This window comes from Monodelphis domestica, chromosome X (genome assembly GCF_027887165.1).
Source record: "Monodelphis domestica isolate mMonDom1 chromosome X, mMonDom1.pri, whole genome shotgun sequence".
Lineage (NCBI taxonomy): Eukaryota > Metazoa > Chordata > Mammalia > Didelphimorphia > Didelphidae > Monodelphis > Monodelphis domestica.
Window position 1 is genome coordinate 74,595,883 of NC_077235.1, and position 141,486 is coordinate 74,737,368.

The following is a 141,486-nucleotide window of genomic DNA, read 5'->3' on the forward strand; positions in this document are numbered from 1 at the left end:
CTCTCTTTCTCCCTCTCTCTCCCCCCCCAACTCTCTCTGTCTCTGTGTGTGTGTCTCTCTTTCTCTCCCTCTTCCCCCCTCCAATCCCCCCCACTCTCTCTCTTAAAACAGCTTTCATCTTGGTCCTCGAGACTTCTGGGCCCAGTAAGAAATATTGTGCCTGATCAATATGTCTTCTTCCAGGGCTAAGTGGGGGTGAGGGTCAGGGAAATTGCCTTCTTACAAATTGTAGTTTGGTGTGGCAGCAGGTAAGGCTGCCCCCAACCCAAAATGCAGGAGGCCCCCCTCCCACCTTGATGCACCCCACCCTCCCAAGCACCCTAAGTCCTGGCCCACCTCCCCAGTGCCCCACCCCCCCTGGAATCCTTTCTGTCCCAACAGAAGGCACAGTGCATGTGTTGGACCAATGTATCATTCTACATGCTAACCAGTGGAGCAGAAACACGAATGAGACTTACACTTCTTGATGCTTAACAATCACTTTATTCATTAAGGGCATGCAAACATTCAGTTATATTCACCATTTAATTTTTTTTTGGATTTTTTTCCCTCCCCTCCCTCCCCCCCCACACTTCCTCCCCACCCCTCTGCCATTGAGAAGGCAAGAAATATGATCCCCGATCCCCGTTATACATAATTAGTCATGCAAAACACATTTCCACATTAACCCTGTCGCAAAAAAATAAAGTGAAAAAAATATGTCTCAATCTGCGCTCAAGTTCATCAATCCTCTCTCTAGAAGGGGATAGCTTTTTTCATCGTGAGTCCTTTGGAGTTGTCATGAATAACCGTATTGATCAGTGTAGTTAAGTTTTTTCACAGTTGATTATCTTTAAGATATTGCTGTTAAGGTGTAAGATGTTCTCAGATTTCTGCTTACTTTTCCTTCTGTCAATCCATACCTTTCCAGGTTTTCCTGAAATCAACCCTTCACTATTTCAGAAACAATAACATTCCATTACCATCCTATACCAAAACCTGTTCAGCCATTCCCCGATTGATAAGCATCCCCTCAGCTTCCAATTCTCTGCCACTCCAAAAAAAAGTTACTACAAATATTTTTGTACATATGGATTGTTTTCTTTTTTTCTGTGACCTCCTTGGGGTTTGGAGCTACAGTATTTCTTGGTCAAAGGGTACACAGAGCTCTCTGACTGTTTGGGCTGTCTTCCCAATGGGGAGGACTCGTTCACGTCCATAATACCAATAATGCATGAGTTTCTCTATCTTCCCACACTCCCTCCAGCAAATGTCATTTTTTTCTATCACCTAAGTCAATCTAATAGGGGTGAGAGGGGATCTGCGAGTTGTTATAATCTGCATTTTTAACAACTATTAGCGATCTAGAACATTCTTTCATGTAACTATCAATAGTTTCAACTTTTTCTTCTGAAAATTACCTGTTCATATCCTTTGACCATTTATCAGTGGAAGAGTGGGTTTGATTTTTCCACATTTGGCTCAGATCAGATTCCTGTAAATTTGAGCAATGAGATCTTTATCAGAGGAACTTTTTGTAAAAAAAAAAAAATCTCCCGGTTTCCTGATTTTCTTCAAATTCTGAATGTGTGAAACCTTAATAATTTCATGTAATTCAAATGATCCATTTCACCTACTGGGATTCCCTCTGTCTCTTGTCAGGTGATTAATTTTTCCCTTATCTAGAGAACTACAGGTGATTTCTTTCATACTCCTGAATTTCCTTATGGTATCACCCTTTTACGTCTAAATCATGTATCCATTTTGAGCTTATCTTGGTATACAGTGGGAGATGCTCGTCTATGGCTAGTTTCTAACAGCCTCCTTTCCAGTTTTCCCAGCAGATTTATCAAATAGTGAGTTCTTGCCCCAATCACTTGGGTCTTTGGGTTCATCAAACACTAGGTTACTGTGGTTCATATTAAATATTACAAAATAAAACATTAACCCCATTAGGAACAAACCACCAACCGTATTTTCTTCATGCTTACCAGTAAGCATAACTCATACTGTATCCAAAAACATGGGTCCTTTCTTACCCATCCAGAGGCTGTCACCCCTGAAGGTCACTGGCTGGCAAATTGGCAAATCTCCAGCAATCAATTAGCACTGTCCTCAAGTGGATATGGGTGTGAGTTCTGGGGAGGGGGCTTGTGTGGGGAACACAAGTGCCCAGCTCAGCCTCCATCCAAGAGCAGGCTGAGAGGGAGGGCTTCCAGTAAGTTTCTCTAGTTCTAGTTATGGGCATTAGCTTGTTACGTCAAAGTTCTGATTAGCGACTCGTGACCAAATTCGTTTATTAATTCACTGGACTGATATCTGAAGACATAAGCTAACGGTGAGGTTCTTTCTCAAAATTTCCCATTGGTGGTCTGTCCTATATGGGGGGGGGTGTCACATATATTTATCAGTTGTTTCTGAATACACACGTGTTGTTTCCCAACCTATACAACAAAATGCTAATCTTAATATTTAAAGAGAAGCTACAAAAAACAAACATAAAAACACTTCATCACAAAATAGTGACCAAATAAAAAATGGAGTCAGTTATATCAAGGCAACAAAAGTATTCTCACTATAGCCACCCTTTGGCTGCTGGTTATCCCTGCAGCCATCTAGGATAGTTGATGAAAAGTATGATAATTATCACTAATACAATCAAATTGCAATTCCAAACACTCAATGTTTTTACATCGTTTAAGGTGAGAACACACAAGCATCATTAATACACTTAGCATTAACACGTTTTTAAATATATTCTTAATACATTATGACAATGTCTATCCATTTGTCCCATGTTCTCTCATAGCAAGAACTCTGCAAACCAAGCCAGGAACTGGTATAAGAGAACATGTTACAAGGCCTCTTGATGATGTTCCACTCGAGCCGATGATGCCCTGCGATTCTCCGTCCGATGATCACTGCAGTGTCCTTCCGGCATTTGTCTTTCTTTAGGGCAGGCATGGCTAAAGTCTCTGATTGCCCGCACCACCTGTTGGTGATAGGTGAGCAATCACTGGTATATCTTGGTGAGGTTGTCTTGTGTCTCAGGCAAATCCAAAGGTTGTAACCCCTCAAATTGTGATGGGGTATCTAAGGAGGCAGTCCCCACTGTCACATTGGCAATGTTTTGTATCCTTGGGCATCCTGTCTGTCACAACAGTGACTTACAGGAGCAGCTGGATATCGAATAAGCAACCAGAGGGTGAGGCTGTTCTTGGTTGCAAGGGGCTGCAAGAAGGTACGATGAGGTGATACTTAGGATAGGATGGGTGATGAAATAAGCAACGATGAGAGCAGCAATAGGGTCACAAAGGCACCAATGATGAAATCACAGCACTTGCACATCTGTTAAAAAGAAAAAGAACTTTTCTGTAGATCTTTGTATGTAATTTGCTATCAAGGGACCTGAAACCTATTACCAGGTCCACTGGTGACTCACCATGTTCTGCTTCCCTACCCTAGTAGCCTTCACTGTAATTACCTGCTAGATTGGGGGGGAGAGTGATTACTCCACCAAATTTGGGCTCTTTCTGTAAGAATTTGTTGCTTTGAGGCAGCTAGGGTGGCTCAGTGGATAGAGCACGAGGCCTGGAGATGAGAGGTCCTGGGTTCAACATACCTGGACAACTCACTTAAATCACTACCTAGCCCCTACCACTCTTCCGTCTTGGAACCAATTGATTCTGAGACAGAAGGTAAGGGTTTAAAAAACCAAGAAATCAGTGTTCCTACCTTTTGTTGCACACCTTGGTCTTTGTGGTAGCATAAAAAACTAACAGGAATAATTTTCCCCACAATAGCTCATCCAATCTGGGGGCCAATGGCCATCTTTTTGGTCCCAAACCCTATTGGCATGTAAGCCTTTTCATTTGTTTCCCTTTGGACTGATCCAGAAGGACCAGGTCATGAAAATCCCTTCATCACTAACTTCTAGTCAATAAATGGGGGCTGAAGAGATTGGAAGCCAGGGTTCCATACATACAGAGTAGTATCCTCCGCTGCGTCCTTCATTCACTTTAATGCATGCTGTTATGTTGGTCCCCATTCGAAAGGTCTGATGTCCTTGGAACATTATACATTGAGGCTGGCATCATACTTAAATGTGGAATGTGCTTTCTTTGAAATCCCCCAATCCAACAACTGTCAGTGCTTCCATTTTCTCCTTTCAGGGCTTTAATGTAATTTTTCTACTTCTGACTGAAGAATTGATACCCCCTCTGAAGATCAAATCCTCCCCGAGAATTTAATCAAAGATTGAACTTCCCATATCATTTGGGGGGCCACTGCCCATTCTTGACTGGCCAATCTTTTCTGTGATCTTGTGCTTATCATGTCCCCTAACTAATGTGTCATCTATAGGATGCAATCCCAGGCAGGTACCTGAATTCATTTTACCGAGGTCTTCTCTGCACTGATTATGGAAGAAGAGAGGATCCTACACTTAAACAGTTGTCTGTTGATGTATGTATGTATGTATGTGTGTATGTATGATTAGAAAGACAGAACAAAATACCAACCTGCTTTATTCAGACTTACCAAAAGCATGACTCCAGCTAGCACTCGATGACAAAGTTCCTTCTCTCTCTATCCAACAAGAAGCCATCTGTCTCCCGATGAAGTGGTTGTCTGGCAAGTCTACAAAATCCTTGACAGTCAATCAGCAAATTCTTCAAGCAAACATGATGTAAAAGTGGAGTCACAAGTGTAGGGAACACAGGAGCAAGGGTTAGTCTTAACCCAAAAGCTGGTTGAAGACTGGGGCCACCAGTTTGTTTCTCAAAGGTCTTACTTAGGTATGGGCATTCGCTGGTTATACCCAAGTTCTGATTGGTGGCCGGTAAACTGATTTGTTTACCAATTAATTTCATTGATAACTGATGATATAAGTTAACGGTGAGGCTGATTACAAAAATTCCCACAGGTGGGTTGTCATATAGGGACATTGAATATGTTTATCAGTTGTCTATCAACACACATGTTATATACCAACCTATACAACACATAAGCTTATTTTTACATTGAAAAACAAGTTGTGAAAAAGAAACATCAAAACACTTCAACACAAAACAGTGGCCTAATTAAAAATACAATCAGTTATGTCACAGGAAATGATTTTACTTTAATACACCTAGTGCTTCCTTCCCAGGTGCCCAGTCTTAGCTCTCTTTCGGTCCCTGGGTGCTGCAATGCTGCAGGCCGAGACCCCAACCCCAGTGTCCACAGATCTCTACGTCTTTCTCCCTCAGCTGCCAGGTGCTGGTGATTTTTTTCTTGGATTTCCAGGTCAGAATTTGGTCTGGTGTGTTTTCTACATCTTGATGGAAGGGGCCTGGTGGGGGAGTGATGCTGTACCCCTTCCTGTTAACAATTTTGTTTTTTTCTGAAATACTTTTAATTATTTTCAACATATTTCTTCAAAGTGGGGAGATTTTGAACACAACACTGCAGACACTTTAAGAAAAAAATATATAAAATACCACAATGAGTAGACAGCACTATCACACGAAATTAAAAATTCAATGTTGTTCTTCGGGATTGCCTGTGGCAAAAGGGAAGGTCATCTTCTCCCTTCCAAGGTCAGGGTCAGGCATTTCGAATACTTCAATGAGGGGACTCAGGGGAAGAGAGCTCATGTTCTGTGGAGAGAGCAGGATGATCTGGTGGTTCTGGTAAGAGTTGGATATCTTGAGGAGCATGTCCATGGCGACTTTTCGGCTCTTCCTGTCCATGTAGATGTCAAATGTATCCAGGCATCTGAAGGGAGATTCTGTGACAGACCACAGAGTGAGAAAGAACAAAAAGTTTGAGAAGGCCTGCCTACCTGCTGCTAAGGCAGGCATGTCACCACAAGGTTGGACCTTGATAGAAAGGGTCTCGCTCCTGTGATTAAAACGCAACTCCCCAGAGAAGGACCATTGAGATAGTAAACTGTCAAAGAACAACTTGCACTGCAGAGAAAGATTTTGTCTACTTTTCTGGTAGTTCTCATATCTCTGAAACAATATTTCATCCAGTGTCTCAGTCAGGTTTTTCATATTAAACACTTTTCCACTCAGATCCAGATATCTTTCTTTTATCTCATGGTACTGCAACTTGACTTCTTCCTGGCTTCTGTGAGTGAAGTTTTCTGACTGGATCCTCTGGGTTAACATATCAATTTCTCGGTCCAGAACATCAGAAGCTCTGGTAACTTCTATACGCTGGGGACAGATGTAGCTTGCTTCAACTATTTCCCTCTCAAATTCTCTCTCTTTGATCACCAGCTCTTCTTTGATCACCTGGACAGCATCTACGTGTTGTTTGAGCCTGCTTTGATAATGCATCAGAGATTGGTGTTGAGCATTCACTTCTAAACCAGTCTGGTTTCGTTCTTCCATCAGGGATTCAACTAATTCTGAGACCTTACTGAATTTCAGCTTTAACTCTTCATGTCTCTGTTCGGCCTCTATTTTTGGTTGCCTTAAGTTCTCCATCTCTTCCCTTCGAAGTCTTATCTTCTCCTCGACTTCTTTCATCTCGACTTTAATTTCTTGAGCTTCGTCTTCCAGGATTGAGAGATCTATCGACTGGTTTTCCTCTTCATCCTCAAGATCTCTTATTTCTGAAGTGATGCTTATTACTTTAACCTTGATGTCTCTCAAATGTCGGTAATGAGTGTCAATGGTGTCTCGATTCTTCCTGATGTCATTTTGAAGTGAATACACATGCTGTTGAAATGCTGACAGCTGAGCCATTTTGTTTTCCACTTCTTTCTGCAAATGATTTATTTCTATTTCCATATCCCCTAAGTAAATGGGTCTCAGATCTTCACAGGAATAATAGCGCACCTCAAAAACTCGGTCACCACAAGCACTCACAATTTTGCTACAGTTCTTGGGGGGTGCCTGAACATGCATCACTGCATTGCCAAAAGAACTACTTTTAACAAGGAGCACTTGCTCTATGCCCCTCAGGTCAATCAAAGTATTGGCCACCACTGCATCATTTATTTCTAAAGCTGCAAGAACAGTTGGAAATTCTGGGTGAGAAGCTGCTCTCTCTGTTACGTCATACAACTCACACGCAAAGGGTGACACAATTACCTGGGGTCGGGTAGAGCCCACTGCATAGAACCTTTTAATCAGCTCCTGAAGGATTTGCTCATCTTTGTGGTTGTCACAAAAAAAGTCAAGGAGAAGGCCCTTTAGGCAAGACTCAATAGCCAAAGCAAATTCTGGGTCCCGAACCCTTATGCAAGCTCCCAGGGGGCCTATGGGTTTGAAGGTAAAGTATCCTTGCTTATGGGCATCGTCTATTGCCTCCAGAAGGGCTGGAATCTGGGGCCCAAATCGTTTTAGTGGGTCAGTTTTATAGTCTCTCAAATGGTTTAGCTGCTGTTGCTCCTCATTCAGTATTTCCTGCACATAGGACTCTTCTTCCCTGATCCTAGAGTGCTCCTCGTCATCTTTTTCTATGGACTGATGAAGATACTTTATTTCCTGAACAAGTGAATCTTCTTGCTCCTTAAAGTTATTTATCTTTTCCTTTAACACAGAAATCTTTTTCTGTTTTTCCAACTCCGCTAGCTCCAAATTCTTTTTCACTTGTACAATTTTGGCGTGAAGCTCTTCAGCAACTTTGTCTAATTTGATCAATTCATTCTGGGAGTAATTATAGAAAGCCATAGCTTGGCGATAAGCCCTGTCCCTCCTCTTAGCATCTTCTTTTGCCTCAAGGCATTTGGGCTCTAATAGGGCAGCTTCTTCACTTAACTTAAGCACACTCTCATGAATGGCTACGTACCTCTGTAAGGATTCATTGTATGTGACTCTGGAAACCTCCAGGTCGTGATTTAAAATCATGGTAAGCTGGTCTTCCACATTTATATTAGTTATCATATTACCAATTGTTCTCTCGGTTTCATTCACCAGGGCCCACGTCTTCTCATGTCTCAAGTCCTCTAATTGTTTCTCTAAGGCATCCATAGTCTTGAAATGCTCTTCTATCTCTAGGCCCTGCCTTCGGATTAGGTCAAGTTGCTCTTGACCTTGTTCAATGTCGTGCAGGTTTCTGGCCTTTCTCTCCAAAATTTTCTTACACTCCTCTCTCATCTGCTCAAGCTCAGTCACTTTCAGAAACAATTTGTATCTATCGCTTTCATTTCTGATCCGCAACAACTGCCTGCCCATCTCGTGGGGTAAAACCGACATTGGATTATCTACCCGAATCTTAAAATGCTCAAGAATGGCAATGAGCTCTTCCTTCTGCACAGAAACCAAGTGCCCTGCCTGATTCCGTAGCTCACAGCTGGTGCTCCCATCCACACCGATGTAATGCAGTATGATTATGGAGTGCCCGTAAAACTCAGGTTTGAAAGCATCCTCCCCTTTGTTCTTTAACGACACGGAGATGCGAGCTGAAACCTCTCCATCTTTCACCAAGTCTTTCAAAGGCGTTCCCAGCGACTTTCCACCGAGCCCAACTATCAGAGCTGTTAACAATGCATTCTTCCCACTGCGTCCCACCACAAAATTGATATTAGGTCCAAAATACACTGGCCCAAGGGAGGAATAGCCCATAAAATTCTCCACATGGATGCTTTCAATGACCCCGACCTCCTCCGAGGTCCACTGAGGAGCAACATTTGCAGGTGGCGGCGCAACATTTTGAAAAGACGCAGCATTTTGAAAAGATGAAACATTATCATGGGTTACAACGGTCTGGTGAGACACACCCTCAAAGAAGACCCTCTCCAGGTCCTCATCTGAGTCCCCCTCGGGCCTTGGCCTTGCTCTTTTGTGACACGTAGCCTGGGGGAAACCCTCCTCTTTTCTCTTAGACATTTTATTTCTCAGTAGGGACAGAGGAGCCCCAACGTCGCCGCCACCGCCACCGCCACCGCCACCACCACCACCACCACCACCACAACCACCACAACCCGATCACCAAGTCTATTTAATTACTCGTTCCTTGTCCCCAGCAAGGGTGCTCAGCCCAGTCCAGTCCACGATCCACAAAGTCCGATGCTGACTTTGGCTATTCAGTCCCGGACACTCTCAGCCCCTCTGCAGCCACCGCCAACCCCAGCTTCCTTCTCTAGTCCGGCAGACATAGACAAGGCCAAGTCTGGCCCTTACCTCAGAGCCTGGCGACCGGCTCCGGGAGGCGATGCAGGCGCGTGAGGGAGGCCTCCGGGGAGGCCCGGCACGGGCAACGTCCAGCAGACTCGGCGGGCACCTGGGAGATTCGACAGCGGCAACACACAGGCGAGGCGACGGACACCGTGCAGATCCAACAGCGGCAAGGCCCAGGAGGCGGCGGGCACCGAGGAGATCTGACACCTGCAAGGCTCAGCACACGCGGCGGCCACCAGAGAAGCCCGCGATCGCCGAACCCCAGCAGAAGAGGCGGCGGCGGCAGCGGCAGTGGTCAGTGTCCAGGGGACTCCGACCTCCACTCGCGCCGCCACGCAGATCCTCTCCTTCTCTCCACCACGCAATCCCGCAACTCTGCCTCCCGCACCCGCTCCCAAGACTGGGTACCCCTCACCACTCAGTCCAAGACCACCAGCTGCAAAAGGGCCCAGACCCCAATTTCTGACAGCAACACCATCAGAAATTTCCTTCTGCGCTTGCGCAAACCTGGGAGCCTGGGAGGGGGAAAGAATAGGAGGGCTGGAATGCGCCTGCGTAGAAGCCTTGCCGCATCGACCCCACCCTCAGTTTGCCGCAGTTGGTTTCCTTCTGCACCTGCGTAAAACCCGAAAGAGGGGAGAGACGGAGTATTTGTGTGCGCTTGCGCGACAGCCATTCTGCCATGCCTCCGCCCTTAGTCAGCCGCAGTAACTCCCTTTCTGCGCCTGCGTAGGGTCCGGGACTGGGAGAGGGATGGAGGGTTGTTGTGCGCCTGCGCACCAGTCTCTCCCCCGGCGACCCCACCCCTCTCGGAGTCCGCCGCAGTATCCCTCCTTCTGAGCCTGCGCGAAATCTGCTAGAGGCGGAGGAGGGAGCCGGTGTTGTTATGCGCCTGCGCAGAAACATCTGCGCTGTGGTCCCTCAGTCTGCAGTCCCACATCCGCAGTATCATTCCTTCTGCGCCTGCGCTGACTTGCAGACCAGTTTTACTCCCCACTCCCCACTCCCCCCAGTATGGCCATCTGAAGGCCCAGAGAAAGTTTCCAGGAGTCAATGATGTGGTGTCTCTATCTGTGTCCCCTTTGCGTCCCACGCTGCCCCTTCTCCCTCTTCCTGATCTTGTCCTCTCCCATTCGTTCCCTGAACATTCTTGGGCAGAAAACTCCCAGGTCTCTACCTTCAGGCCTCTCTCTGTATCTGATTTCTCTCTGTCTCTGTCTCAGTCAAATCTGTTTTTTTTTTTAATCTCTGTCTCTCTGATATCTCTCTGATCTGTCTGATTTCTCTTTCTGTGTGCTCTCGTTCTGATCTCTTTCTGTCTCTGATCTCTGTCTCTCTGACCTACCTCTGTCTGATCTATCTATGCCTGCTTTCTCTCTGTCTCTGATCTTTCTCTGTGATTTCTCTTTGTTCTGATTTCTGTCTGATCACTCTGTCTCCCATTTCTCTCTGGCTGCCTGATCTCTGTCTCTCTGTGTGTTTGATTTATGTCTGTCTGATCTCTCTCCTGATGTCTCTCCCATTTTTCTTTATCTCTCTCTGTCAGATCTCTCTCTGATTTCTGTCTATCTCTCATTTCTCACAGACTGATTGATCTCTATCTCTCTCTGATTTCTCTGCCACTGATTTCTCTCTGCTATATCTTATCTGTCTATCTTGGTCTCATCTCTCTTATCTCTGTCTCTGATTTGTCTCTGTTCGATCTTTCTGTGTCTCTCTCTGCCTGAATTCTCTGTCTCTGATTTGTCTCTGTCTGATCTCTGTCTCTCTGATTTGTCTTTCTCTTTCTTGATTTCTGTCTCTCTGATCTTTCTGTTTGATCTCTGTCTCTGATCTCCCTGTCTTTGATTTCTCTGTCTCAGTCTGAACTGTCTGTCTGATTTCTCTCTGTATCTCTCTGTCTGATCTTCCTCTGTCTCTATCTGAACTCTGTTTCTGATTTTTCTCTCTGTACCTGATCTTTGTTTGATCTCTTTCTGTCTCTGTCTTTCTATTTCTCTCTGGATGATCTCTGTTTCTGATATCTCTCTAATCTCTCTGTCTTTCTATCTTCTCTGATTTCTCTGATCTGTCTCTGATTTTTCTGTCTCTCTGACCTGTCTGTCTCTGTTTTTCTCTGTCTCTGATTGCTCTCTGCCTCTGATTTATCTTTCTAATGTCTCTATTTGATCACTCTGTCTCTCTGATTTCTCTCTGCCTCTATCTGATCTATTTCTGCATCCGATTTCTCTTTTCTCCAATTTCTGTCTGTATGATCTCTGTCTGATTTCTCTGAACACTGATTTTTCTCTGTTTCTTTCTGATTTCCCTGTCTCTGATCTATTTTTGTCTTTCTGATCTATCTCTGTTTGATTTCTCTTTGTCTCTCTCCGAACTAACTCTCTCTGATTTCTCTGTCTTTGACTGATTTCTTTATGTTTCTGATTTATCTCTGTCCAGTAAGTCTCTGTCTGCTTTCTCTGCCTCTGTCTGATCTCTGTCTCTGATTTCTGCTTTCTCTCTCTCTCTGATTTCTTTCCCTGATCTCTCACTCTCTTTTATTTCTCCCTCCTGTCTCATCTTTCTCTGTCTCTCTCTGATCTCTGTCTCTATGTCACATCTATTTCTTATTTCTTTTATCTCTATCTCTATGATTTCTGTCTGTCATCTCTGTCTCTTTCTAATTTCCCTTTGTTTGATCTCTTTCTTGGTCTGATTTCTCTTTGCCTCTGTCTGATCTCTCTCTCTCTCTCTCTCTCTCTCTCTCTCTCTCTCTCTCTCTCTCTCTCTCTCTCTCTCTCTCTCTCTCAAATCTGGTCTCAGATACTTCCTAGCTGTTACTTTGTGCTGATCCCTAAAATGTGTGGCTAAATCCTGTCCCTTCCCTCCTATGCCTCTCCCAGATTCTATGATATGTCCAGAGGCTATTCCAAACAAATTGAATTTCTTTCCCAAAGCATCAGATCCATATGCTGCTTTGGATGTGGGAACTGAGAAAAAACCAGATATGGCTGAAGCTGAAAGAAGTTGGACTTTTTGTATAGAGCAGCCAGTCAGGAAATCTTTGGGCAGCTGAGAATTAAGTGATCCATCTCAGAGATGGAGAGCCAGAGGGACCAACCTCTTTTTGTAGAAGAGAAAATGGAGGGCCAGCATGAAGTTCAGAACATGTGGATTAATTTATGAAGTGATGAAATGGGGGCAGGCACGTGCAGTTCTTTGAGTTCTTGCTGAGAAAGACCACAATTAGCAGCAGGAAACAGAGCAGCAATTACATTTGATCCAGGAACAGAGACAGGAGCTAAAGGCATACAGAGGGAGACTGAGGCACGGGAGCAGGGGGTAGGATGGTAAAGTCAGGCAATGTTGGGAAAGAAAACAAAGGGGAGAAGCAGAGAATATCATTTGTGTAACCATGGGTTTGAGTTGGGAGCACCAGGCAGCATGGGCCTGACAAAAATGGAAGAAGGGCAGGGGGCAAGAGTTCGAGGACTCATCTGACTAGAGATTTGGGGGGAAGCTGACCAACTTCTATCTGCACCGCCTTGGAGTTAGTCCATTAACGTGTTCAAATCATCTCAGAGTTCTCACTTTTTGGATTTTCTGCAGGTCTGGAGTTGGGGAGATCTGGAATTTTCTTGAATTTCCATATCATTGAACTAGAACCATGACAGCAGCACCTAGATGGCTATGGCTTCTGCTATGCATCACTTATTACCAAGGTGTGAGTTTTGGTTAATAGAAGGTACAATTTAGCAATTATGCTCCTTTGGTCTATGTGGCAGTTCGTGGTGGCTTCTTGGATCCCTTTTGCAGCCTTATTTCCTTCTCTTGCCCTTTATTCTGGCTCCTTAGAAACTTCCTACACTGACTTCAAGGGGGACCAGAACAAGATACAGTCTTTAACACCCTTTGGCTTATCTCACACCAGTAGTGTCCATGTCACCCAGGGACTTTTCCTTCTGCTAACAGCCGAGGGGCACAAATAGATCACCGCCCCAGAGGACCGCTGTGCCCTTCTTCCAAAACTGTTGCCTTGCCATCCCAATGACAATTCCCACATGCATGACGTCAAAGAATTTTGGATAGAGTTGATGGCTGTGGAGGCAGAAAGGTTTATCCTGGGAAGTCACTTCTCCTCTCTCTGTACCCAGCCAGAAGGAGTAGAGTGAGTTCTTCCCTGAAGACAGCTGAACATTCCAATAGTCCCTGTGCAGTATTGAAATGCTGAGAGCTCTCATTTCTACCCCTTTGCCCTTTGCCTTTCTCCTGGTCTTTCCTTTCTTCTTCCTGCCTTCCTCTCTCTCTCTCTCTCTCTCTCTCTCTCTCTCTCTCTCTCTCTCTCTCTCTCTCTCCCACTCTCCTTCCCTTATCTTCTGTGTATTGGTTCCAAGATAGAAGAGCAGCAAAGGTTAGACAATGGGGTATAAATGACTTGCCTAAGGACACACAACTCAGAAGTGTCTGAGGCCAGGTTTGAACCCAAGACCTTCTGTCTTCAGGCCTGGTTCTTTATCCACTGAGCCACCCTAGTTGCCCCCTTCCCTGGTGTTTCTGAGCATGGTGGTCAAAAGTGAAGGCAGAGGTGGCGACTCCAAGGCACATCTGAGTTTTGAAATCGAATCTCTTCTCTGTTCCCAGGAACAGGGTCTTGGGCTTCAGAGATGCCAGGAAATAGAAGGTTCTTTCTGGATGCTGAATTAATGAAGTTTCTGGTGGTGGAGCTACTGCAACCATAGTGTTGTTTGATTGTCAGCTGATTTGTTCTCCTAAATGGCATTCAAATCCCTTCCTCCCTCAGGGCCCTCCTACCTTTCCAGGCTTATTAGACCTTCCTGCCCAGCATATATGCTTTGTTAGGTGGTAGTTAGAGTGAGAGCATGACCTCTGACCCCACTGAGAAGGGAAACAGCAAAAGAAGCTCCAGCTCTCCCATGGGAAAACTTGTGTGTGACCTGAGCCACCCCTGGTAGTGTGCCTTCTTTGATCTGTTTCTATTCTAATGTCTGGCCTGGCCTGGCATTGGGGTGGGGATCCCTCATGTTAATCTGTCCTGCTGCCACTTGGGCCTGGCCTCTTGTGAGAACCTCAGCCCCCAAAACCCAAATTCATCTAATAGGTGAGAGGTGCAAGGGACACCGCCAGGGGCTCTGGGCACCTCTGTCACCCACTCCCCTGTTCTGGGTCAGACTGGGGCAGGGAGATCTGCACAGCATGGTGGGGGGCACCAGCAGGCTACCCAGCCTAGGACGAGTCCAGGAACAGATGGTGACTGTGGATCGTGATGTTGGGAGCAGGTCAAGGGACTCAATTCTGGCCTCTAGCCTGCAGTGGGATCACCTGGGTGGGAGTCCCAGACCCTGGTGGGTGCATGAACCCAATAAAAAGTATTGATAACCAAGCTGGCTCTCTTTCTTTGGTATCTCAGTAATCTTGTGGAGGCTGTTTCACCCTATATAGTGGCATAATTAGTGCAGAACAAGTCTTGTGTCTTTATACTCTTTGATCCAGGGGCATAAGCTGTTCGCTGCCATGGATAAGATCTTCTGTCTCAGCTCTGGCTGCCCCCATGCCTTCCTTCTTCCACTCTGATTACTGACACTCCTGGCTTCCATTAAATTCCAGTGCTTTGGAGGCACTGAAGTGGTTCAGTGGATTGATAACCAGCCCTAGAGATGGGAGGTCCTGGGTTCAAATCTGGATGTAGACACTTCCCAACTGTGCCACCCTGGACAAGTCACTTGAGCCCCATTGCCTAGCCCTTACCACTCTTCAGCCTTAGAACCAATACCCAGTATTGATCCTAAGGCTGAAGGGAAGGGGTTTAAAAAATTCCAGTGCCTTACCTTTCCTCATTATTTCCTATTCATTCTGTTTTTTAGAAGGAACACATCTGAATCAGACTCACACAAATTAAAATAAGGACCTGGGAAGAGTCATCATCCGCTGGGTCCCAGAAGGTCCCAACTTTTAGTGCTCCCAAGGGCATGTGATCCCCTCAAAGTCTGTCCACTTCCCTCCCAGTCTGAGCTCCTGACCCAGTTTGGGGCTTGTTGGCTCAGACCTGGTCAGGAGTTTCAGGAGAATGCCCCTGGACTCATTTGTGCTGGCTATGGGGCTCTTGGGGGTCGTGGCTCCCCTTGCATCTGTGAATCAAACCCCAATGATCCCATTTTTGTCTTTAACCTGTGTCCAACTGACCCCATGGCATGCTGAAAGGAGTATTTCAGGAATGTAATCTTCTATGTGACTTTGTACATATTAGCAGGCAGATAACAAGTCCAAGTCCTCATTTACTTAGTTGTTTGGGATATGGCATGACTTACCCATTCAGATTGAAGACATTGAAGTCATTGTTTCAAAATTCCATCACCCAAGTAAACTCTTTTTACAGGGATGATGACCTAGCCCACACAGCTGGGTTCAAAAAGCCGCAAGTTTACAGATAAAGGGGATTCTGCAAGGCCTTTTCTTTGTAACTTTTCTCTATCATTTCAGCTCATGTATCTGGGAGTTTCTGGGAAGCCTTGGGCTTGCCCCTCCCAGTCTCCTAAATAAGTTTCTTTTTTTGAAGGGAGGAAAGAAGACAGTTTTAAATTTTGAATGTGAACAAATTACAAAAAATGGGTGGGAGCCTCATAAATTTGCAGCAAAGTTTCCATCTTAGAATCAACACTGTGTATTGGTTCTAAGGCAGAAGAGCAATAAGGGCTAGGCCAGTGATGGCAAACCTTTTAGAACCTTTTAGACACCTGTTCCCTGGCCCTGTTACCTTACCCCAGACAGGGGTGGGAAAAAGGGAATGGCTGGAGTGCTCTGCTCAGGGGAGGGAGAAAATGCTTCCATTGGGCTGCAGGGCAGGGGGGAGAAGAGGTGCAGTGGAGAAGGGGAGGGGGAGGGGGAGAGGGAGGAGGAGGGAGGAGCAGCTTTGTGCCTTTCTAGTAACTAACTCTGTCAGGTGATGAGGAGTATGGATCCATAGGGAGGTCTCTGCATGCCATCCTTGGCATGCGTGCCATAGGTTTCCCATCATGGGGCTAGGCAATAATGGATAAGTAAATAGGTTTTATTGGGTTAATTAGGTTGACTGGCTTATTGGGAGAAGTTACTTGCAAGTGTGAGGCCAGTCATCCTAGGTGGCAAGAGGACAAAGTAACATGGTCACACAGATAGGAAGTATGAGGTCATATTTGAACTTGGGGCCTCTGGTCTCTAGGTCTGGCTCTTGAACCACTGAGTCACCTTGCTGCCCCCTAAAGTTTCCAATTTCAACACACACACACCAATTGAAAAGATTATTTTTAAATCGGACAGTACTTAACTTTAGTTTCTAAGACTCCCTGAGTGTCTAATTGGATCTCCAATCAAACTCAATTGCTCTTTGGGGGGTTTTCCCCAATTCCCATGCCATTTCCTTCCCTTTCCCCTCTTTCTGGAAATCAGGAAAGGGTTAATAATAGCCAGGCAGAGTCCAAGTGCCAAATCTGGTTTTTTCCCTCTGATAACTCTCCCAAACCTCCTCTCTCTAATCAGTGAGATGACCCTCATCTCCTAGCAGTTACCCATCAACCTGCCATTCAAGGGCTGAGGGGGTAGAGAATACTCTGAGGGCCCTGATGCAAATTTTAAAGAAATGGAAAGCCAATTACTTGGTAGCGGTTATAAAACATTCATAAATGGGCCTATTTAAACCACAATATAGGTCCGAGGGGGAAAGATTCCTCCTCTGGCCTTGTACATTCCTGAGTCTGGCCATGGTTCAGGAATATTAAAGGGAAGGAGAGAATCTTCCTGCAAACTTCCAGAAATTCACATCCGGTAATAAGGCGCAGAGAGATACATGGGTGGCAAAGAAACTCTGTGGACCCAATTACTAGCTTTGAGACACGAACCCAGACGGCCGCCTGACAGCTATGAGATAGAGGCGCCATTATTAGAACTGGCTTCTCCTCACCTGCCTTGCTCGAACTCTCCAGAGGCCACACTGCCTTTCCCAATACAGACATGTATACCCAGTCTGGGAAATGATTACCCTTTTACAACTATACCTGTCTGGTTTCTCGCGTCATCCGATCTGACCTTTCTCTCCTACCTCCTACGTGCTTTTTTACCAATTATTTCTCAAATAATCTTCACAGAGTTTTTCCTCCTCTGCCTCTCTCCTGGAAGGGAGGGAAGGAGGGAGAGAAAGAGAAACTCCCCCTTTTCTTTATCCTGTGATACAGAGGGCAATTGCTGGGGGGGGTTTAACCCCTACCTTCTATCTTAAAATAAATAGTGTGGGGGGCAGCTGGGGGCTCAGTGGGCAGAGAACCAGGCCTAGAGACAGGAGGTCCTGGGTTCCAATCTGACCTCAGCCACTTCCTAGCTGTGTGACCCTGGGCAAGTCACTGAACCCCCATGGCCCAGCCCTTACTGCTCTTCTGCCTTGGAACCTGTACACACTAGCGATTCTAAGGCAGAACATGAGGGTTTTTTAAATCTGCCTTAGGCAATGGGGGTTAAATGACTTTTCCTATGGCTAGCAAGCAAGATCTGAAATGGAGACCCCAAGGAATTTGCCACTCTCCTGGAGTCTGTTCTTTGAAGAAGCCAAGTGGAAGATGACAGTTGTCCGGGTGCCAGTCAACTGGAGTCTCCAGAGGGAAAAGAGCCCTTGATGCTTTTGGCCCCAACTGCACATCTGTGCATGGGCCAGCACTCCTGGGATCTTGTGGCCTTGCTCTCAGTGCACTCAGAGAACTGAATTCGTTAAATAAGTAAGCAGCTTTGCTCCAGAGAAAGGAGCATCAGAAGCCTGCTTCAGATCCATGTAAGCAATTACGTGCAGGAAGGAGGCCCAGAGTCCTCCTGGGCCTACTGGAAGGAGAGGGAAAAGAAGTAGGACCAGGGCTCCTGAGTTCTCTGTCCTCTTCACAGTGCCCAGACAAGAGGAGACCCAAAGATTTCTGCTTCCTCTGTGGCTGCCAGTTTAAGACTCTTCGTGGCCTGGCCCTCTGTTGACATTGTTCCAATACATTTGAATTGATGATGTTATGAAATGAGAGGAGGCCCTCCGGGTTCTTTGGGTACTCTCAGGGAAAGCCCTTGGCTGGCCTCAGGAATAGCCACTATCTTGAATTAGCCAAAGAGGGGGTAGGGTCAAACGGAGCAGCAGAGACAAGCGATGGAAGGAGTAGAGGCAGAAAGCACTGTGGGGACTGGAAAATGGGATGACTGGGGACAGCTGGGTGGCTCAGTAGATTGAGAGCCAGGCCTGGAGATGGGGAGGTTTCTAAGATGGAGGCTATGGGTTTAGGGGTGGCCAAGGCAGACAGTATCACTTACATACCCAAGAGTTATCGTTGGGAGGACTCAAGAAAAAAGCGGATGGGGAAAAGGAATTAGAGATCTCGTTTCAATAGGGTTTTTCGGGGGGAGGGGGAAGAAAGACCAGTTCCTCTGTGTGCCACCTTGGGGTTAGTTCAGTAACACCCCAATTGTTTTAAAGTTATTTGTAAAACTTCCAAATTACATTTCATGTGTCTAGAACTGTGGAGGCCTAGAACTGACATATCGTGAATTTACACATCCTGGCACCCTCATGGCTCGTGCCAATTCAGCCCCTATCAGCAGGATGTCGATTTTGATCGATATATGGTACCGCTAGTAGATTCTGTTGCTCTGATTTATGGGATGCTTTGTACCCGACTTCCAGGCTCCCCTTCGGCATCTTCCTTCCTTTACACCAACTATTTCATAAATTTACTTAGACACAATTTTAACAAGGCTGAGATAAAAGTTTTCATGTCTGCTGGTCCAAGTCATGCCCTCTGCAGTCTCCCACGCAACGATCCACCTCCCTCTGTGTCTCTCTGAGTTTCCCACACCTAGAAAGAACAATCCCTCCTCACTTCTATCTCTCGCTGTCCTTGGCTTCCTTGAAGCTACAGCGCAAGCCCCACTTTCTCTCCTGGACCCTTCGACTGCTGCTGCCTTCCCATCACCACCAGCAGAAGTGACATGCTTTCTTTGGGTCTCATCCATGCATACTTGAGGATCCAGACTACTTTCTGGTCCACTTGTGGAGGTTCCACCCGATGCTGCTCTCTCGTGACTCTTCTCCCAGCCTTGGTTGGCTGAGTCACTGTCCTGGAGTGTGCACTGGCTTTCCAGGTGTGATACTTCTCCCTGCCTCCACCAGGCTCTGGTCCATTTACCTGAGCCCATCTCCCTGGCTTCCCGGGGGGCAACCCTTCCACCCTTTCTGGCCACCTCTTTGTACTAGTCTGACCAGGATGAGAGGACTTGTTTTTGTCTCTCTTCTGTTTTCTTCATCAGCCATCTTTCTAGGACTCCTTTGGAGATATTTCCTGTGCTTGACATTGTATGTGTGGACTTCTATCTGGTCACAATGCCAGTTCATCCACAGTAATCATTCTTGCTCTTTTTTTAAACTCTTACCTTATGTTTAGAGTCAATACTGTGTATTGGTTCCATGGCAGAAGAGTGGTAAGGGCTGGGTAATGGGGGCGAAGTGACTTGTCCAGGGTCACCCATCTGGGAAGTGTCTGAGACCAGATTTGAACCCAGGACCTCCTATCTCCAGGTCTGGCTATCTATCTACTGAGTCACCTCATCTTCCATCTTAGAATCAGTACTATATATCAGTTCCAAGGCAGAAAAGCAGTAAGGGCTAGGCAATGGGGGTGAAGTGACTCACCCAGGGTCACACAGCTGGGACATGTCTGAGGCCAAATTGGAACCCAGGACCTCCTAACTCTGGGTCTGGATTTTAATTCACTCAGCCACCAAGCTGCCTCCATGAGTAGTCTTTAAAAACACAGTTTAATACTTCCTAGCTGGGTGACCCTGGACAAGTCACTTAACGCCCTTGCCTAGTCCAACTTTGGTGAATCTTTTCCAGAGGGCAAATTCAAGCTGTCTTTGAACCCCCATATTACTGGAGAGAGCTGAGGGATGAAGTACTTGCTTTGGGTGGCTGGGCAGAGGGGTGGGAGATGCAAAAAATATCCTCAGATATTGGGAAGAGGGGAACAGAGCAGCTCCCTGAGTGCCAGCTCTGTACATGTGCCACATCTTCACCAACACTGGCCTAGCTCTTGTGGGTCTTCTGACGGTGGGTAAGGGTTTTAAAAAATACATTTTGGGGGCAGCTGGGTGGCTCAGTGGGCTGAGTCCTGAGTTCAAATACGACCTCAGACACTTTCCAGCTGTGTGATCCTGGGCAAGTCACTTCACCCCCATTGCCTAGCCCTTACTGCTCTTCTGCCTTGGAGCCAATACATAGTATTGATTCCAAGATGGAAGGGGAGGGTTTTTATTAAAAAATACATTTTACTGAGCCCTTTTTATTTTCTCATCACCTAAATATACTCCTATTGCCTTCTGCCTATTCCCTCCCAGAAAATCATCTCATATAATGACCGGGATGGGGGAAGGGGGCAATAAAACCCATTGATGCATCTTTTAAAAATCTGCAAACATATGTACCATTATTCCACTCCTGGGGACCTCGCACCTCTGCTAAGTGCTCCCAAGGGGATATGATTCCTGGCAAAGTCTGCTCCCTTCCCTCCTGGTGTGAGCTCTGAAAGCTCCTGACCCTGTTGGCTCGAACCTGGTTGGGAGTTTAAGGAGAATGCCTGGACTCAGTCCCTATTGACTGGCTACGAGGCACTAGGGGGTCACGGCTCCCCTTGGGTCTGGGACTCCCACCCCTGTGATCCCACTGCAGGCTAGAGCCATCATGACCACAGGGTCATTGTCTCCTCCTGGTCTCATCCCCATCCTGGAGACATGGCTGGGTAGCCTGTTGGTGACCTTCATCCCACCGTGCAGATCTCCCCACCCCAGTCTGACCCAGAACAGAGGAGTGGGTGACAGAGGTGCCCAGAGCCCCTGGCAGTGTCCCTTGCCCTGGTTTGGGGATCCCTTTCTGCCCCGCAGAATGCACAACCAATTTCCCATTCCCCACACTAGCGAGTGTAACAGTAACATGAATCAGACTTCCTTTTTGATGCTTAACAACAACCACTTTATTCAAGAACATGAAAACATCCGTTTATATCAACTGTTTTTTCATTGTTTTAAATTGTCAGTTCCAATTTCAATTCCTCCCTCTACTCCCTCCCCCACCCACTGAGACAAGAAATAAAATACCCATTACACATATAAAGTCATGCAAAACATATTTCCACATAAACCACATGGAAGAGGGGCAAGAAAAATAAAGTGAGAAAATCTGCTTCACTCTGCACTCAAGGGTTCCTCTGTTTTCTCTCTGTAAAAGTGGGGGCCATTTTCCTCAGTACATATCAGTCTTCCCAGGTTCTCCCCAAACATCCCTTCATCGCTTCTTATAACACAAAACCAAGTCGTTAGCAACCAAACTCGTTCAGACATTCCCTGATTGGGGGGCATCTCCTCGGTTTCAAAACAAAGTGCTCTCTGTTTTCAAAGCTCTAGGCCCTTGCTCTTTTTCTCCTTGGAGTACAGACCTAGTAGTGACTGCTGGGTCTAGGGGTGGGCAGTTTTAGAGCCTTTTGGGCAGTTCCGAACAATGTACCCATTTTCCCGTACCCCCTCCAGCAGCGCTCATCAGTTTTCTATTCTGTCCTGTCAGCTGGGCTGATGGGCATGAATCAGAATCGCTTTGACGGGCACTTCTGTGATCATTACTGATTGTGAGCATTTTTCTCCTGATCACTGCTAGCTTTGACTTCTGAAAATTACCTGTTCTTGTCCTTCGACTTAAATACAAACTGGGGAATAGCTTCTTTTTATAAATTGGGCTTGGTGCCCCTATATATCTGGGAAGTGAAATCTGATGCACATTTTCCTGATTTCCTCCTAATTTGCAAACCCTTTTTAATACAATCAAAATGATTTTATGTTCCATGATTCACTCTGTCTGGCTGACTCATGAACTCTTCCCTTATCCATAGGTCTGACACGTACCATTTTCCGTGGTCCCCATATAGCTTATTTATGTCTAAAGTGGGTTCTCCTTCGGAGCTTATCTGGGCGTATCGTGTGAGAACTTGGTTTCTACCTAGTTTCTGCTTTCCAGTTTCCCTTTTTTTTGTGGAATAATGACTTCTTGCCCCAATAACTTGGATCTTTGGGTTTAATGAACATTAGGTTTCTGTAGTTTATATTCACAATTAAACAATACAAACATTAACCCCATTAGGAACTAACCACCGAATCTGTTAACTATGAGTTATTAGCAAGTACGTCTCATAGCAGTCCTTGGAAACAAGGTCCCCTCTGTGCCCAGCCAGTAGTTGTGTTTCTTTTCAAGGTGACTGCTTGGCTGACTGGCAAATCTCCAAGTCAGTTGGCACTGTTCTCAACTGAGTGGGGTGAAGTGGGGGTTGGGGGAGGATGGGGGTGGGACTTGAGTCTCAAGTCTGGAGAACAGGGGTGCCAGGGTCAGTCTTAACCCAAGAGTAGGCTGAGGGCTATGGGCTCCAATGGTTTCTCAGAGTCCTAACTCTGACCAAATTTGTTTCATCTGACTGATATCTGAATCCATGAGATCCTTTACCCAAGTTTCCCACTGGTGGGTGGACTGTCCTATATGGGGGGTGTCACACATATTTATCAGTTGTTTACGAACACACACGTGTTGTTTACCAACCACGATATGCTTATCTTCACATTAAAAGAGAAGCTCTGAAAAACAAACATAAGAACACTTCATCACAAGTTGTAGGCTCGATGAAAAATGGAGTCAGTTATACGGATGAGTCTATTCTCACTATATCCACCCTCCGGCTGCTGGCTAGCCCTACAGCCATCTAGGAGAGTCAATGAAGAGTGTTATAATGATCATAAGTACAATCCAAAGAGTAATTGCAAACAATTGGCTATCACTTAGGGTCAGAATGTGTGGAACACACAAGTACCCTCATCACCCTTAGCATTAACACTTTAAAATGTCTATCCATTTGTCCCATGTTCTCTCATGCAGGATCTCTGCAAAGCAGGCCAGGAACCCGTATAAGAGAACATGTTACAGGGCTTCTTGATGATGTTCCACTCGAGCCGATGACGCCCTGCGATTCTTCATCCAATGGTCACTGCATTGTAGTTCCGTCGTTTGCCTTTCTTTAGGGCAGGCATGGCTACCTGTTGGTGATACGTGAGCAATCACCAGTGTATACTGATGAGGTTTTCTTATGTGTCTCTGGCAAGCCCAAAGGAACTAACCTCACGGTTTCCACTGGGGTGTCTAAAAGTAAGTGGCGTTCCCCACTGCCATATTGGCAATGGTTTTTATCTTTGTGCATCTCACTTGTCACGACTGGGACTTACAGGCACCACTGGATAACAAACAACCAAACAGAGGGTGAAGCCATTCTTGGTTGCAGGGGGCAGCGAGCAGGTACGGTGAGGCAAAACACAGGGCAGGGCATGTGAAGAGATGGTCGAGGAAGAGCAGGTGGAGTCACGAAGGCACTGATGATGAAATCACAGCACTTGCACATCTGCTAAAAGGAAAAAAGAGCTTGGTAAAACTTTGTATGGAATTTAGATTCAAGGGACCGAAAGCCACTTACTACCAGGTCCTTCTGGGACCCAGACTGTATTCCACTTCCATGCTCCAGTGGTCTTCACTAGAACTAGCTGCTGGTTTGGGGGCTCTTCACCACATTCTCTAGCTTCTTTTCCAAATCATGATTTGGAAATTTGAGATGGAAATAATTGGGGTTTGGGGGGGGGAGGGAAGGGAACTTCTTTTTTTATTTTTTAAAACCCTTATTTTCTGTCCTAGTATCAGTTCTAATACAGAAGAGTAACAAGGACTAGACAATCGAAGTTCAGTGACTAGCCTAGGGTCACACTGCTGGGAAATACCTGAGATCACATTTGAACCCAGGTCTCCCAACTCTAGGCCAAAAATGTAAACTCATCCATCAATCCATGACAAATTTTCCTAGACTTGTTATTCGACTGACTCACTGCTTTTCAAAAGACTGCTTTCTGAGGGGCAGTTAGGAGACTCAGTGGATTGAGAGCCAGGCCTAGAGAGGGGAGATCCTGGGTTCAAATCTGGCCACAAATATTTCCTAGCCGTGTGACCCTGGTCAAGTCACTTAACCCCCATTGCCTAGCCCTTACCAGTCTTCTGCTTTGGAACCAATACATTGTAGTGATTCTAAGATGGAAGGTAAGAGTTTAAGTAAATAAATACAAATACACAGGGTAACCCTGGGCAAGTCATTTAAATAAGGGTTTAAATAAATAAAATATACTGTGGGACCCCAGTCAAGTCATTCAATTACCACTGCCTAGCTTTTGACCACTCCTCTGCCTTAGAACCAATCCACAGTATTGGTTCTGAGACAGAAGGTAAGGGAGTAAATATGTATGTAGATGCACACATACAGTGTGTGACCCTGGGCAAGTCACCTAACCCCCATTACCTAACTCTGCCTTAGAACCAATCTACAGTAATGATTCTAAGATGGAAGGTAAGAGTTTAAATGTATATGTGTATATAAACACACACTGTATGACCCTGAGCAAGTCACCTAACCCCTACTGTACAGTACTTACCATTCTTCTTCCTTAGAACCAATCCACATTATTCCTTCTAAGATGGAAGGTAAAGATTTAAATAAACAGACACATACAAACACACACACACACACACACATGCTGTGTTGACCCTGGGCAAGTCTTGATTCTAAGTTGGAAGGTAAGAGTTTAAATATATATGTGTATATAAACACACACTTTGTGAGCCTGGGAAAGTCACTTCACCCCCATTGCCTAGCTCTTACCACCCTGCCTTAGAACCAATACATAGTATTGATCCTAAGATGGAAGGAAAGGGTTTAAAAAAAGGCAAATGGGTCAAAGTAGTGATATGTCTTGGATAAGACCTTTTCCTATGTAAGCCTCAGTTTATCAGCAATCTACTATTTGGTGGGAATGGGGGTTCCAAAAGGAGATTTCCTGCTTGAGAGCCATCGTCCTCTGATAGCTCAGGGGGCACGTCAGTGATGTGGGTTGTTATCTTCTCATGAAAATGGTTCATTCTTGTTTCCTCTACACTGGCTATACTGGGTTCAAGCCATTTCCACTTCAGCCCTGAGTGGTAACAGTTCCAGTATTTCTGTTGGGGGAGGTTTGGGCCCATTCGTTCCTTTTGCTATCATGTCTACATGTGGAATATGGTTTCCCTGGAACCCAAACGATTTGATTGGTTTCTGTGCCTCCCTTTTCTCTTTCTGAGGGCTGAAAAGCTAAATATTTTCTTCTGCTGGCTGAGGAATGGCTACTCCCTCTGAAGATCAAGTCATCATCACTAAGAATTTGAAAATCAGGGGCCATTTGGGGGGGCAACTGCCCATCCCCAGGGAGCTTGTGCTGATCAGGCCGACCAACTAATGTCATCTGTACAATGCTGTCCAAGGCAGGAGCCTGGGCCCACTTTTTGTCTTTTCTGTATCGATTGGGCAACAGCATATATTTTTTACCTCTCAACAATTCTTAGTTCCCCAGGCCACTGAAACAAGCAGTGGGGGACCAGATTGGGTCCACAGGGCCACAGAACGCTAACTCCTGGCTTCTATTACCTCTTAGACAAAACAAGTCTTAACCCCACTGGGAACAAGCCACTTACCTGATTTCCAGGGCTTGCCAGCAGGTATGTCTCAAACTGGTATTCAATGAAAAAGTTCCTTCTCTCTGCCCAACTGGAAGTCGGCTGCCTCCCAGCATGGTGGTCAGCTGGCCAGTCTGCAAATCCCTGTCAGTCAATCAGCAGTGTCTTCAAGGAAACATGATGTGGGTGCTTGAGTCTCAAGGGTGGGGAACAGAGAAGCCAGGCTCAGTCTTGACCCAAGAGCAGGGTGAAGATTGTGGGCTTCTCAGAAGTCTAGCTGTGGACCATTAGCTGGTTTTACCCAAGTTTGGATCGTGGCTGGGGAACTAAATTGTTTGCCAACTAATTTCATTTGTACCTGGTGACAAAAGCTAATGGTGAGGTCACTTGTCAAATTTTTCCATTGGTGGGTTGTCATATATGGGCTTTCCATACTTTGTCAGATGTTTATGAACAGTGTTTACAACATATACGACACAGAAGCTTCTCTTAATATTGAAAACAAGTTAGGAAAAACAAACATCGAAATACTTAAGCACAAAACAGTGGCTGAATTTAAAAGGGCAGCAAACTTATTTTCACCCCACCTGATGTTTCCTGCCCAGGTGCCCAGGCTTGGCTCTTTAAGTCCCTGGGGGCTATAATGCCCCCAAGCCAAGTCCCCATCCCCAGTGTCCACAAAGGTCTCTGTCTCTCTTCTCCTTCAGCTGCCAGGCACTGGTGCCTTTTTCTTGGATTTTCAGGTCCGAATTTTGTCTGGTATTTCTAGATCTTGGTGGAGGAGGGCTGGTGGGGGTGTTATGTTGTACTTCCTGCCACTTTACCATCTTGAACCTGCCACTCTGAAGTACTTTTAATTATTACATTTTTTTCCAAAGTAGGGAGATTTTGCACACTGTACTGTAGACATTTTGAGAAATAAAAAATATAAAACACCACAACGAGCAGACAACACAATCACATTAAATTAAAAGTTCAGGCTGCTTCTTTGTCTTCTACTTCTGGACGGACCTCTTGGAGAGGCAGGATTTCCTCGTCTTTGTTAAGGTCTGGCATCTGGAATATTTCAATTATTGGGCTTGGAAGAAGAGACCTCATGAACTGAGGAGTGAGCAGGATGAACTGGTGGTGATTCTGGGTACTTGCTATCCTAAGGATCATTTCCATGGCAAGTTTTCTTCTGTCCCAATCCATGTAGACGTCGATTGCATCCAGGCATCTGAAGGGTGATTTTGTGACTGACCACAGAGTAAGAATAAAGATAAAATTTGAAAAAGACTGCCTATCTCCAGGTAAACATCCCAAGTCACTGGACGTAGCATCCGAAGGCTGAACTGTCATGGCGAGAGTCTCATTCTTGTGATCGAAGCGCATCTCCCCACAGAAGGACCACTGAGCAACCAAGCTGTCAAAGTACAACTTGCACTGTAAAGAAAGATTCCTTCTACCCCTCTGGTATGTTTCATATCTCTGTGTTGATACTTTATCCAGTGTTTTAATGAGCTTCTTCAAATTTTTCACTTTGCCATCAAGATCCAGATATCTTTCTTTTGCTTCTTGATACTGCCTCATCACGTCTTCCCGGTTTCTGTGAGTGTAGTTTTCTGATTGTATGCGCTCTTTCAATGCATTAATTTCCCTGCTGAGAACAGAGGCACTTTTTGTAACTATTTTACGCTCAGGGCAGATATATATGGCCTGAGCAGTTTCCCTCTCAAGTTCTCTCTCTTTCATGGCCATCTCTTCCTTTTTCACTTGAAGAGAATCCAGGTGTTCCTTAAGCCTACAGTCATAATGTAGCATGGACTGGTGTTTGGCTTCCACTTCTAAAACAGTCTGGTTTTGTTCTTCAATAAGGGATTCCATTAATTCTGAAACTTGATTACATCTCAATGTCAATTCTTCAAATCTCTCTTCAGCTTCCAGCTTCGGTTTCCTTAAACTCTCCAAGTCTTGGTTTCGAGCTTTCAATTTTTCCCGAACTCGTTTTAACTCTTCGTTATACTCTTGGGCTTCATCTTCCAGAACTGAGAGACTTATTGCCCGACTATCTTCTTCATCCTCAAGGTCTCTTATTTCTTTAGTGATGTTTATGACATTAATCTTGATTTCTTTTAAATGTCGATAATGACTGTCAATGGTTTCTCGATTCTCTCTGACATCCTTTTCAAGGGAACGCACTTGTTCCTGAAATGCAGACAACCGTGCCATTCTATTTTCCATATCTTTCTCCAGATTATGTATTTCCATGTCCATGTCACCTAAGTAAGTAGGCCTTGATTCTTCACATGAGTAATAGCGTCCCTGAAATACTTCGTCACCACAGGCAGTTAAAACCTTGGTACAGTTCTTGGGGGGCCCATGAGGAAGCACCATTTTACGAGCCATGGCATTATTTTTAATGAGCAGCACCGACTCTATGCCTGTCATGTCAATCAAAGAATTGGTCACCACTGCATCGTTTATTTCTAAAGCCGTGAGAGCTGTTGGAAATTCTGGGTGATAAGGGGCTCTGTCTGTTACATCGTACAACTCACAGTCAAATGCTGACACGATTATCTGTGGTCGTTTACAGCCCAATGGATAAAACCTTTTTATCAGCTCCTGAAGGATTTGTGCATCATTGGGGTTGTCACAAAAAAAGGAAAAAAGAAGGCCCTTTAAGCAGCACTCAATAGCCAAAGCATATTCAGGGTCTCGGAGACGAAGGTAAGCTCCCAGTGGACCTATTGGTTTGTAAGTGAATTGCCCTTGTCTATGGGCATCTTCTAATGCTTCAATAAGGGCAGGCATCTGGTGTCCAAACAGTTTTAGTGGCTGATTTTTACAGTCTTTCAATCGGTTGAGCTGGCACTGGTCATCGTCTAGCAGCTCCTGCACATACACAACATCTTCCCTAACTCGAGAATGCTCTTTATCATCTCTTTCTATGGCCTGATGAAGATGCTTTATCTCCTCAACAAGTGAATCCTCCTGATCCTTAAAGTTCCTGATCTTTTCCTTCAACGTGGAAATTTTCTCCTGTTTTTCTAGCTCGGCCATTTCCACAGCTGATTTCAGGATTTCAAGTTTGCTTTGATGCTGTCCTGCAACTTTTTCAATTTCACTGTATTCATTTAGGGCAGAAGTATAGAAAGCCAACGCCAGACTATAGGCCCTGTCTGTTCTTATTGTATCCTCTTTTGCTTGAATGCACTGGGGCCCTATGATGGAGGCTTCCTCACTTAACTTTTGTATATTCTCATGGATGGCCGTGTACCTCTTTAAGGCTTCATTAAATATGATCTTTGAGGCCTCCAGTTCCTGATTTAGTATGATAGTACACTGGTCTCCAATATTTATGTTACTTATCATATCATCAAGCTGTCTTTCAGTTTCACTGACCACTGCCCAAGTCATCTCCAGTTTCATGTCCTCTAACGTCTTCCCCAGGGTAACCATCGTCTGAAAATGCTCTTCTATCTCTACCCCCTGACGCTTGAGATCCTCAAGCTGCTCCTCGCCTTGTTCTATCTGATGCTGGCTTCTGGCCTTTCTCTCCAAAATTTCTGAGTACTCTTCTCTCATCTGTTCAAGCTCTGTAGCTTTCAGGAAGAAACTGTATCTTTCCCCTTCATTTCTGGTCCGCAACAACTGCCTCCCCATCTCTTGGGGTAAAATGGACACTGGGTTATCTACTCGGATCTTAAAATGCTCAAGAATGGCAGTGAGCTCTGCTTTCTTATTGGAAACCACGTTCCCGGTACAGTCTTTGAGTTGGTAACTCGCATAGCCATCCCCATTGATGTGCTGGTGCACGGTGATTAACTCCCCATAAACCTCTGGTTTAAAGGCATCTATGCCTTTGTTCTTTAAGGTGATTGAGATGTTGGCTGAGGACTCCCCATCTTTCACAAACTCTTTCAAAGACGTCCCTAATGATTTTCCACCAAGCCCCACCACGAGAGCTGTTAACAATGTACTCTTCCCACTGTATCCCACCACAAAATTGACACTGGGTCCAAATTTCACAGGCCCCAGCGAGGCATGGCACATAAAGTTCTCCAGCTGGATACTTTCAATGATCCCATATTCCCCCGTGGGCTCCTGGGAACTAACAATGCTCGGAAGACCCCCAGCACCCTGAGAGGTCCCCTCAATGGGGTCAAAGTCCAGGTCATCATCAGAGTCCCATCCAGGCCTTGCTCTTTTCTGATCTGTGGCCGGGGGGAAATCGTCCTCTTTTCTCTTAGACATTTTATTTCTCAGTAGGGACAGAGGAAAGCCGACGCAACCGACGCGGACACCCCCACCACCGCGACCACCGCGATCACAACAACGACCACCGAGTCAACTCAATTACTTGGTCCTCTCCCCTTCCCCCCAGGGCTGCGCCCAGATCGGACAGTACAGGCCCGACCCGACCCGACCCGACCCAGTCCAGTCCACGATCCACAAAGTCCGATGCTGACTTTGGCTATTCAGCCCTGGACGCTCTCAGCCCCTCCGAGCAGCCGCGGCCAACCCCAGCTTCCTTCTCTAGTCCGGCAGACACAGACAAGGCCAAGTCTGGCCCTTACCTCAGAGCCTGGCGACCGGCTCCAGGAGGCGACGCAGCCGCTTTGGGGGGGGGGGGGGGGGCCGGGGAGGCCCGACACGGGCAACGTTCAGCGGATGCGGCGGGCACCGGGAAGGCCCCAAATTGGCAAGGCCCTGAGCACCGGGCGGGCACGGATGGAGGGGCGGGGCGGGAAGCGCAAACGCCAAGCCCTAGCAGAGGCGGCTAGCACCCGAGAGTTCGAAAATGTCAAATGGCAAGTTCAGGGAGCCGGAGGGTACTGGGGAGGCCCGAAGACCCGCAAGGTTCAGAAAAAGGCGGCGGCTAGCCTGGGGGTCCGAAACTGGCCGGGCTCAGCAAGCCTAGCGGCCACAAGGGGGCAGGGGGGCGGGGAGGGGCGGGCAGCTTGCAGCAGGGGCAGCACGACACCAGCAAGGCCCAGGGAGACGGCGGCCACCTGGGAGGCCCGAAACTGGAACTGCCCCGCAGACAAAGAGGGCACGAGGGAGGGAGCTGGGGAGGGGGCCCGCGATCGCCAAGCCCCAACAGGGGCGGCGGCGGCGGTGGCGGCTGCAGCGGTCAGTGTCCGGGAGACTCCGACCTCCACTCGCGCCGCCACACAGACCCCCTCTTTCTCACCGGCACGCGAAGCTGCGACTCTGTCTCCCGCACCCGCTCCGGAGGCTGGATACTGTCACGGCTCAGTCTGAGACCACCAGCAGCAACAGGGCCAGACTCTAACGGGTTACAGTAGCAACTCCACTACAAGCCGCCGCCTCCTGCGCCTGCGCGAGGACTGGAGAAGAAGGGGGGGGGCCTGGCCAGTACTTTAGAGTACGCTTGCGCAGCAATCTCGAAGCCGCCGACCCCGCCCTCTGTGAATGAATGGCTATAGCATTCTTTCTGCGCCTGTGTGTGTGTGTGTGTGTGTGTGTGTGTGTGTGTGTGTGTGTGTGTGTGTGTGTGTGTGTGTCTCTCTCTCTCTCTCCCTCCCTCTCCCTCCCTCCCTCTCTCTCCCTCTCTCTCTCTCTCTCTCTCTCTCTCTCTCTCTCTCTCTCTCTCTCTCTCTCTCTCTCTCTCTCTCTCTCTCTCTCTCTCCCTCCCTCTCTCCCCCTCTCTCTCCCACCCTCTCTCCCTCACTCTCTCATTTTTTACTTTCTTGGTTTTTAAAGTAAAAAAAGGCAGAAATAAAAGTCTCCAGCCCAAAAGAGAACTATGTTCCTTAGTAACAAGTGGGTCTCCGGTAGATTCCTTGCCCCCACCCCCTCCTGGGACCAGACAGACAGACTGATTATGTTACTGCTAGGCAGGAAAGGAGGGGGAGAGACAGGAGAAGCGGGACAATGGCAGGCCCCTGCTGCCCTTATCCTCCTGCCCCCAGTAAGGGACTGCAGCTTGGGGTTGACATCACCACCCCGCCCCTATCTACTCTGCTTCCTCTATAACTTCAAAGAAACCCTCTGCCCCCTCCCCAACTCTTCTGCATGAGAAGAGAAGCGAGGGCCAGTTCCTCCAAAGTTGGATAACAGTTAAAGGCACAGTTCAGCTGAAAGCCCTAAATCCCAAGAAAAGGAAGGATCGTGCCCCCCCACCCCCACCCCCGTGAAGTCCCACTGCCTCATAGGGAGAACACTCCCTCTGCAGCTCCCTGCCTTCCTCCCTCCCTTTCCTTTTCTCCTTCCTAGCCCGGTCCAGAATTCATCTGCAGTTCTGAGCACAAATGATTTGGTCCCCTTCAGCTCTGACAATCGATCTCCACCCTCAGCTTAAATAAAACAGGACATGGGGGTGACACCCCCCCAACACACACACACAAACCCTCCTGTGACTTAGAAATGAAGGAAGGGACTGACAGTTGTCAAGCCTTGGGCCCCTAAACGGATCCAGGAGTCACCGAAGGACCTGGGATCGAGGGAAAATGGCTCTCCCCTCACCTCTCTCCCTGCTAAATGACCTCTGGAGTCTAGACAATAGCTCTAACATGTGAGGGGGTGTCTAAACCCCAGGCTCCACATTGCCCCTATTCCTTGAAACGCCTCAGAATCCCATCATTTTCTCCACTTGTCTCCAATGAGAACAGATGAAAAGGGTTTGGGAGACCAGACTGTATGGAAATTACTTGGGGAATCTTTGATTTGGTTTTATTATTTGGACTCAGGGCCATTCCTCCTGCTAATTTGTATCTAAAGGTCTGTTTTAGATACAAAAAGCTATCCCATGGGATATAAAAGCAAGGTAATTCAGTGGATCAAGAGCCAGGCCTAGAAACAGGAGGTTCTGGGTTCCTCAGCTGAGTGACCCTGGACACATCACTTAACCCTAATTGCCTAGCCCTTACCTTGGAACTGATACACAGTATAGATTCTAATATGGAAGAAAAGGATTTCAAAAAAGAAAGAACTTACTAGGGCCACCCCAACCTTCAGCAACCACCACCCTGATCAGGTGGCAGCCATCAATATTCAGGCAAGACCCTCCATGAGCAAAAAGAGTACTGCTTGCTAAAAACTCAGAGGGTGGTTAATATACACAGGCAGCTAGCTAGGTGGCACTGCAGAGGACAGAGTGCCAGGCCTGAAGTCAGGAAGACAGAAGTCAAATGTGACCTCAAACACTCACTAGCTGGCCCAATCACTTTACCCCCACACTAAGCCTCACTGCTCTTCTGCCCTGAACAGATACATAGTATTGATTCCAAGATAGAAAGTAGAAGTTTAAAAGAAAGTTTACTTAAAAGCCTTGAACCTTTCTTGGCTAAGAAGCCACAAGAAGGATCTGAACTGTCTCTGATTCCTTAATCGGGCTGTTTGTGAGCCCTCTAAATGGAGTTTAACGTTTACCTCAGTTTACATATAATTTCCTTGACAAGACTTGTTTCTTTGGGGACTGTATGAGATTATGATTCTGTTTGTTCAACTTGTAAAACGTTGAAGGAAGAATGGATCCATCTTCTTTTTTAACTTTGATGGCTTAAGAAGACTGTACAAGACTGCAATAAGTAAATGAATTCTTTCTCTGCCACTCCTTCCAAATTTTGCTTATATAAAACCTTGTTGGAATTCTCATGGTTGTTCGGGTTTTCTTTTTTTTTAAACCCTTCCCTTCCCTTCCCTCTTGGCTGCAAGGCAGAACAGTGGTCAGGGCTAGGCCATGGGGGTGAAGTGACTTGCCAGGGCCACACAGCTGGGAAGTGTCTGAGGCCACATTTGAACCCAGGACCTCCCTTCTCTAGGCCTGACTCTCAATCCACTGAGTCACCCAGCTGCCCTCTATTTGGGTTTTCTGAGACCTGAACCTATACTTGAACAGAACAATAAACTGTAGGTTTTTCTCTAGATAATTTCTGGGTCGTGGTAAATATATATTTTGGCAGCAGTTACCACAGGAACCCCAAGAGGAGATAGTTCTCCCATAACAAAAGCCACTAAAAGGATGAATGAGTTATAGTTCTGGTCCTCACCTGACAAGGTATCACAAAAACTATCATTTCCTCTTTTGTTCTCAAATCTCCAATATCTCCCCTATTCAGTCTTATGTTACTAAACTCATATGTTAAGGAAATGCCTGTGTGGAACTACTTTGTTGCATTTCAAGACTGGTAGACCCTCTGACAGTGAGACAGGAGTCAAAAGAAGCAATTCAAATTCCGGCTTTACCACTTACTGCCCAGGGTGACCTTGGATCAGTTATTTCAGTTCTTCATGCTTTAGTTTCAGCATCTGTAAAATGAGAGTGTAGAACTTTGGTCCTTCCAGCTTGAAATCAACTAATTGGAGCAAATGGAAACTTTTGGCAAAGCAGGTACTGAAGGGAAACAACTTCAATAGGGGATTAGAGAAAGCTGGAAATTGAGGGGATGCCCCTCAATTGGGGAGTGCCTAAACAAGTGGTGGCATTTGATTGTGATGGAATCCTTCTGGACAGTGAGAAATGATGAGCAGGTTAATTTTTAAAAGTGTGGAAAGACCTACATGAAAATTAGAAAGAGAAGAACCAAGAGAACATTATATACAGCAGCAGAATAACCTCCAGAGAAAGAACTGAAATAAAAATGCATGACATGGCTTTACATGTACACATATGTGTTTTGTCAAAGGATAACATCTCTAGTGTGGGTTAGGAAAGGAGGGAGGGAGGGAGACACCTAGGAAATGAATAAACAAACTAATAAAAAAAGAAAAGTTTGATAATCATGGTCCAGGGCTACATAAATAAATATGAACACATTTTGTAGACTCTGTGTGTGTATAAAACCTGTCAGAGCTTGATTCAGAACTTTTTTTAAAAAACCCTTACCTTCCCCCTTAGAATTAGTAATGTGGAAGAGTGTTAAGGGCTGGGTAAAGGAGATTAAATGACTTGCCCAGGATCACATAGCTAGGAAGTATCTGAGGCCAGATTGGAACCTAGGACCTCCTGTCTCTAGGCCTGAGCTACAGAGCTGCCAACTGTCTCCATCCACTGAGCCACCCAGTTGCCCCTGGTTCAGAACTCTTAGAGATCAGGTATAACACCTCTAATTACAGATAGGGAAACTGAAGGGCAAGGAAGGACTAGAGATTTATCAGGATGCCAGAACTAGAAGGGTCTTCAGACCATGTAGTCCAGCATTCTCATTTTACTGGAGGAAAAACTGAGGCCAAGAAATGGAAGGGTTCCACACCATTTCTGTCAGTCACACAGTCATCATGCATGATCTCTCCAAGCATAAACCAACAGGAAACCCATTGAGTGAGAGCCTCTGGCTGCCAATTGGGGATCTTTATTAAGAGAGAGCAAAAATTCATTGTCCTTCCTTCATTTTGCTTCTGGTTGGCCAGAAATTCTGGTAGACCTTGGTAGCAGAGAAGACTGAAAAGACAAGAGCCCCTAGCAGGGTTCTGACGTTCAAGGCATATCCCTCCTCTCATTCAATCCTCTTCACAGCCCTAGAAAGTTGGCAGAGTGGGGGATATTGCCTCCATCTTCCAGAAAGCATCCGTTCCTATTTCTGTATTAACAACTATTGACAGTAGTGCTTTGAGATTGGCCAAAGGACTTCCTCCCAACTGCCCAAGGAGTTCAAAGACTATGATCCTCCTTCTAGAGATGAACCTTAGGCAGCAAATGTGACCTGCTCAAGGTCATGCAGATCTAGGATGAATGGTACAGTTAGAACTTGAAAGCAAAGTGGTCCCAACCCACTCTGCCATGGAACTATAGCTGTAAAGATTCTATAGCAGTTAAGATTCTCTGCAGACTGAAAATATCAACAGCAATATATGAATGGATGGATGGATAGATGATGAAATGGGGATACAAAGAAAAAGCAATACAGTCTCTGCTCTCAAAAAGCTCACATTCTAATAGCAGAGATGATTATATATATATATATATATGTGTGTGTGTGTGTGTGTGTGTGTGTGTGTGCGTGTACACACACACAGGTTTTCAGAAACAAGTCAGATGGAAAATCCATAAGGGTACATCAGTGAAGCAGAAAGGGATGCATCTTCTTCAGTCAATTCAGAAATAAACATTTCACTAATTGTCTACTATGATAGAAACCTTACTGTCTACAAGCACTGTACTAAGTACTAGGGGGAAAGGGAAAGGGGAAATCCAGTCTATTCCCAAGGAGCAAAGCCTCATGAGAGACACAACATGCAAACAGCTAGGTACTAATCTGAGGAATATGTCAGCTATTTACATCATAAATGAGGGAGAGTGTGAGAGTAAATGGCCTAAGAGGCCTGAGGTGAAAGAAAACTGGCAAGATCTTTCAGAAAAAAGGAATTTGGCTGAGATATGAGGGAAGCGAGGAGGAGGTAGTGGCCAACGCGAAGAGGGAGGGAGTTCGGGAAATATGGGGTCAGGAAATGAAAATGCTGGGAATCAGAAGATGTGCTTTTTGTGGAAGAAAGAGCAAGAAATGCAGTGCCACAGGATGGCAAAGTGTAGGAAGTCTGTAAAGGGATGAGGGGGGCAAGTGAGAAAGGGCTTTAAAAACCAAAGAGAGGAGTTTATACTTGATTCTGGAGTCAATAGGAAGGCTTTGGGGTATTTAATGAAGGAGGTGGAAGTGGGGGTGATACGGTCAGATTTGTCCTTTAGGGAGATCACTTTAATAGCTGAGTACAGGCCAGACTAGAGTCAGGGGAGAGAGAGAGAGAGAGATAGAGAGACAGAGACAGAGACAGACAGAGAGAATGAACGAGACAGAGACAGACAGAGAGAATGAACGAGACAGAGACAGAGACAGAGACAGAGACAGAGACAGAGAGACTCCTAGGTTGTTAGCATGGGTGACTGGGAGAATTATGGTTCCTTCAACAGCAACAGAGAATGTCAGAAGTAGAGAAGGTAGGTGATGAGTTCTGTGTTTTGGACATTTTGAGTTTAGCTGTCATTTGCTTGGAGTTGTCCAGTAGGTACTGAGAGAGACAGAATGAGAGAGAGAGAGACAGAGAGACAGAGACAGAGAGAGAGCCTTCTAAGTTAGCATGGGTGACTGAGAGAATTATGGTTCCCTCAACAGTAATGGAGAATGTTAGAAACAGAGAAGGTAGGTGATGAGTTCTGTGCTTTGGACATGTTGAGTTTAGCTGTCATTTGCTTGGAGTTGTCCAATAGGTACTGAGAGAGACAGAGACAGAGACAGAGAGACAGAATGAGATGGGGGGAGAGAGAGAGAGAGAGACAGAGAGAGAAAGAGACAGAGAGACAGAGGGACACAGACAGAGACAGAGAGACTCCTAGGTTGTTAGCATGGGTGACTGAGAGAATTATGGTTCCCTCAACAGTAACAGAGTATGCCAGAAACAGAGAAGGTAGGTGATGAGTTCTGTGCTTTGGACATGCTGAGTTTAGCTGTCATTTGCTTGGAGATGTCCAATACGTACCTAGAGACTCAAGACTGGAAGCCAGGGGACTGATTAGGGCTAGAAAAATAGATTTGAGCATCATCTGCCTAGACATGATCATTACGGTCACAGGAGATGATATTTCTTTGGAGGCAATACTCATCTATTTCTGATGCTAAACCATGTTACAGTGCCAGGGGCTTTGTTGGTGAGAACTTTCTTTTTCTCACCAACTTTAGTAGCTGGGACTGATAAGGAGTTGGGGTGTGTATGTGGCAGCAGCCAAAGTGGTTGGCTGATGAGTTCAGGAATTAATGGTCTGGGGAACACCTACTCCGGGACTCTTGGGGTTTACCTGGAAGTCAGCATTGGTGGTGAAACACGGGGTGGGTGAGCCCCTTCTTCATAGTGAGATGGAGCAATGATGGCTACAGAAATCAGAATGGATGCAGGGCCAGTGGTGTGGTGTGGGAGGTGCTTCTTCTCCTAGGGCTTTGTGATGCAGAGTTCAGTGCTATATCCATCTGGTTCTGAAGGGAGGTTCTGATGAGCCTGGCACTGTCCTCTGGGTGGGGACACAAAGGCAGAAAACAATGGCTGCCTTCTAGGAATCCCCAGAGACCATTAGCTCATGGATTCCCCCATTAGGAACATCCAATACTTTGTAGGAATCAAATTATTTTCCCCAAGAAACAGGACAAGACCCCTGGGGCAGAGTGGTGAGGAATGGGCTCCCTTGATTGTGACTGAGAATAGACATGGTTCCACCAGGCCTGGTAATTAATGTGTGAGAAGGAAGGACATGGGAAGCAGGGATCCTCTCAGCAGGATCTACCCACCGTCAGTCACTCCCTGGAGCTCTTTTATTTGGAAACATTTGTCTTCTTGTTCATGTTCCTGTTGGGTTTTCCCCATCATATCCATTTCTGACCATATTGCTTCCACTTCCCTACCCACCAAGCTATCCCTTGGAACAGGGACTTTTCAGAAGGAGAAGAAATAAGTTGAGCTCAGTTCATAGGACACTTGGGTCTGTAGCTCTCAGAGTGTATTGATCAGGTTATATGGTAGTCAAGCTGTGTTTGGCTTCTCCTCCTACTGGACTCAACATGGACTCCTCCCAGGCCTGGGCCTGTCTTTTGTCTACCTTGTACTTCCCCCAGAGCCTGGAATGCTACTTCCCCAAAGGAAGGGACTGAGCTCTGGCCATTCTGGGAAATGATATGGCCAGAATCTCTGGGCCATGCCCTGTGCCCCTGTGATTAAACTGCTGGGCATGGGCCTCTCCAGGAGATCTGAAGGGGATTCTGGAAGTAGCCTCCCAGCAGGGGGTCCCACAGAGTGGGAGTCCAAACTCTTGAAGCTTTCATAGCTGAAAACTTTGGGTGTGAGATGATATATTCTTCCCAGTACTCTGTGGTAGCAAAGGACCCAAGACAAAAGAATGTTATCTCACTGGATTTTCAAATCAAGCCCATCATGTGCTATCTAATCCCCATTTTATAGTTGTAGAAATTGAGCTAGCCACAACTGACCTGCCTTACTAGGTCTCCCTCACACACCCAGAGTGTTAGAAGCCACCTTTGAACTCAGGTCTTCCTGACTCTGGGGATGCTAGGAAGGGCAGTGGATAGATTTACTAGACCTGGAGTCAGGAAGACTCATCTGCTGCCCCATATTATATTCTTCCCAGTACTCTGTGGTAGCAAAGGACCCAAGACAAAAGAATGTTATCTCACTGGATTTTCAAATCAAGCCCATCATGTGCTATCTAATCCCCATTTTATAGTTGTAGAAACTGAGCTAGCCACAATTGACCTGCCTTACTAGGTCTCCCTCACACACCCAGAGTGTTAGAGGCCACCTTTGAACTCAGGTCTTCCTGACTCCAGGAGCAGAGCTCTGAACACATGCCACCTAGCTGCCTCGTGGTACCCATTTGTAATTGAATGTCATTGTACTTAGAAGAAATATGAAAAAGTTTGGGAATTGGGAATATTACAGATACTAATGTAAAATAAGTGAAATCAAAAACCCACAATGCATTCTGACTATAATGCCCTAAAGTGGGAAAGAGAAGTAAAGCTTAAATGCTGTGGAATTATATAACCAAACATTACCCTGGAGGAAAAGGTATGAAAATGAACCTTCTTGGGGCAGCCAGTACAATGGAGAGAGTGCTAGACCTGGAGTTGGAAGACCTGGGTTCAAATCTGACCTCAGACTCTTCTAGTTGTGTGGACAAAGTTACCCAACCCAATTGTGTAGCCTTTGCTGCTCTTCTGCCTTAGAATTTATCCTAAGCCAGAAGGTGAGGCTTTGCCAAAAAGAGAATTTCCTTCTCTCAGAGAGACAGAGCTTTGAGTGTGGCCCATTGCATTTACTGGGATGGTTTTGGCTTTATTCCTTTTTTTCACATTTTGGTTATAGGGAATGAATATCAGGGAAGGGATTGGGGAAGGATCTTTTATTCATCAAATATGATGTAACCATGAAAGGCATCAAGACAAATATTGTCTTTAGAGGGGACACAAAGACAGAAACTTTTTGTCCCTCTCTGCTGGCCTTCAGGCATGGCAGCAATCCTATGAACTGGCCAACAGCCCCGCCATTTTTCTCGAGGTCAATGAGAAGGCTAAATAAGGGCGGGTTAAAATCAGGCTAGGGGTGGCTTGTAGCCCAGTTGCATTACCCCAGCTCAGGTACTAAGCAGAAGGAAGGTTGCTAGGAGATAGGCCTGCCACCTCACAAAGGGCCCCTCCCGTGATGTCACAAGCAAGAAGGGTATTTCTAGGGCTGCGGTGCTGCCCAGCTTCATAACACTCAGTTTTTTACACCTTGTGTATCTCCCGTGGCTGGGAGCACAGAAACATGTCAAGAGTCCGGAACAACTACCAACAGATCCTCAGGAGCCGGAGGAGGGGGGAACAAGAGCACCTACGCAACACCCGGACACAGGCCACAGGCCAGCCCCAGGTAGGGAAATGATCCCCCTACTGGTCCTTACCACCCCTTTGCCTTCCCAACCCCTGGGCTTCAAGGGTGGCCACTGAAGTTTGGCTTGGAGGATACCTCTGACCTGGGGGACAGATCCAGAAAGACCCAGAGGCTTTATTCTTGGCTTTAGGGTTAGAACAAGGGCAGAACTTACTGGTTGGGGGCAGTCCCAAGGGGAAACATTGGATTTGAATGGTTTTTCTCTTCTGGAGGGAGAGGGTGGTTGGCTGAGGGAGGGATGTGTGGGGCTGGAATCTGAAGGGTCTTGTAGGTTTGGGTGGGATGGAGGGCTGAAAGGGACCTCAGAGATCATCTGGTACAGCTTCTTTATTAGACATAATGGGTAAGGGAAGTCACGAACCAGGCAGGGGGCTTAGCTTTAGCCTAAGTCACATAGACAGTAAGGGGCAGAAGCAGGCCTTTTTGCCAGGCTAGTTGCCTTATACCTTGGCCCCCTACCTCCTCTGAGAGCCAAGCTTCATGGGCCCAAAGTTCCCTGTAAAGGTACTTGAAGCAGGTAGAGAAATTCCCCATAGAGCTAGAGGTTCTGGGAATCTTTAGTTATACCCTGGGGTTAAGTGAAGGACAAAATCAAGTCCCTTGGGTTTTAGACCAGCCTGGGATGGCAGGGTTAGCCCAAGCAGATCTCATGCCCTTCTCTGTCCTCCCATTTGTAAAATCAAGGATATGTTGCCCATCTATTTCCCTCAGAACTACTTGAACATTTAGCTGGGTCCTTGAGACTGAAGCTAGGCAAGGCCCCAAACTGTTTCCTGACCATAGTCTAGTGGGGAGCAAGGAGAAGCCATTGACATGGTGAATTTGTTATTGATGCGAATGAATTAGGGAAAGGGTAAAGGTCTTTGTGAAAATGGGATCAGGAAATGTATCCTGAGGCACAGCATCTGAGCTGGGCTTTAAGCATGTCAGAGAAGGTAGAAATTGGCCACAGTTGGGCTACCCCAGCCCAGGCACCAAGCAGAAGGAAGGTGGAGCCAGGTTGCTAGGAGATAGGCCTGCCACCTCACAAAGATGGGCCCCTCCTGTGATGTCACAGGCAAGATGTCTCCGGGTGTGGTGTTGCCCAGCTCCATCCACTCAGTTTTTTATACCTTGTGTATCTCCTGTGTCTGGGGCCACAGAAACATGTCAAAATCAGAGGGAATTGAAGGCACAGTAAAGGACCAGCCTGAGCTTCAGAAGGGTGCTGTGTGGGGGGATCAGGTTGGGAATGGGAACCAGAATAAGTTTAGCCCTTAGCTAAGCCAGAGCTCATGTACTTTTTTCTTTTTCCAGTTGAGGCCCGTATTCTGGGTTTTGTCACACAGAAGGGGAAGAACTCTTCCACAGCCTGATGACATAATTGGCTTCTTAGAAGTCACTATGACAGTCTACCTCTAAGTCATCTTAAAGAACATCACCAAGAATACAAATGCCAAATCCATCTATCCTGATTCAACAACTCCAACAAAAAGATCTTCACCAGGAGCTTTGCATTCTTCATGAAAAAATGTCAGAGGTTAGATGTCATCATATTGGGGGATATGCGGAAAGATTGACATTTGCATAAAAGAACAGCAAGACCTCTAGAGACCAACAATAAAGCCCCCTCCGACCTAATCTATTCCAGTCTCTTATTAATAGATTGAAAAAATATGTGTCCCAAGAAAGGAGAGACACACATGTACTACACACAGGGCTCTTACAATCGCCGTATATCAGATTTGAACTGGTAGAAATAATTGTAGTGAGAGGACAAAAGGAACCTCCAAAGGGCTTTACCTACCTCTAAAATACTTTCTAAGGGAAGGGATCTGGTGGTAGCCAGGGCAAAACAGGTCTAGAACAGATTCCTTGGTAAAATCACATGGGAAAGGATAGTGCAAAATTAGGACAGATCTCCTCACAGATGAGCATTTCCCACAATCACATTCTCTCCATATTGGTACTCTTACAATCTTTCTGGACCATATGTATATGAATATTCCTCTATTCTGTCTTGTTCTCATGTTAGTGCTTCTATCTTTATCTTCTCTAGGTATTCATTCATTGACTATATATTCATATATGTATACACACATGCTCCTAATATCTTTCTGACTACCCATATATGTTCATACATCCTCTCTGGAAATGTATATCTTAGTAATTAGTTATTTTATCTATCATGTATGTGATTGTATCATATGTGATGAATAAATAACATTCTCTCTGTTAAAGTACATGTAAGAGTAATTAGATAGCTTATCTATACTCATATGTGTAAATAATCATATCCTCCCTGTAAATGGACATATAAGGGTAGTTAGATGATTTATCTACACTCATATAAGTGAATTCACATATTCTACTTGTAAATACATATGAGTAGTTAGATATCTTATCTATCCTCATATGTATGAATAACCTATCTATTCTCCCAGTAAGTGGACGTATCAGGGTAGTTATCTACTTTATCTATACTCATAAAGAAGTTAAGGACTTCTATTCTCTCTCTTCACATACATGAGTTGGGGCAGTCAAAGGCAAAAGAGATTGGGGACAATCATTCATTCCTATGAGAAATTATGAAGATCCCTGTTTTCTCTGGTTATTGAGCCCTGAAAAACCTCATATATGAATAGAGAATGGAGAGCCCCCTAGAAATGTGAATGAAGAGAGAGAATATGGGCCTCTATAGAACAGAGAGTTGATATGGAAGGACCAACACACAGGAATAGTGAGGATGATTTACAAAAGTTGATGAGTTAGAATGTTTAACACAAATGAACTGATAGAAAAATAAATAAATATGAGGACTTTCTCTAGAGGAGTGAGGAGAAAGATACTGAGGAAATATATCTATGAATATATTGTTTTCATATGAATTAATTGTCACATGCAGAAGATAGTGAATATATGAAAATACTGACTATATTGAGATACACATGTATTAAATGATTTTCTATATGGAAGACACTAGTTAGGTAAAAATAGGCAAGTTCTTTTTCTATGTAGGATTAGAAAGAAAATCATTGACTGACCTCCTCAGTCAGAATATAGAAAGAGAAGAGAAAAGGACTCCCTGGCTTGAAAAGAAAAATGAATGATGGGAGCCCACTGGGATCAAATTATAGGAAGCCCAGGGGTTTCTAAGATGGGGACAGACAGCGGAAGGTCTAAGAGCATCAATCATGTTCCGGGACCATGCATGGTCTTTTCCAAGGATATTAGCAGCTACAGACACTGCTGCAGCGGTGGGGGATTGGAGGAGGAGGGGAAGCAACCAGGGAGGTGGGGGAGAGGGCTAGTGGGGAAGGGGAAGGGGGAAGGGCAGGCGGGGCCAGGGGTGGGGATCAATGCGGAGTGGTGAATGGATGTTGGGTGGGGGCTCATGGAGGGCTGGGCCATTGCTGACGGGAGGGGGACTACCACAGGAGGGACGTGAGCGCTGACGTCACAACCCGGCGACTCTCGGAGGGGGGTCCACCTAGGTAGCCAGGCTTCAGCTCTGCCTGTCTATCTAATGGCTGTCCGAGGCCTGTGAATGAATGTCGGAGAAGAGAGAGATGGCAGGACCCCGGCCTAAGCCAAGCGAGAGTCAGTTCTCTGAACTGGGGAAACAAGGGGTCAGGAAACCCAAATCCCAAACCCCTGGACCCCTCCCAAAGTGGGGAACCAGTACTTAACATGCTTTCAGAACCTGAGGTTTGTGCCCTTCTCTGTGTTCTCACACGGAACACTAGAATCTGACCTATTGCAACCGTTAACCAAGTATCCACCAAGGGATGGGATGGAAGATAGGACACACTCACTCACACACATTCACCCATTCTCATTCTTCATAGGCATTTAGTGTTACATATTCTCTGTGCTCATGTAGAGAAGGGCCAAATTCTTCTCTACCTGACAGATGCTAGTCATGTGAATAAAGAGAAGACACAAAAAGAGAAAGGACAAGGTACTCTCTGGGTAGGATTATACAGAGAATTACTGATTCCTCCCCAGCCAGACTAGGTGAAGAGAAAGGGAGCCACTGCCTGACTCGAACAGACCGGTGAAATGTGGGAGCCCTGTTGGATGAGAATAGAGGAAGCCCAGGGGTGTTGAAGAGGGGACAGAAGGGCTTCTGGACAGAGAGCTGAGGGTCTTGGGGCATCAATGGCGGCCCCTGTGGTCCTCTCCCTGGGAGCCTGGTGCCCTCCCGGGATTGCAGCGGTTAATAAGCCCCCCTGACAACTAGTTCTTTGCAGCGATAGGGGGGAAGTAGGGGGAGAGGGCTAGTGGGTAAGGGGAAGTGCAGGTGGGGTGGGGTGGTCAGGTGGCTTTAGAGAGGTGAGTGGGATGTAGGGTGGGACTCCTGGAGGTTGGGCATTGTCTGGCCCGAGGGGGACAGCGGCAGGAGACAGGTGAGCGCTGACGTCACCATCCGCGGACGCTCAGTGAGGGGGAGGGGGTCCACCTAGCCAGGCTTCACCTCTGTCTGTCTAATAATAGCTGCCCCAGGCCTGGGAATAGATGGTGGAGAAGGGAGAGATGGCAGGATGCAGCCCAAAGCCCATCTGAGACTCAGTTGTCTGAACCTGGGAGTTAAGTGAGTAGGAAGCAGAAGCCCCAGGCCAGGGACAGCTCCCAAAGTAGGGAAAAGGTCTCCAAGGGAGCCCTACAGATCCTTGGCCTTCCACTCCCTGGGCTCTGAGCTGTGACACTCCCTGAGGGATGAGGGACACATGTGGCTCAGGAGGCAGGGCCAGGGAGACTCCTGGGCTTGATTGCAGGCTTTAGGCTCAGAATAAGGGCTGAACCTGCGGGTTGGGGGCTGCCTGAAAGGAAAGCAATAGAAGGGCAGAGTTTTCACAGGGACTAGAAAGTGGTTGGGTTAGGGCTAAGAGAAGGGCAGTGATGTTGAGGTGGGATCCTGATGGGCTTGTAGGTATGGGTGGGTCAGGAGGGCTAAAAGAGACCTCAGAGGTCATTGGGACCTCAGAGGTCATAAAGACCAACCATCTCCTGAAACAGAAAGGGTAAGTGAAGTCAAGATCAGGGCAGGGACTGCCATGGCCAAGGTCACACAGCCAGTAAGGGTAGAAGTACACTTGTGAGCCCAGCTTCCATCTTGCCTTGGTCCTGCTCTGAGAGTCAAGTTTGATGGACCCCAATCCCATAGGAAGAGCTTCTCCAGAAACAGGAGGAGAATTTCCCCATAGAGCCAGTGGTTCTAGAACTCTACTGTTATAAGGCAGGAGTTAAGTGGGGTCTAAGCAAGCCTCTTTGGCCTAGCCTTGGGGATATTTACCAAGGTGAGCCAGTAAATTCCATGCCCTTCTCTGATTTGCTTTCTGCCATTTGTGACACTTAGAGCTGCTCTTAAACATTTTCCTGGTGTTTTTAGACAGATGTGTAGGCAGGGTCCCTCTTTCCTGTCCTCCTTAGATTATTTTCTGTTTGGGAGATGTGTGTGTGTGTGTGTGAGTGTGTCTCTCTGTGTGTGTAGCAGTTCCTTTGGGAGGAGGAACATGATAGAAGTGGCTAAGAACTGGCCACAGAAAGGGAGCCAAGCTTGGATGGGCAGGAGTCCAGAAACGTGGGGTGACAGCTGGGCTTTATTCATGGAAAGGGAGGTGGAGATGATGGATAGAACAGAGGTGGGAGTTTTAAAGTGAGTAATGGGACCTGCTGGGGCTACCAGAAGGGTGCTGGGGGAATCAGAGTAGGAATGGAAACCTGTTGAAGAACAATCCCTTGACCAGAGGTCATCATGTGCCCTTTTCTTTACCACCATGTCTCACTAACCTTGTCTCCCTCCTGCCAACAGCCTTCCAGAAAAAGAAGATGAGGCCAGAAGCAGGAGCCCAGCCAAATAGTTTGGGAAAATGAATTCAGGGATAGAGGAGGGCATCTTCACCAGGTGAATTAGGAGCACTACAACAACAAGCCAAAGCTTATTCCACCAAATACTCTAGTGAACAGAAATATAAAAGTCCAACACCAAGAGAGATGAGCCTCCACAAACCTCATACACTCTGACCTATCCCAGCTGCTTCCCAAAGATCCACTAAGAGATTGGATGGAAGATAGGACACATACACAGAGAATAAGAACTCTCACATAGGAAACACACACTCCTTCCCCTTTCAATACAAAACTTCATAAAGTATTTTCATTGACATCCATCAGGGATCATATTGAGGAAACTAAAGAGTATATCCAAATGGTCCCCAGATACATTGGACTGACTTAGAAAGAGGAAGGATTGAGCAATGAAAGGAAAACAGACTGAGAAAATTCTTTCCTATGGGGAATCCCAAGGGTAAAGATGCTAGAAGATTCAGACACATCTCCTAGGTGAAGATTGCCTACCTTCTGTGGGTATATTGAGACATCTTTGAGGACCCTCATACATTCTATTACTTGTCCATTTCTCCATATATTGATATGGACTGTTTACTCATTCATATTGGGAATTTCCTCCATACCCCCCTGCTGCTCATATTTCCACACTGAGATATGCTCCTTTACATCTCTCTTTATGTGAACTACCTACCCTATACTCTTTCTCTCTTCACCTATATCTGAGCCTTGTTATTTTAAGGGCTACTAAAGACACTTATATAGTGTCCAGCACATCATACATAGCATTTACTCAAGTATTCCCTCTTCTTTTTCACATATATGAGCACTCACATTGTCTTTGTACAGGAATTCTTCTTCAATGAATACCCCTTCCCTCTATATCCTTATTCCCATGAGCACACATAGATGGTCTCTTTCTATGTTTAGAATTATAGAGGACTGTTATACTCTTTGTGGAAACCAAAAGGAATCTTTTTTCTTTTCGTTAGAATATTTTTCCATGGTTACAAGATTCATGACTCCTCCCCTTCCCTCCTAGAGCTTACAAGTAATTGCACTGGGTTATACAGGCATCGTTGTTGAAAGCCTGTTTCAACGTTATTCATATAAGCATTTTTGTACAAGTCTTTCCCCTTTTTATCTCTTTGGGGTACAAACCCAACGGTGGTATGTCTGGGTCAAAGAGAAGGTATTCTTTTAAAGCCCTTTGGGCATAATTTCAAATTGCCCTCCAGAATGGTTGTGTATTAGTGTCCCATTTGGCCACATCCCCATCAACATGTATCACTTACCTTTGCTGCCAAATTGGACAATCTCTTAAGTTTGAGGTGGTTCCTCAGAGTTGTTTTAATTTGAATTTCTCTAATCAGGAGGGATTTAGAATACTTTTTCATGTGCTTATTGAGAATTTTGATTTCATCCTGTGAAAACTGCCTATTCATGTCTCTTGACCATTAGTTGATTGGGGAATGGCTTGTTTTTTTGTTTTTTTTTTTGTAAATTTGGCTTATTTCCTTATATATTTGGGAAATTAAACCTTTGTCAGAGAGTTTTGTTGTAGAAATGTTCTCCCAGTTGTTGCCTTCTAATTTTGGTTGCTTTGGTTTTTGTCTGTTTAAAAAATCTTTTTAATTTGATATAATCAAAGTCATTCATTTTACATTTTTAATGTTCTCTGTCTCTTGCTTGTTCTTAAATTCTGGGAAACTATTCTATGTTCACCTAATTTATTTATGGTTTTACTCTTTACCCATTTTGAATGTATCTTCACTAACAGGAATCTTCAAGAATTCAATCACAGGGAGAGAAGCAGTAGCAACCTTTCAAGTAAGAAGGAAGGGTATGGGGTAACAAATATGGGAATGGATATAGAGAAAATATAAGGCTGCACACACACACAGAGAAGATCAGATATACACATCAGAAAAGAGTGAATGTGGGAGTACTCATAGAGAGGAAGAGAAAGAATGAGAACTAAGGTTTCTGAGGAGGTAGAATGAAGAAGTGATTCATATGGTCCAAGTGGAATGGTCATATGAACATATAGAAACCAGACATGAGAGTTCTTGTGGAGGAAGAGAGAGACCCAGAACATATATATGTATATATATATGTTGAGATATGTTTCCCGTTTTCATATGTACTAATTGCCACATGCTCTCTACATCCCGAGATTCAGAAGTTTACATTATTCTTTATATGAGACTCCAGAGTCATGTGAACAGAGAATATAGGAGAAAATGGTCAAGTTCTTTCCCTTAATGAGAGTATAAAGCAAATGGCTCAGTCTCCCATGACAGGGACACCTAGAAAGAAAGGGAGAGTGCACTGTGAGAAAGGACACTAAGGCGGCACTGCTGGATGACAATACAGGAAGCCCAGGGGTGTTTAAGAAGGGATAGAGGGGCTCTGGTCTTGGGACATCAATGGCGGCCCCTGTAGTTCTCTCTCTCCGAGCCTGGTGCCCGGGATTGCAGCGGTTAATAAGCCCCCCTGACAGCTCTAGTCCGGAGCAGCAGCGGTGGGAGGAGGGGTAAACAGGGGGAGAGGGCTGTGCGGGAGGAAGAACAAGCGGGGCCGGGGTGGGCGCGTGGCTGCAGACCGAGCGCTGGCCAGTGGCTGACGGGGAGGAGGACTGCGGCAGGAGCGAGGTGAGCATTGACGTCACCACCCGTTGGCTCTTAGCTGGTGGGGGGTGGGGGTCCCGTTTCAGTTCCGCCTTTCTAATGGCTACCCGAGGCCTGGGAATAAGATGTTGGAGGAGGGGGGAGACGGAAGGGGCCCGCCCAAAGGCCACCCGACATTTAGCAGCTGTCTGAGTTGGGGAGACGTTAGGGAACCAGGCGCTAACTGTTTGTTGCCTTCAGAACGCTGGCTTTCCCGCCCCTGGATTCTCCCCCCGGGCACTAGAATCTGAGCTCTAGCTTCTGTTTACCAAGTAGCTACCAAGGGATGGGATGGAAGATGGGACACACACCCTGGCACTCCCACACACAAAGACAGCTCTCACATGGAAACACACGGTGCTGCCCCTTTCAATGCGGTCTTTTCATGAAGAATGATGATGAGGCTCTCTAAAGGGCCCCCAGAAACTCGAGACTGAGTTAGGAAAGGAAGAGATGGAGCAGCCAAAGGCAAAACAGGTTTTAGAGAGGACTCGCCCACTCTCTCTCCCTAGCCATCATGTCCACATAAAAATGTTTTCTTTATACATTTGCATTAGGAATTCTCCTCCCTACTCTCTTGCTGCTCATATGTCAGCACTGTGATATCCTTTCTCTAACTGAGTATGTGGAGGAGTTGCTACAAAACCGCTCTTTAGTCACAGATATTGGAGCAACCATGTTGTAGGGCATGTGAAGCCACTATATAGCCACTAGCACCTCATACATAGGATTACTCAAGTATCCTCTTTCTTTCTTCACATTTCTGAACACTCATGTTTCCTTGCACATGGATATCATTGGTCAGTACGCATTGACTCTCCCCCTGTTTCCCTGAGATACAATGTCCTTGTATATAAGAACAAATGAAGGAAGAATAATGCTCTCTGAGTACTAGAAGAAGGCTCCTTTCATGTATAGAGAGGTTAGAGGAAATGGATACATGTGAATATTTGGAGAGAATGTAACCACACGCTTATATAGGAACCAAGAGAACATGTGAGTACTCTTACACAGAGGAAGAGAGAGAATGATTTCTAAGGTTTAAGAGGAGATAGAAAGGGAAAGTCCTAGAAATGAACTAACAGAAAAACCTACGTGTGACCCCATAAAGGAATGAAGAGAGAGAGAGCCTGAGCAGACACAAGCACACCCAAGGACTTCTCTGTCTTTTTGTGCCTGTAGTGTTACATATTCTCTATGTGCTCATGTAGAGAAGGGCCAAATTCTTCTCTACCTGACAGATGCTAGTCATGTGAATAAAGAGAAGACACAAAAAGAGAAAGGACAAGGTACTCTCTGGGTAGGATTATACAGAGAATTACTGATTCCTCCCCAGCCAGACTAGGTGAAGAGAAAGGGAGCCACTGCCTGACTTGAACAGACCGGTGAAATATGGGAGCCCTGTTGGATGAGAATAGAGGCAGCCCAGGGGTGTTGAAGAGGGGACAGAAGGGCTTCTGGACAGAGAGCTGAGGGTCAAGAGGGGCATCAATGGCGGCCCCTGTGGTCCTCTCCCTGGGAGCCTGGTGCCCTCCCGGGATTGCAGTGGTTAATAAGCCCCCCTGACAATTAGTCCTTTGCAGCTGTAGGGGGGAAGTAGGGGGAGAAGGGTGAGAGGGTAAGGGGAAGTGCAGGTGGGTTGGGGTGGTCAGGTGGCTATAGAGAGGTGAGTGGGATGTAAGGTGGGACTCGTGGAGATTGGGCATTGTCTGGCCCGAGGGGGACAGCAGCAGGAGACAGGTGAGCGCTGACGTCACCATCCACGGATGCTCAGTGAGGGGGAGGGTGTCCACCTAGCCAGGCTTCACCTCTGTCTGTCTAATAATAGCTGCTCCAGGCCTGGGAATAGATGGTGGAGAAGGGAGAGATGGCAGGATGCAGCCCAAAGCCCATCTCAGACTCAGTTGTCTGAACCTGGGAGTTAAGTGAGTAGGAAGCAGAAGCCCCAGGCCAGGGACAGCTCCCAAAGTAGGGAAAAGGTCCCCAAGGGAGCCCTACAGATCCTTGGCCTTCCACTCCCTGGGCTCTGAGCTGTGACACTCCCTGAGGGATGAGGGACACATGTGGCTCAGGAGGCAGGGCCAGGGAGACTCCTGGGCTTGATTGCAGGCTTTAGGCTCAGAATAAGGGCTGAACCTGCTGGTTGGGGGCTGCCTGAAAGGAAAGCAATAGAAGGGCAGAGTTTTCACAGGGAGTAGAAAGTGGTTGGGTTATGGCTAAGAGAGGGGCAGTGATGTTGAGGTGGGATCCTGATGGGCTTGTAGGTGTGGGTGGGTCAGGAGGGCTAAAAGAGACCTCAGAGGTCATTGGTACCTCAGAGGTCATAAAAGGCCAACCATCTCCTGAAACAGAAAGGGTAAGTGAAGTCAAGATCAGGGCAGGGACTGCCATGGCCAAGGTCACACAGCCAGTAAGGGTAGAAGTACACTTGTCAGCCCAGCTTCCATCTTGCCTTGGTCCTGCTCTGAGAGTCAAGTTTGATGGACCCCAATCCCATAGGAAGAGCTTCTCCAGAAACAGGAGGAGAATTTCCCCATAGAGCCAGTGGTTCTAGAACTCTACTGTTATAAGGCAGGAGTTAAGGGGGGTCTAAGCAAGCCTCTTTGGCTTAGCCTTGGGGATATTTACCAAGGTGAGCCAGTAAATTCCATGCCCTTCTCTGATTTGCTTTCTGCCATTTGTGACACTTAGAGCTGCTCTTAAACATTTTCCTGGTGTTTTTGGACAGATGTGTAGGCAGGGTCCCTCTTTCCTGTCCTCCTTAGATTATTTTCTGTTTGGGAGATGTGTGTGTGTGTGTGAGCGTGTCTCTCTGTGTGTGTAGCAGTTCCTTTGGGAGGAGGAACATGATAGAAGTGGCTAAGAACTGGCCACAGAAAGGGAGCCAAGCTTGGATGGGCAGGAGTCCAGAAACGTGGGGTGACAGCTGGGCTTTATTCATGGAAAGGGAGGTGGAGATGATGGATAGAACAGAGGTGGGAGTTTTAAAGTGAGTAATGGGACCTGCTGGGGCTACCAGAAGGGTGCTGGGGGAATCAAAGTAGGAATGGAAACCTGTTGAATAACAATCCCTTGACCAGAGGGCATCATGTGCCCTTTTCTTTACCACCATGTCTCACTAACCTTGTCTCCCTCCTGCCAACAGCCTCCAGAAAAAGAAGATGAGGCCAGAAGCAGGAGCCCAGCCAAATAGTTTGGGAAAATGAATTCAGAGATAGAGGAGGGCATCTTCACCAGGTGAATTAGGAGCACTACAACAACAAGCCAAAGCTTATTCCACCAAATACTCTAGTGAACAGAAATATAAAAGTCCAACACCAAGAGAGATGAGCCTCCACATGATCCTCATACACTCTGACCTATCCCAGCTGCTTCCCAAAGATCCACTAAGAGATTGGATGGAAGATAGGACACATAGACAGAGAATAAGAACTCTCACATAGGAAACACACACTCCTTCCCCTTTCAATACAAAACTTCATAAAGTATTTTCATTGACATCCATCAGGGATCATATTGAGGAAACTAAAGAGTATATCCAAATGGTCCCCAGATACATTGGACTGACTTAGAAAGAGGAAGGATTGAGTAAGGAAAGGAAAACAGACTGAGAAAATTCTTTCCTATGGGGAATCCCAAGGGTAAAGATGCTAGAAGATTCAGACACATCTCCTAGATGAAGATTGCCTACCTTCTGTGGGTATATTGAGACATCTTTGAGGACCCTCATACATTCTATGACTTGTCCATTTCTCCATATGTTGATATGGACTGTTTACTCATTCATATTGGGAATTTCCTCCATACCCCCCTGCTGCTTATATTTCCACACTGAGATATGCTCCTTTACATCTCTCTTTATGTGAACTACCTACCCTATACTCTTTCTCTCTTCACCTATATATGAGCCTTGTTGTTTTAAGGGCTACTAAAGACACTTACATAGTGTCCAGCACATCATACATAGCATTTACTCAAGTATTCCCTCTTCTTTTTCACATATATGAGCACTCACATTGTCTTTGTACAGGAATTCTTCTTCAATGAATACCCCTTCCCTCTATATCCTTATTCCCATGAGCACACATAGATGGTCTTTTTCTATGTTTAGAATTATAGAGGACTGTTATACTCTTTGTGGAAACCAAAAGGAATCTTTTTTCTTTTCGTTAGAATATTTTTCCATGGTTACAAGATGCATGATCCTCTCCTTCCCTCCTAGAGCTTACAAGTAATTGCACTGGGTTATACAGGTATCCTTGTTGAAAGCCTGTTTCAACGTTATTCATATAAGCATTTTTGTACAAGTCTTTCCCCTTATTATCTCTTTGGGGTACAAACCCAACAGTGGTATGTCTGGGTCAAAGGGAAGGTATTCTTTTAAAGCTCTTTGGGCATAATTTCAAATTGCCCTCCAGAATGGTTGTGTATTAGTGTCCCATTTTGCCACATCCCCATCAACATGTATCACTTACCTTTGCTGCCAAATTGGACAATCTCTTAAGTTTGAGGTGGTTCCTCAGAGTTGTTTTAATTTGAATTTCTCTAATCAGGAGGGATTTAAAATACTTTTTCATGTGCTTATTGAGAATTTTGATTTCATCCTGTGAAAACTGCCTATTCATGTCTCTTGACCATTAGTTGATTGGGGAATGGCTTGTTTTTTATTTTTTTTGTAAATTTGGCTTATTTCCTTATATATTTGGGAAATTAAACCTTTGTCAGAGAGTTTTGTTGTAAAAATGTTCTCCCAGTTGTTGCCTTCTAAGTTTGGTTGCTTTGGTTTTTGTCTGTTTAAAAAATCTTTTTAATTTGATATAATCAAAGTCATTCATTTTACATTTTTAATGTTCTCTGTCTCTTGCTTGTTCTTAAATTCTGGGAAACTATTCTATGTTCACCTAATTTATTTATGGTTTTACTCTTTACCCATTTTGAATGTATCTTCACTAACAGGAATCTTCAAGAATTCAATCACAGGGAGAGAAGCAGTAGCAACCTTTCAAGTAAGAAGGAAGGGTATGGGGAAACAAATATGGGAATGGATATAGAGAAAATATAAGGCTGCACACACACACAGAGAAGATCAGATATACACATCAGAAAAGAGTGAATGTGGGAGTACTCATAGAGAGGAAGAGAAAGAATGAGAACTAAGGTTTCTGAGGAGGTAGAATGAAGAAGTGATTCATATGGTCCAAGTGGAATGGTCATGTGAACATATAGAAACCAGACATGAGAGTTCTTGTGGAGGAAGAGAGAGACCCAGAACATATATATGTATATATATATGTTGAGATATGTTTCCCGTTTTCATATGTACTAATTGCCACATGCTCTCTACATCCCGAGATTCAGAAGTATTACATTATTCCTTATATGAGACTCCAGAGTCATGTGAACAGAGAATATAGGAGAAAATGGTCAAGTTCTTTCCCTTAATGAGAGTATAAAGCAAATGGCTCAGTCTCCCATGACAGGGACACCTAGAAAGAAAGGGAGAGTGCACTGTGAGAAAGGACACTAAGGCGGCACTGCTGAATGACAATACAGGAAACCCAGGGGTGTTTAAGAAGGGATAGAGGGGCTCTTGGGACATCAATGGCGGCCCCTGTAGTTCCCTCTCTCCGAGCCTGGTGCCCGGGATTGCAGCAGTTAATAAGCCCCCCTGACAGCTCTAGTCCGGAGCAGCAGCGGTGGGAGGAGGAGTAAACAGGGGGAGAGGGCTGTGCGGGAGGAAGAACAAGCGGGGCCTGGGTGGGCGCGTGGCTGTAGACCGAGAGCTGGCCAGTGGCTGACGGGGAGGAGGACTGCGGCAGGAGCGAGGTGAGCATTGACGTCACCACCCGTTGGCTCTTAGCTGGTGGGGGGTGGGGGTCCCGTTTCAGTTCCGCCTTTCTAAGGGCTACCCGAGGCCTGGGAATAAGATGTTGGAGGAGGGGGGAGACGGAAGGGGCCCGCCCAAAGGCCACCCGACATTTAGCAGCTGTCTGAGTTGGGGAGACGTTAGGGAACCAGGCGCTAACTGTTCCCTTCAGAAAGCTGGCTTTCCCGCCCCTGGATTCTCCCCCCGGGCACTAGAATCTGAGCTCTAGCTTCTGTTTACCAAGTAGCTACCAAGGGATGGGATGGAAGATGGGACACACACCCTGGCACTCCCACACACAAAGACAGCTCTCACATGGAAACACACGGTGCTGCCCCTTTCAATGCGGTCTTTTCATGAAGAATGATGATGAGGCTCTCTAAAGGGCCCCCAGAAACTCGAGACTGAGTTAGGAAAGGAAGAGATGGAGCAGCCAAAGGCAAAACAGGTTTTAGAGAGGACTCGCCCACTCTCTCTCCCTAGCCATCATGTCCACATAAAAATGTTTTCTTTATACATTTGCATTAGGAATTCTCCTCCCTACTCTCTTGCTGCTCATATGTCAGCACTGTGATATCCTTTCTCTAACTGAGTATGTGGAGGAGTTGCTACAAAACCGCTCTTTAGTCACAGATATTGGAGCAACCATGTTGTAGGGCATGTGAAGCCACTATATAGCCACTAGCACCTCATACATAGGATTACTCAAGTATCCTCTTTCTTTCTTCACATTTCTGAACACTCATGTTTCCTTGCACATGGATATCATTGGTCAGTACGCATTGACTCTCCCCCTGTTTCCCTGAGATACAATGTCCTTGTATATAAGAACAAATGAAGGAAGAATAATGTCATGCTCTCTGAGTACTAGAAGAAGGCTCCTTTCATGTATAGAGAGGTTAGAGGAAATGGATACATGTGAATATTTGGAGAGAATGTAACCACACGCTTATATAGGAACCAAGAGAACATGTGAGTACTCTTACACAGAGGAAGAGAGAGAATGATTTCTAAGGTTTAAGAGGAGATAGAAAGGGAAAGTCCTAGAAATGAACTAACAGAAAAACCTACGTGTGACCCCATAAAGGAATGAAGAGAGAGAGAGCCTGAGCAGACACAAGCACACCCAAGGACTTCTCTGTCTTTTTGTGCCTGTAGTGTTACATATTCTCTATGTGCTCATGTAGAGAAGGGCCAAATTCTTCTCTACCTGACAGATGCTAGTCATGTGAATAAAGAGAAGACACAAAAAGAGAAAGGACAAGGTACTCTCTGGGTAGGATTATACAGAGAATTACTGATTCCTCCCCAGCCAGACTAGGTGAAGAGAAAGGGAGCCACTGCCTGACTTGAACAGACCGGTGAAATATGGGAGCCCTGTTGGATGAGAATAGAGGCAGCCCAGGGGTGTTGAAGAGGGGACAGAAGGGCTTCTGGACAGAGAGCTGAGGGTCAAGAGGGGCATCAATGGCGGCCCCTGTGGTCCTCTCCCTGGGAGCCTGGTGCCCTCCCGGGATTGCAGTGGTTAATAAGCCCCCCCTGACAATTAGTCCTTTGCAGCGGTAGGGGGGAAGTAGGGGGAGAGGGCTAGTGGGTAAGGGGAAGTGCAGTCGGGGTGGGGTGGCCAGGTGGATTTAGAGAGGTGAGTGGGATGTAGGGTGGGACTCGTGGAGGTTGGGCATTGTCTGGCCCGAGGGGGACAGCAGCAGGAGACAGGTGAGCGCTGACGTCACCATCCGCAGACGCTCAGTGAGGGGGAGGGTGTCCACCTAGCCAGGCTTCACCTCTGTCTGTCTAATAATAGCTGCCCCAGGCCTGGGAATAGATGGTGGAGAAGGGAGAGATGGCAGGATGCAGCCCAAAGCCCATCTGAGACTCAGTTGTCTGAACCTGGGAGTTAAGTGAGTAGGAAGCAGAAGCCCCAGGCCAGGGACAGCTCCCAAAGTAGGGAAAAGGTCCCCAAGGGAGCCCTACAGATCCTTGGCCTTCCACTCCCTGGGCTCTGAGCTGGGACACTCCCTGAGGGATGAGGGACACATGTGGCTCAGGAGGCAGGGCCAGGGAGACTCCTGGGCTTGATTGCAGGCTTTAGGCTCAGAATAAGGGCTGAACCTGCGGGTTGGGGGCTGCCTGAAAGGAAAGCAATAGAAGGGCAGAGTTTTCACAGGGAGTAGAAAGTGGTTGGGTTATGGCTAAGAGAGGGGCAGTGATGTTGAGGTGGGATCCTGATGGGCTTGTAGGTGTGGGTGGGTCAGGAGGGCTAAAAGAGACCTCAGAGGTCATTGGTACCTCAGAGGTCATAAAAGGCCAACCATCTCCTGAAACAGAAAGGGTAAGTGAAGTCAAGATCAGGGCAGGGACTGCCATGGCCAAGGTCACACAGCCAGTTAAGGGTAGAAGGTACACTTGTGAGCCCAGCTTCCATCTTGCCTTGGTCCTGCTCTGAGAGTCAAGTTTGATGGACCCCAATCCCATAGGAAGAGCTTCTCCAGAAACAGGAGGAGAATTTCCCCATAGAGCCAGTGGTTCTAGAACTCTACTGTTATAAGGCAGGAGTTAAGTGGGGTCTAAGCAAGCCTCTTTGGCCTAGCCTTGGGGATATTTACCAAGGTGAGCCAGTAAATTCCATGCCCTTCTCTGATTTGCTTTCTGCCATTTGTGACACTTAGAGCTGCTCTTAAACATTTTCCTGGTGTTTTTAGACAGATGTGTAGGCAGGGTCCCTCTTTCCTGTCCTCCTTAGATTATTTTCTGTTTGGGAGATGTGTGTGTGTGTGTGAGCGTGTCTCTCTGTGTGTGTAGCAGTTCCTTTGGGAGGAGGAACATGATAGAAGTGGCTAAGAACTGGCCACAGAAAGGGAGCCAAGCTTGGATGGGCAGGAGTCCAGAAACGTGGGGTGACAGCTGGGCTTTATTCATGGAAAGGGAGGTGGAGATGATGGACAGAACAGAGGTGGGAGTTTTAAAGTGAGTAATGGGACCTGCTGGGGCTACCAGAAGGGTGCTGGGGGAATCAGAGTAGGAATGGAAACCTGTTGAAGAACAATCCCTTGACCAGAGGGCATCATGTGCCCTTTTCTTTACCACCATGTCTCACTAACCTTGTCTCCCTCCTGCCAACAGCCTTCCAGAAAAAGAAGATGAGGCCAGAAGCAGGAGCCCAGCCAAATAGTTTGGGAAAATGAATTCAGGGATAGAGGAGGGCATCTTTACCAGGTGAATTAGGAGCACTACAACAACAAGCCAAAGCTTATTCCACCAAATACTCTAGTGAACAGAAATATAAAAGAAAGTCCAACACCAAGAGAGATAAGCCTCCACATGATCCTCATACACTCTGACCTATCCCAGCTGCTTCCCAAAAATCCACTAAGAGATTGGATGGAAGATAGGACACATACACAGAGAATAAGAACTCTCACATAGGAAACACACACTCCTTCCCCTTTCAATACAAAACTTCATAAAGTATTTTCATTGACATCCATCAGGGATCATATTGAGGAAACTAAAGAGTATATCCAAATGGTCCCCAGATACATTGGACTGACTTAGAAAGAGGAAGGATTGAGTAAGGAAAGGAAAATAGACTGAGAAAATTCTTTCCTATGGGGAATCCCAAGGGTAAAGATGCTAGAAGATTCAGACACATCTCCTAGGTGAAGATTGCCTACCTTCTGTGGGTATATTGAGACATCTTTGAGGACCCTCATACATTCTATTACTTGTCCATTTCTCCATATATTGATATGGACTGTTTACTCATTCATATTGGGAATTTCCTCCATACCCCACTGCTGCTCATATTTCCACACTGAGATATGCTCCTTTACATCTCTCTTTATGTGAACTACCTACCCTATACTCTTTCTCTCTTCACCTATATATGAGCCTTGTTATTTTAAGGGCTACTAAAGACACTTACATAGTGTCTAGCACATCATACATAGCATTTACTCAAGTATTCCCTCTTCTTTTTCACATATATGAGCATTCACATTGTCTTTGTACAGGAATTCTTCTTCAATGAATACCCCTTCCCTCTATATCCTTATTCCCATGAGCACACATAGATGGTCTCTTTCTATGTTTAGAATTATAGAGGACTGTTATACTCTTTGTGGAAACCAAAAGGAATCTTTTTTCTTTTCGTTAGAATATTTTTCCATGGTTACAAGATTCATGATTCCTCCCCTTCCCTCCTAGAGCTTACAAGTAATTGCACTGGGTTATACAGGTATCCTTGTTGAAAGCCTGTTTCAACGTTATTCATATAAGCATTTTTGTACAAGTCTTTCCCCTTAATATCTCTTTGGGGTACAAACCCAACAGTGGTATGTCTGGGTCAAAGGGAAGGCATTCTTTTAAAGCCCTTTGGGCATAATTTCAAATTGCCCTCCAGAATGGTTGTGTATTAGTGTCCCATTTGGCCACATCCCCATCAACATGTATCACTTACCTTTGCTGCCAAATTGGACAATCTCTTAAGTTTGAGGTGGTTCCTCAGAGTTGTTTTAATTTGAATTTCTCTAATCAGGAGGGATTTAGAATACTTTTTCATGTGCTTATTGAGAATTTTTATTTCATCCTGTGAAAACTGCCTATTTATGTCTCTTGACCATTAGTTGATTGGGGAATGGCTTGTTTTTTTTTGTTTTTGTTTTTTTTTGTAAATTTGGCTTATTTCCTTATATATTTGGGAAATTAAACCTTTGTCAGAGAGTTTTGTTGTAGAAATGTTCTCCCAGTTGTTGCCTTCTAATTTTGGTTGCTTTGGTTTTTGTCTGTTTAAAAAATCTTTTTAATTTGATATAATCAAAGTCATTCATTTTACATTTTTAATGTTCTCTGTGTCTTGCTTGTTCTTAAATTCTGGGAAACTATTCTATGTTCACCTAATTTATTTATGGTTTTACTCTTTACCCATTTTGAATGTATCTTCGCTAACAGGAATCTTCAAGAATTCAATCACAGGGAGAGAAGCAGTAGCAACCTTTCAAGTAAGAAGGAAGGGTATGGGGTAACAAATATGGGAATGGATGTAGAGAAAATATAAGGCTGCACACACACACAGAGAAGATCAGATATACACATCAGAAAAGAGTGAATGTGGGAGTACTCATAGAGAGGAAGAGAAAGAATGAGAACTAAGGTTTCTGAGGAGGTAGAATGAAGAAGTGATTCATATGGTCCAAGTGGAATGGTCATATGAACATATAGAAACCAGACATGAGAGTTCTTGTGGAGGAAGAGAGAGACCCAGAACATATATATGTATATGTATGTTGAGACATGTTTGCCGTTTTCATATGTACTAATTGCACATGCTCTCTACATCCCGAGATTCAGAAGTATTACATTATTCCTTATATGAGACTCCAGAGTCATGTGAACAGAGAATATAGGAGAAAATGGTCAAGTTCTTTCCCTTAATGAGAGTATAATGCAAATGGCTCAGTCTCCCATGACAGGGACACCTAGAAAGAAAGGGAGAGTGCACTGTGAGAAAGGACAATAAGGCGGCACTGCTGGATGACAATACAGGAAGCCCAGGGGTCTTTAAGAAGGGATAGAGGGGCTGGTCTTGGGACATCAATGGCGGCCCCTGTAGTTCTCTCTCTCCGAGCCTGGTGCCCGGGATTGCAGCGGTTAATAAACCCCCCTGACAGCTCTAGTCCGGAGCAGCAGCGGTGGGAGGTGGGGTAAACAGGGGGAGAGGGCTGTGGGGGAGGAAGAACAAGCGGGGCGGGGGTGGGCGCGTGGCTGTAGACCGAGCGCTGGCCAGTGGCTGACGGGGAGGGGGACTGCGGCAGGAGCGAGGTGAGCATTGACGTCACCACCCGTTGGCTCTTAGCTGGTGGGGGGTGGGGGTCCCGTTTCAGTTCCGCCTTTCTAATGGCTACCCGAGGCCTGGGAATAAGATGTTGGAGGAGGGGGGAGACGGAAGGGGCCCGCCCAAAGGCCACCCGACATTTAGCAGCTGTCTGAGTTGGGGAGACGTTAGGGAACCAGGCGCTAACTGTTTGTTCCCTTCAGAACGCTGGCTTTCCCGCCCCTGGATTCTCCCCCCGGGCACTAGAATCTGAGCTCTAGCTTCTCTTTACCAAGTAGCTACCAAGGGATGGGATGGAAGATGGGACACACACCCTGGCACTCCCACACACAAAGACAGCTCTCACATGGAAACACACGGTGCTGCCCCTTTCAATGCGGTCTTTTCATGAGGAATGATGATGAGGCTCTCTAAAGGGCCCCCAGAAACTCGAGACTGAGTTAGGAAAGGAAGAGATGGAGCAACCAAAGGCAAAACAGGTTTTAGAGAGGACTCGCCCACTCTCTCTCCCTAGCCATTATGTCCACATAAAAATGTTTTCTTTATACATTTGCATTAGGAATTCTCCTCCCTACTCTCTTGCTGCTCATATGTCAGCACTGTGATATCCTTTCTCTAACTGAGTATGTGGAGGAGTTGCTACAAAACCGCTCTTTAGTCACAGATATTGGAGCAACCATGTTGTAGGGCATGTGAAGCCACTATATAGCCACTAGCACCTCATACATAGGATTACTCAAGTATCCTCTTTCTTTCTTCACATTTCTGAACACTCATGTTTCCTTGCACATGGATATCATTGGTCAGTACGCATTGACTCTCCCCCTGTTTCCCTGAGATACAATGTCCTTGTATATAAGAACAAATGAAGAATAATGTCATGCTCTCTGAGTACTAGAAGAAGGCTCCTTTCATGTATAGAGAGGTTAGAGGAAATGGATACATGTGAATATTTGGAGAGAATGTAACCACACGCTTATATAGGAACCAAGAGAACATGTGAGTACTCTTACACAGAGGAAGAGAGAGAATGATTTCTAAGGTTTAAGAGGAGATAGAAAGGGAAAGTCCTAGAAATGAAGTAACAGAAAAACCTACGTGTTACCCCATAAAGGAATGAAGAGAGAGAGAGAGCCTGAGCAGACACAAGCACACCCAAGGACTTCTCTGTCTTTTTGTGCCTGTAGTGTTACATATTCTCTATGTGCTCATGTAGAGAAGGGCCAAATTCTTCTCTACCTGACAGATGCTAGTCATGTGAATAAAGAGAAGACACAAAAAGAGAAAGGACAAGGTACTCTCTGGGTAGGATTATACAGAGAATTACTGATTCCTCCCCAGCCAGACTAGGTGAAGAGAAAGGGAGCCACTGCCTGACTTGAACAGACAGGTGAAATATGGGAGCCCTGTTGGATGAGAATAGAGGCAGCCCAGGGGTGTTGAAGAGGGGACAGAAGGGCTTCTGGACAGAGAGCTGAGGGTCTTGGGGCATCAATGGCGGCCCCTGTGGTCCTCTCCCTGGGAGCCTGGTGCCCTCCCGGGATTGCAGTGGTTAATAAGCCCCCCCTGACAATTAGTCCTTTGCAGCGGTAGGGGGGAAGTAGGGGGAGAGGGCTAGTGGGTAAGGGGAAGTGCAGGCGGGGTGGGGTGGCCAGGTGGCTTTAGAGAGGTGAGTGGGATGTAGGGTGGGACTCGTGGAGGTTGGGCATTGTCTGGCCCGAGGGGGACAGCGGCAGGAGACAGGTGAGCGCTGACGTCACCATCCGCGGACGCTCAGTGAGGGGGAGGGGGTCCACCTAGCCAGGCTTCACCTCTGTCTGTCTAATAATAGCTGCCCCAGGCCTGGGAATAGATGGTGGAGAAGGGAGAGATGGCAGGATGCAGCCCAAAGCCCATCTCAGACTCAGTTGTCTGAACCTGGGAGTTAAGTGAGTAGGAAGCAGAAGCCCCAGGCCAGGGACAGCTCCCAAAGTAGGGAAAAGGTCCCCAAGGGAGCCCTACAGATCCTTGGCCTTCCACTCCCTGGGCTCTGAGCTGGGACACTCCCTGAGGGATGAGGGACACATGTGGCTCAGGAGGCAGGGCCAGGGAGACTCCTGGGCTTGATTGCAGGCTTTAGGCTCAGAATAAGGGCTGAACCTGCTGGTTGGGGGCTGCCTGAAAGGAAAGCAATAGAAGGGCAGAGTTTTCACAGGGAGTAGAAAGTGGTTGGGTTATGGCTAAGAGAGGGGCAGTGATGTTGAGGTGGGATCCTGATGGGCTTGTAGGTGTGGGTGGGTCAGGAGGGCTAAAAGAGACCTCAGAGGTCATTGGGACCTCAGAGGTCATAAAGACCAACCATCTCCTGAAACAGAAAGGGTAAGTGAAGTCAAGATCAGGGCAGGGACTGCCATGGCCAAGGTCACACAGCCAGTAAGGGTAGAAGGTACACTTGTGAGCACAGCTTCCATCTTGCCTTGGTCCTGCTCTGAGAGTCAAGTTTGATGGACCCCAATCCCATAGGAAGAGCTTCTCCAGAAACAGGAGGAGAATTTCCCCATAGAGCCAGTGGTTCTAGAACTCTACTGTTATGAGGCAGGAGTTAAGTGGGGTCTAAGCAAGCCTCTTTGGCCTAGCCTTGGGGATATTTACCAAGGTGAGCCAGTAAATTCCATGCCCTTCTCTGATTTGCTTTCTGCCATTTGTGACACTTAGAGCTGCTCTTAAACATTTTCCTGGTGTTTTTAGACAGATGTGTAGGCAGGGTCCCTCTTTCCTGTCCTCCTTAGATTATTTTCTGTTTGGGAGATGTGTGTGTGTGTGTGAGCGTGTCTCTCTGTGTGTGTAGCAGTTCCTTTGGGAGGAGGAACATGATAGAAGTGGCTAAGAACTGGCCACAGAAAGGGAGCCAAGCTTGGATGGGCAGGAGTCCAGAAACGTGGGGTGACAGCTGGGCTTTATTCATGGAAAGGGAGGTGGAGATGATGGACAGAACAGAGGTGGGAGTTTTAAAGTGAGTAATGGGACCTGCTGGGGCTACCAGAAGGGTGCTGGGGGAATCAGAGTAGGAATGGAAACCTGTTGAATAACAATCCCTTGACCAGAGGGCATCATGTGCCCTTTTCTTTACCACCATGTCTCACTAACCTTGTCTCCCTCCTGCCAACAGCCTTCCAGAAAAAGAAGATGAGGCCAGAAGCAGGAGCCCAGCCAAATAGTTTGGGAAAATGAATTCAGGGATAGAGGAGGGCATCTTCACCAGGTGAATTAGGAGCACTACAACAACAAGCCAAAGCTTATTCCACCAAATACTCTAGTGAACAGAAATATAAAAGAAAGTCCAACACCAAGAGAGATAAGCCTCCACATGATCCTCATACACTCTGACCTATCCCAGCTGCTTCCCAAAGATCCACTAAGAGATTGGATGGAAGATAGGACACATACACAGAGAATAAGAACTCTCACATAGGAAACACACACTCCTTCCCCTTTCAATACAAAACTTCATAAAGTATTTTCATTGACATCCATCAGGGATCATATTGAGGAAACTAAAGAGTATATCCAAATGGTCCCCAGATACATTGGACTGACTTAGAAAGAGGAAGGATTGAGTAAGGAAAGGAAAATAGACTGAGAAAATTCTTTCCTATGGGGAATCCCAAGGGTAAAGATGCTAGAAGATTCAGACACATCTCCTAGGTGAAGATTGCCTACCTTCTGTGGGTATATTGAGACATCTTTGAGGACCCTCATACATTCTATTACTTGTCCATTTCTCCATATATTGATATGGACTGTTTACTCATTCATATTGGGAATTTCCTCCATACCCCACTGCTGCTCATATTTCCACACTGAGATATGCTCCTTTACATCTCTCTTTATGTGAACTACCTACCCTATACTCTTTCTCTCTTCACCTATATATGAGCCTTGTTATTTTAAGGGCTACTAAAGACACTTACATAGTGTCCAGCACATCATACATAGCATTTACTCAAGTATTCCCTCTTCTTTTTCACATATATGAGCACTCACATTGTCTTTGTACAGGAATTCTTCTTCAATGAATACCCCTTCCCTCTATATCCTTATTCCCATGAGCACACATAGATGGTCTCTTTCTATGTTTAGAATTATAGAGGACTGTTATACTCTTTGTGGAAACCAAAAGGAATCTTTTTTCTTTTCGTTAGAATATTTTTCCATGGTTACAAGATTCACGATTCCTCCCCTTCCCTCCTAGAGCTTACAAGTAATTGCACTGGGTTATACAGGTATCCTTGTTGAAAGCCTGTTTCAACGTTATTCATATAAGCATTTTTGTACAAGTCTTTCCCCTTAATATCTCTTTGGGGTACAAACCCAACAGTGGTATGTCTGGGTCAAAGGGAAGGCATTCTTTTAAAGCCCTTTGGGCATAATTTCAAATTGCCCTCCAGAATGGTTGTGTATTAGTGTCCCATTTGGCCACATCCCCATCAACATGTATCACTTACCTTTGCTGCCAAATTGGACAATCTCTTAAGTTTGAGGTGGTTCCTCAGAGTTGTTTTAATTTGAATTTCTCTAATCAGGAGGGATTTAGAATACTTTTTCATGTGCTTATTGAGAATTTTTATTTCATCCTGTGAAAACTGCCTATTCATGTCTCTTGACCATTAGTTGATTGGGGAATGGCTTGTTTTTTTTGTTTTTGTTTTTTTTTGTAAATTTGGCTTATTTCCTTATATATTTGGGAAATTAAACCTTTGTCAGAGAGTTTTGTTGTAAAAATGTTCTCCCAGTTGTTGCCTTCTAATTTTGGTTGCTTTGGTTTTTGTCTGTTTAAAAAATCTTTTTAATTTGATATAATCAAAGTCATTCATTTTACATTTTTAATGTTCTCTGTGTCTTGCTTGTTCTTAAATTCTGGGAAACTATTCTATGTTCACCTAATTTATTTATGGTTTTACTCTTTACCCATTTTGAATGTATCTTCACTAACAGGAATCTTCAAGCATTCAATCACAGGGAGAGAAGCAGTAGCAACCTTTCAAGTAAGAAGGAAGGGTATGGGGAAACAAATATGGGAATGGATGTAGAGAAAATATAAGGCTGCACACACACACAGAGAAGATCAGATATACACATCAGAAAAGAGTGAATGTGGGAGTACTCATAGAGAGGAAGAGAAAGAATGAGAACTAAGGTTTCTGAGGAGGTAGAATGAAGAAGTGATTCATATGGTCCAAGTGGAATGGTCATATGAACATATAGAAACCAGACATGAGAGTTCTTGTGGAGGAAGAGAGAGACCCAGAACATATATATGTATATGTATGTTGAGACATGTTTGCCGTTTTCATATGTACTAATTGCACATGCTCTCTACATCCCGAGATTCAGAAGTATTACATTATTCCTTATATGAGACTCCAGAGTCATGTGAACAGAGAATATAGGAGAAAATGGTCAAGTTCTTTCCCTTAATGAGAGTATAATGCAAATGGCTCAGTCTCCCATGACAGGGACACCTAGAAAGAAAGGGAGAGTGCACTGTGAGAAAGGACAATAAGGCGGCACTGCTGGATGACAATACAGGAAGCCCAGGGGTCTTTAAGAAGGGATAGAGGGGCTGGTCTTGGGACATCAATGGCGGCCCCTGTAGTTCTCTCTGTCCGAGCCTGGTGCCCGGGATTGCAGCGGTTAATAAACCCCCCTGACAGCTCTAGTCCGGAGCAGCAGCGGTGGGAGGTGGGGTAAACAGGGGGAGAGGGCTGTGGGGGAGGAAGAACAAGCGGGGCGGGGGTGGGCGCGTGGCTGTAGACCGAGAGCTGGCCAGTGGCTGACAGGGAGGGGGACTGCGGCAGGAGCGAGGTGAGCATTGACGTCACCACCCGTTGGCTCTTAGCTGGTGGGGGGTGGGGGTCCCGTTTCAGTTCCGCCTTTCTAAGGGCTACCCGAGGCCTGGGAATAAGATGTTGGAGGAGGGGGGAGACGGAAGGGGCCCGCCCAAAGGCCACCCGACATTTAGCAGCTGTCTGAGTTGGGGAGACGTTAGGGAACCAGGCGCTAACTGTTTGTTCCCTTCAGAACGCTGGCTTTCCCGCCCCTGGATTCTCCCCCCGGGCACTAGAATCTGAGCTCTAGCTTCTCTTTACCAAGTAGCTACCAAGGGATGGGATGGAAGGTGGGACACACACCCTGGAACTCCCACACACAAAGACAGCTCTCACATGGAAACACACGGTGCTGCCCCTTTCAATGCGGTCTTTTCATGAGGAATGATGATGAGGCTCTCTAAAGGGCCCCCAGAAACTCGAGACTCAGTTAGGAAAGGAAGAGATGGAGCAGCCAAAGGCAAAACAGGTTTTAGAGAGGACTCGCCCACTCTCTCTCCCTAGCCATCATGTCCACATAAAAATGTTTTCTTTATACATTTGCATTAGGAATTCTCCTCCCTACTCTCTTGCTGCTCATATGTCAGCACTGTGATATCCTTTCTCTAACTGAGTATGTGGAGGAGTTGCTACAAAACCGCTCTTTAGTCACAGATATTGGAGCAACCATGTTGTAGGGCATGTGAAGCCACTATATAGCCACTAGCACCTCATACATAGGATTACTCAAGTATCCTCTTTCTTTCTTCACATTTCTGAACACTCATGTTTCCTTGCACATGGATATCATTGGTCAGTACGCATTGACTCTCCCCCTGTTTCCCTGAGATACAATGTCCTTGTATATAAGAACAAATGAAGGAAGAATAATGTCATGCTCTCTGAGTACTAGAAGAAGGCTCCTTTCATGTATAGAGAGGTTAGAGGAAATGGATACATGTGAATATTTGGAGAGAATGTAACCACACGCTTATATAGGAACCAAGAGAACATGTGAGTACTCTTACACAGAGGAAGAGAGAGAATGATTTCTAAGGTTTAAGAGGAGATAGAAAGGGAAAGTCCTAGAAATGAAGTAACAGAAAAACCTACGTGTGACCCCATAAAGGAATGAAGAGAGAGAGAGCCTGAGCAGACACAAGCACACCCAAGGACTTCTCTGTCTTTTTGTGCCTGTAGTGTTACATATTCTCTATGTGCTCATGTAGAGAAGGGCCAAATTCTTCTCTACCTGACAGATGCTAGTCATGTGAATAAAGAGAAGACACAAAAAGAGAAAGGACAAGGTACTCTCTGGGTAGGATTATACAGAGAATTACTGATTCCTCCCCAGCCAGACTAGGTGAAGAGAAAGGGAGCCACTGCCTGACTCGAACAGACCGGTGAAATATGGGAGCCCTGTTGGATGAGAATAGAGGAAGCCCAGGGGTGTTGAAGAGGGGACAGAAGGGCTTCTGGACAGAGAGCTGAGGGTCTTGGGGCATCAATGGCGGCCCCTGTGGTCCTCTCCCTGGGAGCCTGGTGCCCTCCCGGGATTGCAGCGGTTAATAAGCCCCCCTGACAACTCTAGTCTTTGCAGCGGTAGGGGGGAAGTAGGGGGAGAGGGCTAGTGGGTAAGGGGAATTGCAGGTGGGGTGGGGTGGTCAGGTGGCTATAGAGAGGTGAGTGGGATGTAGGGTGGGACTCGTGGAGGTTGGGCATTGTCTGGCCCGAGGGGGACAGCGGCAGGAGACAGGTGAGCGCTGACGTCACCATCTGCAGACGCTCAGTGACAGGGAGGGGGTCCACCTAGCCAGGCTTCACCTCTGTCTGTGTAATAATAGCTGCCCCAGGCCTGGGAATAGATGGTGGAGAAGGGAGAGATGGCAGGATGCAGCCCAAAGCCCATCTGAGACTCAGTGGTCTGAACCTGGGAGTTAAGTGAGTAGGAAACAGAAGCCCCAGGCCAGGGACAGCTCCCAAAGTAGGGAAAAGGTCCCCAAGGGAGCCCTACAGATCCTTGGCCTTCCACTCCCTGGGCTCTGAGCTGTGACACTCCCTGAGGGATGAGGGACACATGTGGCTCAGGAGGCAGGGCCAGGGAGACTCCTGGGCTTGATTGCAGGCTTTAGGCTCAGAATAAGGGCTGAACCTGCTGGTTGGGGGCTGCCTGAAAGGAAAGCAATAGAAGGGCAGAGTTTTCACAGGGAGTAGAAAGTGGTTGGGTTAGGGCTAAGAGAAGGGCAGTGATGTTGAGGTGGGATCCTGATGGGCTTGTAGGTGTGGGTGGGTCAGGAGGGCTAAAAGAGACCTCAGAGGTCATTGGGACCTCAGAGGTCATAAAGACCAACCATCTCCTGAAACAGAAAGGGTAAGTGAAGTCAAGATCAGGGCAGGGACTGCCATGGCCAAGGTCACACAGCCAGTAAGGGTAGAAGGTACACTTGTGAGCACAGCTTCCATCTTGCCTTGGTCCTGCTCTGAGAGTCAAGTTTGATGGACCCCAATCCCATAGGAAGAGCTTCTCCAGAAACAGGAGGAGAATTTCCCCATAGAGCCAGTGGTTCTAGAACTCTACTGTTATAAGGCAGGAGTTAAGTGGGGTCTAAGCAAGCCTCTTTGGCCTAGCCTTGGGGATATTTACCAAGGTGAGCCAGTAAATACCATGCCCTTCTCTGATTTGCTTTCTGCCATTGGGACACTTAGAGCTGCTCTTAAACATTTTCCTGGTGTTTTTAGACAGATGTGTAGGCAGGGTCCCTCTTTCCTGTCCTCCTTAGATTATTCTCTGTTTGGGAGATGTGTGTGTGTGTGTGTGTGTGTGTGTGTGTGTGTGTGTGTGGCGGTCCCTTGGTCCTCTCCTTCCGAGCCTGGTGCCCAGGATTGTAGCAGTTAATAAGCCCCCTGACCACTCTATGCTAAATTTGCTTGTTCCCTAAAAGGCTGCATTTCCCAGAGCAGTCCAGACATAAATACAAGAGGTCAAGAATTCCCAGGACCATGTTTTAACTCTTAGGGAAAGTCACCATATCATCCAGTATCTCAGTTTCCCTCCACACATACCACCACTGGGCATCACTCGATTTCATCTGCCAGGGCCTTTCAAGGCATCTATATAACCTTTGGGAACTTACAGGGGGAAATGTTGCAGAATTCCACTTTGCTATAGTTGTGTTGTGTTGTGCTATGTAGAAGTGATAAGTTGCCCAGACACTAGCTTTCTGCATGGTGGGAGAAGCAGGGGGAGATCAGGTGGGGGAAGGGAGGGGGGGGAATGAGCGTGGGGCTTGTGGATGCTGAGGGACTTTTGCAGGAGACAGGTGAATGTTGACCTCACTACATCAGCTCTCTGGGGTGGGGATTCCACCTAGTCAGGCTTCAAAGTTCTGTCTGTCTAATAATGACTGCCCAAGGCCTGGAATTAGATGTTGGAGAAGGGAGAGATGGCAGGATCCACTCCTGCCAGGGACAGCTCCCAAAGTAGGGAAAAGGTCCCTAAGGGAGCCCTACAGATCCTTGGCCTTCCACTCCCTGGGCTCTGAGCTGTGACACTCCCTGAGGGATGGGGGACACATGTGGCTTAGGAGGCAGGACCAAAGAGACACTCCTGGGCTTGATTCCAGGTTTTAAAAGGCTCCTGCTGGTTGGGAGCTGCCTCAAGGAAAAGCAAGACAGGCAGAGTTTTCACAGGGAGTAGAATGATGATGAAGGGAAGTGATATGGAGATGGGATCCTGATGGGCTTGTATGTATGTGTTGATTACACCCCTAACCCTCCAAGGTCATCTTTTTCAATCTCCTCCTTTGAAGGTAAGTCAAGAGCAGGGAAGGGTCACCAAGGTCAAATAGGGTAGAAGACACCTGTGCTTTAGCTTTGTCTTCTTGCCAGAATGGCTAGCTTCCATCTTGGCTTGGACTTCCGTCATGGGAGCTTCCCCAGAAACCGGGGGAGAATTTACCGAAAGGAGTTAAGCAAGCCTCTGGCAAGGGTGGGGTGGGACTAATTTTCTGCCATTTGTGATATGGAGGGGATGAACAACCCCACCTGCTTCACTCGAAGGCCTGTTTGAACATTTTCCTGGTGTTTGTAGACAGATGTGTAGGCTCTTTCCTCCCCTCAGATATATATACCTGTTTGGGAGGGGTGTGTGTGTGTAGCATTCCTTTGAGAGGGGGAACAACCTGGCCACAGAAGGGGAGACAAACTTGGCAGCGCAGGAATCCAGAAAGGTTTTATTCATGGGTGGAGATGAGGGACAGAACAGAGGTGGGAGTTTTTAGGTTGAGAAATGAGACTTGCTAGGGCTATCAGAAGGGTTCTAGGAGAATCAGAGACCTGACCAGAGGCCATGTGATCCTTCTTTACCATATCTCTCACTAACCTTGTTTCCCTCCTGCCAGCTCAGAAAAAAGATGAGCCCAGCCATAGTTTGGGGAAATGAATTCAAGGATAGAGGATGCATGTTCACCAGGTGAACTAGGAGCACTTCTAGCCTACATTAGAACCTCAAACTCTGACCTCCCAACAGATACACAGAGAATAAGAACTCTCACATAGGAACACACTCCTTCCCCTTTCAATACAACCATTTCATACAGTATTTTCATTGACATTCATCAGGGATCATATTGGACACTAGAGTTTATCAAAATGGTCCCCAGATACATTTGACTTAAAGGGAAGAGGGGCAACCAAAGGAAAACAGATTGAGATCATTCCTTCCTATGGAAAATATCAAGGAAAAAGGTGCTGGAAGATTCAGACACATCTCCTGCTAGATGAAGATGCCACCTTCTGTGGGTATTGAGACATCTTTTGTTTCTTCCGTTTACATGTTCTTATTCGGAATTCTGCTCTATACCCCTAATGCTCATTTTTTCACACCTACACACAGTTGTTTTCAGGGCTAAGAAGCCCCACCCCCCCCCACACACACACATACAGCACATTGTCTTTGTGCAGGAATCCTCCTTCACGCTATATTCTTATTCCCATGAGCACAAATGGAGCTCTCTTTCTGTGTTATAGAAATCTATAAGGAGACAATATGTTCTTCAAGAATTCAATCACAGGGAGAGAAGCAGTAGAACGTTTCATGTATGAAGAGAGAATCTGGGAGTACTGAATAAAGGAAGAGAGAAAATGAGAACCAAGGATTGTGAGGAGGTCCAACTGCACTGGCGATGATAGGTAGAAAACATACATGAGAATTGTTACAGAGGAATAAAGAATGATCTTGTATATATGGAGATCTGTATGTTGAGACATGTTTCCCGTTTTCATATGTACTAATTGCCACATGCTCTCTACATCCCGAGATTCAGAAGTTTACATTATTCCTTATATGAGACTCCAGAGTCATGTGAACAGAGAATATAGGAGAAAATGGTCAAGTTCTTTCCCTTAATGAGAGTATAAAGCAAATGGCTCAGTCTCCCATGGCAGGGACACCTAGAAAGAAAGGGAGAGTGCACTGTGAGAAAGGACACTAAGGCGGCACTGCTGGATGACAATACAGGAAGCCCAGGGGTGTTTAAGAAGGGATAGAGGGGCTCTGGTCTTGGGACATCAATGGCGGCCCCTGTAGTTCTCTCTCTCCGAGCCTGGTGCCCGGGATTGCAGCGGTTAATAAGCCCCCCTGACAGCTCTAGTCCGGAGCAGCAGCGGTGGGAGGAGGGGTAAACAGGGGGAGAGGGCTGTGGGGGAGGAAGAACAAGCGGGGCGGGGGTGGGCGCGAGGCTGGAGGCAGAGTAGTGAGTGGAATGTGGGGCGGGGCTCGTGGAGGCTGGCCAGTGGCTGACTGGGAGGGGGACTGCGGCAGGAGCGAGGTCAGCGTTGACGTCACCATCCTTCTTCTCTCAGCGTGGGGGGTGGGGTCCACCTAGCGGGGCTTCAGCTCTGTCTGTTTAATGGCTGTCCCAGGGCTCGGAATAGACTGTTGGAGAAGGGAAAAATAGCCTCAATATGGGAGACAAGAGTGTAGGAAGTAGGGAACCAGTCCAAGATTGTTCCCTTCGAAACCTTGGCTTTCCACCTCCCCTGGGATCTTACCTGTAACAGTCCCCACGGGATGGGGGACACATGTGGCTCAGGAGACAGGGACAGGGAGACTCCTGGACTTCATTCCAGAATTTAGACTTAGAAAGAGGGATGAACCTGCTGGTTGGGGGCTGCCCCAAGAGAAAGCAATAGACTGGCAAAGTATTTACAGGGAGAAGGAAGTGGTTGGGTCAGGGCTAGGAGGGCAGTGATGTTGGGATGGGATTTAGATGGGCTTGTAGGTGTGGGTGGGTCAGGAGGGCTAAAAGAGACCTCAGAGGTCTTCTGGGAAAAGCTACTCCTTTGACAGAAAGGGTTAAATGAAGTCAGGATCATGGCAGGGACTTGGCCAAAGTCACACAGCCAGTAAGGGACAGAAGCACACTTGTGAGCCCAGCTTTCCCTTCCTGACAGGATGGCTAGCTTGCATCTTGGCTTGGACCTCCTCTGAGAGCAAATCTTGATGTGCTCCAGTTCCATGGAAAGAGCTTCCTCAGAAACGGGGAGAATTTCTCCATACAGCTCTACTGTTATAAGGCAGGAGTTAAGTGAAGGGCCAAGGAAGCCTCTGGGCTTTGGCCTAGCCTGGAGGGACACTTAGTAGGGTGAGCAAATACCATGGCCCTTCTCTGATTGGCCTTCTGCCATTTGTAAAATTCGGAGGATGATGTCCACCTACTTCATTCAGAGCTCTTCTGGAATATTTTCCTGATATTTCTAGACAGAAATGTAGGCAGGGTCCCTATTTCCTGCCTTTAGATAATTCCTTATTTAGGAGTTTTTTGTGTGTGTTTCTGTTTGTGTGTGTGTAAAACAGTACCTTTGGCATGGTGAACATATTAGAAGTGGCAAAGAGCTGGCCACAGAATGGCAGCCAGAATGGGACCTGCTGGGTCTACTAGAAGGATGCTGGGGGAATCAGAGAAAGGAAGGAAAACTGACCAGAGGTCATGTGCCCCTTCTTTTACCACCATGTCTCACTAACCTTGTCTCCCTCCTGCCAACAGCCTGGAGAAAAAGAAAATGAGGCCAGAAGCAAGAGCGAGCCCAGCCAAATAGTTTGGGGAAATGAATTCAGGCATAGAGGAGGGCATCTTCACCAGGTGAATTAGGAGCAGCCCACTAACAACCCAAAATTTGTTCCACTAAATACTCTAATGAATAGAAATACAAAAGAAAACCTAACACCAAGAGAGACAAACCTACCTGAACCTCATACACTCTGACCTATCCCAGCTGCTTCCCAAAGATCCACTAAGAGATTGGATGGAAGATAGGACACATACACAGAGAATAAGAACTCTCACATAGGAAACACACACTCCTTCTCCTTTCAATACAGTCATTTCATGGGGTATTTTCAAAAGGGCCCTCATATAAATTGGACTGACTTAGGAAGAGGAGGGATTGGGCAACCAAGGGAAAACAGATTGAGAACATTCCTTCCTATGGAAATTCAAAAAGAAAAAGATGCTAGAAGATTCAGACACATCTCCTAGATGAAGATGCCTACCTTCAGTGGGTATTGAGACATCTTTGAGGAATTCTATGTCTTGATCCATTCTCCATATATTGATATGGTCTGTTTATACATTCATATTGGGAATTCTCCTCTATACCCCCTGATGCTCATATTTCCACTCTGAGGTAAGCTCTTCTACATCTCTCCTTATATGATCCATCCTATAATCTCTCTCTTCACTTACATATGAGCCATGTTGTTTTCAGGGCTAGTAAAGATACTACATAGTGTCCAGCACCTTATACATAGCATTACTCAAGTATTCCCTCTCTTGTTCACATACATGAGCACTCACATTGTCTTTGTGCAGGAATCCTTTCTTCAATGAATACCCCTTCCCCTATATTCTTATTCCCATGAGTACACATAAATGTTTTCTTTATATGTATAGAAACATAAGGGGACTGTTCCATTCTAGGTGGACACCAACAGAAATCTTCAAGAATCTAATCACTGGGAGAGAAACCTTTCATGCGTGAAGGAAAGATGGGGAAACTGAAATGTGGGAATATATAAAGAAAGAATATGAGGCTGAGAGAATATCAATACACATATATGTAAATATGGGAGTACTCACATATAGGAAGAGAGAAAATGAAAACTAAGGCTTGTGAGGAACTAATGATAGGGCCGAACATATATATGAAAAGAGTGAATATAGAAGTACTCTTACACAGAGGAAGAGAGAGAATGATTTCTAAGGTTTAAGAGAAGATAGAAAGGAAAAGTCCTAGAAATGAACTAACAGAAAAACCTACGTCTGACCCCATGAAGGAATGAAGAGAGAGAGAGCCTGAGCAGACACAAGCACACCCAAGGACTTCTCTGTCTTTTTGTGCCTGTAGTGTTACATATTCTCTATGTGCTCATGTAGAGAAGGGCCAAATTCTTCTCTACCTGACAGATGCTAGTCATGTGAATAAAGAGAAGACACAAAAAGAGAAAGGACAAGGTACTCTCTGGGTAGGATTATACAGAGAATTACTGATTCCTCCCCAGCCAGACTAGGTGAAGAGAAAGGGAGCCACTGCCTGACTTGAACAGACCGGTGAAATATGGGAGCCCTGTTGGATGAGAATAGAGGAAGCCCAGGGGTGTTGAAGAGGGGACAGAAGGGCTTCTGGACAGAGAGCTGAGGGTCAAGAGGGGCATCAATGGCGGCCCCTGTGGTCCTCTCCCTGGGAGCCTGGTGCCCTCCCGGGATTGCAGTGGTTAATAAGCCCCCCTGACAACTAGTCCTTTGCAGCGGTAGGGGGGAAGTAGGGGGAGAGGGCTAGTGGGGAAAGGGAAGGGCAGGCAGGGCAGGAGTGGGTGGGTGACTGTAGACAGAGACAGAGTGGGATGCGGGGCGGCGTCTTGTGGAGGCTGGGCATTGTCTGGTGGGAGGGGGACTGAGGCAGGAGACAGGTGAGCGCTGATGTCACTATCTGTCGGCTCTCAGCGGGGGTGGGGGGGGGTCCACGTAGCCAGGCTTCACCTCTGTCTAATGGCTGCCCCAGGCCCCGAAATAGACTGTTGGAGAAGGGAGAGATGGCAGGATCCAGCCCAAAACCCAGTCGAGGTTCAGCTGCCTCAGTCTGGGAGACAAGAGGGTAGAAAGCACAAGCCCCAAACCTCTGGACTCCATGCAAAGTAGGGAACCAGTATCAGATTGTTCCCCCACCTCCCCTGGGATCTTACCTGCGACAGTCCCTGTGGCACACCTGTGGCTTAGAATTCAGGGCCAGGGAGACTCCATTCCAAGATTTAGGCTTAGAAAGAGGGCTGAACGTACTGGTTGGGGGCTGCCCCCCAAGGAAAAGCAATTGACAGGCAGAGTTTTCACAGAGATAAGGAAGTAGTTGGGTCAGGGCTAGGGCCATGATGTTGTGGTGGGATCCGGATGGGTTTGTAGGTATGGGTGGATCTGATGGGCTAAAAGAGGTCTTCTGGGCCAACCTCCTCCTTTGACAGAAAGGGTAAGTGAAGTCAAGAGCAGGGCAGGGTCTTGACCAAGGTCAAAGAGCCAATAAGTTAGAAGGACACTTGTGAGCCCAGCTTTCTTTTCCTCAGCCCTTCTTGAACCTTTTCCTGGTGTTTGTAGACAGATGTGTAGGCAGGGTCCCTCTTTCCTGCCCTCCCTGTTTGGGAGATGTGTGTGTGTGTGTGTGTGTGTGTGTGTGTCCTGCTTTCCATCAGTCACTATCAGGGGTAAATAGAGAGAATGAGAACTAAGGTTTCTGAGGAGGTAGAATGAAGAAGTGATTCATATGGTCCAAGTGGAATGGTCATGTGAACATATAGAAACCAGACATGAGAGTTCTTGTGGAGGAAGAGAGAGACCCAGAACATATATATGTATATATATATGTTGAGACATGTTTCCCGTTTTCATATGTACTAATTGCCACATGCTCTCTACATCCCGAGATTCAGAAGTTTACATTATTCTTTATATGAGACTCCAGAGTCATGTGAACAGAGAATATAGGAGAAAATGGTCAAGTTCTTTCCCTTAATGAGAGTATAAAGCAAATGGCTCAGTCTCCCATGACAGGGACACCTAGAAAGAAAGGGAGAGTGCACTGTGAGAAAGGACAATAAGGCGGCACTGCTGGATGACAATACAGGAAGCCCAGGGGTGTTTAAGAAGGGATAGAGGGGCTGGTCTTGGGACATCAATGGCGGCCCCTGTAGTTCTCTCTCTCCGAGCCTGGTGCCCGGGATTGCAGCGGTTAATAAGCCCCCCTGACAGCTCTAGTCCGGAGCAGCAGCGGTGGGAGGAGGGAGGGAGGGAGGAAGGAAGCAGGGGGAGAGGGCTAGTGGGGAAGGTAAATGCAGCCGGGGCAGGGGCTCCCCAAAACTGGGCTGTGGCTGGAAGGAGGGAGACTGCGGCAGGAGCGAGGTCAGCGTTGACGTCACTATCCATCGACTCTCAGTGGGGGCTCCAGCTTCAGCTCTGCTTGTCTAATAATGGCTGCCCGAGGCCTGGAGAAGGGAGAGATGACAGGATCCAACTCAAAGCCCATCTGAGACTCAGCTGTCTGAAGCTGGGGAAACAAAGGATCAGGAAACAGAAACTCCAAACCTCTGGATCCCACACAAAATATGGAACCAGTACCCCACTGTTCCCTTCTGAACCTTGGCTTTCCACCTCCCCTGGGATCTTACCTGTGACAGTCCCTGTGGCACACTTGTGGCTCTGGAGGCAGGGCCAGGGAAACTCCTGGGCTTATTCCAGGCTTTAGGCTCAGCAAGGACTGAACCTGTTGGTTGGGGGCTGCCGGAAGGGAAAGCAACAGACAGGCAGAGTTTTCACAGGGAGAAGGAAGGGGTTGGGTCTGGTCTAGGAGGAAGGCAGTGATGTTGGGGTGGGATCTGGATGGGTTTGTATGTGTGGGTGAGTCTGGAGGGCTAAAAGAGACCTCAAAGGTCTTCTGGGCCAACCTCCTCCTTTGACAGAAAGGGCTTTAAATGAAGTGAAGAGCAGGGCATGGACTTGGCCAGGATCATACAGTCAATAAGGGGTAGAAGCACACCTGTGAGCACAGCTTTCTCTTCCTGCCAAGATGGCTAGCTTCCATCTTGGATTGGACCTCCTCTGAGAGCAAATCTTGATGTGCCCCAATTCCATGAGAAGAGCCTCCCCAGAAACAGGGAGAGAATTTCTCTATAGAGCTAGTGGCTCTAGAATTCTGTTGTTATAAGGCAGGAGTTAAATGGGGGGGGGCAAGCAAGCCTCTGGGCTAGTCTGGGGGGACACTTAGCAGGGTGAGCAAACACCATGCCCTACTCTGATTGGCTTTCTGCCATTTGTGACATCACTCCACCTACTTCGCTCACAGCCCTGCTTGATCATTTTCCTGGTGTTTGTAGACAGGTGTAGGCAGGGTCCCTCTTTCCTGCCCTCAGATAATTCCCTGTTTTGGAAGTGTGTGTGTGTGTGTGTGTGTGTGTGTGTGTGTGTGTGTGTGTGTGTGTGAAGGAGTTCCTTTGACACTGTGAATGTGTTAGAATTGGCCAAGAGCTGGACATAGGAGGGGAGCCAGCTCTGGATGGGCAGGTGTCAGAGAAAAGCTGGGTGGAAATGGGCTGAGTGGGAGTTGGGTTTTCATTGTTGAAAGGAAGGTCCAGGTCATGAATAGAAAAGAGGGAGAATAGCTAGGTGGCTCAATGGATTGAGAGCCAAGGAGAGGTCCTGGGTTCACATCTAGACCCCTACACTTCCTTGCTTTGTGACCCTGGACAAGGCATTTAACCCCCATTGCCTAGCCTTTTCTGCTCTTCTGCCTTCTCTTACATAGTATCTATTCTAGGATAGAAAGTAAGAGTTCTAAAAACAAACAAGCAAAAACGAATAGAATAGCAAATTTTAAGCTATGGGAAGGAATCTGGGTGGGCTGCGAAGATTTATTAGGGCAATCAGGGTCTGGAAGGAATAACAACAACCCCATGACTAGAGTTCATGTGCTCTTTCCTTTTTCACCCTGGGCTAATCTTTGGGGTTCTACCAACCAGGAGGAGAGGGCTTCTCTGTAAACGGATGAGATCAGCCTCATGGAGTCTCATTAGCGTTGGCTCCATCCTGTCAACAGCCTGAAGAGGAAGAAGATGAGCCTTGAAGCAGAAGCCCAGTGCAATCCTTTGTAACAATGTTTTCAGGAATATTGTAGAGTATCTTCCCATCCAAGCACTTCATCCACAGACCAAACTTATTCTAGCAAATAATTAATTAGAAATAATAACCATAAATTATAAATCATAATTAAGCATTACTGAAGGGCTCTTTCTCTATGTTCATCTATATGAGCACTCACGGTATCTTCATACATGAATACTTAGTTGATGAGCACTCATTCAATCCATATTCTTCTTCTTGGAAGTCCATCGATTCTGTCTCTGTATATAAGAATAAATCATCCATGTACATCAATAGGAGTCTTCATAAATTCTATCACTGAGCAAGACTCAGTGGAATGCTTTCAAGTACACAGGGAGGATCATAGGAAAGCTCTTCAGTCAGTGGAGAGAATGCAAGCCTATAGCTCCATATGGATCAAAAGTGAGAATATCTGAATAGAGAGTGAATATGGGAGTACTCATACATAAGAATAAGAATGACCACCAAGGTTTATGGGGACATCGAATGTATGAATGCTATAAATGCGCTGATAGAAAAAAGACGGGAAGACTCCTAGAGAGGAAGGAAGTGCTGCATGGTCAGCAGGTTCTCTGTCTTCAAGTGTAAAATTGTCATACAATCTCTGTATATTTATGTTGAGAAAGATTACATTTTCTCTGTATGAGAGGCTCTATAATCATCTGAATATAGAGAATATAGAGAAGGAAAATAGAAAAGCTCTTTTTCTTCATAGGATTATAGAGAAAATCATTTAGTCCTCCTTAACAGGGATACATAGGGAGAAAGGGAGAGTGGGCTCTGACAAAGCACAATGTCAGAGCCCTCTTGGATTAGAGTATAGGAAACCCAGTAGGTTTTAAGAGCAGGACAGAGGGACCTCTGGTCAGACAGCAGAGGGTCTCTGGGCTTCAATCAATCAATCAATCAATCCTCTATGCCAGACTTCCAGGATGATAGCAGTCAATAAACTCCCTAGTATCTCAGGTCACAGCAATGGGTGAAGAGAAAATGAGTGGGAGTGGGTTTGTGGGGTAGGGATTATGGATTCAGAGAGAGAGGATAGGGGAGAGGAAATGGACCCCCAAATGGTGGGCTGACTCTAGGCAGAGGGGTGACGGTGATGGTGATGGTGATGCAGGAGAGTCACTGCTGCCTGAGACTAGTAGGTGCTGATGTCACCGGCCATTGGAGTATACTCAGCTTGGAATCAGCTCCACTTGTCTCAGAGGTCTGGGAATGGATACTGGAGAGGTAAGAGATACCGTGGGACACAATCAAAGCCCACCTGAGGCTCGGCTTCCTAAGCAGAGACCCTGAGTGGCCACTAACTCCAAGCCCCAAGAACCCTGGATACATGTCAAGCATAGGGAAACGGTTAGCTACTCCTACCCAGCAAACCTTCAGACCCCTATGGGCTGGAAGGTGGTCAGTCAGATATGGGGTAGGGGGACACGTGTGGCTCAGGAGGCAGGTCTAGGAAGACTCCTGGACTTTATTCCAGGCTTCAGGGTTAAAACAAGGCTTGAACTAGCTGGATGGAGGCTGCCCCAATGAAAAGCATTAAACTGACAAAGTTTTAACAGAGGGTGTGGACTAGTTGCCTGGATGAGGGAGGGCTGGGGAGGGGTGTGAGGGTGGAGTCTGAAGGGGCTTGTAGGTTTGGGTGGCCAGGAGGAGGCAGGAAGAGATCTCAGAGGGCATCTCAGTCAACCTTCTGATGTGACAGAAGGAATAACCGAAGTCATGAGTAGGGCAGGAGTTTGGCCAAGTTCACACAGCCAGTAAGGGGCAGAAGCAGGTCTGGAGTCCAGATCCCTCTGGCCTACCAGGATGGCTGGTTTACATCTTTTTTCCTACCCCCCACCGAGTGTCAAACTTCAGGGGCTCAAATTCCATTGAAAAGCAATCTTGGCACATTTCCACTGAGATTTAGGCAAATTACCCATAAAGCTAGAGTTGTGACTGTGGACTTAAGTAAAGGGCAGACAAAGCCCTTTCCTTTTGGGCCAACCTGGGATACATACTGACCATGTTGAGCCTGAGTAAAGGCCATGACTTCTTTGAATGGGTTTTTTTCCATTTGTGAAATAAAAGAAATCACCCCACCTGCTGCACTCCCTGGAACTTGGAGGTGGAGGCAAGTTCCTTTGTCCTGCTCTTAGGACATGCACTTCAGCGAGGGGAAATGTGGGCCTTTGACAAGCTCAATGTGGCTGATATGGCAAAGAGGTGACCACAGGCGGGAGGACTTCGTGACCAACAGTATCAAGAAGGTTTCCTGGAGGTGGACAGCTTCAGAGTTGGGCCTTTAAGGATGAGTAAGAAGGTGCAAATTTTCCACAGAAGAGTGGAACATGCTTTAGGCAGTGCAAAGGACCAGCCTGGGCCGCAGAAGGCTACTTTAAGACTTGCGGTGGGGAAGGAAGCCGGAATGACCCCTTGGCCAGACCTCTTGGCTCCTTTCCTCTTCTCCCATGAGCAAATTTGTTCTGCTCTTCCACCAAGGAGGAGAGGATTCTTCCCCAGTCTGCTGAGACAGGTCTCATGAACATCTAGCACTGAGATCGTCTCTATACTGTAAAGAATCTGAAGAGGAAGATGATGCCAGAAGCCAAATGAAATCAGCGTTAATGATGCCATGAGTATTTGATAGCATTATCATCAGGAACACTATAATTCCTCAAAAGTCTCAGCAACTGCCATTGAAGCTACTTATTTATTGGAGAAGAGACTGACTTTAGTATGAAAATAAAAGAAAGTAAAACAGAAGGATATGTGACCTATAATGAGATCTCTTCAACTTGACCTGTTCCAACCTGTTACTAATGATTGAATGTGATTTGAATCCAGGTCTTTCTGACTCCAGGCCCTTTGTTCTTAAATCACTGAGTTGGAGCAGTGGGTAAAGCACTGGGCTTGCCATCATGAAGACTCATCTTCTTGAGTTCAAATCTGACCTCAGACACTTCCTGGCTGTGTGGCCCTGGGCAAGTAAGACACTTCACTCGGTTTGCCACAATTTCCTCATGTGGAAAATGAGTTGGAGAAGGAAATGGCTAACTGCTCCATTATCTTTGTCAAGAAACCCCCAATGGGGTCATGAAGAGTCTGACATGATAGCACATATTCTCTCTGTTCATATGTATTAGTCCTGATATGTTCCTTATATGTAAACATATGTGAATACTCCTATATTCTCTAATGATACTCACAAGAGTGTTCCTACATCCTCCCAATAATATTATATCAGTAGATTTATATTATCAATAACGTGTTCACTACATATATTCCATGTGTATTTCCATATTCATTTGCTATATCTCAAAAGGAGAGAGAAGGGGGCAGCTGGGCAGCTCAGTGGATGGAGAGCCAGGCCTAGAGACAGGAGGTCCTGGGTTCCAATCTGGCCTGAGACACTTCCCAGCTGGGTGACCCTGGGCAAGTCAGCTGACCCCCATTGCCCAGCCTTTACCGCTCTTCTGCCTTGGAACCAGTACACAGTATTGATTCCAAGAGGGAAGGTGAGGGGTTAAGAAAGGAAAGAGACTCTGGGCTACTTCTAAGTGGGCTTGCATGAAGGGAGAGGGCATGTGCATCCATAGATAAGACTGGAGAGAGAGAGGACCAGCACTTTGATGTAAGCTGAGTAAAGAGGGAATGTCCAAGTGCTCATGTGTATAGAGGATGAGTACTCATATATGTATGTAGATAGAGAATATTTGAATAAGATAAATGAACGTAGGGAACATATGAAGAGTTCTCGGAAAATATAGGCAAGATGATTACTTGTTTAGATCTATTCTTTGGGGGGGGATGTGCAGATCCACGTAAGCCCCACTCCATATTTAGCAAATATGGGCATTCCTGCATGAGGCTATATATATAGAAAGGCCACATGTGATTTATTTCTGTAGCGGATCAGAGAGGGCTCCCGGGGGCTCAGATAAACACAGCGCTATATAAAGAAGATTGAGTACTCCTTGGAATGGGAGGGGAACAGCTGGGAAGAAGAATGTATGAAGACTAGGGCGACAGAAGGACACGTGGACAGAGAGACCGAGGCGGAGGAGGCTTTGGCATCTCTCGTGGCTCCTGTCCTCCCTCCCTCCCACCCTGCTTTGGCAAGGCAACAGACAGATAAACCCGGTGGAAATGCGGGCTACGAGCCAGGGCCCGTTGGGGGGAGGGGGGAAGAAGCTACAGTGAGCCCAAGAGGGTGACTGGTGAGTGGGCTGCTTGGTTCCGGGCGCGTGGAGGGCCGGACAGTTAACCGGAGGAGGACTGCGCGAGCATTAGGGTGGCCACTGACGTCATCGGCCATCCACGCTCCGCGCGGTGGGAGAGTGGGGGGGAGTCCACCTTCCCTAGGCTCAGGGCTGCTTGGTTGAGGACCCCCAAGGGCTGGATTGGATGTCTGAGATGTTAGAGATGCCAGGGGCCCCACCCAAAGCCCAGCCGAGGCCCAGCTGTCTGAGCCTGGGAGCCAGTGGGCAGGAAGCGCAAGCCCCAAACCCCGGGGTCTTCTCCCAAGGGAGGGAAGCGGTCCCTCCAGAATCTTGGCCTTGCGCGCGCGCCCGCCCACCCGCTGGGCTCTGAGCTGTGACAGTCCCTGCGGCACACCTGTAGCTCAGGAGGCGGGGCCAGGGAGACTCCTGGGCTGATTCCAGGCTTTCTATTCAGAACAAGAGCTGAACCTCCTGGTTGGAGGCTGCCTCAAGGAAAAGCATTAAAAATGCATGGTTTTCTGTTCTGGAGGAAGTGGTTGGCTGGGGATATGGGAATGGAGACCAAATGTGCTTGTAAATTGGAGGGAAAGGATTTAAAGAGACCTCAGAGGTCATCTGGGCTAACTTCCTCATTTGACAGAAAGGGTAAGTGAAGTCAAGAGCAGGGCAGAGACTTTGCCAAGGTCACACAGATAGATAAGGGGCAGAAGCCCTGAATCCAAGTCTCTCTTCCTGTCAGGCTAACTGGCTTCCATCTTGGCTTGTATCTCCTTTGAGAGCCAAACTTCCAAATTCCCTAGGAAAGACACTCCCCAGAGGTAGGTGGGCAGGTTCCTCATAGGACTAGGGGTTCTGGGGGGTCTTCAGCTATGGCTTTTCAGTTAAGTGAAAGGCAAACTTTCCCCAGAGGCTTTAGACCAGCCTGGGATAGATACTTAGCAGGGGAGCCTGAGCAAATCCCATGCCCTTCCCTGAAAGGCATTTTTCCATTTGTGAAATCACTAGAATGGCACCCAGCTGCTTCACTGAGAGCCCTGCTTGCACATTTTCCTGGGACTTGAAGGTCAAAGCCTGGGCAAGGTCCCTCTCTCCCTTCTCATTCATAAACACAGTCTAGTGGAGGGAAAGATGTACCTTTGATGTGGTGAATGTGTTAGAATGTGACAAAGGGTTGGGCAGTGGAGAAAGTGGTACAGGGATGCTAGCAGCGGACAGCATCTTTTGTTGGGCTTTCATGTATGGGAAACAAGGTGGAAATTGTCTATGGAGCAGAGGTGGGAGTTATAGGCAGAACAAAGGTGCCAGCTTAGGCTGGGTGCTATGGGAATTTGGGGAGCCTCAATAACAATCCTTGCCCAGAGCCCCTGTATCCTTTCCTTTCCCACCCTGGGTAGGTCTGTGGGGTTATGCTAACCCAGGGGAGAAGAGTTATTCCTCAACCTGCAGCGATCAGATTCATGGACATCGTTAAGCTTGTCTCTCTGCAGCAAATGGCATGAAGAGGAAGACCATGAAGCCAGAAGGAATGCAGAAATATAGGATGGCAACTTTGCCAGGAGTGCACAAATTCTTTCATCAGCAGCCCTAGTGACTGGACAGTTAAGCCATTGACTTATTAGCAGAGAAAATGAAATGATGCTAGCATAAAAATATAAGAAAGCAACACCCAAGGAATTATGTCAAATGGGCACATCTCCTTCTTCATGTACTTGTCAAAGGTTATTTTTGGCATCCAAGTGCAGGTTGTCTCTGTTCGTTAGCATTTTAAGGTGGCTTAACTGCTATTCACTTAGGTTGAACACTTGAAGCCACTTAGAGGTCCATCTACAAAGGGGAAGCCAGCAGGAAGTACAAACTTTCTACTTGGTCCATCTCTTCTGGGAGGACCAAACAGATTGTTACATGAAACTGAAAAAAATAAAATTAAAAAAGGAGACTTTCCTCAGGACTTTGAAAGTAGGGAACATAATGAACCAGAGAGTACAAGAAAACAAAAAAAGGGAAAACAAAGGCAAAAGAAATAGAGTAGCCTGGGGCAGCTGGGTGGCTCAGTGGATTGAGAGCCAGTTCTAGAGACGGGAGGTCCTAGGTTCAAATCTGGCCTCAGACACTTCCCAGCTGTGTGATCCTGTGCAAGTCACTTGACCCCCATTGCCTAGCCCTTACCACTCTTCTGCCTTGGAGCCAATACACAGTACTGACTCCAAGATGGAAGGTGAGGGAGTAAAAAAAAAGAAATAGAGCAGCCAGTTTTACTGGGGGAGAAGGGAGGTCACTGCCACTTTCTGACCATCTTCCCACCTCCTAAAAAATCGCAGAGGAAAATCCAAAACAAACATTAAAATGAAGGCTCTTCAACAAACTGTCCTGGTTTAAAGGTGTTTGGTTTCGACTATTCAGGGGATATGCGTCCTCCTGGGTCTGTCTAGATGCTGATTGCAGTGAAGTAAGAATAGGTATTTCTCTCCCCATCATTCTCCAGAGTAGACTTTGATTCTTTGCCATGAGGAGAAGCTGGGGGTTGGGGTCAGAGTTGATACTATACCACAGTTATACCTATATCTGCTCCTTAAATATCATTAGTCCCGGAGAAGAAATGTTCAAGTTCAAGCTTGTCCAAATGAATTTAATTCTGCCATCTTTTTAGCCAAATTCCCTTTTTGAGAAGAGACTTTGGACTAAACTGAAGGCATAAGTTTTGCTTTTATTTGCTTCCTCTAATTGCTCAAGTTATGATTCTGTTTCTGAACTCAGTTTAGTGTTCAGTTGACCTACGATGCATTAAATTCAGAAATTCAGCTTTCCAGTTCACCTAGGATCTTTCCCTGAAGTAGGAGTGTTTGCTGGCCTTGGAGGACTATGTAAGAAAGAAAGGGAGTAGCTAGGTTTGTTTTCTTTAGCCTTGAAAGCTATCTTTCAAGGTTGTCTGGTTTGCTTCCAAAAGTCTGGGGTGCAATATTGTGGAATGATCTATGGTGATAGACTTGGCTATTATCAGCAATCCAATGATCAAGGACAATTCTGAGAGACTTGGGATAAAGAATGCTATCCAGAGAAAGAACTGCTGGAGCCAGAATGCAGCTGAAAGTAGATGATTTCTCACTTGCTTATTTGCGTTTATGTTTGGGGATTTGTTTTTTATGAGATTATTCACTTACAAGAATCACCAATATGGAAATATGTTTTGCAGGTAATATATGTATAAGCTAGATTGAATCACCTGCCAGCACCAGCAGGGGGAGGGAAAGGAGAGAGGGAGATAAATTTGATCATATAACTTAGGAAAACTTGTGTGGAAATTTGTTATTATATGTAATTGACAAAAAAATAATAAATTATCTCAGGAGTCTGGGCTGTTATATGGCACCTGATTCCAACAATGAGCCCTTCTTAGTTTCACAAGGAAAGAAGAGGGAGCTCATTGCTAGTCCCAATGACCAAACTTCCAACCAAACATATCCATCCCAGTGCCTCAACTTGGTAATCATTCATTTTGTATTTGATCCCATGATGTCATTCATCCTGTTTTGTGTGCTCCCCTCTGTCTCCCTCTCCTTTGTGATTTTTGCTTTTAAAGCCCTTATGTGGTAATGGGCATTGGGCACTCTGGTACAATGGCATCTATAGTGTCATGATGCCCACATCCACTGGTCCTGTCTAATTAAAGACCCAGTTTATAGACTCTCAGTCCTCTGGTTTATTTATTCTGAGTCAGAGATCTGCCTCAATTAGACCTTGACCCTTCTAGTCTGAGCCAGGAGTCCTGGCTCCTCTGGTTTATTTGCTCTCAGCTGGGGGGTCCTGGCTCCTCTGTTCAGGATCAGGAGTAGACAAGTGGCATTTCTGATCACTATTCCATAATAGGAAAGGGGAGAAGAATGCTGTATATAACACCTTAAGGTGTTGACTTCCCCAAGTCTCTAGAATTATCCCAGATCAGAAAGAGTACATAAGGAATTCCTTGATCCTGAAGCTCAGGAATGTTGCTGGTGGAAGAAAGCTGGCCCTGGGGTAACCAGAGAGACGACTGCATAAACAAAGGATTTTCTGCCTTCTGTTTTAGATATAGTTCCACTAGTTGTATGATAAAGGTTTTAGCATTGGGATATATCTTCTGTTTGCACCTCAAATCTTACTAGATTCTCCAAGATAGGCAACTCACCCACTTTTGTGACCAGGATGTCATAAACAATGTATACCTGTGCTTCTAACCCCAACAAGGAGGCACCTCACACTGGCATGTCCCCTAATCTTCCTTGTTTGTCCCTCTCCTCACCTTCCTCTATGTTCCTTTAAGGTATAAAAATCCTGGACCTCTTTTCCCCAATGGAGGCAGTCTTTGCCAGTACCTGCCTCTTGGCCATTCACTCAGTAAATGCCTCTATTTTTAAAGATTTGTTGGAGATGGGTAATCCTTTAAGTGGGCTCCCTCAGGAACCAGATAGCATCAAGCTCTTCCACAACAAAGAGTTCAGTATTTTGGACATGTGAGTTTAGCTGTCATCTGCTTGGAGATGTCCAATAGTCACCTGGAGACTCAAGACTGGAAGCCAGGGGAGCCATTAGGGCTGGAAAAAGAGATCTGGGCATCATCTGCCTAGACAAGAACATTACAATCACAGGAGTTGATATTTCCTTGGGGCAATCCTTAACCATTTCTGATGCTGAACTCTTTGACAATTCCAAAGGCTTTCTTTGTGAGAGCTTTCTTTATGGTGTTGGGGGATAGGGATAATCCTAGCACTCTTGGGCTCACCGTTCATAACTGGCAGCTGGTGGTGGACCACTTCGCCACAGGATAGGAACTTCTTCATAAATACCACCATGGCCTGGATAGAGGCAGGGTTCATGTTGTGGGAGGTTCCTCTATTCTTAAGGCTTTGGGTGTAAAAGCTCCCCATAGAGACTGATGTTCACCCCAAATCACCTCTGCTCTGCCTTGTACCATTGTTTGTAATTTTACAGATGAATCAACAGATCCAGATTGGATAAGGATTTCTCATTAAATTCTACAAACTCCTGGAAACATAACTACAAGGTAAATGCATATGCAAAGTGATTTTGATTGAGAGGGACTGAGCCTAAAAGGGAGATTAGACTTTGCAAGAGGTGAGGAGAGCACTCCAGGCACTTTGCCTGTGCATAGGCAGGGAAATGGGAGATGTAATGTCCCATACAGGGAAGAGTAAGCAGGCTGCCGGGAGCATCGAGTATGTGCAGGGGAGTCTGGGGGGAGTAAGCCTGACTGCCCCCGATGAAGCTTCCTGAGCAGCAGGGTGACAGGGTCAGGGCTGTGCTTTAGGAACAAATACCATTTTGGAAGCTGTGTGAGGGGGGCTTGACGAGGGGAGGGCAGAGAATGGATTTAGGGACACCCTCCACCAGCACCATCAGGAGGCTCTTGCTATTGGCCTAAGCCTGGTCCAGGGAGGTTATGGTATGAGTGAAGAGAAGGGGAGGTGGGTAAGACGCCAGAACAAGCTGGTGATTTGGGGGAGGGTTTGAGCCTGAGAGGTCAAGAAGGGTCCCAAGGTGGTGAGCCTCAAAGATTGAAGAGACAGGGAAATGGCAGGGATGGGTGAAGGGGAGTCGGAGAGGTCAATGGCACATGCCACTGGAGATGCCATGCTGCCATTTGGAGAGAGAGACTGACAAAGAGAGTGGTCAGACACAGGGACAGAGAGAGATCAGACAGAGGCAGAGAGAAATCAGACACACAGAGAGATCAGAAACAGAGACAGAGATCAGACACAGAGACAGAGAAATCAGAGGCAGATTAGAGAGATCAGAGAGAGACAGAGGCAGAGATAAGACAGAGAGATCAGAGACAGGGAAGTCAAAGAGAGATCATAAATCAGAGGCAGAGAAATCAGAGGTACACAAGAGACAGATCAGACAGAAAGAAATCAGAGAGACAGTTCAGAGAGACAGTTTGGAGACAGAGAGATCAGAGATAAGAGACCAGAGAGAGAGATTAGAGACAAAGAGATCAGACAGAGATAGAGAGAAATCAGAGATAGATCATATAAAGAAATCAGAGACAGAGAAATCAAAAGACTGAGATCAGGTGAATCAGAGATCAGAGAGAAACAGAAATCAGATGGAGAAAAACAGAGAAATACAAGGATAGAGAGATCAGAGAGATCAAGAGAGACAAATCAGATAAGAGACAGAGGCCTGGAGGAGCTCGGGAGAGTGAGGAGAATCTGAAGGTGGAGGAGAGTTGGGAGTTTTCTGCTCAAGGATGTTCAGGGAGGATAAATCAGGGAGCGGGAGAAGGAGCAGGAGCAGGAGCAGGGGGAGAGACACCGACAGAGTCACCACATGCACCATTTCTTCACTGCCCCAAGGAAATCTGGGATTTCAGGCGGCCATACAGCAGGGGAATGGGGGAGGGAACAGGTGGAAACAGTAATCTGGCCTGCAGCTCCCCCGCTCCCCCTTCCCCCCACCTCCCGAATTCCGCACAGGCGCAGAAGGAAAGTGGCTGCGGTTCTACTGCGGCAAATGAGGGCGGTGTCGCGGCTGAGAGGTTTCTGCGCAGGTGCACAACCAAGTGCTCAGGCCCCCACCTTCGCCCAAAACTTAGATCAGCATCGAAGTCAGAGTGGTTGCCGGGCAGTTCTTGCAGATTGAGGGTGGAGTCGCGACTGAGAAGGAACTGCGCAGGCGTATACCAGCACTCTGGCCCAATCCATTTCTACCGGGATCCGCGCAGGTGCAGAAGGAACACTACTGCGGCAGACTGAGGGCGGGGTTGCGGCGGAGAGGGTGCCGCGCAGGCTCACTTCACCACTTCGACCCCGCCTCCTTCTACACAGACTGCGCGCAGGCGCCAGAAAAGCCCTGTAGTAGAGTTGCTGTGACGGTTTGCTGTCTGGGCCCTGTTGCTGCTGGCTGTCTCGGGCGGAGTGGCGAGAGCTGTCCAGTCTCGGAAGCGGGTGTGAGAGGCAGAGGTTCTGGTGCTGGTGAGAAGGAGGGGGTCTGTGTGGCGGCGCGTGTGGAGGTCGGAGTCCCTTGGACGCTGACCGCTGCCGCCGCCGCCACTGCTGCCGCCGCCTCTTGCAGGGGCTTGGCGATCGCGGCGCCCCCCACCCCCCGCCCCCGGTGGCCGCTATATCTGCTGAACTGTGCCGGTGCCCCATTGCCCCACTCCCCCACCCCCGGTGCTCGCGGCCTCTCTGGGCTTTGCAGGTGTCCGTTCCACCACCCCACCCCCCCGCCCCACCCCACCCCACCCCTTCTTGCCCGCGGCCGCCTGGGCCTTGGCGATCACCGGCTTTCCTTGTGCCCACCGCGTCCATTGAACTTTGCCCGGCCTCCCCCCCCCCCCCCCCCAAAGCGGCTACGTCGCCTCCTGGAGCCGGTCGCCAGGCTCTGAGGTAAGGGCCAGAATTGGCCTTGTCTGTGTCTGCCGGACTAGAGAAGGAAGCCGAGGTTGACCGCGGCTGCTCAGAGGGGGTCCAGGACTGAATAGTCAAGTCAGCATCGGACTTTGTGGATCGTGGACTGGACTGGGCTGTGCTGGGCAGCCTTGGGAGGAGGGGGCGAAGGAACGAGTAATTGAGTAAACAGGGGTTTTGGTCGTGATCGTGATCGTGGTGGTGGGGGTGGAGGTGTCGGTGTCGGTTGCGTCGGCTTTCCTCTGTCCCTACTGAGACCAAATGGCTAAGAGAAAAGAGGACGATTTCCCCCCGGCCGCAGATCAGAAAAGAGCAAGGCCAGGGGGGGACTCTGATGATGACCTGGACTCGGACCCCATAGAAGGGACCTCTCAAGGTCCTGCGTCTCTTTCTGCTCTTTCTAGCATTTCCTCCCTTCAGAGCATTGCCTCCCTTGCGAGCCTTGCTTGTCTCCCAAGCGTTGCTTGTCTCCCCAGTGTTTCCTCTCTCCCAGGCTCTCTCCCAGGCTCTCTCCCCAGTATTTCTTCTCAGTCGCCGTCAGGGGAATATGGGGTCATTGAAAGTATCCAAGTGGAGAATTTTATGGGCTATTCCTCCCTTGGGCCTGTGAAACTTGGACCCAATGTTAATTTTCTGGTGGGGCGTAGTGGGAAGAATGCATTGTTAACAGCTCTCATAGTTGGGCTTGATGGAAAATCAGCAGGAACGTCTTTGAAAGACTTTGTGAAAGATGGAGCGGCTTCAGCCAAGATCTCCATCAAGATAAAGAACAGAGGGAACTATGCTTTTAAATCTGAGCTATATGGGGAGTCAGTAATTGTGCACCAAGTGATCAGTGCAGATGGGAATGCAAGTTATGAACTAAAAAGTTATATGGGAAAGGTGATTTCTACTAAACGGGAAGAGCTTGCTGCCCTTCTTCAGAGGTTTAAGATTCGAGTAGACAATCCAGTGTCCATTATTCGGGAAGATGTGAGCAGGCAGTTGTTGGAGTCCAGAAGTGATGCTGACAGGTACAAATTGTTTCTCAAAGCAACTGAGCTTGAGCAGATGAGAGAAGACTATTCCCAAATTATGGAGAGAAAGGCTAAAAATCAGCATCAGATAGAACAAGCTGAAGAACAGCTTGAGGAGCTCAAGCGTCAGGGGGTAGAGATAGAAGAGCATTTTCAGAATATGGTTACCTTGCGAAAGAAGCTAGAGGACTTGAAAAATGACATGGCTTGGGCACTGGTGGCTAAAACAGAAAGAGAAATCCATGAAATGATTATTAGCATAAATATCGGAGACCAGCGTACTGTCATCTTGAATCAGGAACTGGAGATCTCAAGGGTCAGATTCAGTGAAGCAGAAAATAAGTATAGAGCCATTCATGAGAATATGCAAAGGTTAAGTGAAGAAGCCTCTGAATTAGAGGCCAAGTGCATTGAGGCTGGTGAGGAGGCTGAGAAAATGGACAGGGCCTATGCTCAGGCGGAGGCCTTCTATAATTTTTCTGAAAATGAATTTAACAAATTAGACCAAGTTGCAGAACAGCTCAATGACCAAATTGACGACATGAAAAAGAATCTAGAAGTGGCAGAGTCAGAAAAACAGGAAAAAATTGACGTGTTGAAGGAAAAGATCAGGAACTTTAAGGATCAGGAGGATTCACTTGTTGAAGAGATAAAACATCTTCATCAGGCCATAGAAAGAGATGATAAAGAGCATTCTCGGATTAAGGAACAAGAGGCTTATATGCAGCAAATACTGGATGGCGAACAACGCCAGCTAAACCAATTGAAAGAATGTAAATCTGACCCTCTAAAGCGATTTGGGCCTCAGATTCCAGCCCTTCTCGAAGCAGTGGAAGATGCCCATAGACAAGGGCTCTTTACTTGCAAACCTATAGGCCCACTGGGAGCTTGTATTCGTGTTCTGGACTCTGAGTTTTCTTTGGCTATTGAGTCCTGCTTAAAGGGCCTTTTGCTTGCCTTTTTTTGTGACAACCACAAGGATGAGCAAATCCTTCAGGGGCTGATGAAAAAATTCTATCCATCGGGCTCTTCACGACCCCAGATAATCATTTCAGCCTTTGATTGTGAGTTGTGCGATGTAACAGACAGGGAGGCTTCTCACCCAGAATTTCCAACAGTTCTCTCAGCTTTAGAAATAGATGATGCAGTGGTGGCCAATGCTTTGATTGACATGAGGGGCATAGAGTCAGTGCTGCTTAGCAAAAGCAAATCTTTGGCTTGTACAGTGATGCAGGCTCAGAGGCCCCCCAAGAATTGCACCAAAGTTTTAACTGCTGATGGTGACCAGGTATTTGAACGACACTATTACTCATGTGAAGAAATGAGACCGACTTACCTGGGTGATATAGATGTGGAAATAAATAATTTGGAGAAATCTGTGGAAAATAAAGTGGCTCAATTGTCAGCATTTCAGGAGCATGTGTGTTCCCTTGAAAAGGATATCAGAGAGAATCGAGAAACTATTGACAGTCATTATCAACACTTAAAGGAAATAAAGATTGAAGTGATAAATCTCACTTCAGAAATAAAAGATCTTGAGGATGAAAATGAAAACCAGTCCCTAAATATCTCTATTCTGGAAGAGGAAGCTCAAGAAATTAAAGAAGAGATGAAAGAGATTGAAGAAAAGATGAAGATTCGAAGGGAAGAGATGGATAAATTAAGCAAACCAAAAATTGATGCTGAACAGAGACATGAAGAATTGAAGCTGAAATATAGCCAGATCAAAGAATTAGTAGACTCCATTAGAGGAGAACGAAACCAGGCCGCTTTGGAAGTGGACAACCAGCACCAAGCCATGCTGCACAGTGAAAATAGGCTCAAGGAACACCTGGATTCCCTCCAGGCGAAGAAAGAAGAGCTGGCCATGAAAGAGAGAGATCTGGAGAGGGAAACTGCTCATGCCAAATACATCTGCCCAGACCGGAAAGAAGTTATACAAACTGCCTCTGTTCTCAATAGAGAAATCACTCTGCTAAGACAGCGGATACAGTCCGAAAACTACACTCACAAAAGCCGAGAAGAAATCATGAGACAGTACCAAGAAGCAAAAGAAAGATATATGGACCTCGATAATAAAGTGAAGAATCTGAAAAAACTCATCAAGACAATGGAAGAGATATCAAAACAGAGGTATGAAGCATTCCAGAAACGCAGAAGAATTCTTTCTCTACAGGGGAAACTGTACTTTGACAGCTTGTTGTCTCCCTGGTCCTTTCACGGCGACATTCACTTTGATCACCACAATGAGGCCCTTTCTATCGTATTCCATCCTGGGCAGTGCACTTTCACTAACTCACACAGCTTGCCAGACAGATACAATTTCTCCAACTTCTTGCTCATTCTTACCCTGTGGTCCATCACAGAATCTCCCTTCAGATGCCTGGATACATTCGACGTCTGCTTCAACAGGGAATATAGAAAGATGGCCATGGACATGATCCTTAGGCAGTCACATTCCCATCAGCATCTCCAGTTCTTGCTGGTCTCTCCCCTGTACATAAACTCAGTTGCTCCAAGTTCACTCATTGAAATTTTCCCACTTGCAGAACCTGAAAGAGATGGGGCAACTCGCTCTACCCAAGCAGCCAGTACAGAAGAAGATTGAATTTTTAAGTGTAATGTGATCGTGCTGTCTGCTCATCGTGGTGTTTTATATTTTTTTTTCTCCAAGTGTCTGCAGTGTAGTGTGAAAAATCTCCCTACTTTGAAGAAATAATATTTAACAATTAAAAGTGTTTCAGAGAGGCTGAGTCAAGATGGCAGAGTAAAGGAAGAAGTTTAAGTTGAACTCCTTCACAAAAATCTAGAAAATACTAGTCTGGTGACCAAATTCTGACCAAGAAATCCAAGAAAAAGTCATCAGCACCTGGCAGCTGAAGGAGAAAGATAGAGATCTGTGGACATTGGGGGGGAGGGGGTGGGGACTTGCCAGGAGCATCTACAACACCCAGAGACTGAAAGAAACTTGAGGCTGAGTACCTGGGCAGAAAGCACCAGGTGAAATGAGAATGTTTGTTGCCCATGATGTAACTGATTCAATTTTTATTAATCTATCATTTTGTGTTGAAGTGGTTTGGTGTTTGTTTTTCATAAATTGTTAAATTGTTTTTCAATATTGAAATAAGTTTATGTGTAGTATAGGTTGGTAGACAATGTTTGTGTTTGTAAACAACTGATAAACATATGGGATGCCCATTTATGACAGCCCACCAATGGGGAAATTTTGTAAAGCAACCTCATCATTAACTTATGTCATCAGGTATCAGTGAACTCATTTGATAAACAAATTACTTCACCGGCCACCAATCCGAACTTGGGTATAACCAGCCAAAAGCCCATAGCTAGACCTTTGAGAAACCCACTGGAGGCCCCAGTTTTCAGCCTGCTCTTGGGTTGAGACTGAACCTGGCTCCTGAGAGCCAACTTAAGACTCAAAACACTCACATCATATTTGCTTGAAGACACTGCTGATTGACAGGGATTTGCTGACTTGCTGACCCACCACCACGTCGGGAGGCAGATGGACGACTTCCAGCTGGACAGAGGGAAGGAACTTTTTCATTGAATACCAGTTCGAGACGTACTTTGCTGGCAAGCCCTGGAAATCAGGTAAGTGGAGTGGGTAATGGGTTTTTATCCCCTAAAAGGTAATATAACTCTGATGGGGGTGGGGGTGACATATTATGGTCCCACAGACCCAGTCTAGCCCACCCACTACCTGGTTTCTCACACACACACACACACACACACACACACACACACACACAACCTGTTTTTGTATGGCTCACAAGCCAAGAATTGCTTAAGCATAATAACCTCTCCAGACAAGACCTAGATAAAATGAATTCTGGGCTGACATCAAATAGAGAGGGGACATGATAAGCACAAGAATCAGAGGTCACAGAAAGGATTAACTAATAGAGGCTGAGCAGCTAGCTCCCAAATGGTAGAGAAGGGTCATTCATAAAGAGAATTCAAACTTCAGAGGGGTGTGGCCATTCCTTATCCAGAAGTTAATTAAAAACAAAAACCTATAAACTTGTTAAGCCCCAAAGGGAGAAAAGGGAAGCACCGAAACTAACTGGACTTGGGGTTTAGGGAGAAGCCACTTTCCCCATTCAGGGATGATGCTAACACCAATGTATAAAGTTACAGGGAAATGGAGATAGCTTCAGTGAAGACCAGAACAGCTGCCTGCAAATGGCAATGTGGCATACCATGTCCCTCATTCCAGTTTCTTCCAAGCCCTTTTATAGACTAGAAATCAGCCATGAAGGCAATTTTATGACCTGGTCCTTATGGATCCAACCTAAAAGAGATAATGAAAAAGGTTACATGCCAGGAGGGTTGGGGCCCCAAAAGATGCCTACTGACCCTCAGATTAGATACGCTATTGGGAGAAAAGTTATCCCTGTTGGTATATTATTCTCTCATGGAGACCAGGGGCCTGACCCAAGGTATGCCACTAAAAGTAGCCACACAGAAGTTGATGGATTAGACTCCCCCTAGACCAGCAGCTAGCTCTGGGGGAGACCACTGGGGAGGGGAGGTCAAATACAGTCTGGGTCATAGACGGGCCTGGGAAATGAAGGCAAGTTGCATGCAGAGATCTCCTAAGATTTTTTTTGTTTTCCTTTTATTTAGCAGATGTGTATGTGCTGTGATTTCATCGTTGGTGCCTTCGTGACTACTGCTGCTCATCCTCACATATCTCATCGCATACCCTATCCTGCGTATCACCTCACAGAATCTTCTAGCAGCCCCTTGCAACCAAGAATGGCTTTACTCTCTGGTTGCTTGTTCGCTTATCCAGCTGTTTCTGTAAGTCACGGCCGTGACAAACAGGACACACAAGGATATGGAACATTGTCAATATGACGTTGGGGACTGCTGCCTACTTAAATACCCCATTGGGAGTTGAGGGGTTACGACCCCTCAACTGAGGGACTTGACTGAGACACAAGAAAACCTCATCAAGATACCCAGTGACTGCTTTGCTTCAATGTCACTGAGGAGTTGGGCGGGCACTCAAAGACTTTTATCTGTGCTCGGCCTGTTGAAAAGAGAAATGATGACGGACATGATAGTGATCACCGGACTGAAAATCCGCAGGGCATCGGCTCGAATGGGAAGAAATCAAGAGGCCTTGTAACATGTTCTCTTATACAGGTTCCTAGTTGGCTTTGCAGAGTGCTTGCTATGAGAGAACATGGGACAAATGGAAAGACCTATTTTCACTGTATTAAGAACATATTTGAAAATGTGTTAATGCTAAACGTAATATCGATGTTTTTTGTGCCATATGTTCCAACTCTAATGATAGAAACATTAAGTGTTTGGAATTGTAATTCGATTGTATTAGTAGTAATTAGAATATCATTTCTAGACCATTCCAGATGGCTGCTGGGCTAGCCAGCAGCCAGAGGGTGGATATAGTGAGAATACATTTGTTAACTCGTTATTTATTATTATTACTGTTATAACAACTTACTCCATTTTTTATCATGCCAACAATTTGTGGCAAAGTGTTCTTATGTTTGTTTTTCGTAGCTTCTCTTTCACTATGAAGATAAGCATATCGTGGTCTAAGTTGGTAAACAACTTGTGTGTTCGTAAACAATCGATAAAATATATGTGACCTCCCCATGTAGGACAGACCACCCATGGGATAATTAGTGAAGAACTTTACCATTAGCTTGTGTCATTAGATGACAATCTGGGGGTGAGGGAAGAGATCATGGCCAAACCAGAGAACTAGTGGATCATGGGATAGAAAATGCATCATTTGGAAAGGTTTCACACAAACCTCTCAGTGAAAACTAGAAAGAAAGCAGAAGCTGGGCAAAGAAAGTGTGCAAGTTTCTCTGATAAAGGTTTCATTTCTCAAATACCATGGGAATGGAGGCAACTTGATACAAATGAGCCTTCTTAGTGGGTGGAGGGAGGGGGAGAATTGGGGACTGAAGAAAAAAACATAAAAAACCTTAATGTTACTAATGTTTGCATGCTGTTAATGAATAAAGTGATTGTTAAGCATCAAAAAGGAAGTCTGATTCGTGTTTCTGTCACACTAGTTAGTGTAGAGAATGGGAAATCGGTTGTGTGCTCTGGGGGGCAGAAAGGGATCCCAGGGGATCCCCGAACCAGGGCAAGGGACACCGCCAGGGGCTCTGGGCACCTCTGTCACCCACTCCCCTGTTCTGGGTCAGACTGGGGCAGGGAGATCTGCACAGCAGGGTGGGGGGCACCAGCAAGGTACCCAGCCCGGGACAAGTCCAGGAACAGACGGTGACTGTGGATCATGATGTTGGGAGCAGGTCACAGACTCAATTCTGACCTCTAGCCTGCAGTGGGATCACCTGGGTGGGAGTCCCAGACCCAAGGGGAGTCATGACCCCCTAGTACCTCATAGACACTGAATAAGGGCTGAGTCCAGGGGCATTCTCCTGAAACTCCCAACCAGGGTTCGAGCCAACAGGTCCCAAACTGGGTCAGGAGCTTTCAGAGCTCAGACCAGGAGGGAAGGGAGCAGACTTGGTCAAGGATCATATCCCCTTGGAAGCACTAAAAGCTGGAGGGTCCCTGTGGGACCCATTGGATGACGACTGTCCCCAGGGATCTGCAAATTCAAAAAATCCCCAATCCCCTTCCCTTCCATCTTAGAATCAATATTAAGTATAAGTTCCAAGGCAGAAGAGCGGTAAGGGCTAGGCAATGGGGATGAAATGACATGTCCAGACCCACCCAGCTAGGAAGTGTCTGAGGGTCGAATTAGAACTTGGGACCTCCCATTTCTAGGCCAGCTGCCCACTGGACCTGCAAGCTTTTAAGTGATGCTTTGTCTGAGATCAAGCCAAAGCATGATAGATTGTGCTCCATGCCCTTATTTGAATGGTTCCTGTCTCTAAGGAACACATTGATAGAACTCAGACTCTAAGCCATTTTGGCTTCAAGGTGGGATGGGCGAGACCATTTCCATTCCCACTTAGGCAGAGTTAAGCATCTCTCCCAATCCTGTCCCTCTCCCCTCCTTCCCTACATCACTCCAGGAAGCCAAGCAGTTCCCAGAAATGGCTACAAGAAGATAAGCTCTGGGGCTGGGAGGGAAGGGAAGCATGGATGGGGGGTCGAGTGGGAGGGAGGGAATGGCCAAAATCAGCACAACAGGGCAAGGCGGGGAGGGGCTGGAGAGCTGGTAGCCCTCTTGGGGAGACCAAAAAGTCCCCACCCTCTAGGGGCTCAAAGTCAAAAATAGGACACCCCTTAAGCTTCCACTCTGAGTTGGTTTAATCTGGGGACTGCGATTCCCTTCTTTCTTCCTGTTGCAGTCTCTGGAGAGTCTCGCTTGCTTGTGAGCCCAAAGGCCCACAGACCATGGCAGTAGCCTCCAGCCCTTTGTAGAAATAAAGTAATTTTTTAAACCCTCATCTGTCTTAGAACCAAAACTAAATATTGGTTTCAAGGCAGATGAGCAGTAAGGGCTGGGCAATGAGGGTTAGGTGACTCCAGGGGTCACACAGCTAGACCTCCCATCTAAAGGCCTGACTCTAACCACTGAGCACCTAACTGCCCTCTTTTTAAAAAATGAGAAATAAACAAGGGAACAGGAAGCAAAACCAATGCCTGGACAGTCAATGCAGCATTCCATGCCCATAGCCCCTCACCTCTGTGATGGAGGGAGGCGTATGTCCTTATCTCTTGGTCATTATAATTCTGCAGCATGGAGGGTTTACTTCTCCTTTCTCCTTATCTTATTACAGGTATGGCATCTCATTTTTATTGATTTTGCTTCTTTTATTCTTTATTACTGCTTCTAAGTCTGCTCCAGGGACTCTTAAATCTTCATATTTGCCATTTCTTATAGCACAATAATATCTGCTTAGCAAAAATTGCTGGGGAGAACAGTGAATAGAGCCTTGAGAGCCAGGAATCAGGAAGTCCTGAGTCCAAATCTGTCATCAGGCATTTTCTAGCTGTATGAGACCTTGGCCAAGTCACATAATCTCTATCTACTTCTGTTTCCTTAACTGTAAGCTATCAATTAAAACAGTAACTATCTCTCACAGGGTTTTGTGAGGTTTAAATGAATATTGATTAAATGCCAACTATGTCCAGGCCCTTATAGACATGGAAAAATATTCCTTCCCTCCCTCTCCACTCTTCCTTCACTCATTTCCCAATTGACAGAGCTCTATTTTGTAGTGTTTTCCTACCACAAAACATCGCTGTGATTATTTAGATTGTTGTTGTTTAGTCATTTCCAGGCATGCTCATGACCCCTTTGGGGGTTTCCTTGGCAGGGACACTAGAGTAGTTTGCCATTTCCTTTTCCAGCCCATTTTACAGATGAGGAAACTGAGGCAGGCAGGGTCAAATGACTGGCCCAGGGTCACACAGCTAGTAGGCATCCCAGTGTTCTATCCACTTTGCCACCTACTTACCTTAGATATATACTTCAAACTATTAAAGCTTTAGTAGCTTGAAGCCACATTCAGACTTTTGGGACACTTGGTATCTGGACCAGCTTTTGACTTCCTTGGTGTCTTTGCCCACTAGTGCAGTCTCTCATTTGGGCCACTTTTTAAGCATCATTCATTCCAAGTGGTGTTTGCAGAACTGGCCTCCTAGACACCAGTGGAAATACCAAGTTTAGATAAGACGGTCCCTGACCTCCGAGCAGTAAAGGTCTATCTAGTGAGCACAACTCTGGCACCCAATATATACAATAAGTACATTAGAGAGGGCTAAACCCAAGGGTTGTGGGAACTGAATGGTTGGGGGTGGTTTGTTGGGTAGGGGAAATAGGAGGAATATATTCTGAAATGAATGAAATGGGTGCAGCTAGGTGGCTCAGCTGGAGACTTGAGGTCCTGGGTTCAAGTGTAACCTCCAACACTCCCTAGCTGTGTGACCCTGGACAAGTCACTTAACCCCCATTGCCTAGCCCATACTACTCTTCTGCCTTGAAGCAGATACACAGCATTAATTCTAAGAGAGAAGGTGAGAGATTAAAAAAATCTGGCCTCAAGTACTTCCTAACTGTGTGACCCTGGGCAAGTCACTTCACCCTCATTGCCCAGCCTTTACCATTGTTCTGTCATAGAACTGTTACAAACAGGTCAGCTAAGTGGCTCAGGGAATAGAGAGCCAGGCCTGGAGATAGGAAGTCCAGGCTTCAAATGTGGCCTAAGACACTTCCCAACTGTGTGACCGTGAGCAAGTCATTTAACTGTTACTGCCTAGACCTTACTGATCTTCTGCCTTAGAACTGATACACAGTATTGAGTCTAAGACAGAAGGTAAGGGATTAAAAATATCTGGCCCCAGACACTTCCTAACTGGGTGACCCTGGGCAGGTCACTTCACCCCCATTGCCCAGCCTTTACCATTCTTCTGTCATAGAAATAATACTAAGGAGTAGGGCAGCTGGATAGGTCAGTGGATTGAGAGCCGGGCCTAGAGACCAGAGGTCTCAGGTTTAAACCTGGCCTCAGATACTTCCTAGCTGGGTGACCCTGGGCAAGTCACTTCACCGCCCATTGCCTAGCCCTCACCGCCCTTCTGCCTTGGAACAGATATACACTATTGATTCTAAGACAGAAGGTGAGGGTTTTAAAAAACTGAGTTGGAAAAGCAAACAGTAGCAATAAAAAATAAGAAGAGCTTAAAAATACACACAAATGAATCCGAACATTTCATGGGTAGATGGTGCTGAGTGCATCCCTGGTCTACATCCGCCCAGATCATGAGGCCTAGCAGAGCTGGGCCTGGATCCATAGTCCTGGTTTCTCCAAAGAGAGTGACAGGGTCAGAATTTCTTCCTCTCCACCCCCTGTGTCGTGGGGCTTGTTCCATTTCTTGGGAAAGATTAATTTATTTCTACAAATGACTGGTGGTTGCTATTAGGAGACTCCTTGTCCTAATGGGCCATGCGTCTTGGGACTTCTAATTGAGGGCCTCCCTTCCTACAAGGAATGCTGGGAAGAATTGTGGCTCCTGAATTAAACTGGCTCAAGGAGAAAGTCCAGGGGCTAATGCCATATGTAGGGGTTCAGCCTCTCTAGGGCAGGGATTGTTGGAGGGAGTTTTGTCTTGGTGTTCCCAAGCCCAACACACAAATATGCTTGATGAATTGAAGGTAAGGGCTCCCTAAAAGCAAGATACATGAATGGGGAGTGAATGCAGATAATCAAAGGCCCATTCAGGCCATTCTCTCCTGGTAAGACAAACAATTGAATGGCATCTCACTGCTAAAGAACCATTGAAAGCTGCCATTAGAGAGAGGATGTGCATTCAGTCATGTGAGACGCTCTTATTTACAACTCAATGGTTTGGCCCTTTTCTCCAGACTCCTTTGGACATAGCTTCCTAAAAGGAACACGTTTCCTCTTCATCTGGATCAAAAAATGAAAATGCACCATTTTGCATTCTTCAATAGCCTCTTAGAGAAAAGAGGGACATGTTGAAGACAACTAGAGAGCTTGCCTTTGGGGGAAAGCCTTAGTCATAACAGAAAGGGATAGAATTGAAAAGGAAAAACAAAAGAACTGGGTGGGAAAGCTCTAAGGAATTAGAAAAGCTCTATGTGGCTTGAGATGTCCAGTCCAAGTTAGCAGCAGTTGAACCCTCAGTGTACATGATAGAGGATAGGGAGAAATGTAAAGTCCCAGAGTTGCCTTGCAAAAATTATCTGGACAAGTACAGGGCAAGGGAGTTGTAAGGCAATGCCAGTCCATGTGACTAAGGCTTGAGGGTTTCAGTGGACTTCAGTGGAGCTGAATAGGAGTTATCTAGGGTATATGACAACCAAAAAACAAGTAGTCCAAGTCTGTTTATATGGACAAAGAATGTGCGAAACACAAGTACACATGGTGTGAGTGAGTTCCTTGATCTCTTACAGCCCTTCCTTTAAGAGTTGTATCCTGACCATCAACAGTTAAGCCAATGAAAAAGGGGAAATGTCAAGCAAGGATCAGTCTGAGGCCAGGAAACAGGGCAGTATTCCTGTCCACTCTCTGGAAGATTCCCTTTTGGAAAGGAGGGACTGCAATGGCATATGTGGGATGTAAGCTCCCTGAGGGCAGTAATGGGTTTTTTTTGTCTTTGTGAGATCAATCTGACACACACAGAAGGTGCTCAATAATTGTTTATCAAACTGAAAAATCCAATTCCAGGAATAGGAAACCTCTCTTTAAAAGAAAATTATATCAGGGGCAGCTGAGTGGCTCAGTGGAGGGAGAGTCAGGCTTAGAAATAGAGGCCCTGGGTTCAAATTTGGCTTCAGACACTTCTTAGCTGGGTGACCCTGGGCAAATCAGTTAACCCCCATTGCCCAGTTAGTTCTAAGACAAAGGTAAGAGTTGAAAAACAAATACTGCCCCCACATACAGGGCTCTACTACCCCTGACAGTGACCAGGATTTCCAGCAAAACCTGTTCTGAGCCTTTGACATCTTCCAGTATCTTGTCTTCCTCCTCTTGGTTTCATCCTTCAATACCATCAGGTTGATTGACATCAGTTGGATTTCCCTGTGGACTCGCCACTGAAAGAGAACATGTGAGTGTTGATGTGTTCCCTCTTGAGGCCCATACATACATGTGAGGATCTATCAGTATTCATGTCTTATGAGCGAGAAGATATGAGTAATCATATCAATATACAGAGAATATGGGAATCTCATCTATGAAGTGTGTCTCAATCTCCCAGCATCCTTTGCCATGAGAATTGAACTTTTTTATATGTCCTCTCTTATTTATCTAATAACCTTTACCATGTGCCTTAGCATATTAAGCATCCAAGGCAGAAGAGCAGTAAGGGCTGGCAAAGTGACTTGGCCAGGGTCACACAGCTAAGAAGTGTCTGAGGCCATATTTGAGTCTATGACCTCCTGCCTCCAGACCTGATGCTCTATTCACTGAGTCATCTGGCTGCCCTTTCCATTAGATTTTCTAAATGACTGTGTTCTAAACTGGCTGCCACATCTCTCCTCTCAGGAAATTAGGAAAAAGTTCCTTTCTTAACCCTACCTCTGTCTTAGACTCAATCCTGTGTTGGTCCAGAGGCAGAAGAGTTGTTGCTTGGGGCTGGACAATGGGGGTAAAGTGCCTTTCCCAGAGTCACACAGCTAGGAAGTGTCTAAGGCCAGATTGGAAACCAGGACCTCCCATCTCAATCCACTGAGCTACCCTACCCAGCTGCCCCTTCTCTATTGTTTTTTAAAACCCTAATCAGAATTCTGTCCTAGAATCAATACTGTAGTGGTTTCCAAGGCAGAAGAGCAGGAAGGGCTAGATTAGTAATGGGGGTGAAATGACTTGGCCCAGGGTCCCCCCAGGCCGCATTTGAGCCCAGGACCTCTAGGCTTGACTCTTTATCCCCTGAGCCACCTTTTGAGGCCCCCCTTTATCCCCTTCTCCTGTGAGAAATGATTTCTAGCAAGCCTGTGTAGACCTTAATAAATAACACACTGAGTCAAAAAGTCAGATTTGAGTTCTAAGGTACGCCACAATTTTATTGTCTGGGATTGTTTTATTCTACTAACATCAGTCTCTTCACTAGTGGATTATGATCAGCCTCTGAGGCTGCTGCTGCTGGAATTATGGCGCTCCTGGTAAAGTTGTTATCCTGAATTAGTGGCATTTTAACAATTTCATCTGGCTTCTCCCTCATGGTCTTTTTACGATATCTGCAGCAGGGAGACGATCTTAGTGATGTCCATGATGCTCACCTCTGCAGGTGGAGGGAGGGCCACTCTTCTCCTGATTGGCAAAATCCGGCAGACCTGCCCAAGGGAGAAGGAAAGGGGGCTTGAGCCAAATTTGGTCCAGGGAGCCCAAGCAGGCCGCTTGAAAGCCCAACTGTTATCATCAACCTCATTCAACATTAAATAACCATAACACAATTAAGCCTTATACTTTAAATAAAAAAAAAAGCCCAACGGTCATTCCGGGTCTCCTTTGGCCGGCGCTAACACATTCGGGTTTGTCAAAGGCTCTCCCTGCCCCACCCCCAAACCCACAAGGTCCTTCAGATTCCACGCTCTACACCTCCATAGCCCTTCCCTGCCTCACCCTCCCTCTGTGAAAACTCTGCTAGTTCTAATACTTATCCGTTGGGGTGGCCTCCCAACCAGCAAGGTTCAAGCCCTAACTCCGGGTAAAGGCCAGTGGTGTTTTTTAACTGCACCCCCCCGGCGGGGGGGGGGTGTCTCCACTGTACACTTACTGGCTACCCTCAGAGCCCAGAGGGATGTAGTAGAGACCAGTTGGGCACCATTTCCCTACCTTGGGTGCCGGCCCGGGATTCTCAGGGCGGACTATTCTTGAGCGCTTTCTGGACTTCTTACGGCGCCTGAGCCTCCAGTGGAAGTTGGTGTGGACCCTTGGCATCTTTGGAACTCAAGATATGTACTCCAGCTCCCCAAAACTCTAGGAGTCGGGAGGGGAGCAGATATGAGCCAGGGCAGGCTAACTCCTGATGATATACCCTCTGGCCCCTGACGTCACTGGAGCCCGCCTCTGTGAGGTGAGAATCCGTCACCTAGCAACCAGCCCCACCCTCCTCACACCTCATAATGTTTGGCTGTGAGGCAACGCCCCTCCCCCTTAATCAAAGTTGATTTATTTCAATTTTTATATCTAGAAATAGGCTATTTTCTCCATATATGGACATAATTTCCATAGATTCCTATCTATAAATTGATTTCTATTCTATGGATGAACGTTTCTCTATTCTCTCCATCTCTCAACACTCATATTCCCTTTCTAAGCTCCTTTATGTGTGGATATTCATATAGCCTATATGTTCTCTTTTTCTAACCTTACTCTTCATCTTAGAATCAATACTATGTATTGGTTCCAAGGCAAAAGAGGGCTAAGGGTTAGGCAATTGGGCTTAAATGACTTGCTCAGGGTCTCACAACTAGGAAGTGTCTAAGTTCAAATTTGAATCCAAGATCTCTTGTCTCTAGACCTGGTTCTCAATCCAATGAGCCACCTAGTTGCCCTCCAACCTATATATACTCATACATTAGTATGTATGAGTATTCTCATACATTAGTATGTACATTAGTACACATAAATCCACATAACCAAACTTTCTTTGAGATAGAGGGTTCTGGGTGCTTGAATTGGATTTTTCAAGTCAACAGTAATTTCTAAAGCACCTCCTGTGAGCCTGGCACTGTCCTCTGGGTGGGGACACAAAGGCAGAAAACAATGGCTGCCTTCTAGGAATCCCCAGAGACCATTAGCTCATGGATTCCCCCATTAGGAACATCCAATACTTTGTAGGAATCAAATTATTTTCCCCAAGAAACAGGACAAGACCCCTGGGGCAGAGTGGTGAGGAATGGGCTCCCTTGATTGTGACTGAGAATAGACATGGTTCCACCAGGCCTGGTAATTAATGTGTGAGAAGGAAGGACATGGGAAGCAGGGATCCTCTCAGCAGGATCTACCCACCGTCAGTCACTCCCTGGAGCTCTTTTATTTGGAAACATTTGTCTTCTTGTTCATGTTCCTGTTGGGTTTTCCCCATCATATCCATTTCTGACCATATTGCTCCCACTTCCCTACCCACCAAGCTATCCCTTGGAACAGGGACTTTTCAGAAGGAGAAGAAATAAGTTGAGCTCAGTTCATAGAACACTTGAGTCTGTAGCTCTCAGAGTGTATTGATCAGGTTATATGGTAGTCAAGCTGTGTTTGGCTTCTCCTCCTACTGGACTCAACATGGACTCCTCCCAGGCCTGGGCCTGTCTTTTGTCCACCTTGTACTTCCCCCAGAGCCTGGAATGCTACTTCCCCAAAGGAAGGGACTGAGCTCTGGCCATTCTAGGAAATGATATGGCCAAAATCTCTGGGCCATGCCCTGTGCCCCTGTGATTAAACTGCTGGGCATGGGCCTCTCCAGGAGATCTGAAGGGGATTCTGGAAGTAGCCTCCCAGCAGGGGGTCCCACAGAGTGGGAGTCCAAACTCTTGAAGCTTTCATAGCTTAAAACTTTGGGTGTGAGATGATATATTCTTCCCAGTACTCTGTGGTAGCAAAGGACCCAAGACAAAAGAATGTTATCTCACTGGATTTTCAAATCAAGCCCATCATGTGCTATCTAATCCCCATTTTATAGTTGTAGAAATTGAGCTAGCCACAACTGACCTGCCTTACTAGGTCTCCCTCACACACCCAGAGTATTAGAGGCCACCTTTGAACTCAGGTCTTCCTGACTCTGGGGATGCTAGGAAGGGCAGTGGATAGATTTACTAGACCTGGAGTCAGGAAGACTCATCTGCAGCCCCATATTATATTCTTCCCAGTACCCTGTGGTAGCAAAGGACCCAAGACAAAAGAATGTTATCTCACTGGATTTTCAAATCAAGCCCATCATGTGCTATCTAATCCCCATTTTATAGTTGTAGAAATTGAGCTAGCCACAACTGACCTGCCTTACTAGGTCTCCCTCACACACCCAGAGTGTTAGAGGCCACCTTTGAACTCAGGTCTTCCTGACTCTGGGGATGCTAGGAAGGGCAGTGGATAGATTTACTAGACCTGGAGTCAGGAAGACTCATCTGCTGCCCCATATTATATTCTTCCCAGTACCCTGTGGTAGCAAAGGACCCAAGACAAAAGAATGTTATCTCACTGGATTTTCAAATCAAGCCCATCATGTGCTATCTAATCCCCATTTTATAGTTGTAGAAATTGAGCTAGCCACAACTGACCTGCCTTACTAGGTCTCCCTCACACACCCAGAGTGTTAGAGGCCACCTTTGAACTCAGGTCTTCCTGACTCTGGGGATGCTAGGAAGGGCAGTGGATAGATTTACTAGACCTGGAGTCAGGAAGACTCATCTGCTGCCCCATATTATATTCTTCCCAGTACCCTGTGGTAGCAAAGGACCCAAGACAAAAGAATGTTATCTCACTGGATTTTCACATCAAGCCCTTCATGTGCTATCTAATCCCCCATATTATATTCTTCCCAGTACCCTGTGGTAGCAAAGGACCCAAGACAAAAGAATGTTATCTCACTGGATTTTCACATCAAGCCCTTCATGTGCTATCTAATCCCCTATATTATATTCTTCCCAGTACCCTGTGGTAGCAAGGCTATGGCTTCTTGGGCTTATTGGAGACGGCCCAGTCTGACTCATCTGAGAGAAAACAGAGATAGTGACAGAGAAAGGGAGAGAGAGACAAACACAGATAGATATAGATAGGGAGAGACACACAGATAGATATCAAGAGATAAGGAGACAGACATATATATATATATGTATATATATATATATAGATAGATAGATAGATAGATACATAGATAGGGAGAGATAGATTTGTTGTTTTTCCTTCATTTTTGAAGAGACCCAACAGTGATGATGACAACATCACAGAGTGATGTCCTCACTTTTGTGTGAATTGGATTTAAGTGGAACAGAGTTGTACCAAGCCAAGTTCTCTCTGATTGTTCACATACATGAACAGAGGGACAATAAAGGTGTACCTATACATGACTCTACTAAAAGGATATAGGAGTATTCCTAGAGAGAAAGTCAGTGAAATGGGTAAAACACTTTATCAGTTCAACTTCTCTATGAGATGATTTGTCTTAGGGTGGTGGGTGGGTGTGCCCTTTGGTCAGTGTACAGCCCCCTTTCAATCACTAATCAATAACAGGCCCGAACAAGGGAGGTTGAAGCAGCTTTTATTATAGGTCACATCTTTTCTGGTTTTGCTTTCATCAGTCAGTGGCTGGAATTGCTGCACAGTTACTGCTGACACTGTTATTGGATAGTGGAGGCATTTTAATGACAACTTCATTTGGTTCTTGGCCTCATCCCCTCCTTCTTTAGGCAATCTGCAGCAGGGAGATGATCTTGGTGAGTCCCTTAAGGTTGATCTGGAAAGGTGGTGGAAGAGCCTCTCTCCTCCTGGCTCGAAGAACCTTGCCCAGGATGGAAAAGAAAAGGATACATAAGCTTTGGTCAAGGGGTTGTTCAAGCTCCCTTCCTTACCCTGACTCCCACAGCACCCTTTGTCCTGCCATTTCTATGTGGTCAATTTCTCCCTTCTTTCCCCACCTTGGAAGGCTAACTCAAACACAGCCCACCTCTAGGCAAGATGTCCTTATCTCCATGTCACCATGGTTCCTTTGTTCATTTCTGTCACCTTGGGGCAAGGCACCCCTTTCTCCCTACTAGGCTGTGTTTTTTTAGGGCAACAAAGAGACCTTTTCTAGTCTTTCACTTCCAAGCTCCAGTTATACATTCAAGTAGGGCTGTGAGTGGAGCAGATGGGCATCATTCCTCTTATTTTCACAAGTGGAAGAAACTTTCAGGGAGGGCATAGTGGGTGTTTTGACTTACCCTGCTAGGTCTATGAGAAGTTTGCCCAAATCTCAGTGAAGATGACAACCGGCTTCTAGAAGAGGCCTTCCGAGAGCTCTTCTGCTTATTAGGACTAGCTGTTAAAAGAGAGAAATGCCCAGAGGGAGTCCCATTAGCCTGGCAGATAAGGGAGAGTTGGGCTCAAGCTCAGCCACTGTGTGGCTCTATGACTTTGGCTAGGTCTCTCCATTCCTCTTGGAGGTCAATTACCCTTTTTTTTTTTTAAACCGAGGATGTTGGACCAGATGACCTTTCGGATCCCTTTCAGCTCTCCATCCCATCTAAACTTAGAATCCCATTCAGATTCCACCCCCATAACCACCCTCTCCAGTAGAGAAAACCATAGTAATCTAATGCTTTCCCCTGGGGGCAGTCTCCAACCCGGAAGGAAGTTCCCCGAAAAACCAAGAATAAAACCTTGAATCCTTTTGGACCTGCCCTTAGGGCAGTGATGCTCTCGGCGGCACATCTTTTTGGTTTCCTTTACAGTCGAAGGCTGTGTAGGGTGAAGGTTTGATGAGGTCCAGCCTGGGACCATTTTCTTCTATCTAAAGTAGATTGGAGGTTTCTTGTGTGTCTTGTTATCTTGTGGTTCCTTGAAACCCAGGTTTAGGAAGGAGTATGAGCCTCAGGTGGGCATTGGGCAGGCCCCTGGACTTTTTCACTCTGCCAGATCTCCACCCTCCACCTCTTCCCTCCACTCGAGGAATATGAGCTGAGCAGAGCTGAGTGTGGGCAAAGTTGACTGCCCGCTGAGGGGTGAGGTTCTGTGACGTAGCGCCCGCCTTTGTGAGACAAGAACCATCACGTCACCCTACTCCACCCCGCCCACTGGCCTCGCGCTGTGACGTCCCACTAACCGTTGGCCCATCGGGGTCCCTTCATTTCAACTGTACCACACGCGCCAGCAACCCCCTTCCTCCTTCCCCGCCCCCTATAGAACCCGACAATTCGCCTTTATGTGACTGTGCAACCATTCCAGACACTCCACAGGCTGGGAGGAGGACCCGAAACTGGAGCGGTACCTCCGCCCCAATCAGCCTGTGTGTCCATCCCTCTGTCCCCCTAATAAAGCCATTTGGGTTTCATTTGCATTTTCACGTCCCCGAGTCCTTCCGCTTCCCGAAGTACTCATGTATTTCCTCTCTCTATCCATATATGGGGGTACGGGCATACTCTACAGATTCACTGACACTTCATACCTTCCTATAAATAACTTCTCCGTCCTCTATATAGCCATACCGGAGTCCTCTTGTAGTCTCTATTCATTTGCATCTAGTCTATACTCAAATATAGGATTCCTCTAGAGTCGGCTCTTTGATTGTGCCTATATTCTTTCTATCCATATGTAGGAGGACTTAGCCTTTCTCACACATAGGACTACTCCTATATTCTCCATGGGTGTATGTGAGTAATTGTCTATCCCCTATATTCATTTATATATATATATATATATATATATATATATATATATATATATATATATATATATATATTCTCCCTCTCTTCACTCCTATGAGTATCCATCTATTTCTGTTTTTTTTTATTAGCACATAGGTGAGGATTCATATTCTGTCTATAATTATATGGGAGCCCTTACCTTACCATGTTCTCTCTAGGCTTCATGGCTTTAAAGATGAGCACTCATTTATTCTTTAGTCACATAGCAATACTCCTCTATTCCCTCTTGATACAAGAGTATTAATTGACTTTCTCTATATTCTTATACATTTGTGCTCATAAATCTCCTCAATTTCTTTGTATCAGGACTCACATATTTTCTGTAAATACATTCATATATATATGAAAACTCAAGTGTTCTCTCACAGAGTGAGAAGCAGTAGGGATTTAAAGAACGTTCAGTGAGATCCAGCTAAGCCAAGTCTCCTCCCAAGGGCATTGAAGGTTGACATTAGAAGGAGGGTGAAAGAAAGGAGAAAGATAGGAAGAGCTGCCAAGGTTTTATCCAAATTCTGGACACTCCAAAGGGTAGGGGCAAAACTTTCTTTGAGATAGATGGCTCTGGTTGTGTGAATTTGATTTTTTTAAGTCAACAACAATTTCTAAAGCACCTCCTGGGAGCCTGGCATTGTCCTCAGGGTGGGGACACAAAAGCAGAAAACAATGGCTGCCTTCCAGGAATCCCCAGAGGCCATTCGATCCTAGACTTTCTCCCAGGGCAAATCGAATATGGGAGCTGAAATTGTCTTTCTACTTTCTTTTGCAGGTCCTCCTTGTGGAAGGGGAGTCCCTAGTTTGGGTGTCCACAGCCCCAGAGACCATCAGCTCAAGGACCCCCCCATTAGGAACATCCAATATTTTGTTGGAAACAAGTCATTTCCCCCAGGAAATGGACCAAGACCCCTGGGGCAGAGTGGTAAGGAATGGGCTCCCTTGATTGTGACTGGGAATAGACATGGCTCCACCAGGCCTGGTAATTAATGTGTGAGAAGGGAGGACATGGGAAGCAGGGATCCTCTCAGCAGGATCTACCCACCGTCAGTCACTCCCTGGATCTCTTATTCATTTATATATTTATTTTTAGATGTTTGTCTTATCATTTGTGTTCCTGTTGGGTTTTCCCCATCACATTCCGGGAAGTTACTGGAATGTGTTCAGTGTCTCTCCCAGGCTGGCTCAAAGCCCAGGGGCTTGGTTTGTTCTTCACTTAACCCACCATCATAACTTAAAACCTTTAGCTCTATGGAAAACCTGTCCAAATCTCAGGGAAAGCTTGAACCTGTCTCAGGGGACTGCCCTCTAGAACTCTGCATATGAAGCCTGGCTCTCAGAAGAGGCAGAGCCCAAGATGAAAGCCAGTTAGCTTGGCAGGAAGAGAGACTTGGCATCCTCAAGACCTGCTTCTGCCCTTTATTGGCCAAGACCCTGCCCTGATCTTGACTTCACTTACTCTTTCTGTCACAAGGGTGGTTAGCCCTCCTGACCCACCCACACCTACAAGCCCATCAGGATCCCATCTCAACATCACTGCCCTTCTCTTAGCCCTAATTCAACCCCTTTCTTCTCCCTGTGAAAACTCTGCCTGTCCATTGCTTTCCCTTCGGGCAGCCCCCAACCAGCATGTTCGGTCCTTGCTCTGAGCCTAAAGCCTGGAATCAGCCTAGGAGTGTCCCTGCCCCCCCTCCCCCTGCGGGGCTGTCACAGCCCGGGTGCAAGGCTGGGTCTACAGGAACCAGTCCTGGACCTTTTCCCTGCCCTGGGAGCTGTCCCAGGTCCTCAGCTTGTGCTCCCTGCCCACAGGTCTCCCAGGTTCAGGCAGCTGAGGCTGGGCTGGGCTTTGGGCGGGTCCCCGCATCTGTCTCCTGTGCAGTAGCCATTCTCAGCCCTCAGAGGACTGACCACAGCCCAGCAGAGCTGATCCTGGGCTAGGCCCCCCCCCCCCCAGCTGCTGGTCACTGATGTTCTCGTCCACTTTAGTCAGGTTAGAGTCTTGCTCCGGACAACCCCACCCCACCTTCAACTGGCCTCCATTGGCAGTCAGCTCGCCCCATACCCCCACTCCAGCCCCGCTAACCAGCTCAGGGCTGCATCTCCCCTCCCCCACTCCCTCCCTCAGGCTCCATCTCCCCTCCTTCCATTCACTTTCCCTTCCCCCACCTCCACTTGCTGCAAGTGGCCTGAGCTGCTAGGGGGGTTTTCGAGGGCGACCATCCCAGGAACCCTGATGTAGGAGGGAAAGGAGCACAGGGACTGTGACTGATGCACAACGACCCTTTGCTGGGTGTCCACACGTCCCTCTGTGCCCCTCTTAGAAATCCCCCCCGCACCAGGGCTCCAAGAGGGCCTCTGCCTCTCTCTCTCTTTCTGCTCCAAGAGGCCTCAGTGATTCTCTGTCTAGTCCTCCATAGAGAAAGAATGGGTCTGGCTCATTTCCAAATCTTCTCCACCTTCCTATGCCGGAAGAGTGGCGTGTAGGGTGTAAATGAATACTTAAGTAAAGGATAGAGAGAGAATGTGACAATTCACACAGAGGAGAAGCGATGGACATGTATTTTATATATTCATGTCTTCATGTACTGATATAGAGATTCTATTTCTGTAGTAGATGGTATAAAATATAGAAATGTGTGATTTGGATATAGCATATGGTTGTGTTACATAAATCTATTCAAGTTGGAATATATTTCTATATAAGTATATATCATAGATATATAGGACTCATGTCCTTTCCCTTCTTTCCTCTAGGGTACTTGGGTATGCTTATCAATTCATTTATAGTCCTTGTACTTTCCATTTATCCCTAAACCTCACTAATCATTCAATTCTGATGTATATGAGTATGCACATATCCCCAATGCATATATGTACATACATACACAGAGCAACATTTTCTCTCTATAGATATGTAGAGGCTTCATTCTGTCTCTGTCTGCCCAATTGTTCTATACCCTCTCTAGATACCTGAAAGGATTCTATTACTTTTCTCTTGTCTGTGATGGGATAAATGAAGTCATCTGCTGATGCCTACAACAAGCCCATCATGGCTCATATATAAGAAGAGATAGAATATGGCTACTCAGAGACATAGGTATGTGAATATAGAGTCGACTCATCCATGTGGTCCCTAAGCATAGAAATAAAGGCTACCTGAGTGCCCATATATGTGGGGGAACACATGAATTATATAGATGAGTTGTAAGAAACTACATACTATATTTATGAACTCTGCTCTCATGACTGCTCATATATATGGGAATATGGAGGAAATACAGGGCAAATCATCACTATTGATTAATGCATAGAGAGGATATTTGAGTACTGACATATGAACACCAAGGGAACTGAGAGGAGAATTTCTAATGTGAATCTGTAAAGAGAAAAATGCAATTCTGGGATATATGGATATGCGCCCTTGAGCAGGCCAATTAAGTCCCTTTGCATAGCTTCCAAGTCCCATCTCTGCTCTGTCCATCAGCTCCACCTTCTTTCCAATCCTTGAAAGCCCAGGAAGTTTGGGCCTGCTGATCAAGTAAGTGCTGCTGGTCCTCTTAGTGGATTCAGCCCCTCTCCATGGAGCCTTCCTTGACCACTGCCTGTCCAAGGTTCTCCCACTTGGGCCAGCTCTTGGTCAGGACTTCCACATTCAGCTTAGGAAAGGCTCTCCTCTCCTGTCCCTCGTTGGGCTTGGGGTGCAACAGGTGATGGCCATCCCCCTTCTTTCACTCATGGAAGAAACCCATGCTGAGATGCTGTGGGATTTGCTCAGACTCCCCCTGCTAAGTGTCCATCCCAGACTGACCCAAGGCCCAGGATTTGTTTTATGACTTTCACTTAACACTCTGGCCATAACTAAAGACTTCTATTTTCATGAATAAAATGATAGCCCTGCCCCTTTTTTTGTGCAGACGCAACAGCTCAACTCCAAAGTATTTTATTGAATAATGTTACTATGGGCTTTCTTTGTGACCTCAAGGCTGTGATTCCTGACTGTTGGAAATCTTGGCAGGAAGACAGAGAGAGAGAGAGAGAGAGATAGACAGAGAGACAGACAAAGAGAGAGACAGACAGACAGAGAGACACACAGGGAGACAGAGAGACAGAGTGGGGCTCACAGGTCTGTTTCCACTCCTTCATGGCTTTGTGTAATCTTGGCTAAGACTCTGCCCTGTTCCTGACTTCCCTTTACCATTACATCCAATGGGGAAGTTGGAGCCAGATGACCTCTGAGGTCTTTTTTAGCTCTCCATCCCACCCAAACCTACAAGCTCTTTCAGATTCATGCTCCATCAGGCCAAGAAACTCTGCCAGGCCTCCCCACCCCCATGCCCTATGTGACTTCCTACCCACCCAGAGACATCGGAGGGGAGGGTTCCATGGTTCTTTAGGTACTAGTTCCTAACTTTGTCCCTAAGTTCAACACATGTCCAGGGGTCTTGGGTCTTGGGGTTAGTAGCCACTATTATTTTTTTACATCGGTAGTCGAGACTCTAGCAGGCTTTGAGTGGGTCCCATGGTATCTCTCACTTCCCATTCCCAGCCCTTACAGGACGATGAGACAATCAGAAGCTGACTTCAACCTCGGTGGCTCCCTCTGAGCTCTGGAGATGTCAGCATCCAACTTGATAAGGTTATATTTCCTCTCCTGCCAACCCAGACCCATCCTCTATCCACACCAACCTAGAGTCAGCTCCCTAAGCCTCCCTACACTCTCAGACTCCATTAGCTCCTGCCCCCTCCAAATCCTCCCCCACTCATTTCCACCTCCCCAATTGCTGCTGCCTGTGTCTGGAAGTGACAGGGGATTTTGTGACTGACTACTGCCATTGCTGTGCCTGGAGATGGATAGAGAGGGCCTTGGGAACCAGGAAAAATGCCTGCTAGCCCTCATCTGTGTGTCCAGACATCCCCCTAAGACATTCCTCTGTTGCCACCCCATTAAAAATACCTTGCCCTTGGTATGTTCTGAAGCAGGAGGGCTCCAATATGGCCTCTGCCTATTCATGCCAAGGGGTCCTTGTCCTTTCTCTCTCTCAATTCCTTCTGAGGAGACCTTAAAGTTTCTTTATACAAACCTCCATAGAAAAAGTATTGTCTACTTCAGTTATATATACATTTATGTGTGTATGCAGTCATGGTTATACACTTTCATTTACAGAAAAATCAATATTTATATATATTTATATGGAATAGATGATAACTCATATGGAGAATATAAACATACTCCAGTTCTCTATATAAATATTCCCCTACTATTTCTCTATTCATTAGTACATATATATTCACTCTATATTAATTTATATGATTCATTCTTCATCAATGAGTATTCATTATATATTCTTTATTTTTTTCCTTTCACTTAAGCCTATGGACAAAACTAAAGAAGCCCAGAACCCCTGTTTCTATAGGTAACCTGCCAACCGTGTCCCATTTTTTGTGAAAGCAATAGACCAAAGCAAAGAATTTTATTTTATAAAGTCACTATGGGCTTTCTTTGTGACCTCAAGCCTGTGATGCCTGATTGGGGACCATGGCCAAGGTGTAACACAGTAGACTTGTAGGGAGAAAGAGAACTCAGTTCACAGGTCTGTGCCTTCCCCTTCCTCCTTGTGTGACTTTGAACAACTTCCTGCCCTGCTCTTGACTTCTCTTACCTATTATGTCCAATGAGGAAGTTGGACCATATGACCTCTGAGGTCTCTGTTAGTCCTCCATCCCATTCCAACCCACATGCCTTTTCAAACTTCAGTCCCATCAGGCTGAGAAAACTCTGCCAGGTAAACAATTTCCCTGGGGGGGGGCAGTGCCCAGCTAACTAGTTCAATCTTTCCCCTAAGCCTTTGTGGATTGACCTCCCAGGACCAGAAGTATTCCCCCACCGACACCACATGTGAATGACCCCTGGGGATCCCAGCAGACTCCAAGGTAAAGGCCTGAACATTCATTGAGTACCAATTGAGAATTATTTTCTACAGGTGTGCAGGGGTCTTGGGGCTTGAGCTCTCAGTGGCCACTGGGCTTTTCTCCTTAGGCAGAGGAGCCTCTACTAGGCTTTGACTATGTCCCATGGCATCTCTGTCTTGTCTCCCTTCTTTCCCATCCATTGCCAGCCCTCGGGAGACCCGGAGACAAGCAGAGCTTGTTCTGGCTGGGTGGCATCCCAAGGAGAGCCCATGAATAGTGTTGACAGCACCCACATAAGTAAGGCTGCATTTCTTCTCCTGACAACCCAGTTCCATCCTCCATCTGCCCACAGTGTGCATTATACCCTCTCCTCTGACTAGAGTCAGCTCCCCATATCTCCCTACTCTCTGACTCCATTCTCAAACCATCCCCAACTCATTTCCATCTCCCCAGTTGCTACTGCCTGTGTTTGGAGATACAGGGGGTGGTGGTGGAGGTAGGGTATCACATTGACTGCTGCCATCCCTAGAGAGATTGGGCCCCAATGGAGAGGGTCTCAGGGACCAGGACTGATGTTTGGTGACCCTCAGATGAGTTGTCTGTCCAGATACGCCCCAGTTGCCCCTTTAAAAATCCCTTAACTTTAGTATATTCTGATAAAGGAGGGCTCTAATATGGCCTCTGTCTATTCATATCCCAGGGTCCTCCTCCTTTATCACTCTTATTCCCTGTTTATGACATCTTATTCTCTTTACAATATTCTATACGAAATGATATTTTGCTCTTCAGATATTTCTTAATTGTAAAACTCTTCCATATAAAGTAAAATTAGTATTTATGTATATGAACATGAAATAGATGACAATTCTTATATAAAGAATTTAAGTGTGCTACTATTCTCTAAGCATTATGTTCTTTTTCTATAAATATGACTACATACATATTCACTCTATTCATGTATTTGACTCATTCTTCATCAATGAGTATTCATAATATATTATTTTGTACCATTCCCGTATCACTAAGGTGATAACTAAAGACTCCACAAATCTCTATGGGTAACTGCCAGCCCTGCCTCTTGTATGAGGTCACTATGGGTTTTCATAGTGACCTCAAAGCTGTGATGCTTGGCTAGTGAAAGAGATCTTCACCAAAGGTGTAAGGCAGCTACACTTGGAGGGAGGGAGGGAGAGAGAAAGAGAGAGAGAAAGAGAGAGAGAGAGAGAGAGAGAGAGAGAGAGAGAGAGAGAGAGAGAGAGAGAGAGAGAGAGAGAGAGAGAGAGAGAGAGAGAGAGAGAGAGAGAGAGAAAACTGGGTTCACCGGTCAATTTCTGCACCTTCCTAACTGTGATCTTAGGTAAGTCCCTAGCCTGCCAGCTCATGACTTGCTTCACCCATTTTGACTAATGGGGAATTGGGGCAAGATGATATCAGAGGCCTCTTTTAGCCCTCCATCGAATCCAGTCCTATAAGCCTTTTCAAAATCCAGCCTCAAGGCACTGAGATTTCTCTGTAGAGAAATATTGCCTTTTTCAGTGATCTAAGTCATTAATTTAGGTATCTATTTATCTATCCATCCATCTTTCCACCTATCCATCTGTCTATCTATCTCTATTCATGTATTGATCCATCTAGCCATCTAATGTACATCAATCCATTCATCTAGCTAGCTATCCACCTCTATCAATCCATCCATCTATGTCTCCATCTCTATCTCTCCATCCATCTGCCCTTCTGTCTGTCCATCAATTGAACCATCCAGGCATGTATCTATCCATCTATCGATCCACCTACTGTTGGTCATCCTCTTTCATATACAGTAAATACTAGTATTTATGTGTCTGAATTTGAAAACAGGGGACAATTCTTTTTGAAGAGAATTGAGTGGTGGCTCTATTCTCTGTAGAAGTTTTCTCAAGTTATTGCTCTATTAATCCTCTAATTCTTCTCTCTGTGTTCAGGAGACCTTAAGGTTTCTCTAGATCTCTCTGTCTCTCTCTGTCTCTGTCTCAGGTATCTGTATATTCCTTGTGATACTCTTCCATAAACAATAAACTTAAGTGTATGTATATGCATATGAAATAGATGACCATTGTACAGGAAGTGACCTGAAAGGTACTCCTGTTCTCTATCTTCAGTATTCCTGTATTGTTTCTCTACTCTTAGGAATGACACCTATGTTCATCCTCTATTAATGAATTTGAGCCATTCTTCATGAGTGAGTATTCATGATATCTTCTTGTTGATTTCCTTTCCCTTGAGCGGATTCTACAAGTCAAGCCGGCCAGAAAACCCCTATTTCTTTGTGAATCCTGGCAGCTGTCCCTCTTTGTGGGTGTGGAGGCAACAGCCCCAAACACAGTATTGAATTGTATGAGGTCACTATGGGCGCTCTTTGTGACCTAAAGGCTGTGATGCTTGTGTGGTGGAGGAGAAGGGCTATGTGAGCTGGGCTGGCAGGAAGAGACCTAGAGAGAGAGGTGTGCTCCCAGGTGTCTCTCTGCCCCTTCCTGACTGTGTGATCTTGGCAGAGCACCTGCCCTGCCCTGCCCTGCCCTGCCCTGCCCTGCCTTTGCCCTCCAAAGAGGAAAGTGGAGCAGAGGACCTCTGAGATGTCTCTTAGCCCATCACCCTACAAGCTCTTTCAGATCCAAGCCCCATGGCGCTGAGAAATGTGCCTGGCTGCTGTTTTCCCTTGGGGCACCATCTGAGTAGCTAGTTCAGTCTTTGTGCAGAGCTGCTAGCTTGGAAGAGGACCATGGGTCTTTGTGAATTGGGCTGTAGCACCGGCGCTTCCCACTCCCCTCTCCCGGCCCCGAACCTCCATCCCCAACCCCCACGGCATTGGTGATTGGCCGCCCGCGAGCCCAGAGCAGGTGAAGGCGAAGGTTCGAACGTTGCTTGGATAACAGTTGCGAACTACATTCGACGGGTGTCCAGGGGTCTTGGGGCTTGAGCTCTCAATGGCCACTGGGCTTCTCTCCTTAGGCAGCGGAGCCTCTACTAGGCTTTGACTGGGTCCCATGGCGTCTCTGTCTTGTCTCTCTTCTCTCCCATCCATTGCCAGCCCTCGGGAGACCCGGAGACAAGCTGAGCTGAGTTCTAGCTGGAGGTGCGGCGCTGAGCGCGCGAGTGTTGACGTCAGCACCCATTCGGTTAGGCTCCCTTTCTTCTCCCGCCAACCCAGCCCCAACTTCCATTCGCCCCCACCATGCAGCACACCCCCTTCCCTCTGCCTAGATTCAGCTCTGCAAGCCTGCCGACTCTGTCCCGGACTCTGTGCCCTCCCGCCCACTCCTTTCCCTCTCCCCAGTGGCTGCTGCCCATCCCTGGCGCTGGACATGGATGGAAGGGACCACAGACACCAGCACAGATGCCTAGGGACCCTCAGCTGTCTCTCCAGCTTCCATTACTCTCTAAAACCTCCCAGTTGGAAGGCTCCCATATGTCCTCAGTCTATTCCTGTCAAGGGCTCCTCTTCCCCTCCCTGTCTCTAATCTCTGTCCCTCTCTTTCTCTCTCTCTCTCTGTCCCTCTCTCTCTCTCTCTCTCTCTCTCTCTCTCTCTCTCTCTCTCTCTCTCTCTCCCTCTCTCTCTCTCTTCTCTCTGTCCCTCTCTCGGCTTAGGAGTCTGTAAAGCTTCTCTGTACAGTCCTTCATACAGTAGGATATTGTCTATTTGAATTATGTGATTCCTATTCCTGATTTTATTCTTTCATATAGAGCAAAGATTTGCACTCCTCTATATGAATATGGAATGTGACAACTCCTAGGAAGAGGAGAGAAGGATAGTCTTCCTCCACAGGAGTACACAGTCCCTCTTGGTGTATAGGGCTCATCCTCCCTGAGGAGTCATTATATGTTCTCATGTGTATTCCTTTACGTATTTATATTCTCCATATGTTCTCCCCCTTTGGTCCTCTCCATAGGAGAAGAGGTGTATAATATGTCAGATTCTCTGAGGTGATTGTGCCGCGGTGAGTATTGCTGTGTGGGTTTCTTGTACAACAACATCTCTTTATCCAACTTTATAAGAAAGAGGCTGGAATATGACCAGCTGGGAGGGGTTTTTACAGGCTCCAGGTTCTTCTGTTTGGCTTCCCTTTTTCTTTGCACCACTGCCAGTCTCTTCTCAAATCAATGAGTGGCTTCAGGAGACCATGATGGATATTTTGGGTCCAGGACTTTAGTAGTTCTCCCCTGGGGGGTCCTTTTTACAGCTCTGATCTGGCTTCTGGCCTCATGGCCTTTCTCTTTAGGCTGGTTACCTGTTGAGGTCCATGAGGCTAATGCAGTGTGCATGCTGGGGCAGAACCTTTCTGCTTGGGTTGGGCACAGCCCCACAAACCTGTCCACTCTAAGAATGGAAAGGGCAGCTTTCCACTGAGCTCTGGAGAAGGGGCAGCAGCAGCAGCAGCAGCAGCAGCAGGAGGCTTTCTGACTCTCCTCATTGCCCTAGAATCCTAGCGCAGCCCAAGGAGATGCCTTTGTCTAGCATCCAAGTCCTCCCTCTGCTCTGCCCATCACCTCCACCTTCTTTCCAATCCTTGAAAGCCCAGGAAGTTTGGACCTGCTGATCAAGTAAGTGCTGCTGGTCCTCTTAGTGGATTCAGCCCATCTCCATGGAGCCTTCCTTGACCACTGCCTGTCCAAGGTTCTCCCACTTGGGCCAGCTCTTGGCCAGGACTTCCACATTCAGCTTAGGAAAGGCTCTCCTCTCCTGTCCCTCGTTGGGCTTGGGGTGCAACAGGTGATGGCCATCCCCCTTCTTTCACTCATGGAAGAAACCCATGCTGAGATGCTGTGGGATTTGCTCAGACTCCCCCTGCTAAGTGTCCATCCCAGACTGACCCAAGGCTCAGGATTTGTTTTATGACTTTCACTTAACACTCTGGCCATAACTAAAGACTTCTAGAAATTCTATTTTCATGAATAAAATGATAGCCCTGACTCTTTTTTTGTGCAGACACAACAGCTCAACTCCAAAGTATTTTATTGAATAATGTTACTATGGGCTTTCTTTGTGACCTCAAGCCTGTGATGCCTGATTGGGGACCATGGCCAAGGTGTAATACAGTAGACTTGCAGAGAGAAAGAGAACTCAGTTCACAGGTCTGTGCCTTCCCCTTCCTCCTTGTGTGACTTTGAACAACCTCCTGCCCTGCTCTTGACTTCTCTTACCTATCATGTCCAATGAGGAAGTTGGACCATATGACCTCTGAGGTCTCTGTTAGTCCTCCATCCCATGCCAAACTACATGCCTTTTCAAACTTCAGTCCCATCAGGCTGAGTAAACTCTGCCAGGCAAACAATTTCCCTGGGGGGGGCAGTGCCCAGCTAACTAGTTCAATCTTTCCCCTAAGCCTTTGTGGATTGACCTCCCAGGAGCAGAAGTGTTCCCCCACCGACACCACATGTGAATGACCCCTGGGGATCCTAGCAGAGTCCAAGGTAAAGGTCTCAACATTCATTGAGTACCAATTGAGAATTATTTTCTACAGGTGTGCAGGGGTCTTGGGGCTTGAGCTCTCAGTGGCCACTGGGCTTCTCTCCTTAGGCAGAGGAGCCTCTACTAGGCTTTGACTGAGTCCCATGGCATCTCTGTCTTGTCTCTCTTCTTTCCCATCCATTCCCAGCCCTCTGGAGACCCGGAGACAAGCAGAGCTTGTTCTGGCTGGGTGGCACCCCAAGGAGAGCCCATAAATAGTGTTGACAGCACCCACATAAGTAAGGCTGCATTTCTTCTCCTGACAACCCAGTTCCATCCTCCATCTGCCCACAGTGTGCATTATACCCTCTCCTCTGACTAGAGTCAGCTCCCCATATCTCCCTACTCTCTGACTCCATTCTCAAACCATCCCCAACTCATTTCTATCTCCCCAGTTGCTACTGCCTGTGTTTGGAGATACAGGGGGTGGTGGTGGAGGTAGGGTATCACATTAACTGCTGCCATCCCTAGAGAGATTGGGCCCCAATGGAGAGGGTCCCAGGTACCAGGACTGATGTTTGGTGACCCTCAGTTGAGTTGTCTGTCCAGATGCCCCCCAGTCACCCCTTTAAAAATCCCTTAACTTTAGTATATTCTGATAAAGGAGGGCTCTAATATGGCCTCTGTGTATTCATATCCCAGGGTCCTCCTCCTTTATCACTCTTATTCCCTGTTTATGACATCTTATTCTCTTTACAATATTCTATACGAAATGATATTTTGCACTTCAGATATATATTAATTGTTAAACTCTTCCATATAAAGTAAAATTAGTATTTATGTATATGAACATGAAATAGATGACAATTCTTATATAAAGAATTTAAGTGTGCTCCTATTCTCTAAGCATTATGTTCTTTTTCTATAAATATGAGTACATACATATTCACTCTATTCATGTATTTGACTCATTCTTCATCAATGAGTATTCATAATATATTATTTTGTACCATTCCCGTATCACTAAGGTGATAACTAAAGACTCCACAAACCCCTATGGGTAACTGCCAGCCCTGCCTCTTGTATGAGGTCACTATGGGTTTTCATAGTGACCTCAAAGCTGTGATGCTTGGCTAGTGAAAGAGATCTTCACCAAAGGTGTAAGGCAGCTACACTTGGAGGGAGGGAGGGAGAGAGAAAGAGAGAGAGAAAGAGAGAGAGAGAGAGAGAGAGAGAGAGAGAGAGAGAGAGAGAGAGAGAGAGAGAGAGAGAGAGAGAGAGAGAGAGAGAGAGAAAACTGGGTTCACAGGTCAATTTCTGCACCTTCCTAACTGTGATCTTAGGTAAGTCCCTAGCCTGCCAGCTCATGACTTCCTTCACCCATTTTGGCTAATGGGGAATTGGGGCAAGATGATATCAGAGGCCTCTTTTAGCCCTCCATCGAATCCAGTCCTATAATCCTTTTCAAAAGCCAGCCTCAAGGCACTGAGACTTCTCTGTAGAGAAATATTGCCTATTTCAGTGATCTAAATCAGTAATTTAGGTATCTATTTACCTATCTATCCATCCTTCCACCTATCCATCTGTCTGTCTATCTCTATTCATGTATTGATCCATCTAGCCAACTGTACATCAATCCATTCATCTAGCTAGCTCTCCATCTCTATCAATCCATCCATCTATGTCTCCATCTCAATCAATCCATCCATCTATGTCTCCAACTCTATCTATCCATCCATTTGGCCTTCTGTCTGTCCATCAATTTATCCATCCAGGCATGTATCTATCCGTCTATCGATCCACCTACTCTTGGTCATCCTCTTTCATATACAGTAAATACTAGTATTTATGGATCTGAATTTGAAAACAGGGGACAATTCTTTTTGAAGAGAATTGAATGGTGGCTCTATTCTCTGTAGAAGTTTTCTCAAGTTATTGCTCTATTAATACTCTAATTCTTCTCTCTTGTTTGTGCTCAGGAGATCTTAAGGTTTCTCTTGTTCTCTCCCTCTTCTCTCTCTGTCTCTGTCTCATGTATCTGTATATTCCTTGTGATACTCTTCCATAAACAATAAACTTAAGTGTATGTATATGCACATGAAATAGATGACCATTTTACAGGAAGTGAACTGAAAGGTACTCCTGTTCTCTATCTTCAGTATTCCTGTTTTGTTTCTCTACTCTTAGGAATGACACCTATGTTCACCCTCTATTAATGAATTTGAGCCATTCTTCATGAGTGAGTATTCATGATATCTTCTTGTTGATTTCCTTTCTCTTGACCGGATTTTACATGTCAAGCCTGCCAGCAAACCCCTATTCCTTTGTGAATCCTGGCAGCTGTCCCTCTTTGTGGGTATGGAGGCAAAGCCCCAAAAACAGTATTGAATTGTATGAGGTCACTATGGGCTTCCTTTGTGACGTCAAGCCTGTGATGCTTGTGTGGTGGAGGAGAAGGGCTATGTGAGCTGGGCTGGCAGGAAGAGACCTAGAGAGAGAGGTGTGCTCCCAGGTGTCTCTCTGCCCCTTCCTGACTGTGTGATCTTGGCAGAGAACCTGCCCTGCCCTGCCCTGCCCTGCCCTAACCTGCCTTTGCCCTCTAAAGAGGAAAGTGGAGCAGAGGACCTCTGAGATGTCTCTTAGCCCATCACCCTACAAGCTCTTTCAGATCCAATCCCCATGGCGCTGAGAAATGTGCTGGGTAGCTGTTTTCCCTTGGGGCACCACCTGGGTAGCTAGTTCAGTCTTTGTGCAGAGCTGCTAGCTTGAAAGAGGACCATGGGTCTTTGTGAATTGGGCTGTAGCACCGGCGCTTCCCCCACCCCCCACCCCGCCTTTCCCTCCGCCCCGAACCTCCATCCCCAACCCCCAAGGCATTGGTGATTGGCTGCCTGCGAGCCCAGAGCGGGTGAAGGCGAAGGCAAAGGCCTTCGCCTTTGCCTTCGCCTTCACCCGCTCTGGGCTCGCAGGTGAAAGTTCGAACGTTGCTTGGATAACAGTTGTGAACTACATTCGACGGGTGTCCAGGGGTCTTGGGGCTTGAGCTCTCAGTGGCCACTGGGCTTCTCTCCTTAGGCAGCAGAACTTCTACTAGGCTTTGACTGGGTCCCATGGCATCTCTGTCTTGTCCCTCTTCTCTCCCATCCATTGCCAGCCCTCGGGAGACCCGGAGACAAGCGGAGCTGAGCGCGCGAGTGTTGACGTCAGCACCCCTTCGGTGAGGCTCCCTTTCTTCTCCCGCCAACCCAGCCACAACTTCCATTCGCCCCCACCATGCAGCACACCCCCTTCCCTCTGCCTAGATTCAGCTCTGCAAGCCTGCCGACTCTGTCCCGGACTCTGTGCCCTCCCGCCCACTCCTTTCCCTCTCCCCAGTGGCTGCTGCCCATTCCTGGCGCTGGACATGGATGGAAGGGACCACAGACACCAGCACAGATGGGAAGGGACCCTCAGTTGTCTATCCAGCTTCCATTGCTCTCTAAAACCTCCCAGTTGGAAGGCTCCCATATATCCTCAGTCTATTTCTGTCAAGGGGCTTCTCTTCCCCTACCTGTCTCTTCTCTCTGTCCCTCTCTCTTTCTGCTTAGGAGACTGTAAAGCTTCTCTGTACAGTCCTCCATGCAGTAGGATATTGTCTACTTGAATTATGTGATTCGTATTCCTGATTTTATTCTTTCATATAGAGCAAAGATTTGCACTCCTCTATATGAATATGGAATGTGACAACTCCTAGGAAGAGGAGAGAAGGATAGTCTTCCTCCACAGGAGTACACAGTCCCTCTTGGTATATAGGGCTCATCCTCCCTGAGGAGTCATTATATGTTCTCATGTGTATTCCTTTACATATTTATATTCTCCATATGTTCTCCCCCTTTGGTCCTCTCCATAGGAGAAGAGGTGTATAATATGTCAGATTCTCTGAGGTGATTGTGCCGCGGTGAGTATTGCTATGTGGGTTTCTGGTACAACAACATCTCTTTATCCAACTTTATAAGAAAGAGGCTGGAATATGACCAGCTGAGAGGGGTTTTTACAGGCTCCAGGTTCTTCTGTTTGGCTTCCCTTTTTCTTTGCAACACTGCCAGTCTCTTCTCAAATCAATGAGTGGCTTAAGGAGACAATGATGGATATTTGGGGTCCAGGACTTTAGTAGTTCTCCCCTGGGGGGTCCTTTTTACAGCTCTGATCTGGCTTCTGGCCTCATGGCCTTTCTATTTAGGCTGGTTGCCTGTTGAGGTCCATGAGGCTAATGCAGTGTGCATGGTGGGGCAGAACCTTTCTGCTTGGGTTGGGCACAGCCCCACAAACCTGTCCACGTTAAGAATGGAAATGGCAGCTTTCCACTGAGCTCTGTTGAAGGGGCAGCAGCAGCAGCAGCAGCAGCAGCAGCAGGCTTTCTGACTCTCCTCATTACCCTAGAATCCTAGGGCAGCCCAAGCAGATGCATTTGTCTAGCATCCAAGTCCTCCCTCTGCTCTGCCCATCACCTCCACCTTCTTTCCAATCCTTGAAAGCCCAGGAAGTTTGGACCTGCTGATCAAGTAAGTGCTGCTGGTCCTCTTAGTGGATTCAGCCCCTCTCCATGGAGCCTTTCTTGACCACTGCCTGTCCAAGGTTCTCCCACGTGGGCCAGTTCTTGGCCAGGACTTCCACATTCAGCTTAGGAAAGGCTCTCCTCTCCTCTCCCTCGTTAGGCTTGGGGTGCAACTGGTGATGGCCATCCCCCTTCTTTCACTGATGGAAGAAACCCATGCTGAGATGCTGTGGGGTTTGCTCAGACTCCTCCTGCTAAGTGTCCATCCTGGGGCTTTTTCTTTCCACCTGACTCCTCCAGGCAAAAATCAGACTCCAAGAACCAGTATTTTCATGGATAATCTGCCAGCCGTGCCTCTTTTTTTGTGGAGGCAGCATCTGGACAGCAAAGTATTTTATTCTGTATTCAGTCGATATGAACCTCCTAAGTGACCTCCAGTGATGCCTGCCCATTGGAGGAGATAGAGGCCCAGGTGTAAGACAGCTAGGCTTGCAGGAAGAGAGATAGAGAAGGGTGGGGGGCAGTAGGTGGAGGCGGGGCAGAGAGAGGGAGGGAGCTGGACTCATAGGCCTGTTTCTGCCCCTTCCTGGCTCTGTGATCATAGCCAAGTTCCTGGCCTGGCTTGGGCTTCCCTTCTCTACTGTGACCAGTTGAGGAAGTCTGATTAGATGACCCTTGAGGGCTCTTTTCTGTTAGGCCTCCATCCCATACCAACATACAAGCCCTTTCAGACACACTGGAACCCCACCTCCCTGAGAGCACTCTAAGAGGTTACTGGTTTCTTTTGGGTGCTGTCCCCACTAGCTAGGACAGTGGTTTGAAGCTTTATCCCTTGGAATAAAACCCATGGGTCTTTGTGGACCTGCCTCCATCATGAGAGGTTTCCCCCCAATCTTCTGTGTCCAGCCTCCTTTGAGCTTAAAGGCATTGACCATGAAGGTCCTAATGTTTGTTAGGTTCCAGTTGCAAATTTCTATCAGTTTGATAGGTGTCCTGGGGCTTGAGATGAGGGGCCATTGGTCTTTTCTCCTTAAGACCTGAGCCTCCAAGTAGGCTTTGAGTGCATTCCATGGCATCTCTCACTTTTATCCAGTTCCAGCCCTTGAGGGACTAGGAGAGGAGACCACAAGACAAGTTCAGCTCAGCTCAGATTGGGTGACACACTCCCACCCCCACTTCCACCCCCAGCACCCATGAATGGTGTCATTAGCATCTTCCTTGGTAAGGCTGCTTATCTTCTCCCAACAATCCCACCCCATCCTCCATTCACCCCCCACCATGTATTCCCAGCCTTCCCTCTGCCTAGACTCAGTGTCCCATGCCTCCCTAGTCTCTCAGACTACATTCCTTGCTACTCTCCCAACCCCCTCCCAATCCTTTCCACCTCCTTAATTGCTGCAGCCTGTGGGGGTTTTCTGACTACTGCTGCCATTCCTGGATGAAAACCTGAAGCCTGGTGACCCACAGCTGTTTGGCCATCTATCCCTCTGTCACCCCTGAAAAAGAACCTGGCATGTTGCCTGCTCATGAAGGAGGGCTCCTATAGGTTTTCTGTCTACTCCTGTGCAGGGATTGGTTTCCTTTTTCTCTCTCACTTCCTGCTGAGAGGACCTAATGATTTTCCTTTCAATCTTATCAGCAGAAAAATATTGCCTACTTGAGTGTTCTATGACACTATTCTATCTATCTATCTATCTATCTCTCTCTATCTATTTATCTATCTATCCATCCTTCCACCTATCCATCTATCTATCTCTATTCATGTATTGATCCATCTAGCCATTTAATGTACATCAATCCATTCATCTAGCTAGCTATCCATCTCTATCAATCCATCCATCTATGTCTCCATCTCTATCTATCCATCCATCTGCCCTTCTGTCTGTCCATCAATTTATCCATCCAGCCAGGTATCTATCTGTCTATCAATCCACCTACTCTTGGTCATCCTCTTTCATATACAGTAAATACTAGTATTTATGGATCTGAATTTGAAAATAGGGGACAATTCTTTTTGAAGAGAATTGAGTGGTGGCTCCATTCTCTGTAGAAGTTTTCTCAAGTTATTGCTCTATTAATCCTCTAATTCTTCTCTCTGTTTGTGCTCAGGTTACCTTAAGGTTTCTCTTGTTCTCTCCGTCTCTCTCTGTCTCTGTCTCAGGTATCTGTATATTCCTCGTGATGCTCTTCCATAAACAATAAACTTAAGTGTATGTATATGCATATGAAATAGATGACCATTTTACAGGAAGTGAACTGAAAGGTATCTTTATCTTCAGTATCTCTATCTTCAGTATTCCTGTATTGTTTCTCTACTGTTAGGAATGACACCTATGTTCACCCTCTATTAATGAATTTGAGCCATTCTTCATGAGTGAGTATTCATGATATCTTCTTGTTGATTTCCTTTCTCTTGACCGGATTTTACATGTCAAGCCTGCCAGCAAACCCCTATTCCTTTGTGAATCCTGGCAGCTGTCCCTCTTTGTGGGTGTGGAGGCAACAGCCCCAAACACAGTATTGAATTGTATGAGGTCACTATGGGCGCTCTTTGTGACGTCAAGCCTGTGATGCTTGTGTGGTGGAGGAGAAGGGCTATGTGAGCTGGGCTGGCAGGAAGAGACCTAGAGAGAGAGGTGTGCTCCCAGGTGTCTCTCTGCCCCTTCCTGACTGTGTGATCTTGGCAGAGCACCTGCCCTGCCCTGCCCTGCCCTGCCTTTGTCCTCCAAAGAGGAAAGTGGAGCAGAGGACCTCTGTGATGTCTCTTAGCCCATCACCCTACAGGCTCTTTCAGATCCAAGCCCCATGGCGCTGAGAAATGTGCCTGGCTGCTGTTTTCCCTTGGGGCACCACCTGAGTAGTTGGTTCAGTCTTTGTTCAGAGCTGTTCGTTTGAAAGAGGACCATGGGTCTTTGTGAATTGGGCTGTAGCACCGGCGCTTCCCACCCCCTTCCCCGAACCCCGAACCCCGAACCTCCATCCCCAACCCCCACGGCATTGGTGATTGGCCGCCCGCGAGCCCAGAGCGGGTGAAGGCGAAGGCAAAGGCGAAGGCGAAGGTTCCAACGTTGCTTGGATAACAGTTGCGAACTACATTCGACGGGTGTCCAGGTGTCTTGGGGCTTGAGTTCTCAGTGGCCACTGGGCTTCTCTCCTTAGGCAGCGGAGCCTCTACTAGGCTTTGACTGGGTCCCATGGCATCTCTGTCTTGTCTCTCTTCTCTCCCATCCATTGCCAGCCCTCGGGAGACCCGGAGACAAGCGGAGCTGAGCGCGCGAGTGTTGACGTCAGCACCCCTTCGGTGAGGCTCCCTTTCTTCTCCCGCCAACCCAGCCCCAACTTCCATTCGCCCCCACCATGCAGCACACCCTCTTCCCTCTGCCTAGATTCAGCTCTGCAAACCTGCCGACTCTGTCTTGGACTCCATGCCCTCCCGCCCACTCCTTTCCCTCTCCCCAGGGGCTGCTGCCCATCCCTGGCGCTGGACATGGATGGAAGGGACCACAGACACCAGCACAGATGCCAAGGGACCCTCAGCCGTCTCTCCAGCTTCCATTACTCTATAAAACCTGCCAGTTGGAAGTCTCCTTTATGTCCTCAGTGTATTCCTGTCAAGGGCTCCTCTTCTCCTCCCTGTCTCTTCTCTCTGTCCCTCTCTCTCTCTCTCTCTCTCTCTCTCTCTCTCTCTCTCTCTCTCTCTCTCTCTCTCTCTCTCTCTCTCTCTCTCTCTCTCTCTCTCCTCTCTGTCCCTCTCTCTTTCTGCTTTGGAGACTGTAAAGCTTCTCTGTACGGTCCTCCATGCAGAAGGATATTGTCTACTTGAATTATGTGATTCGTATTCCTGATTTTATTCTTTCATATAGAGCAAAGATTTGCACTCCTCTATATGAATATGGAATGTGACACCTCCTAAGAAGAGTAGAGAAGGATAGTCTTCCTCCACAGGAGTACACATTCCCTCTTGGTGTATAGGACTCATCCTCCCTGAGGAGTCATTATATGTTCTCCTGAGTAATCCTTTACATATTTATATTCTCCATATGTTCTCCCCCTTTGGTCCTCTCCATAGGAGAAGAGGTGTATAATATGTCAGATTCTCTGAGGTGATTGTGCCGCGGTGAGTATTGCTGTGTAGGTTTCTGGTACAACAGCATCTCTTTATCTAACTTTATAAGAGGCTGGAATATGACCAGCTGAGAGGGGTTTTTACAGGCTCCAGGTTCTATTAATCCTCTAATTCTTCTCTCTGTTTGTGCTCAGGAGACCTTAAGGTTTCTCTTGTTCTCTCTGTCTCTCTCTGTCTCTGTCTCAGGTATCTGTATATTCCTTGTGATACTCTTCCATAAACAATAAACTTAAGTGTATGTATATGCATATGAAATAGATGACCATTTTACAGGAAGTGAACTGAAAGGTACTCCTGGTCTCTATCTTCAGTATTCCTGTATTGTTTCTCTACTCTTAGGAATGACACCTATGTTCACCCTCTATTAATGAATTTGAGCCATTCTTCATGAGTGAGTATTCTTGATATCTTCTTGTTGATTTCCTTTCCCTTGAACCGGATTCTACAAGTCAAGCCTGCCAGAAAACCCCTATTCCTTTGTGAATCCTGGCAGCTGTCCCTCTTTGTGGGTGTGGAGGCAACAGCCCCAAACACAGTATTGAATTGTATGAGGTCACTATGGGCGCTCTTTGTGACGTCAAGCCTGTGATGCTTGTGTGGTGGAGGAGAAGGGCTATGTGAGCTGGGCTGGCAGGAAGAGACCTAGAGAGAGAGGTGTGCTCCCAGGTGTCTCTCTGCCCCTTCCTGACTGTGTGATCTTGGCAGAGCCCCTGCCCTGCCCTGCCCTGCCCTGCCCTGCCCTTCCCTGCCCTGCCCTGCCCTGTACTGCCCTGCCTTTGCCCTCCAAAGAGGAAAGTGGAGCAGAGGACCTCTGAGATGTCTCTTAGCCCATCACCCTAGAAGCTCTTTCAGATCCAAGCCCCATGGCGCTGAGAAATGTGCCTGGCTGCTGTTTTCTCTTGGGGCACCACCTAAGTAGCTAGTTCAGGCTTTGTGCAGAGCTGCCAGCTTGGAATAGGACTATGGGTCTTTGTGAATTGGGCTGTAGCACCGGCGCTTCCCCCCCCACATCTCCCCCCCCCCCCACCCGAACCTCCATCCCCAACCCCCAAGGCATTGGTGATTGGCCGCCCGGGAGCCCAGAGCGTGTGAAGGCGAAGGCAAAGGCGAAGGCGAAGGTTCCAACGTTGCTTGGATAACAGTTGCGAACTACATTCGACGGGTGTCCAGGGGTCTTTGGGGCTTGAGCTCTCAGTGACCACTGGGCTTCTCTCCATAGGCAGCGGAGCCTCTACTAGGCTTTGTCTGGGTCCCATGGCGTCTCTGTCTTGTCTCTCTTCTCTCCCATCCATTGCCAGCCCTCGGGAGACCCGGAGACAAGCTGAGCTGAGTTCTAGCTGGAGGTGCGGCGCTGAGCGCGCGAGTGTTGACGTCAGCACCCCTTCGGTGAGGCTCCCTTTCTTCTCCCGCCAACCCAGCCACAACTTCCATTCGCCCCCACCATGCAGCACACCCCCTTCCCTCTGCCTAGATTCAGCTCTGCAAGCCTGCCGACTCTGTCCCGGACTCTGTGCCCTCCCGCCCACTCCTTTCCCTCTCCCCAGTGGCTGCTGCCCATCCCTGGAGGTGGACATGGATGGAAGGGACCACAGACACCAGCACAGATGCCAAGGGACCCTCAGCTGTCTCTCCAGCTTCCATTGCTCTCTAAAACCTCCCAGTTGGAAGGCTCCCATATATCCTCAGTCTATTTCTGTCAAGGGGCTTCTCTTCCCCTACCTGTCTCTTCTCTCTGACCCTCTCTCTCTCTCTCTCTCTCTCTCTCTCTCTCTCTCTCTCTCTCTCTCTCTCTCTCTCTCTCTCTCTCTCTCTCTCTCTCTCTCTCTCTTCTCTCTGTCCCTCTCTCTCTTCTCTCTGTCCCTCTCTCTCTTCTCTCTGTCCCTCTCTCTTTCTGCTTAGGAGTCTGTAAAGCTTCTCTGTACAGTCCTCCATGCAGTAGGATATTGTCTACTTGAATTATGTGATTCGTATTCCTGATTTTATTCTTTCATATAGAGCAAAGATTTGCACTCCTCTATATGAATATGGAATGTGACAACTCCTAGGAAGAGGAGAGAAGGATAGTCTTCCTCCACAGGAGTACACAGTCCCTCTTGGTATATAGGGCTCATCCTCCCTGAGGAGTCATAATATGTCCTCCTGAGTATTCCTTTACATATTTATATTCTCCATATGTTCTCCCCCTTTGGTCCTCTCCATAGGAGAAGAGGTGTATAATATGTCAGATACTCTGAGGTGATTGTGCCGCGGTGAGTATTGCTGTGTGGGTTTCTGGTACAACAACATCTCTTTATCCAACTTTATAAGAAAGAGGCTGGAATATGACCAGCTGAGAGGGGTTTTTATAGGCTCCAGGTTCTTCTGTTTGGCTTCCCTTTTTCTTTGCACCACTGCCAGTCTCTTCTCAAATCAATGAGTGGCTTCAGGAGACCATGATGGATATTTGGGGTCCAGGACTTTAGCAGGTCTCCCCTGGGGGGTCCTTTTTAGAGCTCTGATCTGGCTTCTTGCCTCATGGCCTTTCTCTTTCCACCTGACTCCTCCAGGCAAAAATCAGACTCCAAGAACCAGTATTTTCATGGATAATCTGCCAGCCGTGCCTCTTTTATTTGTGGAGGCAGCATCTGGACAGCAAAGTATTTTATTCTGTATTCAGTCAATATGAACCTCCTAAGTGACCTCCAGTGATGCCTGCCCATTGGAGGAGATAGAGATAGAGGCCCAGGTGTAAGACAGCTAGGCTTGCAGGAGGAGAGATAGAGAAAGGTGGGGGGCAGTAGGTGGAGGCGGGGCAGAGAGAGGGAGAGAGCTAGACTCATAGACCTGTTTCTGCCCCTTCCTAGGTCTGTGATCATAGCCAAACCTTTGGCCTGGCCTGGCCTGGGCTTCCCTTCTCTACTGTGACCAGTTGAGGAAGTCTGATTAGATGACCCTTGAGGGCTCTTTTCTGTTAGGCCTCCATCCCATACCAACATACAAGCCCTTTCAGACACACTGGAACTCCACCTCCCTGAGAGCACTCTAGGAGGTTACTGGTTTCTTTTGGGTGCTGTCCCCACTAGCTAGGACAGTGGTTTGTCAGCTTTATCCCTTGGAATAAATCCCATGGGTCTTTGTGGACCTGCCTCCATCATGAGAGGTTTCCCCCCAATCTTCTGTGTCCAGCCTCCTTTGAGCTTAAAGGCATTGACCATGAAGGTCCTAATGTTTGTTAGGTTCCAGTTGCAAATTTCTATCAGTTTGATAGGTGTCCTGGGGCTTGAGATGAGGGGCCACTGGTCTTCTCTCCTTAAGACCTGAGCCTCCAAGTTGGCTTTGAGTGCATTCCATGGCATCTCTCACTTTTATCCAGTTCCAGCCCTTGAGGGACCAGGAGAGGGGACCACAAGACAAGTTCAGCTCAGTTCAGATAGGGTGACACACTCCCACCCCACCCCCACCCCCAGCACCCATGAATGGTGTCATTAGAATCTTCCTTGGTAAGGCTGCTTGTCTTCTCCCAACAATCCCACCCCAGCCTCCATTCACCCCCAACGCCCCCCATGTATTCCCAGCCTTCCCTCTGCCTAGACTCAGTGTCCCATGCCTCCCTAGTCTCTCAGACTACATTCCTTGCTACTCTCCCAACCCCTCCCAATCCTTTCCACCTCCTTAATTGCTGCTGCCTGTGGGGGTTTTCTGACTACTGCTGCCATTCCTGGATGAAAACCTGAAGCCTGGTGCCCCACAGCTGGTTGGCCATCTATCCCTCTGTCACCCCTGAAAAAGAACCTGGCATGTTGCCTGCTCATGAAGGAGGGCTCCTATAGGTTTTTTGTCTACTCCTGTGCAGGGATTGGTTTCCTTTTTCTCTCTCACTTCCTGCTGAGGAGACCTAATGATTTTCCTTTCAGTCTTATCTGCACAGAAATATTGCCTACTTCAGCGATCTCAGTCACTAATCTATCTATCTATCTATCTATCTATTTATCTATCTATCTATCTATCTATCTATCTATCTATCTAACCATCCTTTCCCCTATCCATCTATCTCCATTCATGTATTGATCCATCTAGCCATATGTACATCAATCCATTCATCTAGCTAGCTATCCATCTCTATCAATCCATCCATCCATGTCTCCATCTCGTATCTGTCTATCCATCTGCCCTTCTGTTTGTCCATCAATTTATCCATCCAGGCATGTATCTATCCGTCTATCGATCCACCATCCTCTTTCATATACAGTAAATACTAGTATTTATGGATCTGAATTTGTAAACAGGGGACAATTCTTTTTGAAGAGAATTGAGTGGTGGCTCTATTCTCTGTAGAAGTTTTCTCAAGTTATTGCTCTATTAATCCTCTAATTCTTCTCTCTGTTTGTGCTCAGGTTACCTTAAGGTTTCTCTTGTTCTCTCCGTCTCTCTCTGTCTCTATCTCAGGTATCTGTATATTCCTCGTGATGCTCTTCCATAAACAATAAACTTGTGTATGTATATGCGTATGAAATAGATAACCTATTTACAGGAAGTGAACTGAAAGGTACTCCTGTTCTCTATCTTCAGTATTCCTGTATTGTTTCTCTACTCTTAGGAATGACACCTATGTTCACCCTCTATTAATGAATTTGAGCCATTCTTCATGAGTGAGTATTCTTGGTATCTTCTTGTTGATTTCCTTTCCCTTGACCGGATTCTACAAGTCAAGCCTGCCAGAAAACCCCTATTCCTTTGTGAATCCTGGCAGCTGTCCCTCTTTGTGGGTGTGGAGGCAACAGCCCCAAACACAGTATTGAATTGTATGAGGTCACTATGGGCGCTCTTTGTGACGTCAAGCCTGTGATGCTTGTGTGGTGGAGGAGAAGGGCTATGTGAGCTGGGCTGGCAGGAAGAGACCTAGAGAGAGAGGTGTGCTCCCAGGTGTCTCTCTGCCCCTTCCTGACTGTGTGATCTTGGCAGAGCACCTGCCCTGCCCTGCCCTGCCCTGCCCTGCCCTGCCCTGCCTTTGTCCTCCAAAGAGGAGAGTGGAGCAGAGGACCTCTGTGATGTCTCTTAGCCCATCACCCTACAAGCTCTTTCAGATCCAAGCCCCATGGCGCTGAGAACTGTGCCGGGCAGCTGTTTTCCCTTGGGGCACCACCTGAGTAGTTGGTTCAGTCTTTGTTCAGAGCTGTTCGTTTGAAAGAGGACCATGGGTCTTTGTGAATTGGGCTGTAGTACCGGCGCTTCCCACCCCCTTCCCCGAACCCCGAACCTCCATCCCCAACCCCCACGGCATTGGTGATTGGCCGCCCGCGAGCCTAGAGCGGGTGAAGGCGAAGGCAAAGGCGAAGGCGAAGGTTCGAACGTTGCTTGGATAATAGTTGCGAACTACATTCGACTGGTGTCCAGGGGTCTTGGGGCTTGAGTTCTCAGTGGCCACTGGGCTTCTCTCCTTAGGCAGCGGAGCCTCTACTAGGCTTTGACTGGGTCCCATGGCATCTCTGTCTTGTCTCTCTTCTCTCCCATCCATTGCCAGCCCTCGGGAGACCCGGAGACAAGCAGAGCTGAGCGCGCGAGTATTGACGTCAGCACCCCTTCGGTGAGGCTCCCTTTCTTCTCCTGCCAACCCAGCCCCAACTTCCATTCGCCCCCACCATGCAGCACACCCCCTTCCCTCTGCCTAGATTCAGCTCTGCAAACCTGCTGACTCTGTCTTGGACTCCATGCCCTTCCGCCCACTCCTTTCCCTCTCCCCAGTGGCTGCTGCCCATCCCTGGCGCTGGACATGGATGGAAGGGACCATAGACACGAGCACAGATGCCAAGGGACCCTCAGCTGTCTCTCCAGCTTCCATTACTCTATAAAACCTGCCAGTTGGAAGTCTCCTTTATGTCCTCAGTGTATTCCTGTCAAGGGCTCCTCTTCCCCTCCCTGTCTCTTCTCTCTGTCCCTCTCTCTCTCTCTCTCTCTCTCTCTCTCTCTCTCTCTCTCTCTCTCTCTCTCTCTCTCTCTCTCTCTCTCTCTCTCTCTCTCTCTCTCTCTCTCTCTCTCTCTCTCTCTCTCCCTCTCTCTTTCTGCTTTGGAGACTGTAAAGCTTCTCTGTAAGGTCCTCCATGCAGAAGGATATTGTCTACTTGAATTATGTGATTCGTATTCCTGATTTTATTCTTTCATATAGAGGAAAGATTTGCACTCCTCTATATGAATATGGAATGTGACACCTCCTAGATAGAGGAGAGAAGGATAGTCTTCCTCCACAGGAGTATACAGTCCCTCTTGGTGTATAGGGCTCATCCTCCCTGAGGAGTCATTATATGTTCTCCTGAGTAATCCTTTACATATTTATATTCTCCATATGTTCTCCCCCTTTGGTCCTCTACATATGAGAAGAGGTGTATAATATGTCAGATTCTCTGAGGTGATTGTGCCGCGGTGAGTATTGCTGTTTGGGTTTCTGGTACAACAGCATCTCTTTATCTAACTTTATAAGAGGCTGGAATATGACCAGCTGAGAGGGGTTTTTATAGGCTCCAGGTTCTATTAATCCTCTAATTATTCTCTCTGTTTGTGCTCAGGAGACCTTAAGGTTTCTCTTGTTCTCTCTGTCTCTCTCTGTCTCTGTCTCAGGTATCTGTATATTCCTTGTGATACTCTTCCATAAACAATAAACTTAAGTGTGTGTATATGCATATGAAATAGATGACCATTTTACAGGAAGTGAACTGAAAGGTACTCCTGGTCTCTATCTTCAGTATTCCTGTATTGTTTCTCTACTCTTAGGAATGACACCTATGTTCACCCTCTATTAATGAATTTGAGCCATTCTTCATGAGTGAGTATTCTTGATATCTTCTTGTTGATTTCCTTTCCCTTGACCGGATTCTACAAGTCAAGCCTGCCAGAAAACCCCTATTCCTTTGTGAATCCTGGCAGCTGTCCCTCTTTGTGGGTGTGGAGGCAACAGCCCCAAACACAGTATTGAATTGTATGAGGTCACTATGGGCGCTCTTTGTGACGTCAAGCCTGTGATGCTTGTGTGGTGGAGGAGAAGGGCTATGTGAGCTGGGCTGGCAGGAAGAGACCTAGAGAGAGAGGTGTGCTCCCAGGTGTCTCTCTGCCCCTTCCTGACTGTGTGATCTTGGCAGTGCCCCTGCCCTGCCCTGCCCTGCCCTGCACTGCCCTGCCTTTGCCCTCCAAAGAGGAAAGTGGAGCAGGGGATCTCTGAGATGTCTCTTAGCCCATCACCCTACAAGCTCTTTCAGATCCAAGCACCATGGCACTGAGAAATGTGCCTGGCTGCTGTTTTCTCTTGGGGCTCCACCTAAGTAGCTAGTTCAGGCTTTGTGCAGAGCTGCCAGCTTGGAATAGGACCATGGGTCTTTGTGAATTGGGCTGTAGCACCGGCGCTTCCCCCCCCACATCTCCCCCCCCCCCCGACCCGAACCTCCATCCCCAACCCCCAAGGCATTGGTGATTGGCCGCCCGCGAGCCCAGAGCGGGTGAAGGCGAAGGCAAAGGCGAAGGCGAAGGTTCGAACGTTGCTTGGATAACAGTTGCGAACTACATTCGAAGGGTGTCCAGGGGTCTTGGGGATTGAGCTCTCAGTGGCCACTGGGCTTCTCTCCTTAGGCAGCGGAGCCTCTACTAGGCTTTGTCTGGGTCCCATGGAGTCTCTGTCTTGTCTCTCTTCTCTCCCATCCATTGCCAGCCCTCGGGAGACCCGGAGACAAGCTGAGCTGAGTTCTAGCTGGAGGTGCGGCGCTGAGCGCGCGAGTGTTGATGTCAGCACCCCTTCGGTGAGGCTCCCTTTCTTCTCCTGCCAACCCAGCCCCAACTTCCATTCGCCCCCACCATGCAGCACACCCCCTTCCCTCTGCCTAGATTCAGCTCTGCAAGCCTGCCGACTCTGTCCCGGACTCTGTGCCCTCCCGCCCACTCCTTTCCCTCTCCCCAGTGGCTGCTGCCCATCCCTGGAGGTGGACATGGATGGAAGGGACCACAGACACGAGCACAGATGCCAAGGGACCCTCAGTTGTCTATCCAGCTTCCATTGCTCTCTAAAACCTCCCAGTTGGAAGGCTCCCATGTATCCTCAGTCTATTTCTGTCAAGGGGCTTCTCTTCCCCTACCTGTCTCTTCTCTCCATTCTCTCTCTCTCTCTCTCTCTCTCTCTCTCTCTCTCTCTCTCTCTCTCTCTCTCTCTCTCTCTCTCTCTCTCTCTCTCTCTCTCTGTCTCTTCTCTCTGTCCCTCTCTCTTTCTGCTTAGGAGACTGTAAAGCTTCTCTGTATAGTCCTCCATGCAGTAGGATATTGTCTACTTGAATTATGTGATTCGTATTCCTGATTTTATTCTTTCATATAGAGCAAGGATTTGCACTCCTCTATATGAATATTTAATGTGACAACTCCTAGGAAGAGGAGAGAAGGATAGTCTTCCTCCACAGGAGTACACAGTCCCTCTTGGTGTATAGGGCTCATCCTCCCTGAGGAGTCATTATATGTTCTCCTGAGTATTCCTTTACATATTTATATTCTCCATATGTTCTCCCCCTTTGGTACCTCCATAGGAGAAGAGGTGTATAATATGTCAGATACTCTGAGGTGATTGTGCCGCGGTGAGTATTGCTGTGTGGGTTTCTGGTACAACAGCATCTCTTTATCCAACTTTATAAGAAAGAGGCTGGAATATGACCAGCTTAGAGGGGTTTTTACAGGCTCCAGGTTCTTCTGTTTGGCTTCCCTTTTTCTTTGCACCACTGCCAGCCTCTTCCCAAATCAATGAGTGGCTTAAGGAGACCATGATGGATATTTGGGGTCCAGGACTTTAGTAGTTCTCCCCTGGGGGGTCCTTTTTACAGCTCTGATCTGGCTTCTGGCCTCATGGCCTTTCTATTTAGGCTGGTTGCCTGTTGAGGTCCATGAGGCTAATGCAGTGTGCATGGTGGGGCAGAACCTTTCTGCTTGGGTTGGGCACAGCCCCACAAACCTGTCCACGCTAAGAATGGAAATGGCAGATTTCCACTGAGCTCTGTTGAAGGGGCAGCAGCAGCAGCAGCAGGCTTTCTGACTCTCCTCATTACCCTAGAATTCTAGGGCAGCCCAAGCAGATGTCTTTGTCTAGGATCCAAGTCCTCCCTCTGCTCTGCCCATCACCTCCACCTTCTTTCCAATCCTTGAAAGCCCAGGAAGTTTGGGCCTGCTGATTAAGTAAGTGCTGCTGGTCCTCTTAGTGGATTCAGCCCCTCTCCATGGAGCCTTCCTTGACCACTGCCTGTCCAAGGTTCTCCCACGTGGGCCAGTTCTTGGCCAGGACTTCCACATTCAGCTTAGGAAAGGCTCTCCTCTACTCTCCCTCGTTGGGCTTGGGGTGCAACTGGTGATGGCCATCCCCCTTCTTTCACTCATGGAAGAAAGCCATGCTGAGATGCAGTGGGGGTTTGCTCAGACTCCTCCTGCTAAGTGTCCATCCTTGGGCTTTTTCTTTCCACCTGACTCCTCCAGGCAAAAATCAGACTCCAAGAACCAGTATTTTCATGGATAATCTGCCAGCCGTGCCTTTTTTTTTGTGGAGGCACCATCAGAACAGCAAACTATTATATTCTGTATTCAGTCGATATGAACCTCCTAAGTGACCTCCAGTGATGCCTGCCCATTGGAGGAGATAGAGGCCCAGGTGTAAGACAGCTAGGCTTGCAGGAAGAGAGAGAGAGAAGGGTGGGGGGCAGTAGGTGGAGGCGGGGCAGAGAGAGGGAGGGAGCTGGACTCATAGGCCTGTTTCTGCCCCTTCCTGGCTCTGTGATCATAGCCAAGTTCCTGGCCTGGCTTGGGCTTCCCTTCTCTACTGTGACCAGTTGAGGAAGTCTGATTAGATGACCCTTGAGGGCTCTTTTCTGTTAGGCCTCCATCCCATACCAACATACAAGCCCTTTCAGACACACTGGAACCCCACCTCCCTGAGAGCACTCTAAGAGGTTACTGGTTTCTTTTGGGTGCTGTCCCCACTAGCTAGGACAGTGGTTTGAAGCTTTATCCCTTGGAATAAAACCCATGGGTCTTTGTGGACCTGCCTCCATCATGAGAGGTTTCCCCCCAATCTTCTGTGTCCAGCCTCCTTTGAGCTTAAAGGCATTGACCATGAAGGTCCTAATGTTTGTTAGGTTCCAGTTGCAAATTTCTATCAGTTTGATAGGTGTCCTGGGGCTTGAGATGAGGGGCCATTGGTCTTTTCTCCTTAAGAGGCTGAGCCTCCAAGTAGGCTTTGAGTGCATTCCATGGCATCTCTCACTTTTATCCAGTTCCAGCCCTTGAGGGACTAGGAGAGGAGACCACAAGACAAGTTCAGCTCAGCTCAGATTGGGTGACACACTCCCACCCCCACTTCCACCCCCAGCACCCATGAATGGTGTCATTAGCATCTTCCTTGGTAAGGCTGCTTATCTTCTCCCAACAATCCCACCCCATCCTCCATTCACCCCCCACCATGTATTCCCAGCCTTCCCTCTGCCTAGACTCAGTGTCCCATGCCTCCCTAGTCTCTCAGACTACATTCCTTGCTACTCTCAAGAACCCCCTCCCAATCCCTTCCACCTCTTTAATTGCTGCTGCCTGTGGGGGTTTTCTGACTACTGCTGCCATTCCTGGATGAAAACCTGAAGCCTGGTGACCCACAGCTGTTTGGCCATCTATCCCTCTGTCACCCCTGAAAAAGAACCTGGCATGTTGCCTGCTCATGAAGGAGGGCTCCTATAGGTTTTCTGTCTACTCCTGTGCAGGGATTGGTTTCCTTTTTCTCTCTCACTTCCTGCTGAGAGGACCTAATGATTTTCCTTTCAATCTTATCAGCAGAAAAATATTGCCTACTTGAGTGTTCTATGACACTATTCTATCTATCTATCTATCTATCTCTCTCTATCTATTTATCTATCTATCTATCCATCCTTCCACCTATCCATCTATCTATCTCTATTCATGTATTGATCCATCTAGCCATCTAATGTACATCAATCCATTCATCTAGCTAGCTATCCATCTCTATCAATCCATCCATCTGCCCTTCTGTCTGTCCATCAATTTATCCATCCAGCCAGGTATCTATCCGGCTATCGATCCACCTACTCTTGGTCATCCTCTTTCATATACAGTAAATACTAGTATTTATGGATCTGAATTTGAAAATAGGGGACAATTCTTTTTGAAGAGAATTGAGTGGTGGCTCTATTTTCTGTAGAAGTTTTCTCAAGTTATTGCTCTATTAATCCTCTAATTCTTCTCTGTTTGTGCTCAGGAGACCTTAAGGTTTCTCTTGTTCTCTCCCTCTTCTCTCTCTGTCTCTGTCTCAGGTATCCGTATATTCCTTGTGATACTCTTCCATAAACAATAAACTTAAGTGTGTGGATATGCATATGAAATAGATGACCATTTTACAGGAAGTGAACTGAAAGGTACTCCTGGTCTCTATCTTCAGTATTCCTGTATTGTTTCTCTACTCTTAGGAATGACACCTATGTTCACCTTCTATTAATGAATTTGAGCCATTCTTCATGAGTGAGTATTCATGATATCTTCTTGTTGATTTCCTTTCCCTTGACCGGATTCTACAAGTCAAGCCTGCCAGAAAACCCCTATTTCTTTGTGAATCCTGGCAGCTGTCCCTCTTTGTGGGTGTGGAGGCAACAGCCCCAAACACAGTATTGAATTGTATGAGGTCACTATGGGCTTTCTTTGTGACGTCAAGCCTGTGATGC

At 46.8% G+C, this 141,486-nt stretch overlaps 3 protein-coding genes and 7 long non-coding RNA genes across 33 annotated transcripts; 4 read left to right on the top strand and 6 right to left on the bottom strand.

Moving 5' to 3' along the window:
* Window positions 1-463: 463 nt before the first annotated feature.
* On the bottom strand, window positions 464-10,830 carry LOC100011670 (structural maintenance of chromosomes protein 6-like). The gene is made up of 2 exons (XM_056809429.1): window positions 4,519-10,830; window positions 464-3,327 (listed from the first exon to the last, which is right to left on the bottom strand). The coding sequence occupies exon 1, from the start codon at window positions 8,802-8,804 to the stop codon at window positions 5,499-5,501; it is 3,306 nt and encodes a 1,101-aa protein (XP_056665407.1). The 5' UTR covers window positions 8,805-10,830; the 3' UTR covers window positions 464-3,327; window positions 4,519-5,498.
* A 10,257-nt stretch (window positions 10,831-21,087) lies between these two features.
* LOC100011747 (structural maintenance of chromosomes protein 6) lies at window positions 21,088-31,189 on the bottom strand. Of its 6 annotated transcripts, none has more exons than XM_007505973.3 (3): window positions 25,714-31,046; window positions 23,397-23,569; window positions 21,088-23,210 (listed from the first exon to the last, which is right to left on the bottom strand). In XM_007505973.3, the coding sequence occupies exon 1, from the start codon at window positions 29,929-29,931 to the stop codon at window positions 26,671-26,673; it is 3,261 nt and encodes a 1,086-aa protein (XP_007506035.1). In that variant the 5' UTR covers window positions 29,932-31,046; the 3' UTR covers window positions 21,088-23,210; window positions 23,397-23,569; window positions 25,714-26,670. The 6 variants fall into 6 exon arrangements, with proteins under 6 accessions (XP_007506035.1, XP_007506034.1, XP_056665343.1 ...); XM_007505972.3 differs by having other exon boundaries at window positions 23,292-23,569; XM_056809365.1 differs by having other exon boundaries at window positions 23,397-23,572.
* Window positions 31,190-34,959: 3,770 nt separating this feature from the next.
* LOC130456143 (uncharacterized) lies at window positions 34,960-38,181 on the bottom strand. Its single transcript, XR_008914650.1, has 2 exons — window positions 37,430-38,181; window positions 34,960-35,365 (listed from the first exon to the last, which is right to left on the bottom strand). It is a non-coding gene; the product is annotated as an uncharacterized LOC130456143 (long non-coding RNA).
* Window positions 35,893-41,691, top strand: LOC130456142 (uncharacterized). 2 transcript variants are annotated; one of them, XR_008914649.1, is made up of 3 exons: window positions 35,893-36,039; window positions 39,942-40,050; window positions 41,368-41,691. It is a non-coding gene; the product is annotated as an uncharacterized LOC130456142 (long non-coding RNA). The 2 variants fall into 2 exon arrangements; XR_008914648.1 differs by lacking the exon at window positions 35,893-36,039 and having other exon boundaries at window positions 39,221-40,050.
* A 6,750-nt stretch (window positions 41,692-48,441) lies between these two features.
* LOC130456129 (uncharacterized) lies at window positions 48,442-71,359 on the top strand. Of its 2 annotated transcripts, XR_008914628.1 has the most exons (6): window positions 48,442-51,806; window positions 53,526-53,575; window positions 57,559-57,651; window positions 59,386-59,435; window positions 63,417-63,509; window positions 71,143-71,359. It is a non-coding gene; the product is annotated as an uncharacterized LOC130456129 (long non-coding RNA). The 2 variants fall into 2 exon arrangements; XR_008914627.1 differs by lacking the exon at window positions 71,143-71,359 and having other exon boundaries at window positions 63,417-65,947.
* A 4,726-nt stretch (window positions 71,360-76,085) lies between these two features.
* On the bottom strand, window positions 76,086-77,413 carry LOC130456128 (uncharacterized). The gene is made up of 3 exons (XR_008914626.1): window positions 77,194-77,413; window positions 76,826-76,934; window positions 76,086-76,642 (listed from the first exon to the last, which is right to left on the bottom strand). It is a non-coding gene; the product is annotated as an uncharacterized LOC130456128 (long non-coding RNA).
* An 11,536-nt stretch (window positions 77,414-88,949) lies between these two features.
* On the top strand, window positions 88,950-96,987 carry LOC100011973 (structural maintenance of chromosomes protein 6-like). 2 transcript variants are annotated; one of them, XM_056809226.1, is made up of 2 exons: window positions 88,950-94,553; window positions 95,589-96,987. In XM_056809226.1, exon 1 carries the CDS (start codon window positions 90,187-90,189, stop codon window positions 93,547-93,549), a length of 3,363 nt encoding a protein of 1,120 aa, XP_056665204.1. In that variant the 5' UTR covers window positions 88,950-90,186; the 3' UTR covers window positions 93,550-94,553; window positions 95,589-96,987. The 2 variants fall into 2 exon arrangements, with proteins under 2 accessions (XP_056665204.1, XP_056665203.1); XM_056809225.1 differs by having other exon boundaries at window positions 89,111-94,553; window positions 95,592-96,987.
* Window positions 96,988-103,423: 6,436 nt separating this feature from the next.
* On the bottom strand, window positions 103,424-104,467 carry LOC103101412 (uncharacterized). Its single transcript, XR_474134.3, has 2 exons — window positions 104,228-104,467; window positions 103,424-103,725 (listed from the first exon to the last, which is right to left on the bottom strand). It is a non-coding gene; the product is annotated as an uncharacterized LOC103101412 (long non-coding RNA).
* Window positions 104,468-107,631: 3,164 nt separating this feature from the next.
* On the bottom strand, window positions 107,632-109,101 carry LOC103101542 (uncharacterized). The gene is made up of 3 exons (XR_474135.2): window positions 108,748-109,101; window positions 108,310-108,407; window positions 107,632-107,888 (listed from the first exon to the last, which is right to left on the bottom strand). It is a non-coding gene; the product is annotated as an uncharacterized LOC103101542 (long non-coding RNA).
* A 4,592-nt stretch (window positions 109,102-113,693) lies between these two features.
* LOC103101658 (uncharacterized) lies at window positions 113,694-131,589 on the top strand. Of its 16 annotated transcripts, none has more exons than XR_008914727.1 (7): window positions 113,694-118,847; window positions 119,620-119,667; window positions 120,150-120,802; window positions 121,054-121,141; window positions 123,306-123,357; window positions 124,194-128,026; window positions 128,891-130,788. It is a non-coding gene; the product is annotated as an uncharacterized LOC103101658 (long non-coding RNA). The 16 variants fall into 16 exon arrangements; XR_008914730.1 differs by having other exon boundaries at window positions 120,657-120,802; XR_008914723.1 differs by having other exon boundaries at window positions 113,694-117,049; window positions 117,859-117,910; window positions 118,760-120,802.
* The last annotated feature ends 9,897 nt before the right edge of the window (window positions 131,590-141,486 follow it).

What these genes read in the sequence shown, in the direction of transcription:
- LOC100011973 (XM_056809226.1), top strand. Translation starts at nt 90,187, where the DNA reads ATGGCTAAGAGAAAAGAGGACGATTTCCCCCCGGCCGCAGATCAGAAA.
- LOC100011747 (XM_016427129.2), bottom strand. Translation starts at nt 29,931, where the DNA reads ATGTCTAAGAGAAAAGAGGACGATTTCCCCCCGGCCACAGATCAGAAA.
- LOC100011670 (XM_056809429.1), bottom strand. Translation starts at nt 8,804, where the DNA reads ATGTCTAAGAGAAAAGAGGAGGGTTTCCCCCAGGCTACGTGTCACAAA.